Genomic DNA, 144,179 nt, shown 5'->3' with positions numbered 1-144,179 from the left:
GACTTTTTACCCTTCTTTGGTGCTTTGGACGTGAGCTAGGGACTTAAGATTTTGCATGAAAGGAGGACTAGCAGCCGCGTTGCACGGGAGAATGTGAAAAGTGTTCATATGTAGTAAAAACCTGAGAAATCCGTCCGTTTTCGTCATTTGTTATCGAATCGACTTAAAGCCAGATCGTCACATTAGCCGCTCTTCTCTCTGAAACGGTTGTACTTATCGTCTGCAAAGCTATGTCGCGTGCTGCGGTATGCGGAGGCACTAAAAGCACCATAGTACAACACAGATGAAGCTTCTAAGTTAATGTAATAGCCGGTAAGAAGTAGTAGAATTCATGTTTCAGTTATCGATTATTGACTTATTACCCTTCTTTGGTGGCTTGGACATGAGCTAGGACCTTAAGATTCTGTATGAAAGGAGTACTAATAGCTGAGTTATCACGGGAGAATGTTAAAAGTGTTCATATGTAGTAAAAACCTGAGAAATCCGACCGTTTTCGTCATTTGTTATCAAATCGACTTAATGCGAGATCGTCACATTGGCCGCTCTTCCCTCTGAAACGGTTACATTTATCGTGTGCAAAGCTATGTCGCGTGCTGCGATATGCGGAGACACTAAAAACACCATAGTAGAACACAGATGAAGCTTCTAAGATGATGTAATAGCCAGTAAGATGTAGTACAATTCAAGTATTATGTATCGATTATTGACTTTTTACCCTTCTTTGGTGCCTTGGACATGAGCTAGGAACTTAATATTCTGTATGAAAGGAGGACCAGCAGCCGCGTTGCATGGGAGAATGTGAAAAGTCTTCATATGTAGTATAAACCGGAGAAATCTGTTCGTTTTCGTCATTTGTTATCGAATCGACTTAAGCCAGATCGTCACATTGGCCGCTCTTCTCTCTGAAACGGTTGTACTTATCATCTGCAAAGCTATGTCGCGTGCTGCGGTATGCGGAGACACTAAAAGCACCATAGTAGAACATAGATGAAACTTCTAAGTATATGTAGTAGCCAGTAAGAAGTAGTACAATTCAAGTTTTCGGTATCGATTATTGACTTTTTACCCTTCTTCGGTGCCTTGGACGTGAGCTAGGGACTTAAGATTTTGCATGAAAGGAGGACTAGCAGCCGCGTTGCACGGGAGAATGTGAAAAGTGTTTATATGTAGTAAAAACCTGAGAAATCCGTCCCTTTTTGGTCATTTGTTATCGGAGCGACTTAAAGCCAGATCGTCACATTGGCCGCTCTATTCTCTGAAACGGTTGTACTTATCGTCTGCAAAGCTATGTCGCGTGCTGCGGTATGCGGAGACACTAAAAGCACCATAGTAGAACACAGATGAAGCTTCTAAGTTGATGTAATAGCCAGTAAGAAGTAGTACAATTCCAGTTTTAGATACCGATTATTGACTTTTAAACTGGCTTTGGTGCCTTGGACATGAGCTAGGACCTTAAGATTCTGCATGAAAGAAGGACTAGCAGCCGCGTTGCACGGGAGAATGTGAAAAGTGTTTATATGTAGTAAAAACCTGAGAAATCCGTCCGTTTTCGTCATTTGTTATCAAATCTACTTAAAGCGAGATCGTCACATTGGCCGCTCTTGCCTCTGAAACGGTTACATTTATCGTGTGCAAAGCTATGTCGCGTGCTGCGATATGCGGAGACACTAAAAGCACCATAGTAGAACACAGATGAAGCTTCTAAGTTGATTTAATAGTCAGTAAGAAGTAGTACAATTCAAGTTTTAGGTATCGATTATTGACTATTTACCCTTCTTTGGTGCCTTGGACATGAGCTAGGAACTTAAGATTTTCCATGAAAGGAGGACTAGCAGCCGCGTTGCACGGGAGAATGTGGAAAGTGTTTAATATGTAGTAAAAACCTGAGAAATCCGTCCGTTTTCGTCATTTGTTATCGAATTGACTTAAAGCCAGATCGTCACATTGGCCGCTCTTCTGTCTGAAACGGTTGTACTTATCGTCTGCAAAGCTATGTCGCGTGCTGCGGTATGCGGAGACACTAAAAGCACCATAGTAGGACACAGATGAAGCTTCTAAGTTGATGTAATAGCCAATAAGATGTAGTACAATTCAAGTTTTAGGTATCGATTATTGATTTTTTACCCTTCTTTGGTGAATTGGACATGAGCTAGGAACTTAAGATTTTGCATGAAAGGAAGACCAGCAGCCGCGTTGCATGGGAGAATGTGAAAAGTGTTCATATGTAGTATAAACCGGAGAAATCTGTTCGTTTTCGTCATTTGTTATCGAATCGACGTAAAGCCAGAAAGTCACATTGGCCGCACTTCTGTCTGAAACGGTTACATTTCTCGTCTGCAAAGCTATGTCGCGTGCTGTGGTATGCGGACACACTAAAAGCACCATAGTAGAACACAGATTAAGCTTCTAACTTGATGTAATAGGCAGTAAGATGTAGTACAATTCAAGTTTTAGGTATCGATTATTGACTTTTTACCATTCTTTGGCGCCTTGGACATGAGCTAGTAACTTAAGATTTTGCATGAAAGGAGGACTAGCAGCCGCGTTGCACGGGAGAATGTGAAATGTGTTCATATGTAGTAAAACCCTGAGAAATCTGTCCGTTTTCGTCATTTGTTATCGAATCGACTTAAAGCCAGATCGTCACATTGGCCGCTCTTCTGTCTGAAACGGTTGTTCTTATCGTCTGCAAAGCTATGTCGCGTGCTGCGGTATGAGGAGACACTAAAAGCAGCATAGTAGAACAGAGATGAAGCTTCTAATTTGATGTAATAGCCAGTAAGAAGTAGTACAATTCAAGTTTTAGTTATCGATTATTGACTTATTAACCATCTTTGGTGGCTAGGACTTGAGCTAGGACCCTAAGATTCTTCATGAAAGGAGGACTAGCAGCCGAGTTTCACGGGAGAATGTGAAAAGTGTCCATATGTAGTAAAAACCTGAGAAATCCGTCCGTTTTCGTCATTTGTTATCAAATCACTTAAAGCGAGATCGTCACATTGGCCGCTCTTGCCTCTGAAACGGTTACATTTATCGTGTGCAAAGCTATGTCGCGTGCTGCGATATGCGGAGACACTAAAAGCACCATAGTAGAACACAGATGAAGCTCTAAGTTGATTTAATAGCCAATAAGAAGTAGTACAATTCAAGTTTTAGGTATCGATTATAGAATATTTACCCTTCTTTGGTGCCTTGGACATGAGCTAGGAACTTAAGATATTGCATGAAAGGAGGACTAGCAGCCGCGTTGCACGGGAGAATGTGGAAAGTGTTTAATATGTAGTAAAAACCTGAGAAATCCGTCCGTTTTCGTCATTTGTTATCGAATTGACTTAAAGCCAGATCGTCACATTGGCCGCTCTTCTCTCTGAAACGGTTGTACTTACCGTCTGCAAAGCTATGACGGGTGCTGCGGTATGCGTAGACACTAAAAGTACCATAGTAGAATACAGATGAAGCTTCCAAGTTGATGTAATAGCCAGTAAGAAATAGTACAATTAAAGTTTTAGGTACCGATTACTGACTTTTTAGCTGGCTCTGGTGCCTTGGACATGAGCTAGGATCTTAAGATTTTGCATGAAAGGAGACCTAGCAGTCGGGTTGCACGGGAGAATGTGTAAAGTGTTCATATGTAGTAAAAACCTGAGAAATCCGTCCGTTTTCCTCATTTGTTATCGAATCGACCTAAAGCCAGAACGTCACACTGGCCGCACTTCTGTCTGAAACGATTACATTTATCGTCTGGAAAGCTATGTCGCGTGCTGCCGTATGCGGAGACACTAAAAGCACCATAGTAAAACACAGATAAGTCTTCTAACTTTATGTAGTAGCCAGTAATAAGTAGCACAATTCAAGTGTTAGGTATCGATTCTTTACATTTTACCCTTCTTTGGTGCCTTGGACATGAGCTAGGAACTTAAGATTTTTCGTGAAACGAGGACCAGCAGCCGCGTTGCACGGGAGAATGTGAAAAATGTTCGTATGTAGTAAAAACCTGAAAAATCCATCCGTTTTCGTCATTTGTTATCAAATCGACTTAATGCGAGATCGTCACATTGGCCGCTGTTCCCTCTGAAACGGTTACATTTATCGTGTGCAAAGCTATGTCGCGTGCTGCGATATGCGGAGACACTAAAAGCACCATAGTAGAACACAGATGAAGCTTCTAAGATGATGTAATAGCCAGTAAGATGTAGTACAATTCAAGTATTATGTATCGATTATTGACTTTTTACCCTTCTTTGGTGCCTTGGACATGAGCTAGGAACTTAAGATTCTGTATGAAAGGAGGACTAGCAAGCGCGTTGCAAGGGAGAATGTCAAATGTGTTCATATGTAGCAAAAACCTGAGGAATCCGTCCCTTTTTGTCATTTGTTATCGGAGCGACTTAAGCCAGATCGTCACATTGGCCGCTCTTCTCTCTGAAACGGTTGTACTTATCATCTGCAAAGCTATGTCGCGTGCTGCGGTATGCGGAGACACTAAAAGCACCATAGTAGAACACAGATGAAGCTTCTAAGTTTATGTAGTAGCCAGTAAGAAGTAGTACAATTTAAGTTTTCGGTATCGATTATTGACTTTTTACCCTTCTTTGCTGCCTTGGACATGAGCTAGGGACTTAAGATTTTGCATGAAAGGAGGACTAGCAGCCGCGTTGCACGGGAGAATGTGAAAAGTGTTCATATGTAGTAAAAACCGGAGAAATCCATTCGTTTTCGTCATTTGTTATCGAATCGACGTAAAGCCAGAAAGTCACATTGGCTGCACTTCTGTCTGAAACGGTTACATTTATCGTCTGAAAAGCTATGTCGCGTGCTGTGGTATGCGGAGACACTAAAAGCACCATAGTAGAACACAGATAAAGCTTCTAAGTTCATGTAGTAGCCAGTAAGAAGTAGTACAATTCAAGTTTTCGGTATCGATTATTGACTTTTTACCCTTCTTTGGTGCTTTGGACGTGAGCTAGGGACTTAAGATTTTGCATGAAAGGAGGACTAGCAGCCGCGTTGCACGGGAGAATGTGAAAAGTGTTCATATGTAGTAAAAACCTGAGAAATCCGTCCGTTTTCGTCATTTGTTATCGAATCGACTTAAAGCCAGATCGTCACATTAGCCGCTCTTCTCTCTGAAACGGTTGTACTTATCGTCTGCAAAGCTATGTCGCGTGCTGCGGTATGCGGAGGCACTAAAAGCACCATAGTAGAACACAGATGAAGCTTCTAAGTTAATGTAATAGCCGGTAATAAGTAGTAGAATTCATGTTTCAGTTATCGATTATTGACTTATTACCCTTCTTTGGTGGCTTGGACATGAGCTAGGACCTTAAGATTCTGTATGAAAGGAGTACTAACAGCTGAGTTATCACGGGAGAATGTGAAAAGTGTTCATATGTAGTAAAAACCTGAGAAATCCGTCCCTTTTTGTCATTTGTTATCGGAGCGACTTAAAGCCAGATCGTCACATTGGGCGCTCTATTCTCTGAAACGGTTGTACTTAACGTCTGCAAAGCTATGTCGCGTGCTGCGGTATGCGGAGAGACTAAAAGCACCATAGTAGAACACAGATGAAGCTTCTAAGTTGATGTAATAGCTAGTAAGAAGTAGTACAATTCCAGTTTTAGATACCGATTATTGACTTTTAAGCTGGCTTTGGTGCCTTGGACATGAGCTAGGACCTTAAGATTCTGCATGAAAGAAGGACTAGCAGCCGCGTTGCACGGGAGAATGTGAAAAGTGTTTATATGTAGTAAAAACCTGAGAAATCCGTCCGTTTTCGTCATTTGTTATCAAATCTACTTAAAGCGAGATCGTCACATTGGCCGCTCTTCCCTCTGAAACGGTTACATTTATCGTCTGCAAAGCTATGTCGCGTGCTGTGGTATGCGGACACACTAAAAGCACCATAGTAGAACACAGATTAAGCTTCTAACTTGATGTAATAGGCAGTAAGATGTAGTACAATTCAAGTTTTAGGTATCGATTATTGACTTTTTACCATTCTTTGGCGCCTTGGACATGAGCTAGTAACTTAAGATTTTGCATGAAAGGAGGACTAGCAGCCGCGTTGCACGGGAGAATGTGAAATGTGTTCATATGTAGTAAAACCCTGAGAAATCTGTCCGTTTTCGTCATTTGTTATCGAATCGACTTAAAGCCAGATCGTCACATTGGCCGCTCTTCTGTCTGAAACGGTTGTTCTTATCGTCTGCAAAGCTATGTCGCGTGCTGCGGTATGAGGAGACACTAAAAGCAGCATAGTAGAACAGAGATGAAGCTTCTAATTTGATGTAATAGCCAGTAAGAAGTAGTACAATTCAAGTTTTAGTTATCGATCATTGACTTATTAACCATCTTTGGTGGCTAGGACTTGAGCTAGGACCCTAAGATTCTGCATGAAAGGAGGACTAGCAGCCGAGTTTCACGGGAGAATGTGAAAAGTGTCCATATGTAGTAAAAACCTGAGAAATCCGTCCGTTTTCGTCATTTGTTATCAAATCACTTAAAGCGAGATCGTCACATTGGCCGCTCTTGCCTCTGAAACGGTTACATTTATCGTGTGCAAAGCTATGTCGCGTGCTGCGATATGCGGAGACACTAAAAGCACCATAGTAGAACACAGATGAAGCTCTAAGTTGATTTAATAGCCAATAAGAAGTAGTACAATTCAAGTTTTAGGTATCGATTATAGAATATTTACCCTTCTTTGGTGCCTTGGACATGAGCTAGGAACTTAAGATATTGCATGAAAGGAGGACTAGCAGCCGCGTTGCACGGGAGAATGTGGAAAGTGTTTAATATGTAGTAAAAACCTGAGAAATCCGTCCGTTTTCGTCATTTGTTATCGAATTGACTTAAAGCCAGATCGTCACATTGGCCGCTCTTCTCTCTGAAACGGTTGTACTTACCGTCTGCAAAGCTATGACGGGTGCTGCGGTATGCGTAGACACTAAAAGTACCATAGTAGAATACAGATGAAGCTTCCAAGTTGATGTAATAGCCAGTAAGAAATAGTACAATTAAAGTTTTAGGTACCGATTACTGACTTTTTAGCTGGCTCTGGTGCCTTGGACATGAGCTAGGAACTTAAGATTTTGCATGAAAGGAGACCTAGCAGTCGGGTTGCACGGGAGAATGTGTAAAGTGTTCATATGTAGTAAAAACCTGAGAAATCCGTCCGTTTTCCTCATTTGTTGTCGAATCGACCTAAAGCCAGAACGTCACACTGGCCGCACTTCTGTCTGAAACGGTTACATTTATCGTCTGGAAAGCTATGTCGCGTGCTGCGATATGCGGAGACACTAAAAGCACCATAGTAGAACACAGATGAAGCTTCTAAGTTAATGTAATAGCCGGTAAGAAGTAGTAGAATTCATGTTTCAGTTATCGATTATTGACTTATTACCCTTCTTTGGTGGCTTGGACATGAGCTAGGACCTTAAGATTCTGTATGAAAGGAGTACTAACAGCTGAGTTATCACGGGAGAATGTGAAAAGTGTTCATATGTAGTAAAAACCTGAGAAATCCGTCCCTTTTTGTCATTTGTTATCGGAGCGACTTAAAGCCAGATCGTCACATTGGCCGCTCTATTCTCTGAAACGGTTGTACTTAACGTCTGCAAAGCTATGTCGCGTGCTGCGGTATGCGGAGAGACTAAAAGCACCATAGTAGAACACAGATGAAGCTTCTAAGTTGATGTAATAGCTAGTAAGAAGTAGTACAATTCCAGTTTTAGAGACCGATTATTGACTTTTAAGCTGGCTTTGGTGCCTTGGACATGAGCTAGGACCTTAAGATTCTGCATGAAAGAAGGACTAGCAGCCGCGTTGCACGGGAGAATGTGAAAAGTGTTTATATGTAGTAAAAACCTGAGAAATCCGTCCCTTTTTGTCATTTGTTATCGGTTCGACTTAAAGCCAGATCGTCACATTGGCCGCTCTATTCTCTGAAACGGTTGTACTTATCGTCTGCAAAGCTATGTCGCGTGCTGCGGTATGCGGAGACACTAAAAGCACCATAGTAGAACACAGATGAAGCTTCTAAGTTGATGTAATTGCCAGTAAGAAGTAGTACAATTCCAGTTTTAGATACCGATTATTGACTTTTAAGCTGGCTTTGGTGCCTTGGACATGAGCTAGGACCTTAAGATTCTGCATGAAAGAAGGACTAGCAGCCGCGTTGCACGGGAGAATGTGAAAAGTGTTTATATGTAGTAAAAACCTAAGAAATCCGTCCGTTTTCGTCATTTGTTATCAAATCTACTTAAAGCGAGATCGTCACATTGGCCGCTCTTCCCTCTGAAACGGTTACATTTATCGTGTGCAAAGCTATGTCGCGTGCTGCGATATGCGGAGACACTAAAAGCACCATAGTAGAACACAGATGAAGCTTCTAAGTTGATTTAATAGCCAGTAAGAAGTAGTACAATTCAAGTTTTAGGTATCGATTATTGACTATTTACCCTTCTTTGGTGCCTTGGACATGAGCTAGGAACTTAAGATTTTGCATGAAAGGAGTACTAGCAGCCGCGTTGCACGGGAGAATGTGGAAAGTGTTTAATATGTAGTAAAAACCTGAGAAATCCGTCCGTTTTCGTCATTTGTTATCGAATTGACTTAAAGCCAGATCGTCACATTGGCCGCTCTTCTGTCTGAAACGGTTGTACTTATCGTCTGCAAAGCTATGTCGCGTGCTGCGATATGCGGAGACACTAAAAGCACCATAGTAGAACACAGATGAAGCTTCTAAGATGATGTAATAGCCAGTAAGATGTAGTACAATTCAAGTATTATGTATCGATTATTGACTTTTTACCCTTCTTTGGTGCCTTGGACATGAGCTAGGAACTTAAGATTCTGTATGAAAGGAGGACTAGCAAGCGCGTTGCAAGGGAGAATGTCAAATGTGTTCATATGTAGCAAAAACCTGAGGAATCCGTCCCTTTTTGTCATTTGTTATCGGAGCGACTTAAGCCAGATCGTCACATTGGCCGCTCTTCTCTCTGAAACGGTTGTACTTATCATCTGCAAAGCTATGTCGCGTGCTGCGGTATGCGGAGACACTAAAAGCACCATAGTAGAACACAGATGAAGCTTCTAAGTTTATGTAGTAGCCAGTAAGAAGTAGTACAATTCAAGTTTTCGGTATCGATTATTGACTTTTTACCCTTCTTTGCTGCCTTGGACATGAGCTAGGGACTTAAGATTTTGCATGAAAGGAGGACTAGCAGCCGCGTTGCACGGGAGAATGTGAAAAGTGTTCATATGTAGTAAAAACCGGAGAAATCCATTCGTTTTCGTCATTTGTTATCGAATCGACGTAAAGCCAGAAAGTCACATTGGCTGCACTTCTGTCTGAAACGGTTACATTTATCGTCTGAAAAGCTATGTCGCGTGCTGTGGTATGCGGAGACACTAAAAGCACCATAGTAGAACACAGATAAAGCTTCTAAGTTCATGTAGTAGCCAGTAAGAAGTAGTACAATTCAAGTTTTCGGTATCGATTATTGACTTTTTACCCTTCTTTGGTGCTTTGGACGTGAGCTAGGGACTTAAGTTTTTGCATGAAAGGAGGACTAGCAGCCGCGTTGCACGGGAGAATGTGAAAAGTGTTCATATGTAGTAAAAACCTGAGAAATCCGTCCGTTTTCGTCATTTGTTATCGAATCGACTTAAAGCCAGATCGTCACATTAGCCGCTCTTCTCTCTGAAACGGTTGTACTTATCGTCTGCAAAGCTATGTCGCGTGCTGCGGTATGCGGAGGCACTAAAAGCACCATAGTAGAACACAGATGAAGCTTCTAAGTTAATGTAATAGCCGGTAATAAGTAGTAGAATTCATGTTTCAGTTATCGATTATTGACTTATTACCCTTCTTTGGTGGCTTGGACATGAGCTAGGACCTTAAGATTCTGTATGAAAGGAGTACTAACAGCTGAGTTATCACGGGAGAATGTGAAAAGTGTTCATATGTAGTAAAAACCTGAGAAATCCGTCCCTTTTTGTCATTTGTTATCGGAGCGACTTAAAGCCAGATCGTCACATTGGCCGCTCTATTCTCTGAAACGGTTGTACTTAACGTCTGCAAAGCTATGTCGCGTGCTGCGGTATGCGGAGAGACTAAAAGCACCATAGTAGAACACAGATGAAGCTTCTAAGTTGATGTAATAGCTAGTAAGAAGTAGTACAATTCCAGTTTTAGAGACCGATTATTGACTTTTAAGCTGGCTTTGGTGCCTTGTACATGAGCTAGGACCTCAAGATTCTGCATGAAAGAAGGACTAGCAGCCGCGTTGCACGGGAGAACGTGAAAAGTGTTTATATGTAGTAAAAACCTGAGAAATCCGTCCCTTTTTGTCATTTGTTATCGGTTCGACTTAAAGCCAGATCGTCACATTGGCCGCTCTATTCTCTGAAACGGTTGTACTTATCGTCTGCAAAGCTATGTCGCGTGCTGCGGTATGCGGAGACACTAAAAGCACCATAGTAGAACACAGATGAAGCTTCTAAGTTGATGTAATAGCCAGTAAGAAGTAGTACAATTCCAGTTTTAGATACCGATTATTGACTTTTAAGCTGGCTTTGGTGCCTTGGACATGAGCTAGGACCTTAAGATTCTGCATGAAAGAAGGACTAGCAGCCGCGTTGCACGGGAGAATGTGAAAAGTGTTTATATGTAGTAAAAACCTGAGAAATCCGTCCGTTTTCGTCATTTGTTATCAAATCTACTTAAAGCGAGATCGTCACATTGGCCGCTCTTCCCTCTGAAACGGTTACATTTATCGTGTGCAAAGCTATGTCGCGTGCTGCGATATGCGGAGACACTAAAAGCACCATAGTAGAACACAGATGAAGCTTCTAAGTTGATTTAATAGCCAGTAAGAAGTAGTACAATTCAAGTTTTAGGTATCGATTATTGACTATTTACCCTTCTTTGGTGCCTTGGACATGAGCTAGGAACTTAAGATTTTGCATGAAAGGAGGACTAGCAGCCGCGTTGCACGGGAGAATGTGGAAAGTGTTTAATATGTAGTAAAAACCTGAGAAATCCGTCCGTTTTCGTCATTTGTTATCGAATTGACTTAAAGCCAGATCGTCACATTGGCCGCTCTTCTGTCTGAAACGGTTGTACTTATCGTCTGCAAAGCTATGTCGCGTGCTGCGGTATGCGGAGACACTAAAAGCACCATAGTAGAACACAGATGAAGCTTCTAAGTTGATGTAATAGCCAATAAGATGTAGTACAATTCAAGTTTTAGGTATCGATTATTGATTTTTTACCCTTCTTTGGTGAATTGGACATGAGCTAGGAACTTAAGATTTTGCATGAAAGGAAGACCAGCAGCCGCGTTGCATGGGAGAATGTGAAAAGTGTTCATATGTAGTATAAACCTGAGAAATCTGTTCGTTTTCGTCATTTGTTATCGAATCGACGTAAAGCCAGAAAGTCACATTGGCCGCACTTCTGTCTGAAACGGTTACATTTATCGTTTGCAAAGCTATGTCGCGTGCTGTGGTATGCGGACACACTAAAAGCACCATAGTAGAACACAGATTAAGCTTCTAACTTGATGTAATAGGCAGTAAGATGTAGTACAATTCAAGTTTTAGGTATCGATTATTGACTTTTTACCATTCTTTGGCGCCTTGGACATGAGCTAGTAACTTAAGATTTTGCATGAAAAGAGGACTAGAAGCCGCGTTGCACGGGAGAATGTGAAATGTGTTCATATGTAGTAAAACCCTGAGAAATCTGTCCGTTTTCGTCATTTGTTATCGAATCGACTTAAAGCCAGATCGTCACATTGGCCGCTCTTCTCTCTGAAACGCTTGTTCTTATCGTCTGCAAAGCTATGTCGCGTGCTGCGGTATGAGGAGACACTAAAAGCAGCATAGTAGAACACAGATGAAGCTTCTAATTTGATGTAATAGCCAGTAAGAAGTAGTACAATTCAAGTTTTAGTTATCGATTATTGACTTATTAACCATCTTTGGTGGCTAGGACTTGAGCTAGGACCCTAAGATTCTGCATGAAAGGAGGACTAGCAGCCAAGTTTCACGGGAGAATGTGAAAAGTGTCCATATGTAGTAAAAACCTGAGAAATCCGTCCGTTTTCGTCATTTGTTATCAAATCTACCTAAAGCGAGATCGTCACATTGGCCGCTCTTGCCTCTGAAACGGTTACATTTATCGTGTGCAATGCTATGTCGCGTGCTGCGATATGCGGAGACACTAAAAGCACCATAGTAGAACACAGATGAAGCTCTAAGTTGATTTAATAGCCAATAAGAAGTAGTACAATTCAAGTTTTAGGTATCGATTATAGAATATTTACCCTTCTTTGGTGCCTTGGACATGAGCTAGGAACTTAAGATATTGCATGAAAGGAGGACTAGCAGCCGCGTTGCACGGGAGAATGTGGAAAGTGTTCATATGCAGTAAAAAGCTGAGAAATCCGTCCCTTTTAGTCATTTGTTATCGAATCGACTTATACCCAGACCGTCACACTGGCCGCACTTCTGAATGAAACGGTTACATTTATCGTATGCAAAGCTACGACGCGTGCTGCTTTATGCGGAGACGCTAAAAGCACCATAGTAGAACACAGATAAAGCTTCTACGTTGATGTAATAGCTTGTAAGATGTAGTACAATTCAAGTTTTATGTATCGATTATTGACTTTTTACCCTTCTTTGGTGCCTTGGACATGAGCTAGGAACTTAAGATTCTGTATGAAAGGAGGACTAGCAAGCGCGTTGCAAGGGAGAATGTCAAATGTGTTCATATGTAGCAAAAACCTGAGGAATCCGTCCCTTTTTGTCATTTGTTATCGGAGCGACTTAAGCCAGATCGTCACATTGGCCGCTCTTCTCTCTGAAACGGTTGTACCTATCATCTGCAAAGCTATGTCGCGTGCTGCGGTATGCGGAGACACTAAAAGCACCATAGTAGAACACAGATGAAGCTTCTAAGTTTATGTAGTAGCCAGTAAGAAGTAGTACAATTCAAGTTTTCGGTATCGATTATTGACTTTTTACCCTTCTTTGCTGCCTTGGACATGAGCTAGGGACTTAAGATTTTGCATGAAAGGAGGACTAGCAGCCGCGTTGCACGGGAGAATGTGAAAAGTGTTCATATGTAGTAAAAACCGGAGAAATCCATTCGTTTTCGTCATTTGTTATCGAATCGACGTAAAGCCAGAAAGTCACATTGGCCGCACTTCTGTCTGAAACGGTTACATTTATCGTCTGCAAAGCTATGTCGCGTGCTGTGGTATGCAGAGACACTAAAAGCACCATAGTAGAACACAGATAAAGCTTCTAAGTTTATGTAGTAGCCAGTAAGAAGTAGTACAATTCAAGTTTTCGGTATCGATTATTGACTTTTTACCCTTCTTTGGTGCCTTGGACGTGAGCTAGGGACTTAAGATTTTGCATGAAAGGAGGACTAGCAGCCGCGTTGCACGGGAGAATGTGAAAAGTGTTCATATGTAGTAAAAACCTGAGAAATCCGTCCGTTTTCGTCATTTGTTATCGAATCGACTTAAAGCCAGATCGTCACATTAGCCGCTCTTCTCTCTGAAACGGTTGTACTTATCGTCTGCAAAGCTATGTCGCGTGCTGCGGTATGCGGAGGCACTAAAAGCACCATAGTAGAACACAGATGAAGCTTCTAAGTTAATGTAATAGCCGGTAAGAAGTAGTAGAATTCATGTTTCAGTTATCGATTATTGACTTATTACCCTTCTTTGGTGGCTTGGACATGAGCTACGACCTTAAGATTCTGTATGAAAGGAGTACTAGCAGCTGAGTTGCACGGGAGAATGTGAAAAGTGTTCATATGTAGTAAAAACCTGAGAAATCCGTCCCTTTTTGTCATTTGTTATCGGAGCGACTTAAAGCCAGATCGTCACATTGGCCGCTCAATTCTCTGAAACGGTTGTACTTATCGTCTGCAAAGCTATGTCGCGTGCTGCGGTATGCGGAGACACTAAAAGCACCATAGTAGAACACAGATGAAGCTTCTAAGTTGATGTAATAGCCAGTAAGAAGTAGTACAATTCCAGTTTTAGATACCGATTATTGACATTTAAGCTGGCTTTGGTGCCTTGGACATGAGCTAGGACCTTAAGATTCTGCATGAAAGAAGGACTAGCAGCCGCGTTGCACGGGAGAATGTGAAAAGTGTTTATATGTAGTAAAAACCTGAGAAATCCGTCCCTATTTGTCATTTGTTATCGGAGCGACTTAAAGCCAGATCGTCACATTGGCCGCTCTATTCTCTGAAACGGTTGTACTTATCGTCTGCAAAGCTATGTCGCGTGCTGCGGTATGCGGAGACACTAAAAGCACCATAGTAGAACACAGATGAAGCTTCTAAGTTGATGTAATAGCCAGTAAGAAGTAGTACAATTCCAGTTTTAGATACCGATTATTGACTTTTAAGCTGGCTTTGGTGCCTTGGACATGAGCTAGGACCTTAAGATTCTGCATGAAAGAAGGACTAGCAGCCGCGTTGCACGGGAGAATGTGAAAAGTGTTTATATGTAGTAAAAACCTGAGAAATCCGTCCGTTTTCGTCATTTGTTATCAAATCTACTTAAAGCGAGATCGTCACATTGGCCGCTCTTCCCTCTGAAACGGTTACATTTATCGTGTGCAAAGCTATGTCGCGTGCTGCGATATGCGGAGACACTAAAAGCACCATAGTAGAACACAGATGAAGCTTCTAAGTTAATTTAATAGCCAGTAAGAAGTAGTACAATTCAAGTTTTAGGTATCGATTATTGACTATTTACCCTTCTTTGGTGCCTTGGACATGAGCTAGGAACTTAAGATTTTGCATGAAAGGAGGACTAGCAGCCGCGTTGCACGGGAGAATGTGGAAAGTGTTTAATATGTAGTAAAAACCTGAGAAATCCGTCCGTTTTCGTCATTTGTTATCGAATCAACTTAAAGCCAGAAAGTCACATTGGCCGCACTTCTGTCTGAAACGGTTACATTTATCGTCTGCAAAGCTATGTCGCGTGCTGTGGTATGCGGACACACTAAAAGCACCATAGTAGAACACAGATTAAGCTTCTAACTTGATGTAATAGGCAGTAAGATGTAGTACAATTCAAGTTTTAGGTATCGATTATTGACTTTTTACCATTCTTTGGCGCCTTGGACATGAGCTAGTAACTTAAGATTTTGCATGAAAGGAGGACTAGCAGCCGCGTTGCACGGGAGAATGTGGAAAGTGTTCATATGTAGTAAAACCCTGAGAAATCTGTCCGTTTTCGTCATTTGTTATCGAATCGACTTAAAGCCAGATCGTCACATTGGCCGCTCTTCTCTCTGAAACGGTTGTTCTTATCGTCTGCAAAGCTATGTCGCGTGCTGCGGTATGAGGAGACACTAAAAGCAGCATAGGAGAACACAGATGAAGCTTCTAATTTGATGTAATAGCCAGTAAGAAGTAGTACAATTCAAGTTTTAGTTATCGATTATTGACTTATTAACCATCTTTGGTGGCTAGGACTTGAGCTAGGACCCTAAGATTCTGCATGAAAGGCGGACTAGCAGCCGAGTTTCACGGGAGAATGTGAAAAGTGTCCATATGTAGTAAAAACCTGAGAAATCCGTCCGTTTTCGTCATTTGTTATCAAATCTACTTAAAGCGAGATCGTCACATTGGCCGCTCTTGCCTCTGAAACGGTTACATTTATCGTGTGCAAAGCTATGTCGCGTGCTGCGATATGCGGAGACACTGAAAGCACCATAGTAGAACACAGATGAAGCTCTAAGTTGATTTAATAGCCAATAAGAAGTAGTACAATTCAAGTTTTAGGTATCGATTATAGAATATTTACCCTTCTTTGGTGCCTTGGACATGAGCTAGGAACTTAAGATATTGCATGAAAGGAGGACTAGCAGCCGCGTTGCAAGGGAGAATGTGGAAAGTGTTCATATGTAGTAAAAAGCTGAGAAATCCGTCCCTTTTTGTCATTTGTTATCGAATCGACTTATACCCAGACCGTCACACTGGCGGCACTTCTGAATGAAACGGTTACATTTATCGTATGCAAAGCTACGACGCGTGCTGCGGTATGCGGAGACGCTAAAAGCACCATAGTAGAACACAGATAAAGCTTCTAAGTTGATGTAACAGCTTGTAAGATGTAGTACAATTCAAGTTTTATGTATCGATTATTGACTTTTTACCCTTCTTTGGTGCCTTGGACATGAACTAGGAACATAAGATTCTGCATGAAAGGAGGACTAGCAGACGAGTAGCATGGTAGAATGTGAAAAGTGTTCATATGTAGAAAAAACCTTAGAAATCCGTCCCTTTTTGTCATTTGTTATCGAATCGACTTAAAGCCAGATCGTCACATGGCCGCTCTTCTCTCTGAAACGGTTGTACTTACCGTCTGCAAAGCTATGACGGGTGCTGCGGTATGCGTAGACACTAAAAGTACCATAGTAGAATACAGATGAAGCTTCCAAGTTGATGTAATAGCCAGTAAGAAATAGTACAATTAAAGTTTTAGGTACCGATTACTGACTTTTTAGCTGGCTCTGGTGCCTTGGACATGAGCTAGGAACTTAAGATTTTGCATGAAAGGAGACCTAGCTGTCGAGTTGCACGGGAGAATGTGTAAAGTGTTCATATGTAGTAAAAACCTGAGAAATCCGTCCGTTTTCCTCATTTGTTATCGAATCGACCTAAAGCCAGAATGTCACACTGGCCGCACTTCTGTCTGAAACGATTACATTTATCGTCTGGAAAGCTATGTCGCGTGCTGCCGTATGCGGAGACACTAAAAGCACCATAGTAGAACACAGATAAGTCTTCTAACTTTATGTAGTAGCCAGTAATAAGTAGCACAATTCAAGTGTTAGGTATCGATTCTTTACATTTTACCCTTCTTTGGTGCCTTGGACATGAGCTGGGAACTTAAGATTCTGTATGAAAGGAGGACTAGCAAGCGCGTTGCAAGGGAGAATGTCAAATGTGTTCATATGTAGCAAAAACCTGAGGAATACGTCCCTTTTTGTCATTTGTTATCGGAGCGACTTAAGCCAGATCGTCACATTGGCCGCTCTTCTCTCTGAAACGGTTGTACTTATCATCTGCAAAGCTATGTCGCGTGCTGCGGTATGCGGAGACACTAAAAGCACCATAGTAGAACACAGATGAAGCTTCTAAGTTTATGTAGTAGCCAGTAAGAAGTAGTACAATTCAAGTTTTCGGTATCGATTATTGACTTTTTACCCTTCTTTGCAACCTTGGACATGAGCTAGGGACTTACGATTTTGCATGAAAGGAGGACTAGCAGCCGCGTTGCACGGGAGAATGTGGAAAGTGTTCATATGTAGTAAAAACCGGAGAAATCCATTCGTTTTCGTCATTTGTTATCGAATCGACGTAAAGCCAGAAAGTCACATTGGCCGCACTTGTGTCTGAAACGGTTACATTTATCGTCTGCAAAGCTATGTCGCGTGCTGTGGTATGCGGAGACACTAAAAGCACCATAGTAGAACACAGATAAAGCTTCTAAGTTTATGTAGTAGCCAGTAAGAAGTAGTACAATTCAAGTTTTCGGTATCGATTATTGACTTTTTACCCTTCTTTGGTGCCTTGGACGTGAGCTAGGAACTTAAGATTTTGCATGAAAGGAGGACTAGCAGCCGCGTTGCACGGGAGAATGTGAAAAGTGTTCATATGTAGTAAAAACCTGAGAAATCCGTCCGTTTTCGTCATTTGTTTTCGAATCGACTTAAAGCCAGATCGTCACATTAGCCGCTCTTCTCTCTGAAACGGTTGTACTTATCGTCTGCAAAGCTATGTCGCGTGCTGCGGTATGCGGAGGCACTAAAAGCACCATAGTAGAACACAGATGAAGCTTCTAAGTTAATGTAATAGCCGGTAAGAAGTAGTAGAATTCATGTTTCAGTTATCGATTATTGACTTATTACCCTTCTTTGGTGGCTCGGACATGAGCTAGGACCTTAAGATTCTGTATGAAAGGAGTACTAGCAGCTGAGTTGCACGGGAGAATGTGAAAAGTGTTCATATGTAGTAAAAACCTGAGAAATCCGTCCCTTTTTGTCATTTGTTATCGGAGCGACTTAAAGCCAGATCGTCACATTGGCCGCTCTATTCTCTGAAACGGTTGTACTTATCGTCTGCAAAGCTATGTCGCGTGCTGCGGTATGCGGAGACACTAAAAGCACCATAGTAGAACACAGATGAAGCTTCTAAGTTGATGTAATAGCCAGTAAGAAGTAGTACAATTCCAGTTTTAGATACCGATTATTGACTTTTAAGCTGGCTTTGGTGCCTTGGACATGAGCTAGGACCTTAAGATTCTGCATGAAAGAAGGACTAGCAGCCGCGTTGCACGGGAGAATGTGAAAAAAGTTTATATGTAGTAAAAACCTGAGAAATCCGTCCGTTTTCGTCATTTGTTATCAAATCTACTTAAAGCGAGATCGTCACATTGGCCGCTCTTCCCTCTGAAACGGTTACATTTATCGTGTGCAAAGCTATGTCGCGTGCTGCGATATGCGGAGACACTAAAAGCACCATAGTAGAACACAGATGAAGCTTCTAAGTTGATTTAATAGCCAGTAAGAAGTAGTACAATTCAAGTTTTAGGTATCGATTATTGACTATTTACCCTTCTTTGGTGCCTTGGACATGAGCTAGGAACTTAAGATTTTGCATGAAAGGAGGACTAGCAGCCGCGTTGCACGGGAGAATGTGGAAAGTGTTTAATATGTAGTAAAAACCTGAGAAATCCGTCCGTTTTCGTCATTTGTTATCGAATTGACTTAAAGCCAGATCGTCACATTGGCCGCTCTTCTGTCTGAAACGGTTGTACTTATCGTCTGCAAAGCTATGTCGCGTGCTGCGGTATGCGGAGACACTAAAAGCACCATAGTAGAACACAGATGAAGCTTCTAAGTTGATGTAATAGCCAATAAGATGAAGTACAATTCAAGTTTTCGGTATCGATTATTGATTTTTTACCCTTCTTTGGTGAATTGGACATGAGCTAGGAACTTAAGATTTTGCATGAAAGGAAGACCAGCAGCCGCGTTGCATGGGAGAATGTGAAAAGTGTTCATATGTAGTATAAACCGGAGAATTCCGTTCGTTTTCGTCATTTGTTATCGAATCGATGTAAAGCCAGAAAGTCACATTGGCCACACTTCTGTCTGAAACGGTTACATTTATCGTCTGCAAAGCTATGTCGCGTGCTGTGGTATGCGGAGACACTAAAAGCACCATAGTAGAACACAGATTAAGCTTCTAAGTTGATGAAATAGGCAGTAAGATGTAGTACAATTCAAGTTTTAGGTATCGATTATTGACTTTTTACCATTCTTTGGCGCCTTGGACATGAGCTAGTAACTTAAGATTTTGCATGAAAAGAGGACTAGAAGCCGCGTTGCACGGGAGAATGTGAAATGTGTTCATATGTAGTAAAACCCTGAGAAATCTGTCCGTTTTCGACATTTGTTATCGAATCGACTTAAAGCCAGATCGTCACATTGGCCGCTCTTCTCTCTGAAACGGTTGTTCTTATCGTCTGCAAAGCTATGTCGCGTGCTGCGGTATGAGGAGACACTAAAAGCAGCATAGTAGAACACAGATGAAGCTTCTAATTTGATGTAATAGCCAGTAAGAAGTAGTACAATTCAAGTTTTAGGTATCGATTATTGACTATTTACCCTTCTTTGGTGCCTTGGACATGAGCTAGGAACTTAAGATATTGCATGAAAGGAGGACTAGCAGCCGCGTTGCACGGGAGAATGTGGAAAGTGTTCATATGTAGTAAAAACCTGAGAAATCCGTCCCTTTTTGTCATTTGTTATCGAATCGACTTATACCCAGACCGTCACACTGGCCGCACTTCCGAATGAAACGGTTACATTTATCGTATGCAAAGCTACGACGCGTGCTGCGGTATGCGGAGACGCTAAAAGCACCATAGTAGAACACAGATAAAGCTTCTAAGTTGATGTAATAGCTTGTAAGATGTAGTACAATTCAAGTTTTATGTATCGATTATTGACTTTTTACCCTTCTTTGGTGCCTTGGACATGAGCTAGGAACATAAGATTCTGCATGAAAGGAGGACTAGCAGACGAGTAGCATGGTAGAATGTGAAAAGTGTTCATATGTAGTAAAAACCTTAGAAATCCGTCCCTTTTTGTCATTTGTTATCGAATCGACTTAAAGCCAGATCGTCACATGTCCGCTCTTCTCTCTGAAACGGTTGTACTTATCGTCTGCAAAGCTATCACGGGTGCTGCGGTATGCGTAGACACTAAAAGTACCATAGTAGAATACAGATGAAGCTTCCAAGTTGATGTAATAGCCAGTAAGAAATAGTACAATTAAAGTTTTAGGTACCGATTACTGACATTTAACTGGCTCTGGTGCCTTGGACATGAGCTAAAAACTTAAGATTTAGCATGAAAGGAGACCTAGCAGTCGAGTTGCACGGGAGAATGTGTAAAGTGTTCATATGTAGTAAAAACCTGAGAAATCCGTCCGTTTTCCTCATTTGTTATCGAATCGACCTAAAGCCAGAACGTCACACTGGCCGCACTTCTGTCTGACACGATTACATTTATCGTCTGGAAAGCTATGTCGCGTGCTGCGGTATGCGGAGACACTAAAAGCACCATAGTAGAACACAGATAAGTCTTCTAACTTTATGTAGTAGCCAGTAATAAGTAGCACAATTCAAGTTTTAGGTATCGATTCTTTACATTTTACCCTACTTTGGTGCCTTGGACATGAGCTAGGAACTTAAGATTTTGCGTGAAACGAGGACTAGCAGCCGCGTTGCACGGGAGAATGTGAAAAATGTTCACATGTAGTAAAAACCTGAGAAATCTGATCGTTTTCGCCATTTGTTATCAAATCGACTTAATGCGAGATCGTCACATTGGCCGCCCTTCCCTCTGAAACGGTTACATTTATCGTGTGCAAAGCTATGTCGCGTGCTGCGATATGCGGAGACACTAAAAGCACCATAGTAGAACACAGATGAAGCTTCTAAGTTAATGTAATAGCCGGTAAGAAGTAGTAGAATTCATGTTTCAGTTATCGATTATTGACTTATTACCCTTCTTTGGTGGCTTGGACATGAGCTAGGACCTTAAGATTCTGCATGAAAGGAGTAATAGCAGCCGAGTTGCACGGGAGAATGTGAAATGTGTTCATATGTAGTAAAAACCTGAGAAATCCGTCCCTTTTTGTCATTTGTTATCGGAGCGACTTAAAGCCAGATCGTCACATTGGCCGGTCTATTCTCTGAAACGGTTGTACTTATCGTCTGCAAAGCTATGTCGCGTGCTGCGGTATGCGGAGACACTAAAGCACCATAGTAGAACACAGATGAAGCTTCTAAGTTGATGTAATAGCCAGTAAGAAGTAGTACAATTCCAGTTTTAGATACCGATTATTGACTTTTAAGCTGGCTTTGGTGCCTTGGACATGAGCTAGGACCTTACGATTCTGCATGAAAGAAGGACTAGCAGCCGCGTTGCAGGGGAGAATGTGAAAAGAGTTTATATGTAGTAAAAACCTGAGAAATCCGTCCGTTTTCGTCATTTGTTATAGAATCGACTTAAAGCCAGATCATCAAATTGGCCGCTCTTCTCTCTGAAACGGTTGTACTTATCGTCTGCAAAGCTATGTCGCGTGCTGCGGTATGCGGAGACACTAAAAGCACCATAGTAGAACACAGATGAAGCTTCTAAGTTGATGTAATAGCTAGTAAGAAATAGTACAATTCAAGTTTTAGGTACCGATTACTGACTTTTTAGCTGGCTCTGCTGCCTTGGACATGAGCTAGGAACTTAAGATTTTGCATGAAAGGAGACCTAGCAGTCGAGTTGTACGGGAGAATATGTAAAGTGTTCATATGTAGTAAAAACCTGAGAAATCCGTCCGTTTTCGTCATTTGTTATAGAATCGACTTAAAGCCAGATCATCAAATTGGCCGCTCTTCTCTTTGAAACGGTTGTACTTATCGTCTGCAAAGCTATGTCGCGTGCTGCGGTATGCGGAGACACTAAAAGCACCATAGTAGAACACAGATGAAGCTTCTAAGTTGATGTAATAGCCAATAAGATGTAGTACAATTCAAGTTTTAGGTATCGATTATTGATTTTTTACCCTTCTTTGGTGAATTGGACATGAGCTACGAACTTAAGATTTTACATGAAAGGAAGACCAGCAGCCGCGTTGCATGGGAGAATGTGAAAAGTTTTCATATGTAGTATAAACCGGAGAAATCCGTTCGTTTTCGTCATTTGTTATCGAATCGACGTAAAGCCAGAAAGTCACATTGGCCGCACTTCTGTCTGAAACGGTTACATTTATCGTATGCAAAGCTATGTCGCGTGCTGTGGTATCCGGAGACACTAAAAGCACCATAGTAGAACACAGATTAAGCTTCTAAGTTGATGTAATAGGCAGTAAGATGTAGTACAATTCAAGTTTTATGTATCGATTATTGACTATTTACCCTTCTTTGGTGCCTTGGACATGAGCTAGGAACTTAAGATATTGCATGAAAGGAGGACTAGCAGCCGCGTTGCACGGGAGAATGTGGAAAGTGTTCATATGTAGTAAAAACCTGAGAAATCCGTCCCTTTTTGTCATTTGTTATCGAATCGACTTATACCCAGACCGTCACACTGGCCGCACTTCCGAATGAAACGGTTACATTTATCGTATGCAAAGCTACGACGCGTGCTGCGGTATGCGGAGACGCTAAAAGCACCATAGTAGAACACAGATAAAGCTTCTAAGTTGATGTAATAGCTTGTAAGATGTAGTACAATTCAAGTTTTATGTATCGATTATTGACTTTTTACCCTTCTTTGGTGCCTTGGACATGAGCTAGGAACATAAGATTCTGCATGAAAGGAGGACTAGCAGACGAGTAGCATGGTAGAATGTGAAAAGTGTTCATATGTAGTAAAAACCTTAGAAATCCGTCCCTTTTTGTCATTTGTTATCGAATCGACTTAAAGCCAGATCGTCACATGTCCGCTCTTCTCTCTGAAACGGTTGTACTTATCGTCTGCAAAGCTATCACGGGTGCTGCGGTATGCGTAGACACTAAAAGTACCATAGTAGAATACAGATGAAGCTTCCAAGTTGATGTAATAGCCAGTAAGAAATAGTACAATTAAAGTTTTAGGTACCGATTACTGACATTTAACTGGCTCTGGTGCCTTGGACATGAGCTAAAAACTTAAGATTTAGCATGAAAGGAGACCTAGCAGTCGAGTTGCACGGGAGAATGTGTAAAGTGTTCATATGTAGTAAAAACCTGAGAAATCCGTCCGTTTTCCTCATTTGTTATCGAATCGACCTAAAGCCAGAACGTCACACTGGCCGCACTTCTGTCTGACACGATTACATTTATCGTCTGGAAAGCTATGTCGCGTGCTGCGGTATGCGGAGACACTAAAAGCACCATAGTAGAACACAGATAAGTCTTCTAACTTTATGTAGTAGCCAGTAATAAGTAGCACAATTCAAGTTTTAGGTATCGATTCTTTACATTTTACCCTACTTTGGTGCCTTGGACATGAGCTAGGAACTTAAGATTTTGCGTGAAACGAGGACTAGCAGCCGCGTTGCACGGGAGAATGTGAAAAATGTTCACATGTAGTAAAAACCTGAGAAATCTGATCGTTTTCGCCATTTGTTATCAAATCGACTTAATGCGAGATCGTCACATTGGCCGCCCTTCCCTCTGAAACGGTTACATTTATCGTGTGCAAAGCTATGTCGCGTGCTGCGATATGCGGAGACACTAAAAGCACCATAGTAGAACACAGATGAAGCTTCTAAGTTAATGTAATAGCCGGTAAGAAGTAGTAGAATTCATGTTTCAGTTATCGATTATTGACTTATTACCCTTCTTTGGTGGCTTGGACATGAGCTAGGACCTTAAGATTCTGCATGAAAGGAGTAATAGCAGCCGAGTTGCACGGGAGAATGTGAAATGTGTTCATATGTAGTAAAAACCTGAGAAATCCGTCCCTTTTTGTCATTTGTTATCGGAGCGACTTAAAGCCAGATCGTCACATTGGCCGGTCTATTCTCTGAAACGGTTGTACTTATCGTCTGCAAAGCTATGTCGCGTGCTGCGGTATGCGGAGACACTAAAGCACCATAGTAGAACACAGATGAAGCTTCTAAGTTGATGTAATAGCCAGTAAGAAGTAGTACAATTCCAGTTTTAGATACCGATTATTGACTTTTAAGCTGGCTTTGGTGCCTTGGACATGAGCTAGGACCTTACGATTCTGCATGAAAGAAGGACTAGCAGCCGCGTTGCAGGGGAGAATGTGAAAAGAGTTTATATGTAGTAAAAACCTGAGAAATCCGTCCGTTTTCGTCATTTGTTATAGAATCGACTTAAAGCCAGATCATCAAATTGGCCGCTCTTCTCTCTGAAACGGTTGTACTTATCGTCTGCAAAGCTATGTCGCGTGCTGCGGTATGCGGAGACACTAAAAGCACCATAGTAGAACACAGATGAAGCTTCTAAGTTGATGTAATAGCCAGTAAGGAGTAGTACAATTGAAGTTTAAGGTATCGATTATTGACTTTTAAGCTGGCTTTGGTGCCTTGGACATGAGTTAGGACCTTAAGATTCTGCATGAAAGGAGGACTAGCAGCCGAGTTTCACAGGAGAATGTGAAAAGTGTCCATATGTAGTAAAAACCTGAGAGATCCGTCCGTTTTCGTCATTTGTTATCAAATCTACTTAAAGCGAGATCGTCACATTGGCCGCTCTTGCCTCTGAAACGGTTACATTTATCGTGTGCAAAGCTATGTCGCGTGCTGCGACTTGCGGAGACACTAAAAGCACCATAGTAGAACACAGATGAAGCTTCTAAGTTGATGTAATAGCTAGTAAGAAATAGTACAATTCAAGATTTAGGTACCGATTACTGACTTTTTAGCTGGCTCTGCTGCCTTGGACATGAGCTAGGAACTTAAGATTTTGCATGAAAGGAGACCTAGCAGTCGAGTTGTACGGGAGAATATGTAAAGTGTTCATATGTAGTAAAAACCTGAGAAATCCGTCCGTTTTCGTCATTTGTTATAGAATCGACTTAAAGCCAGATCATCAAATTGGCCGCTCTTCTCTTTGAAACGGTTGTACTTATCGTCTGCAAAGCTATGTCGCGTGCTGCGGTATGCGGAGACACTAAAAGCACCATAGTAGAACACAGATGAAGCTTCTAAGTTGATGTAATAGCCAATAAGATGTAGTACAATTCAAGTTTTAGGTATCGATTATTGATTTTTTACCCTTCTTTGGTGAATTGGACATGAGCTACGAACTTAAGATTTTACATGAAAGGAAGACCAGCAGCCGCGTTGCATGGGAGAATGTGAAAAGTTTTCATATGTAGTATAAACCGGAGAAATCCGTTCGTTTTCGTCATTTGTTATCGAATCGACGTAAAGCCAGAAAGTCACATTGGCCGCACTTCTGTCTGAAACGGTTACATTTATCGTATGCAAAGCTATGTCGCGTGCTGTGGTATCCGGAGACACTAAAAGCACCATAGTAGAACACAGATTAAGCTTCTAAGTTGATGTAATAGGCAGTAAGATGTAGTACAATTCAAGTTTTATGTATCGATTATTGACTTTTTACCCTTCTTTGGCGCCTTGGACATGAGCTAGTAACTTAAGATTTTGCATGAAAGGAGGACTCGCAGCCGCGTTGCACGGGAGAATGTGAAAAGTGTTCATATGTAGTAAAACCCTGAGAAATCCGTCCGTTTTCGTCATTTGTTATCGAATCGACTTAAAGCCAGATCGTCACATTGGCCGCTCTTCTCTCTGAAACGGTTGTACTTATCGTCTGCAATACTATCTCGCGTTCTGCGGTATGCGGAGACACTAAACGCACCATAGTAGAACACAGATGAAGCTTCTAAGTTGATGTAATAGCCAGTAAGAAGTAGTACAATTCAAGTTTTAGGTATCGATTATTGACTTTTTACACTCCTTTGGTGCCTTGGACATGAGCTAGGGACTTAAGATTTTGCATGAAAGGAGGACTAGCAGCCGCGTTGCACGGGAGAATGTGAAAAGTGTTTATATGTTGTAAAAACCTGAGAAATCCGTCCGTTTTCGTCATTTGTTATCGAATCGACTTAAAGCCAGATCTTCACATTGGCCGCTCTTCTCTCTGAAACGGTTGTTCTTATCGTCTGCAAAGCTATGTCGCGTGCTGCGGTATGAGGAGACACTAAAAGCAGCATAGTAGAACACAGATGAAGCTTCCAATTTGATGTAATAGCCAGTAAGAAGTAGTAAAATTCAAGTTTTAGTTATCGATTATTGACTTATTAACCATCGTTGGTGGCTAGGACTTGAGCTAGGACCCTAAGATTCTGCATGAAAGGAGTACTAGCAGCCGAGTTGCACGAGAGAATGTGAAAAGTGTTCATATGTATTAAAAACCTGAGAAATCCGTCCCTTTTTGTCATTTGTTATCGAATCGACTTATAGCCAGACCGTCACACTGGCCGCACTTCCGAATGAAACGGTTACATTTATCGTATGCAAAGCTACGACGCGTGCTGCGGTATGCGGAGACGCTAAAAGCACCATAGTAGAACAGAGATAAGTCTTCTAAGTTTATGTAGTAGCCAGTAATAAGTAGTACAATTCAAGTTTTAGGTATCGATTCTTTACATTTTACCCTTCTTTGGTGCCTTGGACATGAGCTAGGAACTTAAGATTTTGCGCGAAACGAGGACTAGCAGCCGCGTTGCACGGGAGAATTTGAAAAATGTTCATATGTAGTAAAAACCTGAGAAATCTGACCGTTTTTGTCATTTGTTATCAAATCGACTTAATGCGAGATCGTCACATTGGCCGCTCTTCCCTCTGAAACGGTTACATTTATCGAGTGCAAAGCTATGTCGCGTGCTGCGATATGCGGAGACACTAAAAGCACCATAGTAGAACACAGATGAAGGTTCTAAAATGATGTAATAGCCAGTAAGAAGTAATGCAATTCAAGTTTTAGGTATCGATTATTGACTTTTTACCCTTCTTTGGTGGCTTGGACATGAGCTAGGAACATAAGATTCTGCATGAAAGGAGGACTAGCAGACGAGTAGCATGGTAGAATGTGAAAAGTGTTCATATGTAGTAAAAACCTGAGAAATCCGTCCGTTTTCCTCATTTGTTATCGAAGGACCTAAAGCCAGAACGTCACACTGGCCGCACTTCTGTCTGAAACGATTACATTTATCGTCTGCAAAGCTATGTCGGAGACACTAAAAGCACCATAGTAGAACACAGATTAAGCTTCTAAGTTGATGTAATAGGCAGTACGATGTAGTACAATTCAAGTTTTAGGTATCGATTATTGACTTTTTACCCTTTTTTGGCGACTTGGACATGAGCTAGTAACTTAAGATTTTGCATGAAAAGAGGACTAGCAGCCGCGTTGCACGGGAGAATGTGAAAAGTGTTCATATGTAGTAAAACCCTGAGAAATCCGTCCGTTTTCGTCATTTGTTATCGAATCGACTTAAAGCCAGATCGTCACATTGGCCGCTCTTCTCTCTGAAACGGTAGTACTTATCGTCTGCAATACTATGTCGCGTGCTCCGGTATGCGGAGACACTAAAAGCACCATAGTAGAACACAGATGAAACTTCTAAGTTGATGTAATAGCCAGTAAGAAGTAGTACAATTCAAGTTTTAGGTATCGATTATTGACTTTTTACACTCCTTTGGTGCCTTGGACATGAGCTAGGGACTTAAGATTTTGCATGAAAGGAGGACTAGCAGCCGCGTTGCACGGGAGAATGTGAAAAGTGTTCATATGTTGTAAAAACCTGAGAAATCCGTCCGTTTTCGTCATTTGTTATCGAATCGACTTAAAGCCAGATCTTCACATTGGCCGCTCTTCTCTCTGAAACGGTTGTTCTTATCGTCTGCAAAGCTATGTCGCGTGCTGCGGTATGAGGAGACACTAAAAGCAGCATAGTAGAACACAGATGAAGCTTCCAATTTGATGTAATAGCCAGTAAGAAGTATTACAATTCAAGTTTTAGTTATCGATTATTGACTTATTAACCATCGTTGGTGGCTACGACTTGAGCTAGGACCCTAAGATTCTGCATGAAAGGAGGACTAGCAGCCGCGTTGCACGAGAGAATGTGAAAAGTGTTCATATGTAGTAAAAACCTGAGAAATCCGTCCGTTTTCGTCATTTGTTATAGAATCGACTTAAAGCCAGATCGTCAAATTGGCCGCTCTTCTCTCTGAAACGGTTGTACTTATCGTATGCAAAGCTACGACGCGTGCTGCGGTATGCGGAGACGCTAAAAGCACCATAGTAGAACACAGATAAAGCTTCTAAGTTGATGTAATAGCTTGTAAGATGTACTACAATTCAAGTTTTATGTATCGATTATTGACTTTTTACCCTTCTTTGGTGCCTTGGACATGAGCTAGGAACATAAGATTCTGCATGAAAGGAGGACTAGCAGACGAGTAGCATGGTAGAATGTGAAAAGTGTTCATATGTAGTAAAAACCTGAGAAATCCGTCCGTTTTCCTCATTTGTTATCGAAGGACCTAAAGCCAGAACGTCACACTGGCCGCACTTCTGTCTGAAACGATTACATTTATCGTCTGGAAAGCTATGTCGCGTGCTGCCGTATGCGGAGACACTAAAAGCACCATAGTAGAACACAGATGAAGCTTCTAAGTTGATGTAATAGCCAGTAAGAAGTAGTACAATTCCAGTTTTAGATACCGATTATTGACTTTTAAGCTGGCTTTGGTGCCTTGGACATGAGCTAGGACCTTAAGATTCTGCATGAAAGAAGGACTAGCAGCCGCGTTGCACGGGAGAATGTGAAAAGTGTTTATATGTAGTAAAAACCTGAGAAATCCGTCCGTTTTCGTCATTTGTTATCAAATCTACTTAAAGCGAGATCGTCACATTGGCCGCTCTTCCCTCTGAAACGGTTACATTTATCGTGTGCAAAGCTATGTCGCGTGCTGCGATATGCGGAGACACTAAAAGCACCATAGTAGAACACAGATGAAGCTTCTAAGTTGATTTAATAGCCAGTAAGAAGTAGTACAATTCAAGTTTTAGGTATCGATTATTGACTATTTACCCTTCTTTGGTGCCTTGGACATGAGCTAGGAACTTAAGATTTTGCATGAAAGGAGGACTAGCAGCCGCGTTGCACGGGAGAATGTGGAAAGTGTTCATATGTAGTAAAACCCTGAGAAATCTGTCCGTTTTCGTCATTTGTTATCGAATCGACTTAAAGCCAGATCGTCACATTGGCCGCTCTTCTCTCTGAAACGGTTGTTCTTATCGTCTGCAAAGCTATGTCGCGTGCTGCGGTATGAGGAGACACTAAAAGCAGCATAGGAGAACACAGATGAAGCTTCTAATTTGATGTAATAGCCAGTAAGAAGTAGTACAATTCAAGTTTTAGTTATCGATTATTGACTTATTAACCATCTTTGGTGGCTAGGACTTGAGCTAGTAACTTAAGATTCTGCATGAAAGGAGGACTAGCAGCCGAGTTTCACGGGAGAATGTGAAAAGTGTCCATATGTAGTAAAAACCTGAGAAATCCGTCCGTTTTCGTCATTTGTTATCAAATCTACTTAAAGCGAGATCGTCACATTGGCCGCTCTTGCCTCTGAAACGGTTACATTTATCGTGTGCAAAGCTATGTCGCGTGCTGCGATATGCGGAGACACTGAAAGCACCATAGTAGAACACAGATGAAGCTCTAAGTTGATTTAATAGCCAATAAGAAGTAGTACAATTCAAGTTTTAGGTATCGATTATAGAATATTTACCCTTCTTTGGTGCCTTGGACATGAGCTAGGAACTTAAGATATTGCATGAAAGGAGGACTAGCAGCCGCGTTGCACGGGAGAATGTGGAAAGTGTTCATATGTAGTAAAAACCTGAGAAATCCGTCCCTTTTTGTCATTTGTTATCGAATCGACTTATACCCAGACCGTCACACTGGCGGCACTTCTGAATGAAACGGTTACATTTATCGTATGCAAAGCTACGACGCGTGCTGCGGTATGCGGAGACGCTAAAAGCACCATAGTAGAACACAGATAAAGCTTCTAAGTTGATGTAACAGCTTGTAAGATGTAGTACAATTCAAGTTTTATGTATCGATTATTGACTTTTTACCCTTCTTTGGTGCCTTGGACATGAACTAGGAACATAAGATTCTGCATGAAAGGAGGACTAGCAGACGAGTAGCATGGTAGAATGTGAAAAGTGTTCATATGTAGAAAAAACCTTAGAAATCCGTCCCTTTTTGTCATTTGTTATCGAATCGACTTAAAGCCAGATCGTCACATGGCCGCTCTTCTCTCTGAAACGGTTGTACTTACCGTCTGCAAAGCTATGACGGGTGCTGCGGTATGCGTAGACACTAAAAGTACCATAGTAGAATACAGATGAAGCTTCCAAGTTGATGTAATAGCCAGTAAGAAATAGTACAATTAAAGTTTTAGGTACCGATTACTGACTTTTTAGCTGGCTCTGGTGCCTTGGACATGAGCTAGGAACTTAAGATTTTGCATGAAAGGAGACCTAGCAGTCGAGTTGCACGGGAGAATGTGTAAAGTGTTCATATGTAGTAAAAACCTGAGAAATCCGTCCGTTTTCCTCATTTGTTATCGAATCGACCTAAAGCCAGAATGTCACACTGGCCGCACTTCTGTCTGAAACGATTACATTTATCGTCTGGAAAGCTATGTCGCGTGCTGCCGTATGCGGAGACACTAAAAGCACCATAGTAGAACACAGATAAGTCTTCTAACTTTATGTAGTAGCCAGTAATAAGTAGCACAATTCAAGTGTTAGGTATCGATTCTTTACATTTTACCCTTCTTTGGTGCCTTGGACATGAGCTGGGAACTTAAGATTTTTCGTGAAACGAGGACTAGCAGCCGCGTTGCACGGGAGAATGTGAAAAATGTTCGTATGTAGTAAAAACCTGAAAAATCGGTCCGTTTTCGTCATTTGTTATCAAATCGACTTAATGCGAGATCGTCACATTGGCCGCTCTTCCCTCTGAAACGGTTACATTTATCGTGTGCAAAGCTATGTCGCGTGCTGCGATATGCGGAGACACTAAAAGCACCATAGTAGAACACAGATGAAGCTTCTAAGATGATGTAATAGCCAGTAAGATGTAGTACAATTCAAGTATTATGTATCGATTATTGACTTTTTACCCTTCTTTGGTGCCTTGGACATGAGCTAGGAACTTAAGATTCTGTATGAAAGGAGGACTAGCAAGCGCGTTGCAAGGGAGAATGTCAAATGTGTTCATATGTAGCAAAAACCTGAGGAATACGTCCCTTTTTGTCATTTGTTATCGGAGCGACTTAAGCCAGATCGTCACATTGGCCGCTCTTCTCTCTGAAACGGTTGTACTTATCATCTGCAAAGCTATGTCGCGTGCTGCGGTATGCGGAGACACTAAAAGCACCATAGTAGAACACAGATGAAGCTTCTAAGTTTATGTAGTAGCCAGTAAGAAGTAGTACAATTCAAGTTTTCGGTATCGATTATTGACTTTTTACCCTTCTTTGCTGCCTTGGACATGAGCTAGGGACTTACGATTTTGCATGAAAGGAGGACTAGCAGCCGCGTTGCACGGGAGAATGTGAAAAGTGTTCATATGTAGTAAAAACCTGAGAAATCCGTCCGTTTTCGTCATTTGTTTTCGAATCGACTTAAAGCCAGATCGTCACATTAGCCGCTCTTCTCTCTGAAACGGTTGTACTTATCGTCTGCAAAGCTATGTCGCGTGCTGCGGTATGCGGAGGCACTAAAAGCACCATAGTAGAACACAGATGAAGCTTCTAAGTTAATGTAATAGCCGGTAAGAAGTAGTAGAATTCATGTTTCAGTTATCGATTATTGACTTATTACCCTTCTTTGGTGGCTTGGACATGAGCTAGGACCTTACGATTCTGTATGAAAGGAGTACTAGCAGCTGAGTTGCACGGGAGAATGTGAAAAGTGTTCATATGTAGTAAAAACCTGAGAAATCCGTCCCTTTTTGTCATTTGTTATCGGAGCGACTTAAAGCCAGATCGTCACATTGGCCGCTCTATTCTCTGAAACGGTTGTACTTATCGTCTGCAAAGCTATGTCGCGTGCTGCGGTATGCGGATACACTAAAAGCACCATAGTAGAACACAGATGAAGCTTCTAAGTTGATGTAATAGCCAGTAAGAAGTAGTACAATTCCAGTTTTAGATACCGATTATTGACTTTTAAGCTGGCTTTGGTGCCTTGGACATGAGCTAGGACCTTAAGATTCTGCATGAAAGAAGGACTAGCAGCCGCGTTGCACGGGAGAATGTGAAAAGTGTTTATATGTAGTAAAAACCTGAGAAATCCGTCCGTTTTCGTCATTTGTTATCAAATCTACTTAAAGCGAGATCGTCACATTGGCCGCTCTTCCCTCTGAAACGGTTACATTTATCGTGTGCAAAGCTATGTCGCGTGCTGCGATATGCGGAGACACTAAAAGCACCATAGTAGAACACAGATGAAGCTTCTAAGTTGATTTAATAGCCAGTAAGAAGTAGTACAATTCAAGTTTTAGGTATCGATTATAGAATATTTACCCTTCTTTGGTGCCTTGGACATGAGCTAGGAACTTAAGATTTTGCATGAAAGGAGGACTAGCAGCCGCGTTGCACGGGAGAATGTGGAAAGTGTTTAATATGTAGTAAAAACCTGAGAAATCCGTCCGTTTTCGTCATTTGTTATCGAATTGACTTAAAGCCAGATCGTCACATTGGCCGCTCTTCTGTCTGAAACGGTTGTACTTATCGTCTGCAAAGCTATGTCGCGTGCTGCGGTATGCGGAGACACTAAAAGCACCATAGTAGAACACAGATGAAGCTTCTAAGTTGATGTAATAGCCAATAAGATGAAGTACAATTCAAGTTTTCGGTATCGATTATTGATTTTTTACCCTTCTTTGGTGAATTGGACATGAGCTAGGAACTTAAGATTTTGCATGAAAGGAAGACCAGCAGCCGCGTTGCATGGGAGAATGTGAAAAGTGTTCATATGTAGTATAAACCGGAGAATTCCGTTCGTTTTCGTCATTTGTTATCGAATCGATGTAAAGCCAGAAAGTCACATTGGCCACACTTCTGTCTGAAACGGTTACATTTATCGTCTGCAAAGCTATGTCGCGTGCTGTGGTATGCGGAGACACTAAAAGCACCATAGTAGAACACAGATTAAGCTTCTAAGTTGATGTAATAGGCAGTAAGATGTAGTACAATTCAAGTTTTAGGTATCGATTATTGACTTTTTACCATTCTTTGGCGCCTTGGACATGAGCTAGTAACTTAAGATTTTGCATGAAAAGAGGACTAGAAGCCGCGTTGCACGGGAGAATGTGAAATGTGTTCATATGTAGTAAAACCCTGAGAAATCTGTCCGTTTTCGACATTTGTTATCGAATCGACTTAAAGCCAGATCGTCACATTGGCCGCTCTTCTCTCTGAAACGGTTGTTCTTATCGTCTGCAAAGCTATGTCGCGTGCTGCGGTATGAGGAGACACTAAAAGCAGCATAGTAGAACACAGATGAAGCTTCTAATTTGATGTAATAGCCAGTAAGAAGTAGTACAATTCAAGTTTTAGGTATCGATTATTGACTATTTACCCTTCTTTGGTGCCTTGGACATGAGCTAGGAACTTAAGATATTGCATGAAAGGAGGACTAGCAGCCGCGTTGCACGGGAGAATGTGGAAAGTGTTCATATGTAGTAAAAACCTGAGAAATCCGTCCCTTTTTGTCATTTGTTATCGAATCGACTTATACCCAGACCGTCACACTGGCCGCACTTCCGAATGAAACGGTTACATTTATCGTATGCAAAGCTACGACGCGTGCTGCGGTATGCGGAGACGCTAAAAGCACCATAGTAGAACACAGATAAAGCTTCTAAGTTGATGTAATAGCTTGTAAGATGTAGTACAATTCAAGTTTTATGTATCGATTATTGACTTTTTACCCTTCTTTGGTGCCTTGGACATGAGCTAGGAACATAAGATTCTGCATGAAAGGAGGACTAGCAGACGAGTAGCATGGTAGAATGTGAAAAGTGTTCATATGTAGTAAAAACCTTAGAAATCCGTCCCTTTTTGTCATTTGTTATCGAATCGACTTAAAGCCAGATCGTCACATGTCCGCTCTTCTCTCTGAAACGGTTGTACATATCGTCTGCAAAGCTATCACGGGTGCTGCGGTATGCGTAGACACTAAAAGTACCATAGTAGAATACAGATGAAGCTTCCAAGTTGATGTAATAGCCAGTAAGAAATAGTACAATTAAAGTTTTAGGTACCGATTACTGACTTTTAACTGGCTCTGGTGCCTTGGACATGAGCTAAAAACTTAAGATTTAGCATGAAAGGAGACCTAGCAGTCGAGTTGCACGGGAGAATGTGTAAAGTGTTCATATGTAGTAAAAACCTGAGAAATCCGTCCGTTTTCCTCATTTGTTATCGAATCGACCTAAAGCCAGAACGTCACACTGGCCGCACTTCTGTCTGACACGATTACATTTATCGTCTGGAAAGCTATGTCGCGTGCTGCGGTATGCGGAGACACTAAAAGCACCATAGTAGAACACAGATAAGTCTTCTAACTTTATGTAGTAGCCAGTAATAAGTAGCACAATTCAAGTTTTAGGTATCGATTCTTTACATTTTACCCTACTTTGGTGCCTTGGACATGAGCTAGGAACTTAAGATTTTGCGTGAAACGAGGACTAGCAGCCGCGTTGCACGGGAGAATGTGAAAAATGTTCACATGTAGTAAAAACCTGAGAAATCTGATCGTTTTCGCCATTTGTTATCAAATCGACTTAATGCGAGATCGTCACATTGGCCGCTCTTCCCTCTGAAACGGTTACATTTATCGTGTGCAAAGCTATGTCGCGTGCTGCGATATGCGGAGACACTAAAAGCACCATAGTAGAACACAGATGAAGCTTCTAAGTTAATGTAATAGCCGGTAAGAAGTAGTAGAATTCATGTTTCACTTATCGATTATTGACTTATTACCCTTCTTTGGTGGCTTGGACATGAGCTAGGACCTTAAGATTCTGCATGAAAGGAGTAATAGCAGCCGAGTTGCACGGGAGAATGTGAAATGTGTTCATATGTAATAAAAACCTGAGAAATCCGTCCCTTTTTGTCATTTGTTATCGGAGCGACTTAAAGCCAGATCGTCACATTGGCCGGTCTATTCTCTGAAACGGTTGTACTTATCGTCTGCAAAGCTATGTCGCGTGCTGCGGTATGCGGAGACACTAAAGCACCATAGTAGAACACAGATGAAGCTTCTAAGTTGATGTAATAGCCAGTAAGAAGTAGTACAATTCCAGTTTTAGATACCGATTATTGACTTTTAAGCTGGCTTTGGTGCCTTGGACATGAGCTAGGACCTTACGATTCTGCATGAAAGAAGGACTAGCAGCCGCGTTGCAGGGGAGAATGTGAAAAGAGTTTATATGTAGTAAAAACCTGAGAAATCCGTCCGTTTTCGTCATTTGTTATAGAATCGACTTAAAGCCAGATCATCAAATTGGCCGCTCTTCTCTCTGAAACGGTTGTACTTATCGTCTGCAAAGCTATGTCGCGTGCTGCGGTATGCGGAGACACTAAAAGCACCATAGTAGAACACAGATGAAGCTTCTAAGTTGATGTAATAGCCAGTAAGAAGTAGTACAATTGAAGTTTAAGGTATCGATTATTGACTTTTAAGCTGGCTTTGGTGCCTTGGACATGAGTTAGGACCTTAAGATTCTGCATGAAAGGAGGACTAGCAGCCGAGTTTCACAGGAGAATGTGAAAAGTGTCCATATGTAGTAAAAACCTGAGAGATCCGTCCGTTTTCGTCATTTGTTATCAAATCTACTTAAAGCGAGATCGTCACATTGGCCGCTCTTGCCTCTGAAACGGTTACATTTATCGTGTGCAAAGCTATGTCGCGTGCTGCGACTTGCGGAGACACTAAAAGCACCATAGTAGAACACAGATGAAGCTTCTAAGTTGATGTAATAGCTAGTAAGAAATAGTACAATTCAAGTTTTAGGTACCGATTACTGACTTTTTAGCTGGCTCTGCTGCCTTGGACATGAGCTAGGAACTTAAGATTTTGCATGAAAGGAGACCTAGCAGTCGAGTTGTACGGGAGAATATGTAAAGTGTTCATATGTAGTAAAAACCTGAGAAATCCGTCCGTTTTCGTCATTTGTTATAGAATCGACTTAAAGCCAGATCATCAAATTGGATGCTCTTCTCTTTGAAACGGTTGTACTTATCGTCTGCAAAGCTATGTCGCGTGCTGCGGTATGCGGAGACACTAAAAGCACCATAGTAGAACACAGATGAAGCTTCTAAGTTGATGTAATAGCCAATAAGATGTAGTACAATTCAAGTTTTAGGTATCGATTATTGATTTTTTACCCTTCTTTGGTGAATTGGACATGAGCTACGAACTTAAGATTTTACATGAAAGGAAGACCAGCAGCCGCGTTGCATGGGAGAATGTGAAAAGTTTTCATATGTAGTATAAACCGGAGAAATCCGTTCGTTTTCGTCATTTGTTATCGAATCGACGTAAAGCCAGAAAGTCACATTGGCCGCACTTCTGTCTGAAACGGTTACATTTATCGTCTGCAAAGCTATGTCGCGTGCTGTGGTATCCGGAGACACTAAAAGCACCATAGTAGAACACAGATTAAGCTTCTAAGTTGATGTAATAGGCAGTAAGATGTAGTACAATTCAAGTTTTAGGTATCGATTATTGACTTTTTACCCTTCTTTGGCGCCTTGGACATGAGCTAGTAACTTAAGATTTTGCATGAAAGGAGGACTCGCAGCCGCGTTGCACGGGAGAATGTGAAAAGTGTTCATATGTAGTAAAACCCTGAGAAATCCGTCCGTTTTCGTCATTTGTTATCGAATCGACTTAAAGCCAGATCGTCACATTGGCCGCTCTTCTCTCTGAAACGGTTGTACTTATCGTCTGCAATACTATCTCGCGTTCTGCGGTATGCGGAGACACTAAACGCACCATAGTAGAACACAGATGAAGCTTCTAAGTTGATGTAATAGCCAGTAAGAAGTAGTACAATTCAAGTTTTAGGTATCGATTATTGACTTTTTACACTCCTTTGGTGCCTTGGACATGAGCTAGGGACTTAAGATTTTGCATGAAAGGAGGACTAGCAGCCGCGTTGCACGAGAGAATGTGAAAAGTGTTCATATGTATTAAAAACCTGAGAAATCCGTCCCTTTTTGTCATTTGTTATCGAATCGACTTATAGCCAGACCGTCACACTGGCCGCACTTCCGAATGAAACGGTTACATTTATCGTATGCAAAGCTACGACGCGTGCTGCGGTATGCGGAGACGCTAAAAGCACCATAGTAGAACAGAGATAAGTCTTCTAAGTTTATGTAGTAGCCAGTAATAAGTAGTACAATTCAAGTTTTAGGTATCGATTCTTTACATTTTACCCTTCTTTGGTGCCTTGGACATGAGCTAGGAACTTAAGATTTTGCGCGAAACGAGGACTAGCAGCCGCGTTGCACGGGAGAATTTGAAAAATGTTCATATGTAGTAAAAACCTGAGAAATCTGACCGTTTTTGTCATTTGTTATCAAATCGACTTAATGCGAGATCGTCACATTGGCCGCTCTTCCCTCTGAAACGGTTACATTTATCGAGTGCAAAGCTATGTCGCGTGCTGCGATATGCGGAGACACTAAAAGCACCATAGTAGAACACAGATGAAGGTTCTAAAATGATGTAATAGCCAGTAAGAAGTAATGCAATTCAAGTTTTAGGTATCGATTATTGACTTTTTACCCTTCTTTGGTGGCTTGGACATGAGCTAGGAACATAAGATTCTGCATGAAAGGAGGACTAGCAGACGAGTAGCATGGTAGAATGTGAAAAGTGTTCATATGTAGTAAAAACCTGAGAAATCCGTCCGTTTTCCTCATTTGTTATCGAAGGACCTAAAGCCAGAACGTCACACTGGCCGCACTTCTGTCTGAAACGATTACATTTATCGTCTGCAAAGCTATGTCGGAGACACTAAAAGCACCATAGTAGAACACAGATTAAGCTTCTAAGTTGATGTAATAGGCAGTACGATGTAGTACAATTCAAGTTTTAGGTATCGATTATTGACTTTTTACCCTTTTTTGGCGACTTGGACATGAGCTAGTAACTTAAGATTTTGCATGAAAAGAGGACTAGCAGCCGCGTTGCACGGGAGAATGTGAAAAGTGTTCATATGTTGTAAAAACCTGAGAAATCCGTCCGTTTTCGTCATTTGTTATCGAATCGACTTAAAGCCAGATCTTCACATTGGCCGCTCTTCTCTCTGAAACGGTTGTTCTTATCGTCTGCAAAGCTATGTCGCGTGCTGCGGTATGAGGAGACACTAAAAGCAGCATAGTAGAACACAGATGAAGCTTCCAATTTGATGTAATAGCCAGTAAGAAGTATTACAATTCAAGTTTTAGTTATCGATTATTGACTTATTAACCATCGTTGGTGGCTACGACTTGAGCTAGGACCCTAAGATTCTGCATGACAGGAGGACTAGCAGCCGCGTTGCACGAGAGAATGTGAAAAGTGTTCATATGTAGTAAAAACCTGAGAAATCCGTCCGTTTTCGTCATTTGTTATAGAATCGACTTAAAGCCAGATCGTCAAATTGGCCGCTCTTCTCTCTGAAACGGTTGTACTTATCGTATGCAAAGCTACGACGCGTGCTGCGGTATGCGGAGACGCTAAAAGCACCATAGTAGAACACAGATAAAGCTTCTAAGTTGATGTAATAGCTTGTAAGATGTAGTACAATTCAAGTTTTATGTATCGATTATTGACTTTTTACCCTCCTTTGGTGCCTTGGACATGAGCTAGGAACATAAGATTCTGCATGAAAGGAGGACTAGCAGACGAGTAGCATGGTAGAATGTGAAAAGTGTTCATATGTAGTAAAAACCTGAGAAATCCGTCCGTTTTCCTCATTTGTTATCGAAGGACCTAAAGCCAGAACGTCACACTGGCCGCACTTCTGTCTGAAACGATTACATTTATCGTCTGGAAAGCTATGTCGCGTGCTGCCGTATGCGGAGACACTAAAAGCACCATAGTAGAACACAGATAAGTCTTGTAAGTTTATGTAGTAGCCAGTAATAAGTAGTACAATTCAAGTTTTAGGTATCGATTCTTTACATTTTACTGTTCTTTGGTGCCTTGGACATGAGCTAGGAACTTAAGATTTTGCGCGAAACGAGGACTAGCAGCCGCGTTGCACGGGAGAATGTGAAAAATGTTCATATGTAGTAAAAACCTGAGAAATCCGTTCATTTTCGTCATTTGTTATCGAATCGACTTAAAGCCAGATCGTCATATTGGCCGCTCTTCTCTTTGAAACGGTTACATTTATCGCCTGCAATGCTATGTGACGTGCTGCGGTATGCGGAGACACTAAAAGCACCATAGTAGACCACAGAAGGAGGTACTAAGTTGATGTAATAGCCAGTAAGAAGCAGTACAATTGAAGTTCTAGTTATCGATTATTGACTTTTTACCCATTTTTGGTGCCTTGGACATGAGCTAGGACCTTAAGATTGTGCATGAAAGGAGGACTAGCAGCCGCGTTACACGTGGGAATGTGAAACGTTTTCATATGTAGTAAATACCAGAGAAATAAGTCCGTTTTCGTCATTTGTTATCGAATCGACTTAAAGCCAGATCGTCACACTGCCCGCCCTTCTCTCTGAAACGGTTACATTTGTCGTCTGCAAAGCTATGTTGCGTGCTGCGGTATCCGGTGACACTAAAAGCACCATATTAGCACACAGAAGAAACTTCTAAGTTGATGTATTAGCCAGTCAGAAGCAGTACAATTCAAGTTTTAGTTATCGAATATTAACTTTTTACCCTTCTTTGGTGCCTTGGACATGAGATAGGACCTCAAGATTTTGCATGAAAGGAGGACTAGCTACCGCGTTGGATGGGGGAATGTGAAAAGTGTTCGTATATAGTAAAAACGTGAGAAATCCGTCCGTTTTCGTCATTTGTTATCGAATCGACTTAAAGATAGATCGTCAAATTGGCCGCTCTTCTCTCTGAAACTATTACATTCATCGTCAGCAAAGGTTTGTTGTGAGCTGCGGTATAAATGAGACACTAAACGCACCATAGTAGAACACATACAAAACTTCTAAGTTTATGTAATCGCCAGCAAGAAGCAGTACAAGTCAAGTTTTAGTTATCTATTATTGACTTTTTACCCTTCTTTGGTGCCTTGGACATGAGCTAGGACCTTAGGATTTTGCATGAAAGGAGGACCAGCAGCCGCGTTGCACGGGAGAATGTGAAAAGTGTTCATATGTAGTAAAAACCTCAGAAATCCAACCGTTTTTGTCGTTTGTTATTGAATCGACTTAAAGCCAGATCGGCACATGGGGTGCTCCTGTCTCTGAAACAGTTACATTTATCGTCTGCAAAGCTTTGTTGCGTGCTGCGGCATAAAGGAGACACGAAAAGCAGCATAGTACAACACAGAAGAAACTTCTAAGTTGATGTAATAGCCAGTAAGAAGCAGTACAATTCAAGTTTTAGTAATTGATTATTGACTTTTTACCCTTCTTTGGTGCGTTGGACACGAGCTAGGATCTTAAGATTTTGCATGAAAGGAGGACTAGCAGCCGCATTGCACGGAAAAATGTGAAAAGTGTTCAATTGTAGTAGAAACCTGAGAAATCTGTCTGTTTTCGTCATTTGTTATAGAATCGAATTAAAGCCAGATCGTCACATTGGCCGCTGTTCCCTCTCAAACGGTTACATGTATCGTCTTTAAAGCTATTTCGCGTGCTGCGGTATGCGGAGACACTAAAAGCACCATAGTAGAACCCAGAAGAAGCTTTTAATTTGATGTAATAACCAGTAAGAAGCAGTACAATTCAAGTTTTTGTTATCGATTATTGACTTTTTACCATTCTTGGTGCCTTGGACATGAGCTAGAACCATACGATTTTGCATGAAAGAAGGACTAGCTGCAGCGTTGCACGGGAGAATGTGAAAAGTGTTCATATGTAGTAAAAACCTGAGAAATACGTCCGTTTTCCTCGTTTGTTATCGAATCGACTTAAAGCCAAATCGTCACATTGGCCGCTCTTCTCTCTGAAACTATTACATTCATTGTCAGCAAAGGTTTGTCGCATGCTGCGGTATAAAGGAGACTTTAAACGCCCCATAGTAGAACACATACAAAACTTCTAATTTGATGTAATCGCAAGTAAGAAGCAGTACAATTCAAGTTTCAGTTATCAATTATATTACTTTTTACCCTTCTTTGGTGCCTTGGACATGAGGTAGCACCTTAAGATTTTGCATGAAAAAAGGACTAACAGCCGCGTTGCACGGGAGAATGTGAAAAGTGTTCATATGTAGTAAAAACCTGAGAAATCCGTCCGTTTTCGTCATTTGTTATCGAATCGACTTACAGCCAGATCGTCACATTGCCCGCCCTTCTCTCTGAAACGGTTACATTTTTCGTCTGCAAAGCTATGTTTCGTGCTACGGTATCCGGTGACACTAAAAGCACCATAGCAGAACACAGAAGAAGCTTCTAAGTTGATGTAATAGCCAGTCAGAAGCTGTACAGTTCAAGTTTTAGTTACCGATTATGACTTTTTACCCTTCTTTGGTGCCTTGGACATGAGCTAGAAACATACGATTTTGCATGAAAGAAGGACTAGCAGCCGCGTTGCACGGGAGAATGTGAAAAGTGTTCATATGTAGTAAAAACCTGAGAAATACGTCCGTTTTCGTCAATTGTTATCGAATCGACTTACAGCCAGATCGTCACCTTGGCCGCTCCTCTTTTGAAAAGATTACATTTATCGTCTGCAAAACTATGTCGCGTGCTGCTGTATAAAGGAGACACTAAAAGCACCATAGTACAACACAGAAGAAGGTTCTAAGTTGACGTAATAGGCAGTAAGATGCAGTACAATTCAAGTTTTAGTTATCAATTATTGACTTTTTACCCGTCTTTGGTGCATTGGACATGAGCTGGGACCTTAAGATTTTGAATGAAAGGAGGACTAGCAGCCGCGTCGCACGGGGGAATGTGAAATGTGTTGATATGTAGTAAAAACCTTAGAAATCCGTCCGTTTCCGTCATTTGTTATCGAATCGACTTAAAGCCAGATCGTCACATTGGCAGCTCTTCTCTCGTAAACAGTTACATTTATCGTCTGAAAAACTATGTCGCGTACTGCGGTATGCGGAGACACTAAAAGCACCATAGGTGAACAGAGAAAAAGCTTCTAAGTTAATGTAATCTCCAGTAAGAATCAGTAAAAAGCAAGTTTTATTTATTGATTATTGACTTTTTACCATACTTTGGTGCTTTGGACATGAGCTAGGACCTTAAGATTTTGCATGAAAGGAGGACTAGCAGCCGCGTTGCACGGGAGAATGTGAAAGTGTTGATATGTTGTAAAAACCTTAGAAATCCGTCCGTTTCCGTCATTTGTTATCGAATCGACTTAAAGCCTGAACTTTACATTGGCCACTGTTCTCTCTGAAACGGTTACATTTATCGTCTGCAAAGATATGTCACGAGCTGCGGTCCGCGGAGACACTAAAAGCACCATAGTAGAACACAGAAGAAGCTTCTAAGTTGATGTAATAGCCAGTAAGAAGCAATGCAATTCAAGTTTTAGTTATCGATTGTTGAGTGTTTACTCTTCTTTGGTGGCTTGGACATGAGCTAGGCACTTAAGATTTTGCATGAAAGGAGGACTAGCACCCGCGTTGTTCGGGAGAATGTGCAAAGTGTTCATATGTAGTAAAAACCCGAGAAATCCGTCCGTTTTCGTTATTTGTTATCGAATTGACTTAAAGCGAGATCGTCACATTGGCCGCTTTTCTCTCTGAATCGGTTACATTTATCGTCTGCAAAGCTATGTCGCGTGCTGCGGTATGCGGAGACACTAAAAGCACCATAGTAGAACACAGAAGAAGCTGATAAATTGATGTAATAGCCAGTAAGAAGCAGTACAATTCCAGTTTTAGTTATCGATTATTGACTTCTTACCTTTCTTTGGTGCCTTGGACATGAGCTAGGACCTTAAGATTTTGCATGAAAGGCAGACTAGCAGCCGCGTTGCACGGGAGATTGTGAAAAGTGTTCATATGTATTAAAAACCTAAGAAATCGGGCCGTTTTCGTCATTTGTTATCGAACCGACTTAAAGCCAGATCGTCACATTGGCCGCACTTCTCTATGAAACGGTTACATTTATGTTTGCAAAGCTATGGCGCGTGGTGCTGTATGCAGAGACATTAAAAGCATCATTGTAGAACACAGAAGATGCTCCTAAGTTGATGTAATAGCCAGTAAGAAGCAGTACAATTTAAGATTTTGTTATCGATATTTGACTTTTTACCCTTCTTTGGTGCCTTGGATATGAGCTAAGACCCTAAGATTTTGCATAAAAGGAGGACTAGCAGCCGATTTGCACGGGAGAATGTGAAAAGTGTTCATATTTATTAACTACCTGAGAAATCCGTCCGTTTTCGTCTTCTGTTATCGAATCGACTATAAGCCAGAGCGTCATTTTTGCCGCTCTTCTCTCTGAAACGGTTACACTATCGTCTGCAAAGCTATGTCGCGTGCTGCGGTATGCGGAGACACTAAAAGGACCATAGTAGAACATAGAAGAAGCTTCTAAGTAGATGTAATAGCCAGTAAGAAGCACTATAATTCAAGTTTTAGTTATCGATTATTGACTTTTTACCCTTCTTTGGTGCCTTGGACATGAGCTGGGACCATAAGATTTTGCATGAAAGGAGGACTAGCAGCAACGTTTCACGTGATAATGTGAAAAGTGTTCATATGTAGTAAAAACATTAGAAATCTGTCCGTTTTCGTCATTTGTTATCGAATCGACTTTATCCATATCGTCACATTGGCTTCTCTTCTATCTTTAACGGTTACATTTAACGTCTGCAAAGCTATGTCGCGTGCTGCGGTATGCGGAGACACTAAAAGCAACAAAGTAGAAAACAGAAGAAGCTTCTAAGTTGATGTAATAGCCAGTAAGAAGCAGTATAATTCTAGTTTTAGACATCGATTATTGACTTTTTACCCTTCTTAGGTGCCTTGGACATGAGCTAGGAACTTTTTGCATGAAAAGAGGACTAGCAGCCACGTTGTACGGGAGAACGTGAAAAGTGTTCATATGTGGTAAAAACCTGAGAAATCCGTCCGTTTTCGTCATTTGGTATCGAATCGACTTAAAGCCAGATCGTCACATTGGCCGCTTTTCTCTCTGAAACGGTTCCATTTATCGTCTGCAAAGCTATGACAAGTGCGGCGGTATGCGGAGACACTAAAAGCACCATAGGAGACCACAGAAGGAGGTACTAAGTTGATGTAATAGCCAGTAAGAAGCAGTACAATTGAAGTTCTAGTTATCGATTATTGACTTTTTACCCATTTTTGGTGCCTTGGACATGAGCTAGGACCTTAAGATTGTGCATGAAAGGAGGACTAGCAGCCGCGTTACACGTGGGAATGTGAAACGTTTTCATATGTAGTAAATACCAGAGAAATAAGTCCGTTTTCGTCATTTGTTATCGAATCGACTTAAAGCCAGATCGTCACACTGCCCGCCCTTCTCTCTGAAACGGTTACATTTGTCGTCTGCAAAGCTATGTTGCGTGCTGCGGTATCCGGTGACACTAAAAGCACCATATTAGCACACAGAAGAAACTTCTAAGTTGATGTATTAGCCAGTCAGAAGCAGTACAATTCAAGTTTTAGTTATCGAATATTAACTTTTTACCCTTCTTTGGTGCCTTGGACATGAGCTAGGACCTTAAGATTTTGCATGAAAGGAGGACTAGCTACCGCGTTGGATGGGGGAATGTGAAAAGTGTTCGTATATAGTAAAAACGTGAGAAATCCGTCCGTTTTCGTCATTTGTAATCGAATCGACTTAAAGATAGATCGTCAAATTGGCCGCTCTTCTCTCTGAAACTATTACATTCATCGTCAGCAAAGGTTTGTTGTGAGCTGCGGTATAAATGAGACACTAAACGCACCATAGTAGAACACATACAAAACTTCTAAGTTTATGTAATCGCCAGCAAGAAGCAGTACAAGTCAAGTTTTAGTTATCTATTATTGACTTTTTAACCTTCTTTGGAGCCTTGGACATGAGCTAGGACCTTTGGATTTTGTATGAAAGGAGGACCAGCAGCCGCGTTGCACGGGAGAATGTGAAAAGTGTTCATAAGTAGTAAAAACCTGAGAAATCCGTCCGTTTTCTTCATTTTTAATCGAATCGCCTTAATGCCAGATCGTCACATTGGCCGCTCTTCTTTCTGAAACGGTTACATTTATCATCTGCAAAGCTATGTCGCGTTCTGCGGAATGCGGATACGCTAAAAGCACCATAGTAGAACACAGAATAAGCTTCTAAGTTGATGTAATAGCCAGTAAGAAGCAGTACAATTCAAGTTTTAGTTATTGATTATTGACTTTTTACCCTTCTTTGGTGCCTTGGACATGAGCTGACACCTTACGATTTTGCTTGAAAGGAGGACTAGCAGCCGCGTTGCACGGGAGAATGTGAAAAGTGTTCATATGTAGTAAAAACCTTAGAAATCTGTCCGTTTTCGTCATTTGTTATCGAATCAACTTAAAGCCAGATCGTCACATTGGCCGCTCTTCTCTCTGAAACGGTTACATTTATCGTCTGCAAAGCTATGTCGCGTGCTGCTGTATGCGGAGGCACTAAAAGCACCATAGTAGAACACAGAAGAAGCTTCTCAGTTGACGTAATAGCCAGTAAGAAGCAGTACAATTCAAGTTTTATTTATCGATTATTGTCTTTTTACACTTCTTTGGTGCCTTGGACATGAGCTAGGACCTCAAGATTTTGCATGAAAGGAGGACTAGCAGCCGCGTTGCACGGGAGAGTGAGAAAAGTGTTCATATGTGATAAAAATCTGAGAAATCCGTCCGCTTTCGTCATTTGTTATCGAATAGACTTAAAGACAGATCGTCATATTTGCCGCTTTTCTCTCTTAACCGGTTACGTTTATCGTCGGCAAAGCTATGTCGCATGCTGTGGTATGCTGAGACAACTAAAAGCACCATAGTACAACACAGAAGGAGCTTATAAGTTGATGTAATAGCCAGTAAGAAGCAGTACAATTCAAGATTTTGTTATCGATTATTGACTTTTTACCCTTCTTTGGTGCCTGCGACATCATCTGGGACCTTTAGATTTTGCATGAAAGGAGGACTAAAAGCCGCTTTGCAAGGGAGAATGTGAAAAGTATTCGTATGTAGTAAAAACCTGAGAAATCCGTCCGTTTTCGTCATTTTTTATCGAATCGACTTAAAGCCTGATCGTCACATTGGCTTCTCTTCTCTCTGAAACGGTTACACTATCGTCTGCAAAGCTATGTCGCCTGCTGCGGTATGCGGAGACATTAAAAGCACCATAGTAGAACAGAGAAGAAGCTTCTAAGTTGATGTAATAACCAGTAAGAAGCAGTTCAATTCAAGTTTAATTATCGATTATTGACTTTTTACCCTTCTTTGGTGCCTTGGACATGAGCTGGGACCTTCACATTTTGCATGAAAGGAGGAGTAGCAGCTACGTTGCACGGGAGAATGTAAAAAGTGTCATATGTAGTAAAAACGTGAGAAATCTGTCCGTTTTCGTCATTTGTTATCGAATCGACTTAAAGCCAGATCGACACATTGGCTTCTCTTCTCTCTGAAACGGTTACATTTATCGTCTGCAAAGCTATAACCCGTGCTGCGGTATGCGGAGACACTAAAAGCACCATAGTAGAACACAGAAGAAGCTTCTAAGTTGATGTAATTGCCAGTAAGAATCAGTAAAATTTCAGTTTTAATTATCGATTATTGACTTCTTACCCTTCTTTGGTGCCTTGGACGTGAGCTAGGACCTTAGGATTTTGCATTAAAGGAGGACTAGCAGCCGCGTTGCACGGGAGAATGTGAAAAGTGTTCATATGTAGTAAAAACCTGAGAAATCCGTCCGTTTTCGAACATTGTTATCGAATCGACTTAAAGCCAGATCGTCATTTTGGCTTCGCTTCTCTCTGAAACGCTTACATTTATCGTCTGCAAAGCTATTTCGCATTCTGCGGTATGCGGAGACACTAAAAGCACCATAGTAGAACACAGAAGAAGCTCCCAAGTTGATGTAATTGCCAGTAAGTAGCAGTACAATTCAAGTTTTAGTTATGGATTATTGACTTTTTACCCTTCTTTGGTGCCTTAGACATGACCTAGGACGTTAAGATTTTGCATGAAAGGAAGACTAGTAGCCGCGTTGCACGGGAGATTGTGAAAAGTGTTCATATGTATTAAAAACCTGAGAAATCCGCCCGTTTTCGTCATTTGTTATCTAATCGACTTAAAGCCGGATCGTCACATTGGCTGCTCTTCTCTTTGAAACGGTTACAATTACCGACTGCAAAGCTATGTTGTGTGCTGCGGTATGCTCAGACACTAAAAGCACCAAAGTAGAACACAGAAGAAGCTTCGAAGTTATTGTAATTGCCATTAAGATGCAGTACTATACAAGTTTTAGTTATCGATTATTGACTTTTTACCCTTCTTTGGTGCCAAGCAGATGAGGTAGGACCTTCATATTTTGCATGAAAGGTGGACTAGCAGCCACGTTGCACGGGAGAATGTGAAAATTCTTCATATGTAGTAAAAAACTGAGAAATCCGTCCGTTTTCGTCATTTGTTATCATATCGACTTAAAGCCACATCGTCATATTGGCCGCTCTTCTCTCTGAAACGGTTACATTTATCGTCTGCAAAGCTATGTCGCGTGCTGCGTTATGCGGAGACACTAAAAGCACCATAGTAGAACACAGAAGAAGCTTCTAAGTTGATGTATTAGCCAGTCAGAAGCAGTACAATTCAAGTTTTAAATATCGAATATTGACTTTTTACCCTTCTTTGGTGCCTTGAAGATGAGCTAGGACCTTCAGATTTTGCATGAAAGGAGGAGTAGAAGCCACGTTGCACGGCAGAATGTGAAAAGTGTTCATATGTAGTAAAAACCTGAGAAATCCGTCCGTTTTCGTCATTTGTTATCGAATCGACTTAAAGCCAGATCGTCACATTGGCAACTCTTCTCGCTGAAACGGTTACATTTATCGTCTGCAAAGCTATGACAAGCGCTGCGGTATGCGGAGACACTAAGAGCACAATAGTAGAAAACAGAAGATGCTTTTAAGACGATGTAATAGCCAGTAAGAAGCAGTACAATTCTAGTTTTAGTTATCGATTATTGAGTTTTTACACTTCTTTGATGCCTTGGACATGAGCTAGGACCTTAAGATTTTGCATGAAAGGAGGACTAGCAGCCACGTTTCACGTGATAATGTGAAAAGTGTTCATATGTAATAAAAAACTGAGAAATCCGTCCGTATTCGTCATTTGTTATCGAAACGACTTAAAGCCAGAACGTCACATTGGCCGCTCTTCTCTCTGGAACGTTTACATTTATCGTCTGCAAAGCTATGTCGCATGCTGCGGTGTGCGGAGACACTAAAAACACCATAGTAGAACACAGAATAAGCTTCTAAGTTGATGTAATAGCCAGTAAGAAGCAGTACAATTCAAATTTTTGTTATCGATTATTGACATTTTACACTCCTTTGGTGCCTTGGACATTAGATGGACCTTAAGATTTTGCATGAAAGGCAGAATAGCAGCCGCGTTGCACGGGAGATTGTGAAAGGTGTTCATATGTATTAAAAACCTAAGAAATCTGGACGTTTTCGTCATTTGTTATCGAATTGACTTAAAGCCAGATCGTCACATTGGCCGCACTTCTCTATGAAACGGTTACATTCATGTTTGCAAAGCTATGGCGCGTGCTGCTGTATGCAGAGACACTAAAAGCACCATAGTAGAACACAGAAGATGCTCCTAAGTTGATGTAGTAGCCAGTAAGAAGCAGTACAATTTAAGATTTTGATATCGATTATTGACTTTTTACCCTTGTTTGGTGCCTTGGATATGAGCTAAGACCTTAAGATTTTGCATAAAAGGAGGACTAGCAGCCGCTTTGCACGGGAGATTGTGAAAAGTGTTCATATTTATTAATTACCTGAGAAATCCGTCCGTTTTCGTCTTCTGTTATCGAATCGACTTTAAGCCAGAGCGTCATTTTGGCCGCTCTTCTCTCTGAGACGGTTACACTATCGTCTGCAAAGCTATGTCGCGTGCTGCGGTATGCGGAGACACTAAAAGGACCATAGTAGAACATAGAAGAAGCTTCTAAGTAGATGTAATAGCCAGTAAGAAGCACTATAATTCAAGTTTTAGTTATCGATTATTGACTTTTTACCCTTCTTTGGTGCCTTGGACATGAGCTGGGACCATAAGATTTTGCATGAAAGGAGGACTAGCAGCAACGTTTCACGTGATAATGTGAAAAGTGTTCATATGTAGTAAAAACATTAGAAATCTGTCCGTTTTCGTCATTTGTTATCGAATCGACTTTATCCATATCGTCACATTGGCTTCTCTTCTATCTTTAACGGTTACATTTAACGTCTGCAAAGCTATGTCGCGTGCTGCGGTATGCGGAGACACTAAAAGCAACAAAGTAGAAAACAGAAGAAGCTTCTAAGTTGATGTAATAGCCAGTAAGAAGCAGTATAATTCTAGTTTTAGACATCGATTATTGACTTTTTACCCTTCTTAGGTGCCTTGGACATGAGCTAGGAACTTTTTGCATGAAAAGAGGACTAGCAGCCACGTTGTACGGGAGAACGTGAAAAGTGTTCATATGTGGTAAAAACCTGAGAAATCCGTCCGTTTTCGTCATTTGGTATCGAATCGACTTAAAGCCAGATCGTCACATTGGCCGCTTTTCTCTCTGAAACGGTTCCATTTATCGTCTGCAAAGCTATGACAAGTGCGGCGGTATGCGGAGACACTAAAAGCACCATAGTAGAACACAGAAGAAGTTTCTAAGTTGATGTAATAGCCAGTAAGAAGCAGTGCAATTCAAGTTTAGTTATAGATTAATTACTTTTACCCTTCTTTGGTGCCTTCGACATGAGCTAAGCACATAATATTTAGCATGAAAGGACGACTAGCACTTGCGTTGTACGGGAGAATATGCAAAGTGTTCATATGTAGAAAGAACCTGAGTAATCCGTCCGTTTTCGTCATTTGTTATCGAATCGACTTAAAGCCAGATCGTCACTTTGGCTTCTCTTCTCGCTGAAACAGTTACATTTATCGTCTGCAAAGCTATGTCGAGTGCTGCTTTATGCGGAGACACTAAAATCACCATAGTAAAACACAGAAGAAGCTTCTAAGTTGATGTAATTGCCAGTAAGAATCAGTACAATTCCAGTTTTAGTTATCGATTATTGACTTCTTACCCTTCTTTGGTGCCTTGGACATGACCTGGGACCTTAAGATTTTGCATGAAATAGGACTAGCAGTCGCTTTGCACGGGAGAAAGTGAAAAGTGTTGATATGTAGTAAAAACCTTAGAAATCCGTCCGTTTCCGTCATTTGTCATCGAATAGACTTAAAGCCAGATCGTCATGTTGGCCGCTCATTTCTCTGAAACGGTTACACTATAGTCTGAAAAGCTATGTCCCGCCTGCGGTATGCGGAGACATTAAGAGCACCAACGTAGAACACAGATGAAGAGTCTAAGATGATGTAATAGCCAGTAAGATGCATCACAATTCAAGTTTTTGTGATCGATTATTGACTTTTCACCCTTCTTTGGTGCCTTGGACATGAGCTAGGACCTGAAGATTCTGCGGGAAAGGAGGACTAGCTGCCACCTTGCACGGGAGAATGTGAAAAGTGTTCATATGTAGTTAAAACCTAAGAAATCCGTCCGTTTTCGTCATTTGTTATCAAATCGACTTAAAGCCACATCGTCACATTGGCCGCTCTTCTCTCTGAAACAGTTACATTTATCGCCTGCAAAGGTATGTCGCGTGCTACGGTATGCGGAGACACTAAAAGCACCATAGTAGAAATCAGAAGAAGCTTTTAATACGATGTTATAGCCAGTAATAACCAGTGCAATTCAAGTTTTAGTTGTCGATTATTGACATTTTTCCGTTTTTCGGTGCCTTGGACATGAGCTAGGACCTTAAGATTTTGCATGAAAGGAGGACTAGCAGCCGCGTTACACGTGAGAATGTGAAATGTGTTCATATGTAGTAAAAACCTTAGAAATCCGTCCGTTTTCGTCATTTGTTATCGAATCGACTTAAAGCCAGATTGTCACATTGGCCACTCTTCTCTCTGAAACGGCTACATTTATCGTCTCCTAAGCTACGTCGTGTGCTGCGGTATGCGGAGACACTACAAGCACCATATTAAAACACAGAAGAAGCTTCTAATTTGATGTAATAGCCAGTAAGAGGCAGTACAATTGAAGTTTTAGCTATCGATTATTGACTTTTTACCCTTCTTTGGTGCCTTGAACATGAGCTTGGATCTTAAGATTTTGCATGAAAGGATGACTAGCATCCTCGTTACACGGGAGAATGTGAAAAGTCTTCTTATGTATTAAAAATCTGATAAATCCGTCCGTTTAGGTCATTTGTTTTCGAATCGACTTAAAGCAATATCGTCACATAGGAAGCTCTTCGCTCTGAAACGGTTACATTTATCGTCTGCAAAGCTAAGTCTCGTGCTGCGGTATAAGGTGATACTAAAAGTAACATAGTAGAAAACAGAAGAAGTTTCTAAGTTGATGTAATAGCCAGTAAGAAGCAGTACAATTCAGTTTTAGTTATCGATTAATGACTTTTTACCCGTCTTTGGTGCATTGGACATGAGCTGGGACCATTAGATTTTGAATGAAAGGAGGACTAGCAGCCGCGTTGCACGGGAGAATGTGAAATGTGTTGATATGTAGTAAAAACCTTAGAAATCCGTCCGTTTCCTTCATTTGTTATCGAATCGACTTAAGGCCAGATCGTCACGTTGGCCGCTTTTCACTCGTAAACGGTTACATTTATTGTCTGCAAAACTATGTCGCGTGCTGCGGTATAAAGGAGAAACTAAACGCACCATAGTAGAACACATACAAAACTTTTAAGTTGATGTAATCGCCAGTAAGAAGCAATACAATTCAAGTCTTAGTTATCAATTATTGACTTTTTACCCTTCTCTGGTGCCTTGGACATGAGCTAGGACCTAAAGATTTTGCATGAAAGGAGGACTAGCAGCCGCGTTGCACGGGAGAATGTGCAAAGTGTTCATATGTTGTAAAAACCTGAGAAATCCGTCCGTTTTCGTCATTTGTTATGGAATCGACTTAAAGCCATATCGTCCCATTGGCCGCTCTTCTCTCTGAAACGGTTACATTTATCGTCTGCAAACCTATGTCGCGTGCTGCGGTATAAGGGGACACTAAAAGTAACATAGTAGAACACAGAAGAAATTTCTAAGTTGATGTAATAGCCAGTAAGAAGCAGTACAATTCAAGTTTTAGTTATCGATTAATGACTTTTTACCCGTCTTTGGTGCATTGGACATGAGCTGGGACCTTAAGATTTTGAATGAAAGGAGGACTAGCAGCCGCGTTGCACGGGAGAATGTGAAATGTGTTGATATGTAGTAAAAACCTTAGAAATCCGTCCGTTTCCGTCATTTGTTATCGAATCGACTTAAAGCCAGATCGTCACATTGGCCGCTCTTCTCTCGTAAACAGTTACATTTATCGTCTGAAAAACTATGTCGCGTACTGCGGTATGCGGAGACACTAAAAGCACCATAGGTGAACAGAGAAAAAGCTTCTAAGTTAATGTTATCTCCAGTAAGAATCAGTAAAAAGCAAGTTTTATTTATTGATTATTGACTTTTTACCATACTTTGGTGCTTTGGACATGAGCTATGACCTTAAGATTTTGCACGAAAGGAGGACTAGCAGCCGCGTTGCACGGGAGAATGTGAAAGTGTTGATATGTAGTAAAAACCTTAGAAATCCGTCCGTTTCCGTCATTTGTTATCGAATCGACTTAAAGCCAGATCGTCACATTGGCCGCTCTTCTCTCGTAAACAGTTACATTTATCGTCTGATAAACTATGTCGCTTGCTACGGTATGCGGAGACACTAAAAGCACCATAGTAGAACACAGAAGAAGCTTCTAAGTTGTTGTAGTAGCCAGTAAGAAACAGTACAATTCAAGTTTTAGTTATCGATTATTGACTTTTTTCCCTTCTTTCGTGCCTTGAACGTGAGCTAGGACCTTAAGATTTTGCATGAAAGGAGGACTAGCAGCCGCGTTGCACGGGAGAATGTGCAAAGTGTTCATATGTAGTAAAAATCTGAGAAATCCGTCCGTTTTCGTCATTTGTTATCGAATCGACTTAAAGCCAGATCGTCACATTGGCCGCTCTTCTCTCTGAAACGGTTACATTTATCGTCTGCAAAGCTATGTCGCGTGCTGCGGTATAAAGGAGACACTAAAAGCACCATAGTAGAACAGAGAAGAAGTTTCTAAGTTGATGTAATAGCCAGTAAGAAGCACTACAATTCATGCTTTGTTATCGATTATTGACTTTTTACCCTTCTTTGGTGCCTTGGACATGAGGTAGCACCTTAAGATTTTGCATGAAAGAAGGACTAACAGCCGCGTTGCACGGGAGAATGTGAAAAGTGTTCATATGTAGTAAAAACCTGAGAAATCCGTCCGTTTTCGTCATTTGTTATCGAATCGACTTATAGCCAGATCGTCACATTGCCAGCCCTTCTCTCTGAAACGGTTACATTTTTCGTCTGCGAAGCTATGTTTCGTGCTACGGTATCCGGTGACACTAAAAGCACCATAGTAGCACACAGAAGAAGCTTCTAAGCTGATGTAATAGCCAGTCAGAAGCTGTACAATTCAAGTTTTAGTTACCGATTATGACTTTTTACCCTTCTTTGGTGCCTTGGACATGAGCTAGAAACATACGATTTTGCATGAAAGAAGGACTAGCAGCCGCGTTGCACGGGAGAATGTGAAAAGTGTTCATATGTAGTAAAAACCTGAGAAATACGTCCGTTTTCGTCAATTGTTATCGAATAGACTTACAGCCAGATCGTCACCTTGGCCGCTCCTCTTTTGAAACGATTACATTTATCGTCTGCAAAACTATGTCGCGTGCTGCTGTATAAAGGAGACACTAAAAGCACCATAGTAGAACACAGAAGAAGGTTCTAAGTTGACGTAATAGGCAGTAAGATGCAGTACAAGTCAAGTTTTAGTTATCAATTATTGACTTTTTACCCTTCTTTGGTACCTTGGACATGAGCTAGGACCTTACGATTTTGCATGAAAGGAGGACTAGCAGCCGCGTCGCAAGGGAGAATGTGAAAAGTGTTCATATCTAGTAAAAACCTGAGAAATTCGTCCGTGTTCGTCATTTGTTATCGAATCGACTTAAAGCCAGATCGTCACACTGGCCTCTCTTCTCTCTGAAACGGTTACATTTATCGTCTGCAAAGCTATGTCGCGTGCTGCGGAATGCGGAGACACTAAAAGCACCATAGTAGAACACAGAAGAAGCTTCTAAGTTGACGTAATACCCAGTAAGATGCAGTACAATTCAAGTTTTAGTTATCGATTAATGACTTTTTACCCGTCTTTGGTGCATTGGACATGAGCTGGGACCTTAAGATTTTGAATGAAAGGTGGACTAGCAGCCGCGTTGCACGGGAGAATGTGAAATGTGTTGATATGTAGTAAAAACCTTAGAAATCCGTCCGTTTCCGTCATTTGTTATCGAATCGACTTAAAGCCAGATCGTCACATTGGCTGCTCTTCTCTCTGAAACGGTTACATTTATCGTCTGCCAAGCTTTAACTTGTGCAGCGGTATAAATGAGACACTAAATGCACCATAGTAGAACACAGAAAAAACTTGTAAGTTGATGTAATCGCTAATAAGAAATAGTACAATTCAAGTTTTTTTATCGATTATTGACTCTTTACCCTTCTTTATTGCCTTGGACATGAGCTAACACCTTAGGATTTTGCATGAATGGAGGACTAGCAGCCGCGTTGCACTGGAGAATGTGAAAAGTTTTGATATGTTGTAAAAACCTGAGAAATCCGTCCGTATTCGTCATTTGTTATCGAATCGACTTAAAACCACATCGTCACATTGGCCGCTCTTCTCTCTGAAACGGTTACATTTATCTTCTGCAAAACTATGTCGCTTGCTACGGTATGCGGAGACACTAAAAGCACCATAGTAGAACACAGAAGAAGCTTCTAAGTTGTTGTAGTAGCCAGTGAGAAACAGTACAATTCAAGTTTTAGTTATTGATTATTGACTTTTTTCCCTTCTTTCGTGCCTTGAACATGCGCTAGGACCTTAAGATTTTGCATGAAAGGAGGACTAGCAGCCGCGTTGCACGGGAGAATGTGCAAAGTGTTCATATGTAGTAAAAACCTGAGAAATCCGTCCGTTTTCGTCATTTGTTATCGAATCGACTTAAAGCCAGATCGTCACATTGGCCGCTCTTCTCTCTGAAACGGTTATATTTATCGTCTCCAATGCTATTTCGCGTGCTGCGGTATGCGGATACACTAAAAGGACAATAGTAGAACACCGAAGAAGCTTCTAAGTTGGTGTGATTTCCAGTAAGAAGCAGTACAATTCAAGTTTTGTTATCGATTATTGAGTTTTTACCCTTCTTTGGTGCCTAGGATACGAGCTAGGACCCAAAGATTTTGCATATAAGGATGACTAGCAGCCTCGGTGCACGGGAGAATGTGCAAAGTGTTCATATGTAGTAAAAACCTGTGAAATCGTTCCGTTTTCGTCATTTGTTCTTGAATCGGCTTAGAGCCAGATCGTCACATTGGCCGCTCTTCTCTCTGAAACTATTACATTCATTGTCAGCAAAGGTTTGTCGCGAGCTGCGGTATAAAGGAGACACTAAACGCACCACAGTAGAACACATACAAAACTTTTAAGTTGATGTAATGGCCAGTAAGAAGCAATACAATTCAAGTTTAGTTATCAATTATTGACTTTTTACCCTTCTTTGGTGCCTTGGACATGAGCTAGGACCTAACGATTTGGCATGATAGGAGGATTAGCAGCCGCGTTGCACGGGAGAATGTGCAAAGTGTTCATATGTAGTAAAAACCTGAGAAATCCGTCCGTTTTCGTCATTTGTTATCAAATCGACTTACAGCCAGATCGTCACATTGCCCGCCCTTATCTCTGCAACGGTTACATTTGTCGTCTGCAAAGCTATCTTTCGTGCTGCGGTATCCGGTGACACTAAAAGAACCATAGTAGCACACAGAAAAAGCTTCTAAGTTGATGTATTAGCCAGTCAGAAGCAGTACAATTCAAGTTTTAGTTATCGAATATTAACTTTATACCCTTCTTTGGTGCCTTGGACAAGAGATAGGACCTCAAGATTTTGCATGAAAGGAGGACTAGCTGCCGCGTTGCACGGGGGAATGTGAAAAGTGTTCGTATATAGTAAAAACTTGAGAAATCCGTCCGTTTTCCTCATTTGTTATCGAATCGACTTAAGGCCAGATCGTCACATTGGCCGCTCTTCTCTCTGAAACGGTTACATTTATCGTCTGCAAAGCTATGTCGCGTGCTGCGGTATAAAGGAGACACTAAAAGCACCATAGTAGAACAGAGAAGAAGTTTCTAAGTTGATGTAATAGCCAGTAAGAAGCACTACAATTCATGTTTTGTTATCGATTATTGACTTTTTACTCATCTTTGGTGCCTTGGACATGAGCTAGGACCTTAAGATTATGCATGAAAGGAGGACTAGCAGCCGCGTTGCACGGGAGAATGTGCAAAGTGTTCATATGTAGTAAAAACCTGTGAAATCAGTCGGTTTTCGTCATTTGTTATCGAATCGACTTAAAGCCAGATCGTCATGTTGGCCGGTCTTCTGTCTGAAACGGTTACACTATCGTCTACAAAGCTATGTCGCGTGCTGCGGTATGCGGAGACACTAACAGCACCATAGTAGAACACAGAAGAAGCTTGTAAGTTGGTGTAATAGGTAGTAAGAAGTAGTACAATTCAAGTTTTAGTTATCGATTATTGACTTGTTACCCTACTTTGGTGCGTTGGACATGAGCTAGGACCTTAAGATTTTGCATAAAAAAAGGACTAGCAGCCACGTTGCACGGGAGAATTTGAAAAGTGATCATACGTTGCAGAAACCTGAGAAATCCGTCCGTTATCGTCATTTGTAATCGAATCAACTTAAAGCAAGATCGTTACATTGGCCGCTCTTCTCTCTGAAACGGTTACATTTATCGCATTTGTCGCATGCTGCGGTATGCGGAGACACTAAAAGCACCATATTATAACCCAGAAGAAGCTTCTAAGTTGATGTAATAGCCAGTAAGATGTAGTACAATTGAAGTTTTAGTTATCGATTATTGAGTTTTTACCCTTCTTTGGTGCATTGTACATGAGCTAGGACCTTAAGATTTTGCATGAAAGGAGAACTAGCATCCGCGTTGCACGAGGGAATGACAAAAGCGTTCATATGTAGTAAAAACCTGAGAAATCCGTCCGTTACGTCATTTGTTATCGAATCGACTTAAAGCCAGGTCGTCACATTGGCTGCTCTTCTCTCTGAAACGGGTACATTTATCGCCTGCAAAGCTATGTTGCGTGCTGCGGTATGCGGAGACACTAAAAGCACCATAGTAGAACACAGAAGAAGCTTCTAAGTTGATGTAATCGCCAGTAAGAAACAGTACAATTCAAGATTTAGTTATCGATTATTGACTTTTTCCCTTCTTTGGTGCCTTGAACATGAACTAGGACCTTAAGATTTTGCATGATAGGAGGACTAGCAGCCACGTTGCACGGGAGAATGTGAAAAGTGTTCATATGTGGTAAAATCCTGAGAAATCCGTCCTTTTTCGTCATTTGTTATCGAATCGACTTAAAGCCAGATCGTCACATTGGCCGCTCTTCTCTCTGAAACGGTTACATTTATCGTTTGCAAAACTATGTCTCGTGCTGCGGTACGAAGAGACACTAAAAGCAGCATAGTAAAACACAGAAGAAGCATCTAAGTTGATGTAATAGCCTGTAAGAAGTAGTACAATTCAAGTTTTAGTTATCGTTTATTGACTTTTTACACTTCTTTGGTACCTTGGACATGAGCTAGGACCTTAAGATTTTGCGTGAAAGGAGGACTAGCAGCCGCATTGCACGGAAAAATATGAAAAGTGTTCATTTGTAGTAAAAATCTGAGAAATCCGTCCGTTTTCGTCTTTTGTTATAGAATCGACTTAAAGCCAGATCGTCCCATTGGCTCCTGTTCTCTCTGAAACGGTTACATTTATCGTGTGCAAAGGTATGTCGCGTGCTGCGGTATTCGGAGACACTAAAATCACCGTAGTAGAACATAGAAGAAGCTTCTAATTTGATGTAATAACAAGTAAGAAGCAGTACAATTCAAGTTTTAGTTATCGATTATTGACATTTTACTCTTCTTTGGTGCCTTTGACATGAGCTAGGACCTTAAGAATTTGCATGAAAGGAGGAATAGCAGCCGCGTTGCACGGGGGAGTGTGAAAAGTGTTCGTATATAGTAAAAACCTGAGAAATCAGTCCGTTTTGGTCATTTGTTATCGAGTCGACTATTTGCCAGATCGTCACATTAGCCGCTCTTCTCTCTTAAACGGTTACATTTACCGCCTGCAAAGCTATGTGGGGTGCTGGGACATAAACTAGACACTAAAAGCACCATGGTAGAACACAGAAGAAGCTTCTAAGTTGGTGTAATATCCAGTAAGAGGCGGTACAATTAAAGTTTTATTTATCTATTATTGACTCTTTACCCTTCTTTGGTGCCTTGGACATGAGCTAGAATCATACGATTTTGCAGGAAAGAAGGACTAGCAGCCACGTTGCACGGGAGAATGTGAAAAGTGTTCATATGTAGTAAAAACCTGAGAAATCCGTCCGTTTACGTCACTTGTTATCGAATCGACATTATCCAGATCGTCACATTGGCCGCTCTTCTCTCTGAAACGGTTACACTTATCGTCAGCAAAGCTATGTCGCCTGCTGCGGTATGCGGTGACACAATACGCACCATAGTAGAACACAGAAGAAGATTCTAAGTTGAAGCAATAACCAGTAAGAAGCAGTAGAATTCAAGTTTTAGTTATCCGTTATTGACTTCTTACCCTTCTTTGGTTCCTTGGATATGAGCTAGGACCTTAAGATTTTGCAGGAAAGGAGGACTAGCAGCAGCGTTGCACGGGGGAATGTGAAAAGTATTCGTATACAGTAAAAACCTGAGATATCCGTCCGTTTTCGTCATTTGTTATCGAATCGACTTAAAGCTAGATCGACACATTGGCCGTTCTTCTCTCTGAAACGGTTACATTTATCGCCTGCAAAGCTTTGTCGCGTGCTGCGGTATGCGGAGACACTAAAAGCACCGTAGTAGAACACAGAAGAAGTTTATAATTGATGTAATCGCCAGTAAGAAGCAGTAGAATTCAAGTTTTAGTTATCGATTATTGACTTTTTACACTTCTTTGGTGCCTTGGACATGAGCTAGGACCTTAAGATTTGGCATGAAAGGAGGACTAGCAGCCGCATTGCACGTGAAAATGTGAAAAGTGTTCATATGTAGTAAAAACAGGAGAGATCCGTCAGTTTTCGTCATTTGTTATCGAATCGACTTAAAGCCAGATCGTCACATTGGCCGCCCTTCTCTCTGAAACGGTTACATTTGTCGTGTGCAAAGCTATGTCGCGTGCTGCGGTACGCGGAGACGCTAAAAGTACCATAGTAGAACAAAGAAGAAGCTGCTAAGTTGATGTAATAGCCAGTGTGAAGCAGTACAATTCAAGCTTTAGTTATCGATTATTGTCTTTTTACCTTTTATTGGTGCCTTGGACTTGAGCTGGGACCTTAAAATTTTGCATGAAAGGATGACTAGCAACCACGTTTCACGGGAGAATGTGAAAAGTGTTCATATATAGTAATAACATGAGAAATCCGTCCGTTTTAGTCATTTGTTATCGAATCGGCCTAAAGCCAAATCGTCACTTTGGCCACTCTTCTCTCTGAAACGGTTACATTTATCGTCTGTAAAGCTATGTTGCGTGCTGCGGTATGCGGAGACACTAAAAGCACCACAGTAGCACACAGACGAAGCTTCTAAGATGATGTAAGAGCCAGTCAGAAGCAGTACAATTCAAGTTTTAGTTACCGATTATTGACTTTTTACTTTTCTTTGGTGCCTTGGACATGAGCTAGGACCTTAAGATTTTGCATGAAAGAAGGAGTAGCAGCCACGTTGCAAGGGAGAATGTGACAATCGTTCATATGTGGTAAAAACCTGAGAAATCTGTCCGTTTTCGTCATTTGTTATCGAATCGACTTAAATCCAGATCGTCACATTGGCCGCTCTTCTCTCTGAAACGGTTACATTTATCGTCTGCAAACATTTGTCGCGTGCTGCGGTATGCGGAGACACTAAAAGCACCATACTAGAACACAGAAGAAGCTTCTAAGTTGATGTAATAGCAAGTATGAAGCAGTACAATTCAAGTTTTAGTTATCGATTATTGACTTTTTACCCTCCTTTGGTGCCTTGGACATGAGCTAGAAACATACGATTTTGCAGTAAAGGAGGACTAGCAGCCGCGTTCCACGGGGGAATGTGCAATGTGTTCATATGTAGTAATAACCTGAGAAATCCGTCCGTTTTCGTCATTTGTTATCGAATCGGCTTAAAGCCAGATCAACACATTGGCCGCTCTTCTCTCTGAAACGGTTACATTTACCGTCTGCAAAGCTATGTCGCGTGCTGCGGTATGCCGAGACACTAAAAGCGCCACAGTAAAACACAGAAGAAGCTTCTAAGTTGATGTAATAGCCAGTAAGAGGCAGTGCAATTCAAGTTTTAGTTATCGATTTTTGACTTTTTACCCTTCTTTGGTGCCTTCGATATGAGATAGGCACTTAAGATTTTGCATGAGAGGAGGATTGCCACCTGCATTGTACGGGAGAATGTGAAAAGTGTTCATATGTAGTAAAAACCTGAGAAATCCATCCGTTTTCGTCATTTGTTATCGAATCGACTTTATCCAGATCGTCACATTGGCTTCTCTTCCCTCTGAAACGGTTACATTTATCGTCTGCAAAGCTATGTCGCGTGCTGCGGTATGCGGAGACACTGAAAGCACCATAGTAGAACACAGATGAAGCTTCTAAGTTCATGTAATAGCCAGTAAGAAGAAGTGCAATTTAAGTTTTAGTTATCGATTGTTGACTTTTTACCGGTCTTTGGTGCCTTGGACAAGAGCTAGGCACTTAAGATTTTGCATGAAAGGAGGATTAGCACCCGCGTTGTACGGGAGAATGTGCAAAGTGTTCATATGTAGTAAAAACCTGAGAAATCCGTCCGTTTTCGTCATTTGTTATCGAATTGACTTAAAGCCACATCGTCACATTGGCCGCACTTCTCTCTGAAACGGTTACATTTATCGTCTGCAAAGCTATGTCGCGTGCTGCGGTACGCGGAGACACTAAAAGCACCATAGTGGAACACAGAAGAAGCTTCTAAGTTGATGTCGTAGCCAGTAAGAAGCAGTGCAATTCAAGTTTTGGTTATCGATTGTTGAATTGTACGATTCGTTGGTGCCTTGGACAAAAGCTAGGTACTTAAGATTTTGCATGAGAGGAGGACTGGCAGCCACGTTGCACTGGAGAACGGGAAAATTATTCATATGTTTAAAAAAGCTGAGAAATCCGTCCGTTTTCGTCATTTGATATCATATCGACTTAAAGCCACATCGTCACATTGGCCATCTTCTGTCTATAACGTTGATATTTATCGTCTGCAAAGCTATGTCGCGTGCTGCGGTATGCCGAGACACTAAAAGCGCCACAGTAGAACACAGAAGAAGCTTCTAAGTTGATGTAATAGCCAGTAAGAAGCAGTGCAATTCAAGTTTTAGTTATCGATAATTGACTTTTTACTCTTCTTTGGTATCTTCGATGTGAGCTAGGCACTTAAGATTTTGCATGAAAGGAGGATTGCCACCCGCATTGTACGGGAGAATGTGAAAAGTGTTCATATGTAGTAAAAAGCTGAGAAATCCATCCGTTTTCGTCATTTGTTATCGAATCGACTTTATCCAGATCGTCACATTGGCTTCTCTTCTATCTTAAACGGTTACATTTATCGTTTGCAAAGCTATTTCGCGTGCTGCGGTATGCGGAGACACTAAAAGCAACATAGTAGAAAACAGAAGAAGCTTCTAAGTTGATGTAATAGCCAGTAAGAAGCAGTATAATTCTAATTTTAGTTATCGATTATTGACTTTTTACCCTTCTTAGGTGCCTTGGACATGAGCTAGGAAATTAAAATTTTGCATGAAAGGAACACTAGTAGCCGCGTTGCACGGGAGAATGTGAAAAGTGTTCATATGTATTAAAAACCTGAGAAATCCGTCCGTTTTCGTCATTTGCTATCGAATCGACTTAAAGCCGGTTCGTCACATTGGCCGCTCTCCTCTCTGAAACAGTTACATTTATAGTCTGCAAAGGTATGTCGCGTGCTACGGTATGCTGAGACACTAAAAGCACCATAGTAGAAATCAGAAGAAGCTTTTAATATGATGTTATAGCCAGTAAGAAGCAGTACAATTCAAGTTTTAATGATCGATTATTGACTTTTTACCCTTCTTTGGTGCCTTGGACATGAGCTATGACCTTAAGATTTTGCATGAAAGGAAGACTTGCTGCCACGTTGCACGGGAGAATGTGAAAAGTTTTCATATATAGTAAAAACCTGAGAAATCCGTCTGTTTTCGTCATTTGTGATCGAATCGACTTAAAGCCAGATCGTCATGTTGGCCGCTCTTTTCTCTGAAACGGTTACACTATCGTCTGCAAAGCTATGTCGCGTGCTGCGGTATGCGGAGACATTAAAAGCACCACAGTAGAACACAGATAAAGTTTCTAAGTTGATGTAAAATCTAGTTAGATGCAGTACATTTCAAGTTTTAGTTATCGATTATTGACTTTTTACCCTTCCTTGGTGCCTTTGACTTGAGATAGGACCTTAAGATTTTGCATGAAAATAGGACGAACAGCCGCGTTGCACGGGTGAATGTGCAAAGTGTTCATATGTTTGAAAAACCTGTGAAATCCGTGTGTTTTCGTAATTTGTTATCGAATCGACTTAAAGCCATATCGTCACATTGGCCGCTCTTTTCTCTGAAACGGTTACATTTATCGCCTGCAAAGCTATGTGGCGTGCTGCGGTATGCGGAGACACTAAAAGCAACATAGTAGAAATCAGAAGAAGCTTTTAATCTGATGTAATAGCCAGTAAGATGCAGTACAATTCAAGTTTTAGTGATCGATTATTGACTTTTCACCCTTCTTTGGTTCTTTGGACATGAGCTTGGACCTTAAGATTTTGCATGAAAGGAGGACTAGCAGCCGCGTTGCACGGAAGAATGTGAAAAGTGTTCATATACAATAGAAACCTGAGAAATCCGTCCGTTTTGGTCATTTGTTATCGACTATAAGCCAGATCGTCACATTGGAGGCTCTTCTCTCTGAAACGGTTACATTTATCGTCTGCAAAGCTATGTCGCGTGCTGCGGTATGGGGAGAAACTAAAAGCACCATAGTAGAACATAGAAGAAGCTTCTAAGTTCATGTAATAGCCAGTAAGAAGAAGTGCAATTTAAGTTTTAGTTATCGATTGTTGACTTTTTACCGTCCTTTGGTGCCTTGGACAAGAGCTGGGCACTTAAGATTTTGCATGAGAGGAGGACTAGCAGCCACGTTGCACTGGAGAATGGGAAAATTATTCATATGTTTAAAAAAGCTGAGAAATCCGTCCGTTTTCGTCATTTGATATCATATCGACTTAAAGCCACATCGTCACTTTGGCCATCTTCTGTCTATAACGTTGACATTTATCGTCTGCAAAGCTATGTCGCGTGCTGCGGTACGCGGAGACACTAAAAGCACCATAGTAGAACACAGAAGAAGCTTCTAAGTTGATGTAATAGCCAGTAAGAAGCATTACAATACAAGTTTTGGTTAACGATTATTGACTTTTTGCCCTTCTTTGGTGCCTTGGACATGAGCTAGGACCTTAAGATTTTGCATGAAAGGAGGACGAGCAGCCGCGATGCACGGGAGAATGTGAAAAGTGTTCATATGTAGTAATAACCTGAGAAATCCGTCCGTTTTCGTCATTTGTTATCGTATCGACTTACAGCCAGATCGTCACATTGGCCGCTCTTCTCTCTGAAACGGTTACATTTATCGTCTGCAAAGCTATGTCGCGTGCTGCGGTATGTGGAGACACTAAAAGCACCATAGTAGAACACAGAAGAAGCTCTTAAGTTGATGTAATAACCAGTAAGAAGCAGTACAATTCCAGTTCTAGTCATCGATTATTGACTTCTTACTCTTCTTTGGTGCCTTGCAGATGAGGTAGGACCTTAAGATTATGCATGAAAGGAGGACTAGCAGCCACGTTGCACGGGAGAATGTGAAAATTGTTGATATGTAGTAGAAACCTGAGAAATCCGTCCGTTTTCGTTATTTGTTATCGAATCGACTTAAAGCCACATCGTCACATTGGCCACTCCTCTCTCTGAAACGGTTACATTTATCGTCTGCAAAGCTATGTCGCGTGCTGCGGTATAAAGGAGACACTAAAAGCACCATAGTAGAACAGAGAAGAAGTTTCTAAGTTGATGTAATAGCCAGTAAGAAGCACTACAATTCATGTTTTGTTATCGATTATTGACTTTTTACTCATCTTTGGTGCCTTGGACATGAGCTAGGACCTTAAGATTATGCATGAAAGGAGGACTAGCAGCCGCGTTGCACGGGAGAATGTGCAAAGTGTTCATATGTAGTAAAAACCTGTGAAATCAGTCGGTTTTCGTCATTTGTTATCGAATCGACTTAAAGCCAGATCGTCATGTTGGCCGGTCTTCTGTCTGAAACGGTTACACTATCGTCTACAAAGCTATGTCGCGTGCTGCGGTATGCGGAGACACTAACAGCACCATAGTAGAACACAGAAGAAGCTTGTAAGTTGGTGTAATAGGTAGTAAGAAGTAGTACAATTCAAGTTTTAGTTATCGATTATTGACTTGTTACCCTACTTTGGTGCGTTGGACATGAGCTAGGACCTTAAGATTTTGCATAAAAAAAGGACTAGCAGCCACGTTGCACGGGAGAATTTGAAAAGTGATCATACGTTGCAGAAACCTGAGAAATCCGTCCGTTATCGTCATTTGTAATCGAATCAACTTAAAGCAAGATCGTTACATTGGCCGCTCTTCTCTCTGAAACGGTTACATTTATCGCATTTGTCGCATGCTGCGGTATGCGGAGACACTAAAAGCACCATATTATAACCCAGAAGAAGCTTCTAAGTTGATGTAATAGCCAGTAAGATGTAGTACAATTGAAGTTTTAGTTATCGATTATTGAGTTTTTACCCTTCTTTGGTGCATTGTACATGAGCTAGGACCTTAAGATTTTGCATGAAAGGAGAACTAGCATCCGCGTTGCACGAGGGAATGACAAAAGCGTTCATATGTAGTAAAAACCTGAGAAATCCGTCCGTTACGTCATTTGTTATCGAATCGACTTAAAGCCAGGTCGTCACATTGGCTGCTCTTCTCTCTGAAACGGGTACATTTATCGCCTGCAAAGCTATGTTGCGTGCTGCGGTATGCGGAGACACTAAAAGCACCATAGTAGAACACAGAAGAAGCTTCTAAGTTGATGTAATCGCCAGTAAGAAACAGTACAATTCAAGATTTAGTTATCGATTATTGACTTTTTCCCTTCTTTGGTGCCTTGAACATGAACTAGGACCTTAAGATTTTGCATGATAGGAGGACTAGCAGCCACGTTGCACGGGAGAATGTGAAAAGTGTTCATATGTGGTAAAATCCTGAGAAATCCGTCCTTTTTCGTCATTTGTTATCGAATCGACTTAAAGCCAGATCGTCACATTGGCCGCTCTTCTCTCTGAAACGGTTACATTTATCGTTTGCAAAACTATGTCTCGTGCTGCGGTACGAAGAGACACTAAAAGCAGCATAGTAAAACACAGAAGAAGCATCTAAGTTGATGTAATAGCCTGTAAGAAGTAGTACAATTCAAGTTTTAGTTATCGTTTATTGACTTTTTACACTTCTTTGGTACCTTGGACATGAGCTAGGACCTTAAGATTTTGCGTGGAAGGAGGACTAGCAGCCGCATTGCACGGAAAAATATGAAAAGTGTTCATTTGTAGTAAAAATCTGAGAAATCCGTCCGTTTTCGTCTTTTGTTATAGAATCGACTTAATGCCAGATCGTCCCATTGGCTCCTGTTCTCTCTGAAACGGTTACATTTATCGTGTGCAAAGGTATGTCGCGTGCTGCGGTATTCGGAGACACTAAAATCACCGTAGTAGAACATAGAAGAAGCTTCTAATTTGATGTAATAACAAGTAAGAAGCAGTACAATTCAAGTTTTAGTTATCGATTATTGACATTTTACTCTTCTTTGGTGCCTTTGACATGAGCTAGGACCTTAAGAATTTGCATGAAAGGAGGAATAGCAGCCGCGTTGCACGGGGGAGTGTGAAAAGTGTTCGTATATAGTAAAAACCTGAGAAATCAGTCCGTTTTGGTCATTTGTTATCGAGTCGACTATTTGCCAGATCGTCACATTAGCCGCTCTTCTCTCTTAAACGGTTACATTTACCGCCTGCAAAGCTATGTGGGGTGCTGGGACATAAACTAGACACTAAAAGCACCATGGTAGAACACAGAAGAAGCTTCTAAGTTGGTGTAATATCCAGTAAGAGGCGGTACAATTAAAGTTTTATTTATCTATTATTGACTCTTTACCCTTCTTTGGTGCCTTGGACATGAGCTAGAATCATACGATTTTGCAGGAAAGAAGGACTAGCAGCCACGTTGCACGGGAGAATGTGAAAAGTGTTCATATGTAGTAAAAACCTGAGAAATCCGTCCGTTTACGTCACTTGTTATCGAATCGACATTATCCAGATCGTCACATTGGCCGCTCTTCTCTCTGAAACGGTTACACTTATCGTCAGCAAAGCTATGTCGCCTGCTGCGGTATGCGGTGACACAATACGCACCATAGTAGAACACAGAAGAAGATTCTAAGTTGAAGCAATAACCAGTAAGAAGCAGTAGAATTCAAGTTTTAGTTATCCGTTATTGACTTCTTACCCTTCTTTGGTTCCTTGGATATGAGCTAGGACCTTAAGATTTTGCAGGAAAGGAGGACTAGCAGCAGCGTTGCACGGGGGAATGTGAAAAGTATTCGTATACAGTAAAAACCTGAGATATCCGTCCGTTTTCGTCATTTGTTATCGAATCGACTTAAAGCTAGATCGACACATTGGCCGTTCTTCTCTCTGAAACGATTACATTTATCGCCTGCAAAGCTTTGTCGCGTGCTGCGGTATGCGGAGACACTAAAAGCACCGTAGTAGAACACAGAAGAAGTTTATAATTGATGTAATCGCCAGTAAGAAGCAGTAGAATTCAAGTTTTAGTTATCGATTATTGACTTTTTACACTTCTTTGGTGCCTTGGACATGAGCTAGGACCTTAAGATTTGGCATGAAAGGAGGACTAGCAGCCGCATTGCACGTGAAAATGTGAAAAGTGTTCATATGTAGTAAAAACAGGAGAGATCCGTCAGTTTTCGTCATTTGTTATCGAATCGACTTAAAGCCAGATCGTCACATTGGCCGCCCTTCTCTCTGAAACGGTTACATTTGTCGTGTGCAAAGCTATGTCGCGTGCTGCGGTACGCGGAGACGCTAAAAGTACCATAGTAGAACAAAGAAGAAGCTGCTAAGTTGATGTAATAGCCAGTGTGAAGCAGTACAATTCAAGCTTTAGTTATCGATTATTGTCTTTTTACCTTTTATTGGTGCCTTGGACTTGAGCTGGGACCTTAAAATTTTGCATGAAAGGATGACTAGCAACCACGTTTCACGGGAGAATGTGAAAAGTGTTCATATATAGTAATAACATGAGAAATCCGTCCGTTTTAGTCATTTGTTATCGAATCGGCCTAAAGCCAAATCGTCACTTTGGCCACTCTTCTCTCTGAAACGGTTACATTTATCGTCTGTAAAGCTATGTTGCGTGCTGCGGTATGCGGAGACACTAAAAGCACCACAGTAGCACACAGAAGAAGCTTCTAAGATGATGTAAGAGCCAGTCAGAAGCAGTACAATTCAAGTTTTAGTTACCGATTATTGACTTTTTACTTTTCTTTGGTGCCTTGGACATGAGCTAGGACCTTAAGATTTTGCATGAAAGAAGGAGTAGCAGCCACGTTGCAAGGGAGAATGTGACAATCGTTCATATGTGGTAAAAACCTGAGAAATCTGTCCGTTTTCGTCATTTGTTATCTAATCGACTTAAATCCAGATCGTCACATTGGCCGCTCTTCTCTCTGAAACGGTTACATTTATCGTCTGCAAACCTTTGTCGCGTGCTGCGGTATGCGGAGACACTAAAAGCACCATACTAGAACACAGAAGAAGCTTCTAAGTTGATGTAATAGCAAGTATGAAGCAGTACAATTCAAGTTTTAGTTATCGATTATTGACTTTTTACCCTCCTTTGGTGCCTTGGACATGAGCTAGAAACATACGATTTTGCAGTAAAGGAGGACTAGCAGCCGCGTTCCACGGGGGAATGTGCAATGTGTTCATATGTAGTAATAACCTGAGAAATCCGTCCGTTTTCGTCATTTGTTATCGAATCGGCTTAAAGCCAGATCAACACATTGGCCGCTCTTCTCTCTGAAACGGTTACATTTACCGTCTGCAAAGCTATGTCGCGTGCTGCGGTATGCCGAGACACTAAAAGCGCCACAGTAAAACACAGAAGAAGCTTCTAAGTTGATGTAATAGCCAGTAAGAGGCAGTGCAATTCAAGTTTTAGTTATCGATTTTTGACTTTTTACCCTTCTTTGGTGCCTTCGATATGAGATAGGCACTTAAGATTTTGCATGAGAGGAGGATTGCCACCTGCATTGTACGGGAGAATGTGAAAAGTGTTCATATGTAGTAAAAACCTGAGAAATCCATCCGTTTTCGTCATTTGTTATCGAATCGACTTTATCCAGATCGTCACATTGGCTTCTCTTCCCTCTGAAACGGTTACATTTATCGTCTGCAAAGCTATGTCGCGTGCTGCGGTATGCGGAGACACTGAAAGCACCATAGTAGAACACAGATGAAGCTTCTAAGTTCATGTAATAGCCAGTAAGAAGAAGTGCAATTTAAGTTTTAGTTATCGATTGTTGACTTTTTACCGGTCTTTGGTGCCTTGGACAAGAGCTAGGCACTTAAGATTTTGCATGAAAGGAGGATTAGCACCCGCGTTGTACGGGAGAATGTGCAAAGTGTTCATATGTAGTAAAAACCTGAGAAATCCGTCCGTTTTCGTCATTTGTTATCGAATTGACTTAAAGCCACATCGTCACATTGGCCGCACTTCTCTCTGAAACGGTTACATTTATCGTCTGCAAAGCTATGTCGCGTGCTGCGGTACGCGGAGACACTAAAAGCACCATAGTGGAACACAGAAGAAGCTTCTAAGTTGATGTCGTAGCCAGTAAGAAGCAGTGCAATTCAAGTTTTGGTTATCGATTGTTGAATTGTACGATTCGTTGGTGCCTTGGACAAAAGCTAGGTACTTAAGATTTTGCATGAGAGGAGGACTGGCAGCCACGTTGCACTGGAGAACGGGAAAATTATTCATATGTTTAAAAAAGCTGAGAAATCCGTCCGTTTTCGTCATTTGATATCATATCGACTTAAAGCCACATCGTCACATTGGCCATCTTCTGTCTATAACGTTGATATTTATCGTCTGCAAAGCTATGTCGCGTGCTGCGGTATGCCGAGACACTAAAAGCGCCACAGTAGAACACAGAAGAAGCTTCTAAGTTGTTGTAGTAGCCAGTAAGAAACAGTACAATTCAAGTTTTAGTTATCGATTATTGACTTTTTTCCCTTCTTTCGTGCCTTGAACGTGAGCTAGGACCTTAAGATTTTGCATGAAAGGAGGACTAGCAGCCGCGTTGCACGGGAGAATGTGCAAAGTGTTCATATGTAGTAAAAATCTGAGAAATCCGTCCGTTTTCGTCATTTGTTATCGAATCGACTTAAAGCCAGATCGTCACATTGGCCGCTCTTCTCTCTGAAACGGTTACATTTATCGTCTGCAAAGCTATGTCGCGTGCTGCGGTATAAAGGAGACACTAAAAGCACCATAGTAGAACAGAGAAGAAGTTTCTAAGTTGATGTAATAGCCAGTAAGAAGCACTACAATTCATGCTTTGTTATCGATTATTGACTTTTTACCCTTCTTTGGTGCCTTGGACATGAGGTAGCACCTTAAGATTTTGCATGAAAGAAGGACTAACAGCCGCGTTGCACGGGAGAATGTGAAAAGTGTTCATATGTAGTAAAAACCTGAGAAATCCGTCCGTTTTCGTCATTTGTTATCGAATCGACTTATAGCCAGATCGTCACATTGCCAGCCCTTCTCTCTGAAACGGTTACATTTTTCGTCTGCGAAGCTATGTTTCGTGCTACGGTATCCGGTGACACTAAAAGCACCATAGTAGCACACAGAAGAAGCTTCTAAGCTGATGTAATAGCCAGTCAGAAGCTGTACAATTCAAGTTTTAGTTACCGATTATGACTTTTTACCCTTCTTTGGTGCCTTGGACATGAGCTAGAAACATACGATTTTGCATGAAAGAAGGACTAGCAGCCGCGTTGCACGGGAGAATGTGAAAAGTGTTCATATGTAGTAAAAACCTGAGAAATACGTCCGTTTTCGTCAATTGTTATCGAATAGACTTACAGCCAGATCGTCACCTTGGCCGCTCCTCTTTTGAAACGATTACATTTATCGTCTGCAAAACTATGTCGCGTGCTGCTGTATAAAGGAGACACTAAAAGCACCATAGTAGAACACAGAAGAAGGTTCTAAGTTGACGTAATAGGCAGTAAGATGCAGTACAAGTCAAGTTTTAGTTATCAATTATTGACTTTTTACCCTTCTTTGGTACCTTGGACATGAGCTAGGACCTTACGATTTTGCATGAAAGGAGGACTAGCAGCCGCGTCGCAAGGGAGAATGTGAAAAGTGTTCATATCTAGTAAAAACCTGAGAAATTCGTCCGTGTTCGTCATTTGTTATCGAATCGACTTAAAGCCAGATCGTCACACTGGCCTCTCTTCTCTCTGAAACGGTTACATTTATCGTCTGCAAAGCTATGTCGCGTGCTGCGGAATGCGGAGACACTAAAAGCACCATAGTAGAACACAGAAGAAGCTTCTAAGTTGACGTAATACCCAGTAAGATGCAGTACAATTCAAGTTTTAGTTATCGATTAATGACTTTTTACCCGTCTTTGGTGCATTGGACATGAGCTGGGACCTTAAGATTTTGAATGAAAGGTGGACTAGCAGCCGCGTTGCACGGGAGAATGTGAAATGTGTTGATATGTAGTAAAAACCTTAGAAATCCGTCCGTTTCCGTCATTTGTTATCGAATCGACTTAAAGCCAGATCGTCACATTGGCTGCTCTTCTCTCTGAAACGGTTACATTTATCGTCTGCCAAGCTTTAACTTGTGCAGCGGTATAAATGAGACACTAAATGCACCATAGTAGAACACAGAAAAAACTTGTAAGTTGATGTAATCGCTAATAAGAAATAGTACAATTCAAGTTTTTTTATCGATTATTGACTCTTTACCCTTCTTTATTGCCTTGGACATGAGCTAACACCTTAGGATTTTGCATGAATGGAGGACTAGCAGCCGCGTTGCACTGGAGAATGTGAAAAGTTTTGATATGTTGTAAAAACCTGAGAAATCCGTCCGTATTCGTCATTTGTTATCGAATCGACTTAAAACCACATCGTCACATTGGCCGCTCTTCTCTCTGAAACGGTTACATTTATCTTCTGCAAAACTATGTCGCTTGCTACGGTATGCGGAGACACTAAAAGCACCATAGTAGAACACAGAAGAAGCTTCTAAGTTGTTGTAGTAGCCAGTGAGAAACAGTACAATTCAAGTTTTAGTTATTGATTATTGACTTTTTTCCCTTCTTTCGTGCCTTGAACATGCGCTAGGACCTTAAGATTTTGCATGAAAGGAGGACTAGCAGCCGCGTTGCACGGGAGAATGTGCAAAGTGTTCATATGTAGTAAAAACCTGAGAAATCCGTCCGTTTTCGTCATTTGTTATCGAATCGACTTAAAGCCAGATCGTCACATTGGCCGCTCTTCTCTCTGAAACGGTTATATTTATCGTCTCCAATGCTATTTCGCGTGCTGCGGTATGCGGATACACTAAAAGGACAATAGTAGAACACCGAAGAAGCTTCTAAGTTGGTGTGATTTCCAGTAAGAAGCAGTACAATTCAAGTTTTGTTATCGATTATTGAGGTTTTACCCTTCTTTGGTGCCTAGGATATGAGCTAGGACCCAAAGATTTTGCATATAAGGATGACTAGCAGCCTCGGTGCACGGGAGAATGTGCAAAGTGTTCATATGTAGTAAAAACCTGTGAAATCGTTCCGTTTTCGTCATTTGTTCTTGAATCGGCTTAGAGCCAGATCGTCACATTGGCCGCTCTTCTCTCTGAAACTATTACATTCATTGTCAGCAAAGGTTTGTCGCGAGCTGCGGTATAAAGGAGACACTAAACGCACCACAGTAGAACACATACAAAACTTTTAAGTTGATGTAATGGCCAGTAAGAAGCAATACAATTCAAGTTTAGTTATCAATTATTGACTTTTTACCCTTCTTTGGTGCCTTGGACATGAGCTAGGACCTAACGATTTGGCATGATAGGAGGATTAGCAGCCGCGTTGCACGGGAGAATGTGCAAAGTGTTCATATGTAGTAAAAACCTGAGAAATCCGTCCGTTTTCGTCATTTGTTATCAAATCGACTTACAGCCAGATCGTCACATTGCCCGCCCTTATCTCTGCAACGGTTACATTTGTCGTCTGCAAAGCTATCTTTCGTGCTGCGGTATCCGGTGACACTAAAAGAACCATAGTAGCACACAGAAAAAGCTTCTAAGTTGATGTATTAGCCAGTCAGAAGCAGTACAATTCAAGTTTTAGTTATCGAATATTAACTTTATACCCTTCTTTGGTGCCTTGGACAAGAGATAGGACCTCAAGATTTTGCATGAAAGGAGGACTAGCTGCCGCGTTGCACGGGGGAATGTGAAAAGTGTTCGTATATAGTAAAAACTTGAGAAATCCGTCCGTTTTCCTCATTTGTTATCGAATCGACTTAAGGCCAGATCGTCACATTGGCCGCTCTTCTCTCTGAAACGGTTACATTTATCGTCTGCAAAGCTATGTCGCGTGCTGCGGTATAAAGGAGACACTAAAAGCACCATAGTAGAACAGAGAAGAAGTTTCTAAGTTGATGTAATAGCCAGTAAGAAGCACTACAATTCATGTTTTGTTATCGATTATTGACTTTTTACTCATCTTTGGTGCCTTGGACATGAGCTAGGACCTTAAGATTATGCATGAAAGGAGGACTAGCAGCCGCGTTGCACGGGAGAATGTGCAAAGTGTTCATATGTAGTAAAAACCTGTGAAATCAGTCGGTTTTCGTCATTTGTTATCGAATCGACTTAAAGCCAGATCGTCATGTTGGCCGGTCTTCTGTCTGAAACGGTTACACTATCGTCTACAAAGCTATGTCGCGTGCTGCGGTATGCGGAGACACTAACAGCACCATAGTAGAACACAGAAGAAGCTTGTAAGTTGGTGTAATAGGTAGTAAGAAGTAGTACAATTCAAGTTTTAGTTATCGATTATTGACTTGTTACCCTACTTTGGTGCGTTGGACATGAGCTAGGACCTTAAGATTTTGCATAAAAAAAGGACTAGCAGCCACGTTGCACGGGAGAATTTGAAAAGTGATCATACGTTGCAGAAACCTGAGAAATCCGTCCGTTATCGTCATTTGTAATCGAATCAACTTAAAGCAAGATCGTTACATTGGCCGCTCTTCTCTCTGAAACGGTTACATTTATCGCATTTGTCGCATGCTGCGGTATGCGGAGACACTAAAAGCACCATATTATAACCCAGAAGAAGCTTCTAAGTTGATGTAATAGCCAGTAAGATGTAGTACAATTGAAGTTTTAGTTATCGATTATTGAGTTTTTACCCTTCTTTGGTGCATTGTACATGAGCTAGGACCTTAAGATTTTGCATGAAAGGAGAACTAGCATCCGCGTTGCACGAGGGAATGACAAAAGCGTTCATATGTAGTAAAAACCTGAGAAATCCGTCCGTTACGTCATTTGTTATCGAATCGACTTAAAGCCAGGTCGTCACATTGGCTGCTCTTCTCTCTGAAACGGGTACATTTATCGCCTGCAAAGCTATGTTGCGTGCTGCGGTATGCGGAGACACTAAAAGCACCATAGTAGAACACAGAAGAAGCTTCTAAGTTGATGTAATCGCCAGTAAGAAACAGTACAATTCAAGATTTAGTTATCGATTATTGACTTTTTCCCTTCTTTGGTGCCTTGAACATGAACTAGGACCTTAAGATTTTGCATGATAGGAGGACTAGCAGCCACGTTGCACGGGAGAATGTGAAAAGTGTTCATATGTGGTAAAATCCTGAGAAATCCGTCCTTTTTCGTCATTTGTTATCGAATCGACTTAAAGCCAGATCGTCACATTGGCCGCTCTTCTCTCTGAAACGGTTACATTTATCGTTTGCAAAACTATGTCTCGTGCTGCGGTACGAAGAGACACTAAAAGCAGCATAGTAAAACACAGAAGAAGCATCTAAGTTGATGTAATAGCCTGTAAGAAGTAGTACAATTCAAGTTTTAGTTATCGTTTATTGACTTTTTACACTTCTTTGGTACCTTGGACATGAGCTAGGACCTTAAGATTTTGCGTGAAAGGAGGACTAGCAGCCGCATTGCACGGAAAAATATGAAAAGTGTTCATTTGTAGTAAAAATCTGAGAAATCCGTCCGTTTTCGTCTTTTGTTATAGAATCGACTTAAAGCCAGATCGTCCCATTGGCTCCTGTTCTCTCTGAAACGGTTACATTTATCGTGTGCAAAGGTATGTCGCGTGCTGCGGTATTCGGAGACACTAAAATCACCGTAGTAGAACATAGAAGAAGCTTCTAATTTGATGTAATAACAAGTAAGAAGCAGTACAATTCAAGTTTTAGTTATCGATTATTGACATTTTACTCTTCTTTGGTGCCTTTGACATGAGCTAGGACCTTAAGAATTTGCATGAAAGGAGGAATAGCAGCCGCGTTGCACGGGGGAGTGTGAAAAGTGTTCGTATATAGTAAAAACCTGAGAAATCAGTCCGTTTTGGTCATTTGTTATCGAGTCGACTATTTGCCAGATCGTCACATTAGCCGCTCTTCTCTCTTAAACGGTTACATTTACCGCCTGCAAAGCTATGTGGGGTGCTGGGACATAAACTAGACACTAAAAGCACCATGGTAGAACACAGAAGAAGCTTCTAAGTTGGTGTAATATCCAGTAAGAGGCGGTACAATTAAAGTTTTATTTATCTATTATTGACTCTTTACCCTTCTTTGGTGCCTTGGACATGAGCTAGAATCATACGATTTTGCAGGAAAGAAGGACTAGCAGCCACGTTGCACGGGAGAATGTGAAAAGTGTTCATATGTAGTAAAAACCTGAGAAATCCGTCCGTTTACGTCACTTGTTATCGAATCGACATTATCCAGATCGTCACATTGGCCGCTCTTCTCTCTGAAACGGTTACACTTATCGTCAGCAAAGCTATGTCGCCTGCTGCGGTATGCGGTGACACAATACGCACCATAGTAGAACACAGAAGAAGATTCTAAGTTGAAGCAATAACCAGTAAGAAGCAGTAGAATTCAAGTTTTAGTTATCCGTTATTGACTTCTTACCCTTCTTTGGTTCCTTGGATATGAGCTAGGACCTTAAGATTTTGCAGGAAAGGAGGACTAGCAGCAGCGTTGCACGGGGGAATGTGAAAAGTATTCGTATACAGTAAAAACCTGAGATATCCGTCCGTTTTCGTCATTTGTTATCGAATCGACTTAAAGCTAGATCGACACATTGGCCGTTCTTCTCTCTGAAACGGTTACATTTATCGCCTGCAAAGCTTTGTCGCGTGCTGCGGTATGCGGAGACACTAAAAGCACCGTAGTAGAACACAGAAGAAGTTTATAATTGATGTAATCGCCAGTAAGAAGCAGTAGAATTCAAGTTTTAGTTATCGATTATTGACTTTTTACACTTCTTTGGTGCCTTGGACATGAGCTAGGACCTTAAGATTTGGCATGAAAGGAGGACTAGCAGCCGCATTGCACGTGAAAATGTGAAAAGTGTTCATATGTAGTAAAAACAGGAGAGATCCGTCAGTTTTCGTCATTTGTTATCGAATCGACTTAAAGCCAGATCGTCACATTGGCCGCCCTTCTCTCTGAAACGGTTACATTTGTCGTGTGCAAAGCTATGTCGCGTGCTGCGGTACGCGGAGACGCTAAAAGTACCATAGTAGAACAAAGAAGAAGCTGCTAAGTTGATGTAATAGCCAGTGTGAAGCAGTACAATTCAAGCTTTAGTTATCGATTATTGTCTTTTTACCTTTTATTGGTGCCTTGGACTTGAGCTGGGACCTTAAAATTTTGCATGAAAGGATGACTAGCAACCACGTTTCACGGGAGAATGTGAAAAGTGTTCATATATAGTAATAACATGAGAAATCCGTCCGTTTTAGTCATTTGTTATCGAATCGGCCTAAAGCCAAATCGTCACTTTGGCCACTCTTCTCTCTGAAACGGTTACATTTATCGTCTGTAAAGCTATGTTGCGTGCTGCGGTATGCGGAGACACTAAAAGCACCACAGTAGCACACAGAAGAAGCTTCTAAGATGATGTAAGAGCCAGTCAGAAGCAGTACAATTCAAGTTTTAGTTACCGATTATTGACTTTTTACTTTTCTTTGGTGCCTTGGACATGAGCTAGGACCTTAAGATTTTGCATGAAAGAAGGAGTAGCAGCCACGTTGCAAGGGAGAATGTGACAATCGTTCATATGTGGTAAAAACCTGAGAAATCTGTCCGTTTTCGTCATTTGTTATCGAATCGACTTAAATCCAGATCGTCACATTGGCCGCTCTTCTCTCTGAAACGGTTACATTTATCGTCTGCAAACCTTTGTCGCGTGCTGCGGTATGCGGAGACACTAAAAGCACCATACTAGAACACAGAAGAAGCTTCTAAGTTGATGTAATAGCAAGTATGAAGCAGTACAATTCAAGTTTTAGTTATCGATTATTGACTTTTTACCCTCCTTTGGTGCCTTGGACATGAGCTAGAAACATACGATTTTGCAGTAAAGGAGGACTAGCAGCCGCGTTCCACGGGGGAATGTGCAATGTGTTCATATGTAGTAATAACCTGAGAAATCCGTCCGTTTTCGTCATTTGTTATCGAATCGGCTTAAAGCCAGATCAACACATTGGCCGCTCTTCTCTCTGAAACGGTTACATTTACCGTCTGCAAAGCTATGTCGCGTGCTGCGGTATGCCGAGACACTAAAAGCGCCACAGTAAAACACAGAAGAAGCTTCTAAGTTGATGTAATAGCCAGTAAGAGGCAGTGCAATTCAAGTTTTAGTTATCGATTTTTGACTTTTTACCCTTCTTTGGTGCCTTCGATATGAGATAGGCACTTAAGATTTTGCATGAGAGGAGGATTGCCACCTGCATTGTACGGGAGAATGTGAAAAGTGTTCATATGTAGTAAAAACCTGAGAAATCCATCCGTTTTCGTCATTTGTTATCGAATCGACTTTATCCAGATCGTCACATTGGCTTCTCTTCCCTCTGAAACGGTTACATTTATCGTCTGCAAAGCTATGTCGCGTGCTGCGGTATGCGGAGACACTGAAAGCACCATAGTAGAACACAGATGAAGCTTCTAAGTTCATGTAATAGCCAGTAAGAAGAAGTGCAATTTAAGTTTTAGTTATCGATTGTTGACTTTTTACCGGTCTTTGGTGCCTTGGACAAGAGCTAGGCACTTAAGATTTTGCATGAAAGGAGGATTAGCACCCGCGTTGTACGGGAGAATGTGCAAAGTGTTCATATGTAGTAAAAACCTGAGAAATCCGTCCGTTTTCGTCATTTGTTATCGAATTGACTTAAAGCCACATCGTCACATTGGCCGCACTTCTCTCTGAAACGGTTACATTTATCGTCTGCAAAGCTATGTCGCGTGCTGCGGTACGCGGAGACACTAAAAGCACCATAGTGGAACACAGAAGAAGCTTCTAAGTTGATGTCGTAGCCAGTAAGAAGCAGTGCAATTCAAGTTTTGGTTATCGATTGTTGAATTGTACGATTCGTTGGTGCCTTGGACAAAAGCTAGGTACTTAAGATTTTGCATGAGAGGAGGACTGGCAGCCACGTTGCACTGGAGAACGGGAAAATTATTCATATGTTTAAAAAAGCTGAGAAATCCGTCCGTTTTCGTCATTTGATATCATATCGACTTAAAGCCACATCGTCACATTGGCCATCTTCTGTCTATAACGTTGATATTTATCGTCTGCAAAGCTATGTCGCGTGCTGCGGTATGCCGAGACACTAAAAGCGCCACAGTAGAACACAGAAGAAGCTTCTAAGTTGATGTAATAGCCAGTAAGAAGCAGTGCAATTCAAGTTTTAGTTATCGATAATTGACTTTTTACTCTTCTTTGGTATCTTCGATGTGAGCTAGGCACTTAAGATTTTGCATGAAAGGAGGATTGCCACCCGCATTGTACGGGAGAATGTGAAAAGTGTTCATATGTAGTAAAAAGCTGAGAAATCCATCCGTTTTCGTCATTTGTTATCGAATCGACTTTATCCAGATCGTCACATTGGCTTCTCTTCTATCTTAAACGGTTACATTTATCGTTTGCAAAGCTATTTCGCGTGCTGCGGTATGCGGAGACACTAAAAGCAACATAGTAGAAAACAGAAGAAGCTTCTAAGTTGATGTAATAGCCAGTAAGAAGCAGTATAATTCTAATTTTAGTTATCGATTATTGACTTTTTACCCTTCTTAGGTGCCTTGGACATGAGCTAGGAAATTAAGATTTTGCATGAAAGGAACACTAGTAGCCGCGTTGCACGGGAGAATGTGAAAAGTGTTCATATGTATTAAAAACCTGAGAAATCCGTCCGTTTTCGTCATTTGCTATCGAATCGACTTAAAGCCGGTTCGTCACATTGGCCGCTCTCCTCTCTGAAACAGTTACATTTATAGTCTGCAAAGGTATGTCGCGTGCTACGGTATGCTGAGACACTAAAAGCACCATAGTAGAAATCAGAAGAAGCTTTTAATATGATGTTATAGCCAGTAAGAAGCAGTACAATTCAAGTTTTAATGATCGATTATTGACTTTTTACCCTTCTTTGGTGCCTTGGACATGAGCTATGACCTTAAGATTTTGCATGAAAGGAAGACTTGCTGCCACGTTGCACGGGAGAATGTGAAAAGTTTTCATATATAGTAAAAACCTGAGAAATCCGTCTGTTTTCGTCATTTGTGATCGAATCGACTTAAAGCCAGATCGTCATGTTGGCCGCTCTTTTCTCTGAAACGGTTACACTATCGTCTGCAAAGCTATGTCGCGTGCTGCGGTATGCGGAGACATTAAAAGCACCACAGTAGAACACAGATAAAGTTTCTAAGTTGATGTAAAATCTAGTTAGATGCAGTACATTTCAAGTTTTAGTTATCGATTATTGACTTTTTACCCTTCCTTGGTGCCTTTGACTTGAGATAGGACCTTAAGATTTTGCATGAAAATAGGACGAACAGCCGCGTTGCACGGGTGAATGTGCAAAGTGTTCATATGTTTGAAAAACCTGTGAAATCCGTGTGTTTTCGTAATTTGTTATCGAATCGACTTAAAGCCATATCGTCACATTGGCCGCTCTTTTCTCTGAAACGGTTACATTTATCGCCTGCAAAGCTATGTGGCGTGCTGCGGTATGCGGAGACACTAAAAGCAACATAGTAGAAATCAGAAGAAGCTTTTAATCTGATGTAATAGCCAGTAAGATGCAGTACAATTCAAGTTTTAGTGATCGATTATTGACTTTTCACCCTTCTTTGGTTCTTTGGACATGAGCTTGGACCTTAAGATTTTGCATGAAAGGAGGACTAGCAGCCGCGTTGCACGGAAGAATGTGAAAAGTGTTCATATACAATAGAAACCTGAGAAATCCGTCCGTTTTGGTCATTTGTTATCGACTATAAGCCAGATCGTCACATTGGAGGCTCTTCTCTCTGAAACGGTTACATTTATCGTCTGCAAAGCTATGTCGCGTGCTGCGGTATGGGGAGAAACTAAAAGCACCATAGTAGAACATAGAAGAAGCTTCTAAGTTCATGTAATAGCCAGTAAGAAGAAGTGCAATTTAAGTTTTAGTTATCGATTGTTGACTTTTTACCGTCCTTTGGTGCCTTGGACAAGAGCTGGGCACTTAAGATTTTGCATGAGAGGAGGACTAGCAGCCACGTTGCACTGGAGAATGGGAAAATTATTCATATGTTTAAAAAAGCTGAGAAATCCGTCCGTTTTCGTCATTTGATATCATATCGACTTAAAGCCACATCGTCACTTTGGCCATCTTCTGTCTATAACGTTGACATTTATCGTCTGCAAAGCTATGTCGCGTGCTGCGGTACGCGGAGACACTAAAAGCACCATAGTAGAACACAGAAGAAGCTTCTAAGTTGATGTAATAGCCAGTAAGAAGCATTACAATACAAGTTTTGGTTAACGATTATTGACTTTTTGCCCTTCTTTGGTGCCTTGGACATGAGCTAGGACCTTAAGATTTTGCATGAAAGGAGGACGAGCAGCCGCGATGCACGGGAGAATGTGAAAAGTGTTCATATGTAGTAATAACCTGAGAAATCCGTCCGTTTTCGTCATTTGTTATCGTATCGACTTACAGCCAGATCGTCACATTGGCCGCTCTTCTCTCTGAAACGGTTACATTTATCGTCTGCAAAGCTATGTCGCGTGCTGCGGTATGTGGAGACACTAAAAGCACCATAGTAGAACACAGAAGAAGCTCTTAAGTTGATGTAATAACCAGTAAGAAGCAGTACAATTCCAGTTCTAGTCATCGATTATTGACTTCTTACTCTTCTTTGGTGCCTTGCAGATGAGGTAGGACCTTAAGATTATGCATGAAAGGAGGACTAGCAGCCACGTTGCACGGGAGAATGTGAAAATTGTTGATATGTAGTAGAAACCTGAGAAATCCGTCCGTTTTCGTTATTTGTTATCGAATCGACTTAAAGCCACATCGTCACATTGGCCACTCCTCTCTCTGAAACGGTTACATTTATCGTCTGCAAAACTATGTCGCGTGCTGCGGTATGCCGAGACACTAAGAGCGCCACAGTAGAACACAGAAGAAGGTTCTAAGTTGATGTAATAGCCAGTAAGAAGAAGTGCAATTCAAGTTTTAGTTATCGGTTATTGACTTTTTACCCTTCTTTGGTGCCTTCGATATGAGCTAGGCACTTAAGATTTTGCATGAAAGGAGGATTGCCACCCGCATTGTACGGGAGAATGTGAAAAGTGTTCATATGTAGTAAAAAGCTGAGAAATCCATCCGTTTTCCTCATTTGTTATCGAATCGACTGAAAAACGGTTAGTCACATTGGCCGATCTTCTCTCTTAAACGGTTACATTTATCGTCTGCAAAGCTATGTCGCGTGCTGCGGTATGCGGAGACACAAAAAGCACCATAGTAGAACACAGAAGAAGCTTTTAATATGATGTTATAGCCAGTAAGAAGCATTACAATTCAAGTTTTAGTGATCGATTATTGACTTTTTACCCTTCTTTGATGCCTTGGACATGAGCTGTGACCTTAAGATTTTGCATGAAAGGAAGACTTCCTGCCACGTTGCACGGGAGAATGTGAAAAGTGTTCATATGTTTGAAAAACCTGTGAAATCCGTGTGTTTTCGCCATTTGTTATCGAATCGAATTAAAGCCATATCGTCTTATTGGTCGCTCTTCTCTCTGAAACGGTTACATTTATCGCCTGCAAAGCTATGTGGCGTGCTGCGGTATGCGGAGACACTAAAAGCAACATAGTAGAAATCAGAAGAAGCTTTTAGTCTGATGTAATAGCCTGTAAGATGCAGTACAATTCAAGTTTTAGTGGTCGATTATTGACTTTTCACACTACTTTGGTTCCTTGGACATGAGCTAGGACCTTAAGATTTTGCATGAAAGGAGGACTAGCAGCCGCGTTGCACGGAAGAATGTGAAATGTGTTCATATGCAGTAAAAACCTTAGAAATCCGTCCGTTTTGGTCATTTGTTATCGAGTCGACTATAAGCCAGATCGTCACATTAGAGGCTCTTCTCTCTGAAACGGTTACATTTATCGTCTGCAAAGCTATGTCGCGTGCTGCGGTATGCGGAGACACTAAAAGCACCATAGTAGAATACAGAAGAGGCTTCTACGTTGATGTAATAGCCAGTAAGAAGCAGTAAAATTCAAGTTTTAGTTATCGATTATTGACTTACTACCCTTCTTTGGTGCCTTGGACATAAGCTAGGACCTAATGATTTTGCATGAAAGGAGGACTAGCAGCCGCGTTACACGGAAGAATGTGAAAAGTGTTCATATGTAGTAAAAAACTGAGAGATCCGCCCGTTTTCGTCATTTGTTATCGAATCGACTTAAAGCCAGGTCGTCACATTGGCCGCTCTTCCCTCTGAAACGGTTACATTTATCGTCTGCAAAGCTATGTCGCGTGCTGTTATGTAAAGGAGACACTAAATGAACAATAGTAGAACACAGAAGAAGCTTCTAAGTTGATGTAATCGCCAGTAAGAAGCAGTAGAATTCAAGTTTTAGTTATCGATTATTGACTTTTTACTCTTCTTTGGTGCCTTGGAAATGAGCTAGGACCTTCAGATTTTGCATGAAAGGTGGACTAGCAGCCGCGTTGCACGGGAAAATGTGACAATTGTTGATATGTAGTAGAAACCTGAGAAATCCGTCCGTTTTCGTTATTTGTTATCGAATCGACTTAAAGCCACTTCGTCACATTGGCCACTAATCTCTCTGAAACGGTTACATTTATAGTCTGCAAAGCTATGTCGCGTTGCTGCGGTATTCCGAGACACTAAAAGCACCATAGTAGAACACAGAAGAAGCTTCTAAGTTGATGTAATAGCCAGTAAGAAACAGTGCAATTCAAGTTTCAGTTATCGATTATTGACTTTTCACCCTTCTTTGGTGCCTTGGACATGAGCTAGGAAATTAAGATTTTGCATGAAAGGAAGACTAGCAGCCGCGTTGCACGAGAAAGTGAAAAGTGTTCATATGTATTAAAAACCTGAGAAATCCGTCCGTTTTCGTCATTTGTTATCGAATCGACTTAAAGCCGGATCGTCACATTGGCCCCTCTTCTCTCTGAAACGGTTACATCTATCGACTGCAAAGCTATGTCGCGAGGTGCTGTATGCGGAGACACTAAAAGCACCAAAGTAGAACACAGAAGAAGCTTCTAAGTTGATGTAATAGCCAGTAAGAAGCAGTACAATTCAAGTTTTAGTTATCGATTATTGGCTTTTTACACTTCTTTGGTGCCATGGACATGAGCTAGGACCTTAAGATATTGCATGAAAGGAGGACTAGCAGCCGCGTTGCACGGGAGAGTGTGAAAAGTGTTCATATGTAGTAAAAACCTGAGAAATCCGTCCGTTTTCATCATTTGTTATCGAATCGACCTAAAGCCAGATCGTCATGTTGGCCGCTCTTTTCTCTGAAACGGTTACACTATCGTCTGCAAAGCTATGTCGCGTGCTGCGGTATGCGGAGACATTAAATGCACCACAGTAGAACACAGATGAAGCTTCTAAGTTGATGTAATATCTAGTTAGATGCAGTACATTTCAAGTTTTAGTTATCGATTATTGACTTTTTACCCTTCCTTGGTGCCTTTGACTTGAGCTAGGACCTTAAGATTTTCGATGAAAATAGGACCAGCAGCCGCGTTGCACGGGAGAATGTGCAAAGTGTTCATATGTTTGGAAAACCTGTGAAATCCGTGTGTTTTCGTCATTTGTTATCGAATCGCCTTACAGCCATATCGTCACATTGGGCGCTCTTCTCTCTGAAACGGTTACATTTATCGTCTGCAAAACTATGTCGCGTACTACGGTATGCGGAGACACTAAAAGCACCATAGTAGAACACAGAAGAAGCTTCAAAGCTTCTAAGTTGTTGTAGTAGCCAGTAAGAAGCAGTACAATTAAAGTTTTAGTTATCGATTATTGACTTTTTACCCTTCTTTGGTGCCTTGGTCATGAGCTAGGACCTTAAGATTTTGCATGGAAGGAGGACTAGCTGCCACGTTGCATGGGAGAATGTGAAAAGTGTTCATATGTGGTAAAAACCTGAGAAATCCGTCCTTTTTCGTCATTTGTTAACGAATCTAGTTAAAGCCAGATCGTCACATTGGCCGCTCTTATCTCACAATCGGTTACATTTATCGTCAGCAAAGCTATGTCGCGTGCTGAGGTATAAAGAAGACACTAAATGCACAATAGTAGAACACAGAAGAAGCTTCTAAGTTGATGTAATCGCCAGTAAGAATCAGTAAAAATCAAGTTTTAGTTATCGATTATTGAATTTTTACCCTTCATTGGTGCCTTGGACATGAGCTAGGACCTTAAGATTTTGCATGAAAGGAGGACTAGCAGCCGCGTTGCACTGGAGAATATGAAAAGTGTTCATATGTAGTAAAAACCTGAGAAATCCGTCCGTTTTCGTCATTTGTTATCGAATCGACTTAAAGCCAGATCGTCTAATTGGCCGCTCTTGTCTCTGAAACGGTTACATTTATCGTCTGCATAGCTATGTCGCGTGCTGTGGTGTAAAGGAGACACTAAATGCACAATAGTATAACACAGAAGAAGCTTCTAAGTTGATGTAATCGCACGTAAGAAGTAGTACAATTCAAGTTTTAGTTATCGATTATTGACTTTTTACCCTTCTTTGGTGCCTTGGACATGAGCTAGGACCTTAAGATTTTGCATGAAAGGAGGACTTGCTGCCACGTTTCACGAAGAATGTGAAAAGTGTTCATATTTAGTAAAAACCTGAGATATCCGTCCGTTTTCGTCATTTGTTATCGAATCGACTTAAAGCCAGATCGTCATGTTGGCCGCTCTTCTCTCTGAAACGGTTACATTTATCGCCTGCAAAGCTATGTGGCGGCTGCGGTATGCGAAGGCATTAAAAGCACCATAGTAGAACACAGATGAAGCTTCTAAGTTGATGTAATATCAAGTTAGTTGCAGTACATTTCAGGTTTTAGTTATTGATTATTGACATTTTACCCTTCCTTGGTGCCTTTGACTTGAGCTGGGACCTTAAGATTTTGCATGAAAATAGGACCAGCAGCCGCGATGCACGGGAGAATGTGCAAAGTGTTCATATGTTTGAAAAACCTGTGAAATCCGTCCGTTTTCGTCATTTGTTATCGAATCGACTTAAAGCCAAATCGTCACATTGGCCGCTCTTCTCTCTGAAACGGTTACATTTATCGCCTGCAAAGCTATGTGGCGTGCTGCGGTTATCTGAGACACTAAAAGCACCATAGTAGAACACAGAAGAAGCTTCTAAGTTGATGTAATAGATAGTAAGGAGCAGTACAATTCATGTTTTAGTTATCGATTATTGACTTTTTACCCTTCTTTGGTGCCTTTGACTTTAGCTAGGACCTTAAGATTTTGCATAAAAGGAGGACTATCACCCGCGTTGTACGGGAGAATGTGAAAAATATTCAAATGTAGTAAAAACCTGAGAATTCCGTCCGTTTTCGTCATTTGTTATCGAATCGACTTAAAGCCAGATCGTCATGTTGGCCGCTCTTTTCTCTGAAACGGTTACGCTATCGTCTGCAAAGCTATGTCGCGTGCTGCGGTATGCGGAGACATTAAAAGCACCATAGTAGAACAGAGAAGAAGCTTCTAATTTGATGTAATAGCCAGAAAGATGCAGTACAATTCAAGTGTTAGTGATCGATTATTGCCCTTTCATCCTTCTTTGGTTCTTTGGACATGAGTTAGGACCTTAAGATTTTGCAGGAAAGGTGGACTAGCAGCCGCATTGCACGGCAGAATGTGAAAAGTGTTCATATGTAGTAAAAACCTGAGAAATCCGTCCGTTTTCGTCATTTGTTATCGAGTCGACTTAAAGCCACATCGTCACATTGGACGCTCTTCTCTCTAGAACCATTGTACTTATCGTCTGCAAAGCTATGTCGCGTGCTGCGGTATGCGGAGACACTAAAAGCACCATAGTAGAACACAGATGAAGCTTCTAAGTTGATGTAAGAGCCAGTCAGAAGCAGTACAATTCAAGTTTTAGTTACCGATTATTGACTTTTTACTTTTCTTTGGTGCCTTGGACATGAGCTAGGACCTTAAGATTTTGCATGAAAGAAGGAGTAGCAGCCACGTTGCAAGGGAGAATGTGACAATCGTTCATATGTGGTAAAAACCTGAGAAATCTGTCCGTTTTCGTCATTTGTTATCGAATCGACTTAAATCCAGATCGTCACATTGGCCGCTCTTCTCTCTGAAACGGTTACATTTATCGTCTGCAAACCTTTGTCGCGTGCTGCGGTATGCGGAGACACTAAAAGCACCATACTAGAACACAGAAGAAGCTTCTAAGTTGATGTAATAGCAAGTATGAAGCAGTACAATTCAAGTTTTAGTTATCGATTATTGACTTTTTACCCTCCTTTGGTGCCTTGGACATGAGCTAGAAACATACGATTTTGCAGTAAAGGAGGACTAGCAGCCGCGTTCCACGGGGGAATGTGCAATGTGTTCATATGTAGTAATAACCTGAGAAATCCGTCCGTTTTCGTCATTTGTTATCGAATCGGCTTAAAGCCAGATCAACACATTGGCCGCTCTTCTCTCTGAAACGGTTACATTTACCGTCTGCAAAGCTATGTCGCGTGCTGCGGTATGCCGAGACACTAAAAGCGCCACAGTAAAACACAGAAGAAGCTTCTAAGTTGATGTAATAGCCAGTAAGAGGCAGTGCAATTCAAGTTTTAGTTATCGATTTTTGACTTTTTACCCTTCTTTGGTGCCTTCGATATGAGATAGGCACTTAAGATTTTGCATGAGAGGAGGATTGCCACCTGCATTGTACGGGAGAATGTGAAAAGTGTTCATATGTAGTAAAAACCTGAGAAATCCATCCGTTTTCGTCATTTGTTATCGAATCGACTTTATCCAGATCGTCACATTGGCTTCTCTTCCCTCTGAAACGGTTACATTTATCGTCTGCAAAGCTATGTCGCGTGCTGCGGTATGCGGAGACACTGAAAGCACCATAGTAGAACACAGATGAAGCTTCTAAGTTCATGTAATAGCCAGTAAGAAGAAGTGCAATTTAAGTTTTAGTTATCGATTGTTGACTTTTTACCGGTCTTTGGTGCCTTGGACAAGAGCTAGGCACTTAAGATTTTGCATGAAAGGAGGATTAGCACCCGCGTTGTACGGGAGAATGTGCAAAGTGTTCATATGTAGTAAAAACCTGAGAAATCCGTCCGTTTTCGTCATTTGTTATCGAATTGACTTAAAGCCACATCGTCACATTGGCCGCACTTCTCTCTGAAACGGTTACATTTATCGTCTGCAAAGCTATGTCGCGTGCTGCGGTACGCGGAGACACTAAAAGCACCATAGTGGAACACAGAAGAAGCTTCTAAGTTGATGTCGTAGCCAGTAAGAAGCAGTGCAATTCAAGTTTTGGTTATCGATTGTTGAATTGTACGATTCGTTGGTGCCTTGGACAAAAGCTAGGTACTTAAGATTTTGCATGAGAGGAGGACTGGCAGCCACGTTGCACTGGAGAACGGGAAAATTATTCATATGTTTAAAAAAGCTGAGAAATCCGTCCGTTTTCGTCATTTGATATCATATCGACTTAAAGCCACATCGTCACATTGGCCATCTTCTGTCTATAACGTTGATATTTATCGTCTGCAAAGCTATGTCGCGTGCTGCGGTATGCCGAGACACTAAAAGCGCCACAGTAGAACACAGAAGAAGCTTCTAAGTTGATGTAATAGCCAGTAAGAAGCAGTGCAATTCAAGTTTTAGTTATCGATAATTGACTTTTTACTCTTCTTTGGTATCTTCGATGTGAGCTAGGCACTTAAGATTTTGCATGAAAGGAGGATTGCCACCCGCATTGTACGGGAGAATGTGAAAAGTGTTCATATGTAGTAAAAAGCTGAGAAATCCATCCGTTTTCGTCATTTGTTATCGAATCGACTTTATCCAGATCGTCACATTGGCTTCTCTTCTATCTTAAACGGTTACATTTATCGTTTGCAAAGCTATTTCGCGTGCTGCGGTATGCGGAGACACTAAAAGCAACATAGTAGAAAACAGAAGAAGCTTCTAAGTTGATGTAATAGCCAGTAAGAAGCAGTATAATTCTAATTTTAGTTATCGATTATTGACTTTTTACCCTTCTTAGGTGCCTTGGACATGAGCTAGGAAATTAAGATTTTGCATGAAAGGAACACTAGTAGCCGCGTTGCACGGGAGAATGTGAAAAGTGTTCATATGTATTAAAAACCTGAGAAATCCGTCCGTTTTCGTCATTTGCTATCGAATCGACTTAAAGCCGGTTCGTCACATTGGCCGCTCTCCTCTCTGAAACAGTTACATTTATAGTCTGCAAAGGTATGTCGCGTGCTACGGTATGCTGAGACACTAAAAGCACCATAGTAGAAATCAGAAGAAGCTTTTAATATGATGTTATAGCCAGTAAGAAGCAGTACAATTCAAGTTTTAATGATCGATTATTGACTTTTTACCCTTCTTTGGTGCCTTGGACGTGAGCTATGACCTTAAGATTTTGCATGAAAGGAAGACTTGCTGCCACGTTGCACGGGAGAATGTGAAAAGTTTTCATATATAGTAAAAACCTGAGAAATCCGTCTGTTTTCGTCATTTGTGATCGAATCGACTTAAAGCCAGATCGTCATGTTGGCCGCTCTTTTCTCTGAAACGGTTACACTATCGTCTGCAAAGCTATGTCGCGTGCTGCGGTATGCGGAGACATTAAAAGCACCACAGTAGAACACAGATAAAGTTTCTAAGTTGATGTAAAATCTAGTTAGATGCAGTACATTTCAAGTTTTAGTTATCGATTATTGACTTTTTACCCTTCCTTGGTGCCTTTGACTTGAGATAGGACCTTAAGATTTTGCATGAAAATAGGACGAACAGCCGCGTTGCACGGGTGAATGTGCAAAGTGTTCATATGTTTGAAAAACCTGTGAAATCCGTGTGTTTTCGTAATTTGTTATCGAATCGACTTAAAGCCATATCGTCACATTGGCCGCTCTTTTCTCTGAAACGGTTACATTTATCGCCTGCAAAGCTATGTGGCGTGCTGCGGTATGCGGAGACACTAAAAGCAACATAGTAGAAATCAGAAGAAGCTTTTAATCTGATGTAATAGCCAGTAAGATGCAGTACAATTCAAGTTTTAGTGATCGATTATTGACTTTTCACCCTTCTTTGGTTCTTTGGACATGAGCTTGGACCTTAAGATTTTGCATGAAAGGAGGACTAGCAGCCGCGTTGCACGGAAGAATGTGAAAAGTGTTCATATACAATAGAAACCTGAGAAATCCGTCCGTTTTGGTCATTTGTTATCGACTATAAGCCAGATCGTCACATTGGAGGCTCTTCTCTCTGAAACGGTTACATTTATCGTCTGCAAAGCTATGTCGCGTGCTGCGGTATGGGGAGAAACTAAAAGCACCATAGTAGAACATAGAAGAAGCTTCTAAGTTCATGTAATAGCCAGTAAGAAGAAGTGCAATTTAAGTTTTAGTTATCGATTGTTGACTTTTTACCGTCCTTTGGTGCCTTGGACAAGAGCTGGGCACTTAAGATTTTGCATGAGAGGAGGACTAGCAGCCACGTTGCACTGGAGAATGGGAAAATTATTCATATGTTTAAAAAAGCTGAGAAATCCGTCCGTTTTCGTCATTTGATATCATATCGACTTAAAGCCACATCGTCACTTTGGCCATCTTCTGTCTATAACGTTGACATTTATCGTCTGCAAAGCTATGTCGCGTGCTGCGGTACGCGGAGACACTAAAAGCACCATAGTAGAACACAGAAGAAGCTTCTAAGTTGATGTAATAGCCAGTAAGAAGCATTACAATACAAGTTTTGGTTAACGATTATTGACTTTTTGCCCTTCTTTGGTGCCTTGGACATGAGCTAGGACCTTAAGATTTTGCATGAAAGGAGGACGAGCAGCCGCGATGCACGGGAGAATGTGAAAAGTGTTCATATGTAGTAATAACCTGAGAAATCCGTCCGTTTTCGTCATTTGTTATCGTATCGACTTACAGCCAGATCGTCACATTGGCCGCTCTTCTCTCTGAAACGGTTACATTTATCGTCTGCAAAGCTATGTCGCGTGCTGCGGTATGTGGAGACACTAAAAGCACCATAGTAGAACACAGAAGAAGCTCTTAAGTTGATGTAATAACCAGTAAGAAGCAGTACAATTCCAGTTCTAGTCATCGATTATTGACTTCTTACTCTTCTTTGGTGCCTTGCAGATGAGGTAGGACCTTAAGATTATGCATGAAAGGAGGACTAGCAGCCACGTTGCACGGGAGAATGTGAAAATTGTTGATATGTAGTAGAAACCTGAGAAATCCGTCCGTTTTCGTTATTTGTTATCGAATCGACTTAAAGCCACATCGTCACATTGGCCACTCCTCTCTCTGAAACGGTTACATTTATCGTCTGCAAAACTATGTCGCGTGCTGCGGTATGCCGAGACACTAAGAGCGCCACAGTAGAACACAGAAGAAGGTTCTAAGTTGATGTAATAGCCAGTAAGAAGAAGTGCAATTCAAGTTTTAGTTATCGGTTATTGACTTTTTACCCTTCTTTGGTGCCTTCGATATGAGCTAGGCACTTAAGATTTTGCATGAAAGGAGGATTGCCACCCGCATTGTACGGGAGAATGTGAAAAGTGTTCATATGTAGTAAAAAGCTGAGAAATCCATCCGTTTTCCTCATTTGTTATCGAATCGACTGAAAAACGGTTAGTCACATTGGCCGATCTTCTCTCTTAAACGGTTACATTTATCGTCTGCAAAGCTATGTCGCGTGCTGCGGTATGCGGAGACACAAAAAGCACCATAGTAGAACACAGAAGAAGCTTTTAATATGATGTTATAGCCAGTAAGAAGCATTACAATTCAAGTTTTAGTGATCGATTATTGACTTTTTACCCTTCTTTGATGCCTTGGACATGAGCTGTGACCTTAAGATTTTGCATGAAAGGAAGACTTCCTGCCACGTTGCACGAGAAAGTGAAAAGTGTTCATATGTATTAAAAACCTGAGAAATCCGTCCGTTTTCGTCATTTGTTATCGAATCGACTTAAAGCCGGATCGTCACATTGGCCCCTCTTCTCTCTGAAACGGTTACATCTATCGACTGCAAAGCTATGTCGCGAGGTGCTGTATGCGGAGACACTAAAAGCACCAAAGTAGAACACAGAAGAAGCTTCTAAGTTTATGTAATAGCCAGTAAGAAGCAGTACAATTCAAGTTTTAGTTATCGATTATTGGCTTTTTACACTTCTTTGGTGCCATGGACATGAGCTAGGACCTTAAGATATGGCATGAAAGGAGGACTAGCAGCCGCGTTGCACGGGAGAGTGTGAAAAGTGTTCATATGTAGTAAAAACCTGAGAAATCCGTCCGTTTTCATCATTTGTTATCGAATCGACCTAAAGCCAGATCGTCATGTTGGCCGCTCTTTTCTCTGAAACGGTTACACTATCGTCTGCAAAGCTATGTCGCGTGCTGCGGTATGCGGAGACATTAAATGCACCACAGTAGAACACAGATGAAGCTTCTAAGTTGATGTAATATCTAGTTAGATGCAGTACATTTCAAGTTTTAGTTATCGATTATTGACTTTTTACCCTTCCTTGGTGCCTTTGACTTGAGCTAGGACCTTAAGATTTTCGATGAAAATAGGACCAGCAGCCGCGTTGCACGGGAGAATGTGCAAAGTGTTCATATGTTTGGAAAACCTGTGAAATCCGTGTGTTTTCGTCATTTGTTATCGAATCGCCTTACAGCCATATCGTCACATTGGGCGCTCTTCTCTCTGAAACGGTTACATTTATCGTCTGCAAAACTATGTCGCGTACTACGGTATGCGGAGACACTAAAAGCACCATAGTAGAACACAGAAGAAGCTTCAAAGCTTCTAAGTTGTTGTAGTAGCCAGTAAGAAGCAGTACAATTAAAGTTTTAGTTATCGATTATTGACTTTTTACCCTTCTTTGGTGCCTTGGTCATGAGCTAGGACCTTAAGATTTTGCATGGAAGGAGGACTAGCTGCCACGTTGCATGGGAGAATGTGAAAAGTGTTCATATGTGGTAAAAACCTGAGAAATCCGTCCTTTTTCGTCATTTGTTAACGAATCTAGTTAAAGCCAGATCGTCACATTGGCCGCTCTTATCTCACAATCGGTTACATTTATCGTCAGCAAAGCTATGTCGCGTGCTGAGGTATAAAGAAGACACTAAATGCACAATAGTAGAACACAGAAGAAGCTTCTAAGTTGATGTAATCGCCAGTAAGAATCAGTAAAAATCAAGTTTTAGTTATCGATTATTGAATTTTTACCCTTCATTGGTGCCTTGGACATGAGCTAGGACCTTAAGATTTTGCATGAAAGGAGGACTAGCAGCCGCGTTGCACTGGAGAATATGAAAAGTGTTCATATGTAGTAAAAACCTGAGAAATCCGTCCGTTTTCGTCATTTGTTATCGAATCGACTTAAAGCCAGATCGTCTAATTGGCCGCTCTTGTCTCTGAAACGGTTACATTTATCGTCTGCATAGCTATGTCGCGTGCTGTGGTGTAAAGGAGACACTAAATGCACAATAGTATAACACAGAAGAAGCTTCTAAGTTGATGTAATCGCACGTAAGAAGTAGTACAATTCAAGTTTTAGTTATCGATTATTGACTTTTTACCCTTCTTTGGTGCCTTGGACATGAGCTAGGACCTTAAGATTTTGCATGAAAGGAGGACTTGCTGCCACGTTTCACGAAGAATGTGAAAAGTGTTCATATTTAGTAAAAACCTGAGATATCCGTCCGTTTTCGTCATTTGTTATCGAATCGACTTAAAGCCAGATCGTCATGTTGGCCGCTCTTCTCTCTGAAACGGTTACATTTATCGCCTGCAAAGCTATGTGGCGGCTGCGGTATGCGAAGGCATTAAAAGCACCATAGTAGAACACAGATGAAGCTTCTAAGTTGATGTAATATCAAGTTAGTTGCAGTACATTTCAGGTTTTAGTTATTGATTATTGACATTTTACCCTTCCTTGGTGCCTTTGACTTGAGCTGGGACCTTAAGATTTTGCATGAAAATAGGACCAGCAGCCGCGATGCACGGGAGAATGTGCAAAGTGTTCATATGTTTGAAAAACCTGTGAAATCCGTCCGTTTTCGTCATTTGTTATCGAATCGACTTAAAGCCAAATCGTCACATTGGCCGCTCTTCTCTCTGAAACGGTTACATTTATCGCCTGCAAAGCTATGTGGCGTGCTGCGGTTATCTGAGACACTAAAAGCACCATAGTAGAACACAGAAGAAGCTTCTAAGTTGATGTAATAGATAGTAAGGAGCAGTACAATTCATGTTTTAGTTATCGATTATTGACTTTTTACCCTTCTTTGGTGCCTTTGACTTTAGCTAGGACCTTAAGATTTTGCATAAAAGGAGGACTATCACCCGCGTTGTACGGGAGAATGTGAAAAATATTCAAATGTAGTAAAAACCTGAGAATTCCGTCCGTTTTCGTCATTTGTTATCGAATCGACTTAAAGCCAGATCGTCATGTTGGCCGCTCTTTTCTCTGAAACGGTTACGCTATCGTCTGCAAAGCTATGTCGCGTGCTGCGGTATGCGGAGACATTAAAAGCACCATAGTAGAACAGAGAAGAAGCTTCTAATTTGATGTAATAGCCAGTTAGAAGCAGTACAATTCAAGATTTAGTTATCGATTATTGACTTTTTACCCTCCGTTGATGCCTTGGACATGAGGTAGGACCTTAAGGTTTCGCATGAAAGGAGGACTAGCTGCCACGTTTCACGGGAGAATGTGAAAGGTGTTCATATGTAGTAAAAACCTGAGAAATCCGTCCGTTTTCGTCGTTTGTTATCAAATCGACTTAATGCCACATCGTCACATTGGACGCTCTTCTCTCTGAAACAGTTACATTTATCGTCTGCAAAGGTATATCGCGTGCTACGGTATGCGGAGACAGTAAAAGCACCATTGTAGAACACAGATGAAGCTTCTAAGTTGACGTAATAGCCAGAAAGATGCAGTACAATTCAAGTGTTAGTGATCGATTATTGCCCTTTCATCCTTCTTTGGTTCTTTGGACATGAGTTAGGACCTTAAGATTTTGCAGGAAAGGTGGACTAGCAGCCGCATTGCACGGCAGAATGTGAAAAGTGTTCATATGTAGTAAAAACCTGAGAAATCCGTCCGTTTTCGTCATTTGTTATCGAGTCGACTTAAAGCCACATCGTCACATTGGACGCTCTTCTCTCTGAAACGGTTATATATATCGTCTGCAAAGCTATGTCGCGTGTTGAGGAATAAAGAAGACACTAAATGCACAATAGTAGAACACAGAAGAAGCTTCCAAGTTGATGTAATCGCCAGTAAGAATCAGTGAAAATCAAGTTTCAGTTATCGATTATTGAATTTTTACCCTCCCTTGGTGCCTTTGACTTGAGCTAGGACCTTAAGATTTTGCATGAAAATAGGAACAGCAGCCGCGTTGCACGGGAGAATGTGCAAAGTTTTCATATGTTTGAAAAACCTGTGAAATCCGTGTGTTTTCGTCATTTGTTATCGAATCGACTTAAAGCCATATCGTCACATTGGCCGCTCTTCTCTCTGAAACGGTTACATTTATCGCCTGCAAAACTATGTCGAATGCTACGGTATGCGGAGACACTAAAAGCACCATAGTAGAACACAGAAGAAGCTTCTAAATTGATCTAGTAGCCAGTAAGAAGCAGTACAATTAAAGTTTTAGTTATCGATTATTGACTTTTTACCCTTCTTTGGTGCCTTGGACTTGAGCTAGGACCTTAAAATTTTGCATGAAAGCAGGACTAGCAGCCACGTTGCACGGGAGAACGTGAAAAGTGTTCATATGTGGTAAAAATCTGAGAAATCCGTCCTTTTTCGTCATTTGTTATCGAATCGACTTAAAGGCAGATCGTCACATTGGCAGCTCTTATCTCTCAATCGGTTACATTTTTAGCCTGCAAAGCAATGTCGCGTGCTGCTGTATAAATGAGACACTAAGTGCACATTAGTAGAACACAGAAGAAGCTTCTAAGTTGATGTAATCGCCAGTACGAATCAGTAAAAATCAAGTTTTAGTTATCGATAATTGACTTTTTACCATACTTTGGTGCCTTGGACATGAGCTTGGACCTTAAGAGTTTGCATGAAAGGAGGACTAGCAGCCGCGTTGCACGGGAGAATGTGAAAGTGTTCATATGTAGTAGAAACCTGAGAAATCCGTTTTCGTCATTTGTTATCGAATCGACTTAAAGCCAGATCGTCACATTGGCCGATAATCTCTCTGATACGGTTATATTTGTCGTCTGCAAAGCTATGTCGCGTGCTGCGGTATGCGGAGACACTAAAAGCACCATAGTAGAATACAGAAGAAACTTCTAAGTTGATGTAATAGCCAGTAAGAAGCAGTACAATTCAACTTTTGGTTATCGATTATTGACTTTTTACCCTTCTTTGGTGCCTTGGACATGAGCTAGGAACTAAAGATTTTGCATGAAAGGATGACTAGCAGCCTCGTTTGCACGGGAGAATGTGAAAAGTGTTCATATGTAGTAAAAAACTGAGAAATCCGCCCGTTTTCGTCATTTGTTATTGAATCGAGTTAAAGCCACATCGTCACATTGGCCGCTCTTGTCTCTGAAACGGTTACATTTATCGACTGCAAAGCTATGTCGCGTGCTGAGGTGTAAAGGAGACACTAAATGCACAATAGTAGAACACAGAAGAAGCTTCTAAGTCGATGTAATCGCCAGTAAGAAGCAGTACAATTCAAGTATTAGTTATCGATTATTGACTTTTTACCATTCTTTGGTGCTTTGGATATGAGCTAGGACCTAAAGATTTTACATGAAAGGATGACTAGCAGCCTCGGTGCACGGTAGAATGTTAAAAGTGTTCATATGTAGTGAAAAACCTGTGAAATCCGTCCGTTTTCGTCATTTGTTATCGAATCGACTTAAAGCCATATCGTCACATTGGCCGCTCTTCTCTCTGAAACGGTTACATTTATCGCCTGCAAAGCTATGTGGCGTGCTGCGGTATGCGGAGACACTAAAAGCAACATAGTAGAAAACAGAAGAAGCTTCTAAGCTGATGTATTAGCCAGTAAGTTGCAGTACAATTGAAGTTTTAGTTATCGATTATTGACTTTTTACCCTTCTTTTTTGCCTTTGACTTGAGCTAGGACCTTAAGATTTTGCATGAAAGGAGGACTTGCTGCCACGTTTCACGAAGAATGTGAAAAGTGTTCATATGTGGTAAAAACCTGAGAAATCCGTCCTTTTTCGTCATTTGTAAACGAATCTACTTAAAGCCAGATTGTCACATTGGCCGCTCTTATCTCACAATCGGTTACATTTATCGTCTGCTAAGCTATGTCGCGTGTTGCTGTATAAATGAGACACTAAATGCGCATTAGTAGAACACAGACGAATTTTCTAAGTTGAAGTAATCGCCAGTACGAATCAGTAAAAATCCAGTTTTAGTTATCGATAATTGACTTTTTACCATACTTTGGTGCCTTGGACATGAGCTAGGACCTTAAGATTTTGCATGAAAGGAGGACTTGCTGCCACGTTTCACGGGAGAACGTGAAAAGTGTTCATATGTGGTAAAAACCTGAGAAATCCGTCCTTTTTCCTCATTTGTTATCGAATCGAGTTAAAGGCAGATCGTCACATTGGCAGCTCTTATCTCTCAATCGGTTACATTTATCGTCTGCAAAGCAATGTCGCATGCTGCTCTATAAATGAGACACTAAATGCACATTAGTGTAACACAGAAGAAGCTTCTAAGTTGATGTAATCGCCAGTACCAATCAGTAAAAATCAAGTTTTAGTTATCGATAATTGACTTTTTACCATACTTTTGTGCCTCGGACATGACCTAGGACCTTGAGAGTTTTCATCAAAGGAGGAATAGCAGCCGCGTTGCGCGGGAGAATGTGAAAGTGTTCATATGTAGTAGAAACCTGAGAAATCCGTCCGTTTTCGTCATTTGTTATCGAATCGACTTAAAGCCAGATCGTCATGTTGGCCGCTCTTTTATCTGAAACGGTTACACTATCGTCTGCAAAGCTATGTAGCGTGCTGCGGTATGCGGGGACATTAAAAGCACCATAGTAGAACACAGATAAAGCTTCTAAGTTGATGTAATATCTAGTTAGATGCAGTACATTTCAAGTTTTAGTTATCGATTATTGACTTTTTACCCTTCTTTGGTGCCTCTGACTTTAGCTAGGACCTTAGGATTTTGTATGAAAGGAGGACTATCACCCGCGTTGTACGGGAGAATGTGGAAAGTATTCCAATGTAGTAAAAACATGAGAATTCTGTCAGTTTTCGTCATTTGTTATGGAATTGACTTAAATCCAGATCGTCACATTGGGCGCTCTTCTCTCTGAAACGGTTACATTTATCGTCTGCAAAACTATGTCGCGTGCTACGGTATGCGGAGACACTAAAAGCACCATAGTAGAACACAGAAGAAGCTTCTAAGCTTCTAAGTTGTTGTAGTAGCCAGTAAGAAGCAGTACAATTAAAGTTTTAGTTATCGATTATTGACTTTTTACCCTTATTTGGTGCCTTGGACATGAGCTAGGACCTTAAGATTTTGCATGGAAGGAGGACTAGCTGCCACGTTGCACGAGAGAATGTGAAAAGTGTTCATATGTGGTAAAAACCTGAGAAATCCGTCCTTTTTCGTCATTTGTTAGCGAATCTACTTAAAGCCAGATCGTCACATTGGCCGCTCTTATCTCACAATCGGTTACATTTATCTTCTGCAAAGCTATGCTGCGTGTTGCTGTATAAATGAGACACTAAATGCGCATTAGTAGAACACAGACGAATTTTCTAAGTTGATGTAATCGTCAGTACGAATCAGTAAAAATCCAGTTTTAGTTATCGATAATTGACTTTTTACCATACTTTGGTGCCTTGGACATAAGCTAGGACCTTAAGAGTTTGCATGAAGGGAGGACTAGCAGCCGCGTTTCAGGGGAGAATGTGAAAGTGTTCATATGTAGTAAAAACCTGAGAAATCCGTCCGTTTTCGTCATTTGTTATCGAGTCGACTTAAAGCCACATCGTCACATTGGCCGCTCTTCTCTCTGAAACGGTTATATATATCGTCTGCAAAGCTATGTCGCGTGCTGAGGTATAAAGAAGACACTAAATGCACAATAGTAGAACACAGAATAAGCTTCTAAATTGATGTAATCGCCAGTAAGAATCAGTGAAAATCAAGTTTCAGTTATCGATAATTGAATTTTTACCCTTCCTTGGTGACTTGGACATGAGCTAGGTCCTAAAGATTTTGCATGAAAGGAGGACTTGCTGCCACGTTTCACGAAGAATGTGAAAAGTGTTCATATGTTGTAAAAACCTGAGAAATCCGTCCGTTTTCGTCATTTGTTATCGAATCGACTTAAAGCCAGATAGTCATGTTGGCCGCTCTTTTCTCTGAAACGATTACACTATCGTCTGCAAAGCTATGTCGCGTGCTGCGGTATGCGGAGTCATTAAAAGCACCATAGTAGAACACAGATGAAGCTTCTAACTTGATGTAATATCTAGTTAGATGCAGTACATTTCAAGTTTTATTTATCGATTATTGACTTTTTACCCTTCCTTGGTGCCTTTGACTTGAGCTAGGACCTTAAGATTTTGCATGAAAATAGGACCAGCTGCCGCGTTGCACGGGAGAATGTGCAAAGTGTTTATATGTTTGAAAAACCTGTGAAATCCGTGTGTTTTCGTCATTTGTTATCGAATCGACTTAAAGCCATATCGTCACATTGACCGCTCTTCTCTCTGAAACGGTTACATTTATCGCCTGCAAAGCTATGTGGCGTGCTGCGGTATGCGGAGACATTAAAAGCACCATAGTAGAACACAGATAAAGCTTCTAAGTTGTTGTAATATCTAGTTAGATGCAGTACATTTCAAGTTTTAGTTATTGATTATTGACTTTTTACCCTCCCTTGGTGCCTTTGACTTGAGCTAGGACCTTAAGATTTTGCATGAAAATAGGAACAGCAGCCGCGTTGAACGGGAGAATGTGCAAAGTGTTCATATGTTTGAAAAACCTGTGAAATCCGTGTGTTTTCGTCATTTGTTATCGAATCGACTTAAAGCCATATCGTCAAATTGGCCGCTCTTCTCTCTGAAACGGTTACATTTATCGCCTGCAAAGCTATGTTGAGCGCTGCGGTATGCGGAGACACTAAAAGCAACATAGTAGAAATCAGAAGAAGCTTTTAATATGATGTAATAGCCAGTAAGATGCAGTACAATTCAAGTTTTAGTGATCGATTATTGACTTTTCACCCTTCTTTGGTTCCTTGGACATGAGCTAGGACCTTAAGATTTTGCATGAAAGGAGGACTAGCAGCTGCGTTGCAAGGGAGAATGTGAAAAGTGTTCATATGTAGTAAAAACCTGAGAAATCCGTCCGTTTTCGTCATTTTTTATCGAATCGACTTAAAGCCAGATAGTCATGTTGGCCGCTCTTTTCTCTGAAACGGTTACACTATCGTCTGCAAAGCTATGTCGCGTGCTGCGGTATGCGGAGACATTAAAAGCACCATAGTAGAACACAGATGAAGCTTCTAAGTTGATGTAATATCTAGTTAGATGCAGTACATTTCAAGTTTTAGTTATCGATTATTGACTTTTTACCCTTCCTTGGTGCCTTTGACTTGAGCTAGGACCTTAAGATTTTGCATGAAAATAGGACCAGCTGCCGCGTTGCACGGGAGAATGTGCAAAGTGTTTATATGTTTGAAAAACCTGTGAAATCCGTGTGTTTTCGTCATTTGTTATCCAATCGACTTAAAGCCACATCGTCACATTGTCCGGTCTTCTCTCTGAAACGGTTACATTTATCGCCTGCAAAGCTATGTGGCGTGCTGCGGTATGCGGAGACATTAAAAGCACAATAGTAGAACACAGATGAAGCTTCTAAGTTGATGTAATATCAAGTTAGATGCAGTACATTTCAGGTTTTAGTTATTGATTATTGACATTTTACCCTTCCTTGGTGCCTTTGACTTGAGCTAAGACCCTAAGATTTCGCATGAAAATAGGACCAGCAGCCGCGATGCACGGGAGAATGTGCAAAGTGTACGTATGTTTGAAAAACCTGTGAAATCCGTCCGTTTTCGTCATTTGTTATCGAATCGACTGAAAGCCATATCGTCACATTGGCCGCTCTTCTCTCTGAAACGGTTACATTTATCGCCTGCAAAGCTATGTGGCGTGCTGCGGTTATCTGAGACACTAAAAGCACCATAGTAGAACACAGAAGAAGCTTCTAAGTTGATGTAATAGCCTGTAAGGAACAGTACAATTCATGTTTTAGGTATCGTTTATTGACTTTTTACCCTTCTTTGGTGCTTTTGACTTTAGCTAGGACATTAAGATTTTGCATAAAAGGAGGACTATCACCCGCGTTGTATGGGAGAATGTGCAAAATATTCAAATGTAGTAAAAACCTGAGAATTCCGCCCGTTTTCGTCATGTGTTATGGAATCGACTTAAAGCCAGATCGTCACATTGGCCGCTCCTCTCTCTGAAACGGTTACATTTATCGTCTGCAAAACTATGTCGAATGCTACGGTATGCGGAGACACTAAAAGCACCATAGTAGAACACAGAAGAAGCTTCTAAATTGATCTAGTAGCCAGTAAGAAGCAGTACAATTAAAGTTTTAGTTATCGATTATTGACTTTTTACCCTTCTTTGGTGCCTTGGACTTGAGCTAGGACCTTAAAATTTTGCATGAAAGCAGGACTAGCAGCCACGTTGCACGGGAGAACGTGAAAAGTGTTCATATGTGGTAAAAACCTAAGAAATCCGTCCTTTTTCGTCATTTGTTATCGAATCGACTTAAATGCAGATCGTCACATTGGCAGCTCTTATCTCTCAATCGGTTACATTTTTAGCCTGCAAAGCAATGTCGCGTGCTGCTGTATAAATGAGACACTAAGTGCACATTAGTAGAACACAGAAGAAGCTTCTAAGTTGATGTAATCGCCAGTACGAATCAGTAAAAATCAAGTTTTAGTTATCGATAATTGACTTTTTACCATACTTTGGTGCCTTGGACATGAGCTTGGACCTTAAGGGTTTGCATGAAAGGAGGACTAGCAGCCGCGTTGCACGGGAGAATGTGAAAGTGTTCATATGTAGTAGAAACCTGAGAAATCCGTCCGTTTTCGTCATTTGTTATCGAATCGACTTAAAGCCAGATCGTCACATTGGCCGATAATCTCTCTGATACGGTTATATTTGTCGTCTGCAAAGCTATGTCGCGTGCTGCGGTATGCGGAGACACTAAAAGCACCATAGTAGAATACAGAAGAAACTTCTAAGTTGGTGTAATAGCCAGTAAGAAGCAGTACAATTCAACTTTTAGTTATCGATTATTGACTTTTTACCCTTCTTTGGTGCCTTGGACATGAGCTAGGAACTAAAGATTTTGTATGAAAGGATGACTAGCAGCCTCGTTTGCACGGGAGAATGTGAAAAGTGTTCATATGTAGGAAAAAACTGAGAAATCCGCCCGTTTTCGTCCTTTGTTATTGAATCGAGTTAAAGCCACATCGTCACATTGGCCGCTCTTGTCTCTGAAACGGTTACATTTATCGACTGCAAAGCTATGTCGCGTGCTGAGGTGTAAAGGAGACACTAAATGCACAATAGTAGAACACAGAAGAAGCTTCTAAGTCGATGTAATCGCCAGTAAGAAGCAGTACAATTCAAGTATTAGTTATCGATTATTGACTTTTTACCATTCTTTGGTGCTTTGGATATGAGCTAGGACCTAAAGATTTTACATGAAAGGATGACTAGCAGCCTCGGTGCACGGTAGAATGTTAAAAGTGTTCATATGTAGTGAAGAACCTGTGAAATCCGTCCGTTTTCGTCATTTGTTATCGAATCGACTTAAAGCCATATCGTCACATTGGCCGCTCTTCTCTCTGAAACGGTTACATTTATCGCCTGCAAAGCTATGTGGCGTGCTGCGGTATGCGGAGACACTAAAAGCAACATAGTAGAAAACAGAAGAAGCTTCTAAGCTGATGTATTAGCCAGTAAGTTGCAGTACAATTGAAGTTTTAGTTATCGATTATTGACTTTTTACCCTTCTTTTTTGGCTTTGACTTGAGCTAGGACCTTAAGATTTTGCATGAAAGGAGGACTTGCTGCCACGTTTCACGAAGAATGTGACAAGTGTTCATATGTAGTAAAAACCTGTGAAATCCGTCCGTTTTCGTCATTTGTTATCGAATCGACTTAAAGCCAGATCGTCATGTTGGCCGCTCTTTTCTCTGAAACGGTTACACTATCGTCTGCAAAGCTATGTCGCGTGCTGCGGTATGCGGAGACATTAAAAGCACCATAGTAGAACACAGATGAAGCTTCTAAGTTGATGTAATATCTAGTTAGATGCAGTACAATTGAAGTTTTAGTTATCGATTATTGACTTTTTACCCTTCTTTTTTGCCTTTGACTTGAGCTAGGACCTTAAGATTTTGCATGAAAGGAGGACTAGCAGCTGCGTTGCATGGGAGAATGTGAAAAGTGTTCATATGTAGTAAAAACCTGAGAAATCCGTCCGTTTTCGTCATTTGTTATGGAATCGACTTAAAGCCAGATCGTCACATTGGCCGCTCTTCTCTCTGAAACGGTTTCATTTATCGTCTGCAAAACTATGTCGCCTGCTACGGTATGCGGTGACACCAAAAGCACCATAGTAGAACACAGAAGAAGCTTCTAAGTTGTTGTAGTATTCAGTAAGAAGCAGTACAATTAAAGTTTTAGTTATCGATTATTGACTTTTTACCCTTCTTTGGTGCCTTGGACTTGAGTTAGGACCTTAAGATTTTGCATGAAAGCAGGACTAGCAGCCACGTTGCACGGGAGAACGTGAAAAGTGTTCATATGTGGTAAAAACCTGAGAAATCCGTCCTTTTTCCTCATTTGTTATCGAATCGACTTAAAGGCAGATCGTCACATTGGCAGCTCTTATCTCTCAATCGGTTACATTTATCGTCTGCAAAGCAATGTCGCCTACTGCTCTATAAATGAGACACTAAATGCACATTAGTGTAACACAGAAGAAGGTTCTAAGTTGATGTAATCGCCAGTACCAATCAGTAAAAATCAAGTTTTAGTTATCGATAATTGACTTTTTACCATACTTTTGTGCCTTGGACATGACCTAGGACCTTGAGAGTTTTCATCAAAGGAGGACTAGCAGCCGCGTTGCACGGGAGAATGTGAAAGTGTTCATATGTAGTAGAAACCTGAGAAATCCGTCCGTTTTCGTCATTTGTTATCGAATCGACTTAAAGCCAGATCGTCATGTTGGCCGCTCTTTTATCTGAAACGGTTACACTATCGTCTGCAAAGCTATGTAGCGTGCTGCGGTATGCGGGGACATTAAAAGCACCATAGTAGAACACAGATAAAGCTTCTAAGTTGATGTAATATCTAGTTAGATGCAGTACATTTCAAGTTTTAGTTATCGATTATTGACTTTTTACCCTTCTTTGGTGCCTCTGACTTTAGCTAGGACCTTAGGATTTTGCATGAAAGGAGGACTATCACCCGCGTTGTACGGGAGAATGTGGAAAGTATTCAAATGTAGTAAAAACATGAGAATTCTGACAGTTTTCGTCATTTGTTATGGAATTGACTTAAATCCAGATTGTCACATTGGGCGCTCTTCTCTCTGAAACGGTTACATTTATCGTCTGCAAAACTATGTCGCGTGCTACGGTTTGCGGAGACACTAAAAGCACCATAGTAGAACACAGAAGAAGCTTCTAAGCTTCTAAGTTGTTGTAGTAGCTAGTAAGAAGCAGTACAATTAAAGTTTTAGTTATCGATTATTGACTTTTTACCCTTATTTGGTGCCTTGGACATGAGCTAGGACCTTAAGATTTTGCATGGAAGAAGGCCTAGCTGCCACGTTGCACGGGAGAATGTGAAAAGTGTTCATATGTGGTAAAAACCTGAGAAATCCGTCCTTTTTCGTCATTTGTTAGCGAATCTACTTAAAGCCAGATCGTCACATTGGCCGCTCTTATCTCACAATCGGTTACATTTATCGTCTGCAAAGCTATGTCGCGTGTTGCTGTATAAATGAGACACTAAATGCGCATTAGTAGAACACAGACGAATTTTCTAAGTTGATGTAATCGTCAGTACGAATCAGTAAAAATCCAGTTTTAGTTATCGATAATTGACTTTTTACCATACTTTGGTGCCTTGGACATGAGCTAGGACCTTAAGAGTTTGCATGAAAGGAGGACTAGCAGCCGCGTTTCAGGGGAGAATGTGAAAGTGTTCATATGTAGTAAAAACCTGAGAAATCCGTCCGTTTTCGTCATTTGTTATCGAGTCGACTTAAAGCCACATCGTCACATTGGCCGCTCTTCTCTCTGAAACGGTTATATATATCGTCTGCAAAGCTATGTCGCGTGCTGAGGTATAAAGAAGACACTAAATGCACAATAGTAGAACACAGAATAAGCTTCTAAATTGATGTAATCGCCAGTAAGAATCAGTGAAAATCAAGTTTCATTTATCGATAATTGAATTTTTACCCTTCCTTGGTGACTTGGACATGAGCTAGGACCTAAAGATTTTGCATGAAAGGAGGACTTGCTGCCACGTTTCACGAAGAATGTGAAAAGTGTTCATATGTGTAAAAACCTGAGAAATCCGTCCGTTTTCGTCATTTGTTATCGAATCGACTTAAAGCCAGATAGTCATGTTGGCCGCTCTTTTCTCTGAAACGATTACACTATCGTCTGCAAAGCTATGTCGCGTGCTGCGGTATGCGGAGACATTAAAAGCACCATAGTAGAACACAGATGAAGCTTCTAAGTTGATGTAATATCTAGTTAGATGCAGTACATTTCAAGTTTTAGTTATCGATTATTGACTTTTTACCCTTCCTTGGTGCCTTTGACTTGAGCTAGGACCTTAAGATTTTGCATGAAAATAGGACCAGCTGCCGCGTTGCACGGGAGAATGTGCAAAGTGTTTATATGTTTGAAAAACCTGTGAAATCCGTGTGTTTTCGTCATTTGTTATCCAATCGACTTAAAGCCACATCGTCACATTGTCCGGTCTTCTCTCTGAAACGGTTACATATATCGCCTGCAAAGCTATGTGGCGTGCTGCGGTATGCGGAGACATTAAAAGCACAATAGTAGAACACAGATGAAGCTTCTAAGTTGATGTAATATCAAGTTGGATGCAGTACATTTCAGCTTTTAGTTATTGATTATTGACATTTTACCCTTCCTTGGTGCCTTTGACTTGAGCTAAGACCCTAAGATTTCGCATGAAAATAGGACCAGCAGCCGCGATGCACGGGAGAATGTGCAAAGTGTACGTATGTTTGAAAAATCTGTGAAATCCGTCCGTTTTCGTCATTTGTTATCGAATCGACTGAAAGCCATATCGTCACATTGGCCGCTCTTCTCTCTGAAACGGTTACATTTATCGCCTGCAAAGCTATGTGGCGTGCTGCGGTTATCTGAGACACTAAAAGCACCATAGTAGAACACAGAAGAAGCTTCTAAGTTGATGTAATAGCCTGTAAGGAACAGTACAATTCATGTTTTAGGTATCGATTATTGACTTTTTACCCTTCTTTGGTGCTTTTGACTTTAGCTAGGACATTAAGATTTTGCATAAAAGGAGGACTATCACCCGCGTTGTACGGGAGAATGTGCAAAATATTCAAATGTAGTAAAAACCTGAGAATTCCGCCCGTTTTCGTCATGTGTTATGGAATCGACTTAAAGCCAGATCGTCACATTGGCCGCTCTTCTCTCTGAAACGCTTACATTTATCGTCTGCAAAACTATGTCGAATGCTACGGTATGCGGAGACACTAAAAGCACCATAGTAGAACACAGAAGAAGCTTCTAAATTGATCTAGTAGCCAGTAAGAAGCAGTACAATTAAAGTTTTAGTTATCGATTATTGACTTTTTACCCTTCTTTGGTGCCTTGGACTTAAACTAGGACCTTAAGATTTTGCATGAAAGCAGGACTAGCAGCCACGTTGCACGGGGAGAACGTGAAAAGTGTTCATATGTGGTAAAAACCTGAGAAATCCGTCCTTTTTCGTCATTTGTTATCGAATCGACTTAAAGGCAGATCGTCACATTGGCAGCTCTTATCTCTCAATCGGTTACATTTTTAGCCTGCAAAGCAATGTCGCGTGCTGCTGTATAAATGAGACACTAAGTGCACATTAGTAGAACACAGAAGAAGCTTCTAAGTTGATGTAATCGCCAGTACGAATCAGTAAAAATCAAGTTTTAGTTATCGATAATTGACTTTTTACCATACTTTGGTGCCTTGGACATGAGCTTGGACCTTAAGAGTTTGCATGAAAGGAGGACTAGCAGCCGCGTTGCACGGGAGAATGTGAAAGTGTTCATATGTAGTAGAAACCTGAGAAATCCGTCCGTTTTCGTCATTTGTTATCGAATCGACTTAAAGCCAGATCGTCACATTGGCCGATAATCTCTCTGATACGGTTATATTTGTCGTCTGCAAAGCTATGTCGCGTGCTGCGGTATGCGGAGACACTAAAAGCACCATAGTAGAATACAGAAGAAACTTCTAAGTTGTTGTAATAGCCAGTAAGAAGCAGTACAATTCAACTTTTAGTTATCGATTACTGACTTTTTACCCTTCTTTGGTGCCTTGGACATGAGCTAGGAACTAAAGATTTTGCATGAAAGGATGACTAGCAGCCTCGTTTGCACGGGAGAATGTGAAAAGTGTTCATATGTAGTAAAAAACTGAGAAATCCGCCCGTTTTCGTCATTTGTTATTGAATCGAGTTAAAGCCACATCGTCACATTGGCCGCTCTTGTCTCTGAAACGGTTACATTTATCGACTGCAAAGCTATGTCGCGTGCTGAGGTGTAAAGGAGACACTAAATGCACAATAGTAGAACACAGAAGAAGCTTCTAAGTCGATGTAATCGCCAGTAAGAAGCAGTACAATTCAAGTATTAGTTATCGATTATTGACTTTTTTCCACTCTTTGGTGCTTTGGATATGAGCTAGGACCTAAAGATTTTACATGAAAGGATGACTAGCAGCCTCGGTGCACGGTAGAATGTTAAAAGTGTTCATATGTAGTGAAAAACCTGTGAAATCCGTCCGTTTTCGTCATTTGTTATCGAATCGACTTAAAGCCATATCGTCACATTGGCCGCTCTTCTCTCTGAAACGGTTACATTTATCGCCTGCAAAGCTATGTGGCGTGCTGCGGTATGCGGAGACACTAAAAGCAACATAGTAGAAAACAGAAGAAGCTTCTAAGCTGATGTATTAGCCAGTAAGTTGCAGTACAATTGAAGTTTTAGTTATCGATTATTGACTTTTTACCCTTCTATTTTGCCTTTGACTTGAGCTAGGACCTTAAGATTTTGCATGAAAGGAGGACTAGCAGCTGCGTTGCATGGGAGAATGTGAAAAGTGTTCATATGTAGTAAAAACCTGAGAATTCCGTCCGTTTTCGTCATTTGTTATGGAATCGACTTAAAGCCAGATCGTCACATTGGCCGCTCTTCTCTCTGAAACGGTTTCATTTATCGTCTGCAAAACTATGTCGCCTGCTACGGTATGCGGAGACACCAAAAGCACCATTGTAGAACACAGAAGAAGCTTCTAAGTTGTTGTAGTAGCCAGTAAGAAGCAGTACAATTAAAGTTTTAGTTATCGATTATTGACTTTTTACCCTTCTTTGGTGCCTTGGACTTGAGCTAGGACCTTAAGATTTTGCATGAAAGCAGGACTAGCAGCCACGTTGCACGGGAGAACGTGAAAAGTGTTCATATGTGGTAAAAACCTGAGAAATCCGTCCTTTTTCGTCATTTGTTATCGAATCGACTTAAAGGCAGATCGTCACATTGGCAGCTCTTATCTCTCAATCGGTTACATTTATCGTCTGCACAGCAATGTCGCATGCTGCTCTATAAATGAGACACTAAATGCACATTAGTGTAACACAGAAGAAGCTTCTAAGTTGATGTAATCGCCAGTACCAATCAGTAAAAATCAAGTTTTAGTTATCGATAATTGACTTTTTACCATACTTTTGTTCCTTGGACTTGAGCTAGGACCTAAAGATTTTACATGAAAGGATGACTAGCAGCCGCGTTGCACGGGAGAATGTGAAAGTGTTCATATGTAGTAGAAACCTGAGAAATCCGTCCGTTTTCGTCATTTGTTATCGAATCGACTTAAAGCCAGATCATCACATTGGTCGATCATCTCTCTGATACAGTTATATTTGTCGTCTGCAAAGCTATGTCGCGTGCTGCGGTATGCGGAGACACTAAAAGCACCATAGTAGAATACAGAAGAAACTTCTAAGTTGATGTAATAGCCAGTAAGAAGCAGTACAATTCAACTTTCAGTTATCGATTATTGACTTTTTACCCTTCTTTGGTGCCTTGGACATGAGCTAGGACCTTAAGATTTTGCATGAAAGGAGGACTAGCAGCCGCGTTGCACTGGAGATTATGAAAAGTGTTCATATGTAGTAAAAACCTGAGAAATCCGTCCGTTTTCGTCATTTGGTATCGAATCGACTTAAAGCCACATCGTCACATTGGCCGCTCTTGTCTCTGAAATGGTTACATTTATCGTCTGCAAAGCTATGTCGCGTGCTGTGGTGTAAAGGAGACACTAAATGCACAATAGTATAACACAGACGAAGCTTCTAAGTTGATGTAATCGCAGGTAAGAAGCAGTACAATTCAAGTTTTAGTTATCGATTATTGACTTTTTACCCTTCTTTGGTGCCTTGGACATGAGCTAGGAACTAAAGATGTTGCATGAAAGGATGACTAGCAGCCTCGTTTGCACGGGAGATTGTGAAAAGTGTTCATATGTAGTAAAAAACTGAGAAATCCGCCCGTTTTCGTCATTTGTTATTGAATCGAGTTAAAACCACATCGTCACATTGGCCGCTCTTGTCTCTGAAACGGTTACATTTATCGTCTGCAAAGCTATGTCGCGTGCTGTGGTGTAAAGGAGACACTAAATGCACAATAGTAGAACACAGAAGAAGCTTCTAAGTCGATGTAATTGCCAGTAAGAAGCAGTACAATTCAAGTTTTAGTTATCGATTATTGACTTTTTACCATTCTTTGGTGCTTTGGATATGATCTAGTTCCTAAAGATTTTACATGAAAGGATGACTAGCTGCCTCGGTGCACGGGAGAATGTTAAAAGTGTTCATATGTAGTGAAAAACCTGTGAAATCCGTCCGTTTTCGTTATTTGTTATCGAATCGACTTAAAGCCATATCGTCACAATGGCCGCTCTTCTCTCTGAAACGGTTACATTTATCGTCTGCAAAGCTATGTCGCATGCTGCGGTTATCGGAGACACTAAAAGCACCATAGTAGAACACAGAAGAAGTTTCTATGTTGTTGTAGTAGCCAGTAAGAAGCAGTATAACTAAAGTTTTAGTTGTCGATTATTGACTTTTTACCCTTCTTTAGTGCCTTGGACATGAGCTAGGACCTTAAAATTTTGCATGAAAGGAGGACTTGCTGCCACGTTTCACGAAGAATGTGAAAAGTGTTCATATGTAGTAAAAACCTGAGAAATCCTTCCGTTTTCGTCATTTGTTATCGAATCGACTTCAAGCCATATCGTCACATTGGCCGCTCTTCTCTCTGAAACGGTTACATTTATCGTCTGCAAAGCTATGTCGCATGCTGCGGTTATCGGAGACACTAAAAGCACCATAGTAGAACACAGAAGAAGCTTCTAAGTTGTTGTAGTAGCCAGTAAGAAGCAGTACAACTAAAGTTTTAGTTATCGATTATTGACTTTTTACCCTTCTTTGGTGCCTTGGACATGAGCTAGGACCTTAAGATTTTGCATGAAAGGAGGACTTGTTGCCACGTTTCACGAAGAATGTGAAAAGTGTTCATATGTAGTAAAAACCTGAGAAATCCGTCCGTTTTCGTCATTTGTTATCGAACCGACTTAAAGCCAGATCGTCATGTTGGCCGCTCTTTTCTCTGAAACGGTTACACTATCGTCTGCAAAGCTATGTCGCGTGCTGCGGTATGCGGAGTCATTAAAAGCACCATCGTAGAACACAGATGAAGCTTCTAAGTTGATGTAATATCTAGTTAGATGCAGTACATTTCAAGTTTTAGTTATCGATTATTAACTTTTTACCCTTCCTTGGTGCCTTTGACTTGAGCTAGGACCTTAAGATTTTGCATGAAAATAGGACCAGCAGCCGCGTTGCACGGGAGAATGTGCAAAGTGTTTAAATGTTTGAAAAACCTGTGAAATCCGTGTGTTTTCGTTATTTGTTATCGAATCGACTTAAACCATATCGTCACATTGGACGCTCTTCTCTCTGAACCGTATACATTTATCGCCTGCAAAGCTATGTGGCGTGCTGCGGTATGCGGAGACATTAAAAGCACCATAGTAGAACACAGATGAAGCTTCTAAGTTGATGTAATATCAAGTTAGATGCAGTACATTTCAGGTTTTAGTTATTGATTATTGACATTTTACCCTTCCTTGGTGCATTTGACTTGAGCTAGGACCTTAAGATTTTGCATGAAAATAGGACCAGCAGCCGCGATGCACGGGAGAATGTGAAAAGTGTTCATATGTTTGAAAAACCTGTGAAATCCGTCCGTTTACGTCATTTGTTATCGAATCGACTGAAAGCCATATCGTCACATTGGCCGCTCTTCTCTCTGAAACGGTTTCATTTATCGTCTGCAAAACTATGTCGCCTGCTACGGTATGCGGAGACACTAAAAGCACCATAGTAGAACACAGAAGAAGCGTCTAAGTTGTTGTAGTAGCCAGTAAGAAGCAGTACAATTAAAGTTTTAGTTATCGATAATTGACGTTTTACCTTACTTTGGTGCCTTGGACATGAGCTAGGACCTTGAGAGGTTTCATGAAACGAGGACTAGCAGCCGCGTTGCACGAGAGAATGTGAAAGTGTTCATATGTAGTAGAAACCTGAGAAATCCGTCCGTTTTCGTCATTTGTTATCGAAAAGACTTAAAGCCAGATCGTCACATTGGCCGATCATCTCTCTGATACGGTTATATTTGTCGTCTGCAAAGCTATGTCGCGTGCTGCGGTATGCGGAGATACTAAAAGCACCATAGTAGAATACAGAAGAAACTTCTAAGTTGATGTAATAGCCAGTAAGAAGCAGTACAATTCAACTTTTAGTTATCGATTATTGACTTTTTACCCTTCTTTGGTGCCTTGGACATGAGCTAGGACCTTAAAATTTTGCATGAAAGGAGGACTTGCTGCCACGTTTCACGAAGAATGTGAAAAGTGTTCATAAGTAGTAAAAACCTGAGAAATCCTTCCGTTTTCGTCATTTGTTATGGAATCGACTTCAAGCCATATCGTCACATTGGCCGCTCTTCTCTCTGAAACGGTTACATTTATCGTCTGCAAAGCTATGTCGCATGCTGCGGTTATCGGAGACACTAAAAGCACCATAGTAGAACACAGAAGAAGCTTCTAAGTTGTTGTAGTAGCCAGTAAGAAGCAGTACAACTGAAGTTTTAGTTATCGATTATTGACTTTTTACCCTTCTTTGGTGCCTTGGACATGAGCTAGGACCTTAAGATTTTGCATGAAAGGAGGACTTGTTGCCACGTTTCACGAAGAATGTGAAAAGTGTTCATATGTAGTAAAAACCTGAGAAATCCGTCCGTTTTCGTCATTTGTTATCGAACCGACTTAAAGCCAGATCGTCATGTTGGCCGCTCTTTTCTCTGAAACGGTTACACTATCGTCTGCAAAGCTATGTCGCGTGCTGCGGTATGCGGAGTCATTAAAAGCACCATAGTAGAACACAGATGAAGCTTCTAAGTTGATGTAATATCTAGTTAGATGCAGTACATTTCAAGTTTTAGTTATCGATTATTGACTTTTTACCCTTCCTTGGTGCCTTTGAATTGAGCTAGGACCTTAAGATTTTGCATGAAAATAGGACCAGCAGCCGCGTTGCACGGGAGAATGTGCAAAGTGTTTAAATGTTTGAAAAACCTGTGAAATCCGTGTGTTTTCGTTATTTGTTATCGAATCGACTTAAACCATATCGTCACATTGGACGCTCTTCTCTCTGAAACGGTTACATTTATCGCCTGCAAAGCTATGTGGCGTGCTGCGGTATGCGGAGACATTAAAAGCACCATAGTAGAACACAGATGAAGCTTCTAAGTTGATGTAATATCAAGTTAGATGCAGTACATTTCAGGTTTTAGTTATTGATTATTGACATTTTACCCTTCCTTGGTGCCTTTGACTTGAGCTAGGACCTTAAGATTTTGCATGAAAATAGTACCAGCAGCCGCGATGCACGGGAGAATGTGCAAAGTGTTCATATGTTTGAAAAACCTGTGAAATCCGTCCGTTTACGTCATTTGTTATCGAATCGACTGAAAGCCATATCGTCACATTGGCCGCTCTTCTCTCTGAAACGGTTTCATTTATCGTCTGCAAAACTATGTCGCCTGCTACGGTATGCGGCGACACTAAAAGCACCATAGTAGAACACAGAAGAAGCGTCTAAGTTGTTGGTGTAGCCAGTAAGAAGCAGTACAATTAAAGCTTCAGTTATCGATAATTGACTTTTTACCTTACTTTGGTGCCTTGGACATGAGCTAGGACCTTGAGAGGTTTCATGAAAGGAGGACTAGCAGCCGCGTTGCACGAGAGAATGTGAAAGTGTTCATATGTAGTAGAAACCTGAGAAATCCGTCCGTTTTCGTCATTTGTTATCGAAAAGACTTAAAGCCAGATCGTCACATTGGCCGATCATCTCTCTGATACGGTTATATTTGTCGTCTGCAAAGCTATGTCGCGTGCTGCGGTATGCGGAGATACTAAAAGCACCATAGTAGAATACAGAAGAAACTTCTAAGTTGATGTAATAGCCAGTAAGAAGCAGTACAATTCAACTTTTAGTTATCGATTATTGACTTTTTACCCTTCTTTGGTGCCTTGGATATGCGCTAGGACCTAAGGATTTTGCATGAAAGGATGACTAGCAGCCTCGGTGCACGGGATAATGTTAAAAGTGTTCACATGTAGTGAAAAACTGAGAAATTCGCCCTATTTCGCCATTTGTTATCGAATCGACTTAAAGAAAGGTCGTCACATTTGCTGCTCTTCTCTCTGAAACGGTTACATTTATCGTCTGCCTAGCTATGTTGCGTGCTGCGGTATGCGGAGACACTTAAAGCAACATAGTAGATTACAGAAGAAGCTTCTAAATTGATGTAATAGGCAGTAAGAAGCAGTACAATTGAAGTTTTAGTTATCGATTATTGACTTTTTACCCTTCTTTGGTGCCTTTGACTTGAGCTAGGACCTTATGATTTTGCATGAAAGGAGGACTAGCAGCCGCGTTCCACGGGAGAATGTGAAAAGTGTTCATATGTAGTAAAAACCTGAGAAATTTGTCCGTTTTTTTCATTTGTTATCAAATCGACTTAAAGCCAGTTCGTCAAATTAGACCCCCTTCGTTATGAAACGATTACATTTGTCGTCTGCAATGCTATGTTGCGTGCTGCGGTACGCGGAGACACTAAAAGCACTATAGTAGCACACAGAAGAAACTTCTAAGATGATGTAATAACCAGTCAGAAGCAGTACAATTCAAGTTTTAGTTACCGATTATTGACTTTTTAGCCTTCTTTGGTGATTTGGACATGAGCTAGGACCTTAAGATTTTGCATGAAAGGAGGACTAGCAGCGGCGTTGCACGGGGGAATCTGAAAAGTGTTCGTATATAGTAAAAACCTGAGAAATCCGTCCGTTTTTGTCATTTGTTATCGAGTCGACTATAAGCCAGATCGTCACATTGGCTGCTCTTCTCTCTGAAACGGTTACATTTATCGTTTGCAAAGCTATGTCGCGTGCTGCGGTATAAAGGAGACACTAAAAGCACCATAGTAGAACAGAGAAGAAGTTTCTAAGTTGATGTGATAGCCAGTAAGAAGCAGTACAATTCTAGTTATCGATTATTGTCTTTGTACCCTTCTTTGGTACCTTGGACATGAGCTAGCACCTTAAGATTATGCATGCGTTGAACGGGAGAATGTGAAAAGTGCTCATGTGTAGTAAAAACCTGAGAAATATGTCCGTTTTCGTCATTTTTTATCGAATCTACTTAAAGCCAGATAGTCACATTGGCCGCTCATCTCTCTGAAACGATTATATTTATCGTCTGCAAAGCTATGTCGCGTGCTGCGGTATGCGGAGACATTAAAAGCACCATAGTAGAATACAGAATAATCTTCTAAGTTGATGTAATAGCCAGTAAAGAGCAGTACAATTCTAATTTTAGCTATCGATTATTGACTTTTACCCTTCTTTGGTGCCTTGGACATGAGCTAGGACCTAAAGATTTTGCATGAAAGGTTGACTAGCAGCCTCGTTGCACGGGAGATTGTGAAAAGTGTTCATATGTAGTAAAAAACTGAGAAATCCACCCGTTTTCGTCATTTGTTATCGAATCGACTTAAAGCCAGATCGTCAAATTGGCGGCCCTACTTACTGAAACGGTTACATTTGTCGTCTGCAAAGCTATGTTGCGTGCTGCGGTATGCGGAGACACTAAAAGCACCATAGTAGCACACAGAAGAAGCTTCTAAGTTGATGTAATAGCCAGTATGAAGCAGTGCAATTCAAGTTTCAGTTATCGATTATAGACTTCTTACCCTTTATTGGCGCCTTGGACTTGAGCTGGGACCTTAAAATTTTGCATGAAAGGAGGACTAGCAGCCGCGTTGAACGGGAGTATGTGAGAAGTGTTCATATGTAGTAAAAACCTGTGAAATCCATCCGTTTTCGTTATTTGTTATCGAATCGACTTAAAGCCAGATCGTCACATCGGCCGCTCTTCTCTCTGAAACGTTTATATTTATCGTCTGCAAAGCTTTGTTGCGTGCTGCGGTATGCGGAGACACTAAAAGCACCATAGCAGAACACAGAAGAGGCTTCTAAGTTGATGTAATAGCCAGTAAGAAGCAGTACAATTCAAGTATTAGTTATCGGTTATTGATTTTATCCCTTCTTTGGTGCCTTGGACATGAGCTAGGACATTAAGTTTTTGCGTGAAAGGAGGACTACCAGCCGCATTGCACGGAAGAATGTGAAAAGTGTTCATATGCAGTAAAAACCTGAGAAATCCACCCGTTTTCGTCATTTGTTATAGAGTCGACTATAAGCCAGATCGTCACATTGGCTGCTCTTCTCTCTGAAACGGTTACATTTATCGTCTGCAAAGCTAGGTCGCGTGCTGCGGTATGCGGAGACACTAAAAGCACCATAGTAGAATACAGAAGAAGCTTCTAAGTTGATGTAATAGCCAGTAAGAAGCAGTACAATTCAAGTTTTAGTTATCGATTATTGAAGTTTTACGCTTCTTTGGTGCCTTGGACATGAGCTAGGACCTTAAGATTTTGCGTGAAAAGAGGACTAGCTGCCGCGTTTCTCGGGAGAATGTGAAAGTGTTGATATGTAGTAAAAACCTGATAAATCTGTTTGTTTTTGTCATTTGTTATCGAGTCGACTTTAAGCCAGATCGTCACATTGAGCGCTCTTCTCTCTGAAACGGTTACATTTATCGTCTGCAAAGCTTTTTCTTGTGCTGCGGTATAAATGAGACACTAAACGCACCATAGAACAACACAGAAAATGCTTCGAAGTTGATGTAATAGCCAGTAAGAAGCAGTACAATTCAAGTTTTAGTTATCGATTATTGAAGTTTTACGCTTCTTTGGTGCCTTGGACATGAGCTAGGATCTTAAGATTTTTCATGAAAGGAGGACTAGCAGCCGCGGTGCACGGGAGAATGTGCAAAGTGTTCATATGTAGTAGAATCCTTAGAAATCCGTCCGTTTCCGTCATTTGTTATCGAATCGACTTAAAGCCAGATCGTCACATTGGCCGATCATCTCTCTGAGACGGTTACATATATAGTCTGCACAGCTATGTCGAGTGCTGCGGTATGCGGAGACACTAAAAGCACCATAGTAGAATACAGAAGATGCTTCTAAGTTGATGTAATAGCCAGTAAGAAGCAGTACAATTCAACTTTTAGTTATCGACTATTGACTTTTTATCCTTCTTTGGTGCCTTGGATATGAGCTAGGACCTAAAGATTTTGCATGAAAGGGTGACTAGCAGCCTCGCTGCACGGGAGAATGTTAAAAGTGTTCATATGTAGTGAAAAACAGTGAAATCCGCCCGTTTTCGTCATTTGCTATCGAATCGACTTAAAGCCAGATCGTAACATTGTCCGCTCTTGTCTCTGAAACGGTTACATTTATCGTCTGCAAAGCTATGTCGCGTGCTGCGGTGTAATGGAGACACTAAATGCACCATAGTAGAACACAGAAAAAGCTTCTAAGTTGATGTAATCGCCAGTAAGGAGCAGTACAATTCAAGTTTTATTTATCGATTATTGACTTATTACCCTTATTTGGTACCTTGGACATGAGCTAGGACCTTAAGATTTTGCATGAAAGGAGTACTAGCAGCCGCGTTGCACTGGAGAATATGAAAAGTGTTCATATGTAGTAAAAACCTGAGAAATCCGTCCGTTTTCGTCATTTGTTATCGAATCAACTTAAAGCCAGATCGTCACATGGGCCTCTCTTCTCTCTGAAACGGTTACATTTATCGCCTACGAAGCTATGTCGCGTGCTGCGGTATGCGGAAATACTAAAAGCACCATAGTAGAACACAGAAGAAGCTTCTAAGTTGATGTAATAGCCAGTAAGAAGCAGTAAAATTTAAGTTTTACTTATCGATTATTGACTTTTTACCCTTCTTTGGTGCCTTGGACATGAGCTAGAACCAGACGATTTTGCATGAAAGAAGGACTAGCAGCCGCGTTGCACGGGAGAATGTGAAAAGTGTTCATATGTAGTAAAAACCTGAGAAATACGTCAGTTTTCGTCATTTGTTATCGAATCGACTGGAAAGCTATGTCGCGTGCTGCGGAATGCGGAGACGCTAAAAGCACCATGGAAGAACACAGAATAAGCTTTTAAGTTGATGTAATAGCCAGTAAGATGCAGTACAATTCAAGTTTTAGTTATTGATTATTGACTTTTTAACCCTCTTTGGTGCATTGGACATGAGCTAGCGTCTTATGATTTTACATGAAAGGAGGACTAGCAGCCGCGTTGCACGGGAGTATAAGAAAAGTATTCATATGTAGTAAAAACCTGAGAAATCCGTCCGTTTTCGGCATTTGTTATCGAACCGACTTAAAGCCAGATCGTCACATTGGCCGCTCTTGTCTCTGAAACGGTTACATTTACAGCCTGCAAAGCTATGTCGCGTGCTGCGGAATGCGGAGACACTAAAAGCACCATTGTAGAACACAGAAGAAGCTTCTAAGTTAATGTAATAGCCAGTAAGAGGCGGTACACTTAAAGTTTTATTTATCTATTATTGACTTTTTAACCTTCTTTGGTGCCTTGGACATGAGCTGGGACCTTACGATTTTGCGTGAAAGGAGGACTAGCAGCCGAATTGCACGGAAAAATGTGAAAAGTGTTCATTTGTAGTAGAAACTTGAGAAATCCGCCCGTTTTCGTCATTTGTTATAGTATAGAATTAATGCCAGATCGTCACATTGGCCGCTGTTCACTCTGAAACGGTTACATTTATCGTCTTCAAAGTTACGTCGCGTGCTGCGACATAAAGGAGACACTAAAAGCGCCGTAGTAGAACACAGAAGAAGCTTCGAAGTTGATGTAATAGCCAGTAAGAGGCGGTACAATTAAAGTTTTCTTTATCTATTATTGACTTTTTACCCTTCTTTGGTGCCTTGGACATGAGCTAGAAACATACGATTTTGCATGTAAGAAGGACTAGCAGCCGCGTTGCACGCGAGAATGTGAAAAGTGTTCATATGTAGTAAAAGTCTGAGAAATCCGTCCGTTTTCTTCATTTGATATCGAATCGACTTACAGCCAGGTCGTCACATTGGCCGCTCTTCTCTCTGAAACGGTTACATTTATCGTCTGCAAAACTATGTCGCGTGCTGCGGTATAAAGGAGACACTAAAAGCACCATAGTAGAACACAGGAGAAGCTTCTAAGTTGACGTAATAGCCAGTGAGATGCAGTACAATTCAAGTTTTAGTTATCAATTATTGACTTTTTACCCTTCTTTGGTACCTTGGACATGAGCTAGGACCTTACGATTTAGCATGAAAGGAGGACTAGCAGCCGCTTTGTACGGGAGAATGTGAAAAGGTTTCATGTGTAGTAAAAACCTGAGAAATTCGTCCGTTTTCGTCATTTGTTATCGAATCGACTTAAAGCCAGTTCGTCACATTTTCTTGTCTTCTCTCTGAAACGGTTACATTTATCGACTGCAATGCTATGTCGCGTCCTTCGGTATGCGGAGACACTAAAAGCACCATACCAGCACACAGAAGAAGCTTCTAAGTTGATGTAATAGCCAGTAAGATGCAGTACAATTCAAGTTTTAGTTATGGATTATTGACTTTTTTGCCTTCTTTGGTTCCTTGGACATGAGCTAGGACCTTACGATTTTGCATGAAAGGAGGACTAGCAGCCGCGTTGCACGGGAGAATGGGAAAAGTATTCATACGTAGTAAAAACCTGAAAAATTCGACCGCTTTCGTCATTTGTTATCGAATCGACTTAGAGCCTGATTGTGACATTGGCCGCTGTTCTCTCCGAAACCGTTACATTTATCGTCTGCAAAGCTATGTCGCGTGCTGCGGTATGCGGAGACACTATAAGCACCATAGTAGAACAGAGAAGAAGCTTCTAATTTTATGTAATAACCAGTAAGAAGTAGAAGAATTCAAGTTTTAGTTATGGATTATGACTTTTTACCCTTCTTTGGTGCCTTGGACATGAGCTAGGACCTTAGGATTTTGCATGAAAGGAGGACTAGCAGGCGCGTTGCACGGGAGAATGTGAAAAGTGTTCATATGTAGTAAAAACCTGAGAAATCGGTCCGTTTTCGTCATTTGTTATTGAACCGACTTAAAGCCAGATCGTCACATTGGCCGCTCTTCTCTCTGAAACGGTTGTACTTATCGTCTGCAAAGCTCTGTCGCGTGCTGCGGTATGCTGAGACACTAAAAGCACCATAGTAGAACACAGATGAAGCTTCTAAGTTGATGTAATAGCCAGGAAGAAGTAGTACAATTCAAGTTTCAGGTATCGATTATTGACTTTTTAGCTGCCTTTGGTGCCTTGGACATGAGCTAGGACCTTATGATTCTACATGACAGGAGGACTAGCATCCGATTTGCACGGGAGAATGTGAAAAGTGTTCATATGTAGTAAAAACCTGAGAAATCCGTCCGTTTTCGTCATTTGTTATCGAATCGACTTAAATCCAGATCGTCACATTGGCCGCTCTTCTCTCTGAATCAGTTACATTTATCGTCTGCAAAACTATGACGCGTGCTGCGGTATAAAGGAGACACCATAGTAGAACACAGGAGAAGCTTCTAAGTTGACCTAATAGCCAGTAAGATGCAGTAAAATTCAAGTTTTAGTTATCAATTATTGACTTTTTACCCTTTTTTGGTACCTTGGACATGAGCTAGGACCTTACGATTTAGCATGAAAGGAGGACTAGCAGCCGCGTTGCACGGGAGAATGTGAAAAGGGTTCATATGTAGTAAAAACCTGAGAAATTCGTGCGTTTTCGTCATTTGTTATCGAATCGACTTAAAGCCAGTTCGTCACATTTTCTTGTCTTCTCTCTGAAACGGTTACATTTATCGTCTGCAAAGCTATGTCGCGTGCTGCGGTATGCGGAGACACTAAAAGCACCATAGCAGCACACAGAAGAAGCTTCTTAGTTGATGTAATAGCCAGTAAGATGCAGTACAATTCAAGTTTTAGTTATAAATTATTGACTTTTTACCTTTCTTTGCTACCTTGGACATTAGCTAGGACCTTACGATTTTGCATGAAAGGAGGACTAGCAGCCGCGTTGCACGGGAGAATGTAAAAAGTCATCATACGTAGTAAAAACCTGAGCACTTCGACCGTTTTCGTCATTTGTTATAAAATCGACTCAAGCCAGATCGTCACATTGGCCGCTCTTCTCTCTGAAATGGTTACATTTATGGTCTGCAAAGCTATGTCGCCTGCTGCGGTATGCGGAGACACTATAAGCACCATAGTAGAACACAGAAGAAACTACTAATTTTATGCAATAACCAGTAAGAAGCAGTAGAATTCAAGTTTTAACTATCGATTATTGCCTTTTTACCCTTCTTTGCTGCCTTGGACATGAGCTAGGTCCCTAACATTTTGCATGAGAAGAGGACTAGCAGCCGCATTGCACTTGACAATGTGAAAAGTGTTCATACGTAGTAAAAACGTGAGAAATCCGTCGGTGTTCGTCATTTGTTATCGAATCGACTTAAAGCCAGATCTTCACATTGGCCATTCTTCTCTCTGAAACAGTTACTTTTATCGTCTGCAGAGCTATGTCGCGTGCTGCGGTATGCGGAGACACTAAAAGCACCATAGTAGAACAGAGAAGAAGCTTCTAAGTTGATGTAATAGCGAATAAGATGCAGTACAATCCAAGTTTATGTTATCTATTATTGCCTTTTAACCCTTCTTTGATACCTTGGACATGAGCTAGGACCTTACGATTTAGCATGAAAGGAGGACTAGCAGCCGCGTTGCACGGGAGAATGTGAAAAGTGTTCATATGTTGTAAAAACCTGAGAAATTCGACCGTTTTCGTCATTTGTTTTCTAATCGACTTCAAGCCAGATCGTCACATTGGCCGCTATTCTCTCTGATACGGTTACATTTATCGTCTGCAAAGCTATGTCGCGTGCTGCGGTATGCGGAGACACTAAAAGCACCATAGCAGCACACAGAAGAAGCTTCTTAGTTGATGTAATAGCCAGTAAGATGCAGTACAATTCAAGTTTTAGTTATAAATTATTGACTTTTTACCTTTCTTTGCTACCTTGGACATTAGCTAGGACCTTACGATTTTGCATGAAAGGAGGACTAGCAGCCGCGTTGCACGGGAGAATGTAAAAAGTCATCATACGTAGTAAAAACCTGAGCACTTCGACCGTTTTCGTCATTTGTTATAAAATCGACTCAAGCCAGATCGTCACATTGGCCGCTCTTCTCTCTGAAATGGTTACATTTATGGTCTGCAAAGCTATGTCGCCTGCTGCGGTATGCGGAGACACTATAAGCACCATAGTAGAACACAGAAGAAACTACTAATTTTATGCAATAACCAGTAAGAAGCAGTAGAATTCAAGTTTTAACTATCGATTATTGCCTTTTTACCCTTCTTTGCTGCCTTGGACATGAGCTAGGTCCCTAACATTTTGCATGAGAAGAGGACTAGCAGCCGCATTGCACTTGACAATGTGAAAAGTGTTCATACGTAGTAAAAACGTGAGAAATCCGTCGGTGTTCGTCATTTGTTATCGAATCGACTTAAAGCCAGATCTTCACATTGGCCATTCTTCTCTCTGAAACAGTTACTTTTATCGTCTGCAGAGCTATGTCGCGTGCTGCGGTATGCGGAGACACTAAAAGCACCATAGTAGAACAGAGAAGAAGCTTCTAAGTTGATGTAATAGCGAATAAGATGCAGTACAATCCAAGTTTATGTTATCTATTATTGCCTTTTAACCCTTCTTTGATACCTTGGACATGAGCTAGGACCTTACGATTTAGCATGAAAGGAGGACTAGCAGCCGCGTTGCACGGGAGAATGTGAAAAGTGTTCATATGTTGTAAAAACCTGAGAAATTCGACCGTTTTCGTCATTTGTTTTCTAATCGACTTCAAGCCAGATCGTCACATTGGCCGCTATTCTCTCTGATACGGTTACATTTATCGTCTGCAAAGCTATGCCGCGTGCTGCGGTATGCGGAGACACTATAAGCACCATAGTAGAACAGAGAAGAAGCTTCTAATTTTATGTAATAACCAGTAATAAGCAGTACAATTCAAGTTTTAGTTATGGATTATTGACTTTTTACACTTCTTTGGTGCTTGGACATGAGCTAGGACCTTAAGATTTTGCATCAAAGAAGGACTAGCAGCCGCGTTGCACGGGAGAATGTGAAAAGTGTTCATATGTAGTAAAAACCTGAGAAATCCGTCCGTTTTCGTCATTTGTTATCGAATCGACTTAAAGCCAGATCGTCACATTGGCCGCCCTTCTCTCTTAAACGGTTACATTTGTCGTCTGCAAAGCTATGTTGCGTGCTGCGGTAGGCGGAGACACTAAAAGCACCATAGTAGCACACAGAAGAAGCTTCTAAGTTAATGTAAGAGCCAGTCAGAAGCAGTACATTTCAAGTTTTATTCGCCGATTATTGCCTTTTTACCCTTCTTTGGTACCTTGGACATGAGCTAGGACCTTACGATTTTGCATGAATAGAGTACTAGCAGCAGCGTTGCACGGGGAATGTGAAAAGTATTCGTATATAGTAAAAAACTGAGAAAACACACGTTTTCGTCCTTTGTCATCGAATCGACTTAAAGCCAGATCGTCACATTGGCCGTTATACTCCCTGAAACGGTTACATTTATTGTCTGCAGAGCTATGTCGCGTGCTGCGGTATGCGGAGACACTAAAAGCACCATACTAGAACACAGAAGAAGCTTCTAAGTTGATGTAATAGCCAGTATGAGGCAGTACAATTCAAGTTTTAGTTATCGACTATTGCCTTTTTACCCTTCTTTGGTGCTTTGGACATGAGCTAGTACCTTAAGATTTTGCATGAAAGGAGGACTAGCAGCCGCGATGCACGGGAGAATGTGAAGAGTGTTCATATGTAGTAAAAACCTGAGAAATCCGTCCTTTTCCGTCATTTGTTATCGAATCGACTTAAAGCCAGATCGTCACATTGGCCGCCCTTCTCTCTGAAACGGTTACATTTATCGTCTGCAAAGCTATGTCGCGTGCTGCGGTATCCGGAGACACTCAGAGCACCATAGTAGAATACAGAAGAAATTTCTAAGTTGATGTAATTGCCAGTAAGAAGCAGTACAATTCCAGTTTTAGTTATCGATTATTTACTTCTTACCCTTCTTTGGTGCCTTCGACATGAGCTAGGACCTTACGATTTTGCATGAAAAGAGGACTAGCAGCCGCGTTGCACTGGAGAATGTTAAGAGTGTTCATATGTAGTAACAACCTGAGAAATCCACCCGTTTTCGTTATTTGTTATCGAATCGACGTAAATCCAGATCGTCACATTGGCCGGTCTTCTCTCTGAAACTGTTACATTTATCGTCTGCATAGCTATGTCGCATGCTGCGGTATGCGGAGGCACTAAAAGCACCATAGTACAACACAGAAGAAACTTATAACTTGATGTAATAGCCAGTAAGAAGCAGTACGATTCAAGTGTTAGTTATCGATTATAGACTTTTTACCCTTCTTTGGTGCCTTGGACATGAGCTAGGACCTTAAGATTTTCCATAAAAGGAGAACTAGCACCCGCGATGCACGGGAGAATGTGAAAAGTGTTCATGTGTAGTAAAAATCAGAGAAATCCGTCCTTTTTCGTCATTTGTTGTCGAATCGAATTAAAGCCAGATCGTCACATTGCCCACTCTTCTCTCTGAAACGGTTACATTTATCGTCTGCAAAGCTATGTCGCGTGCTGCGGTACGCGGAGACACTAAAAGCACCGTAGTAGAACACAATAGAAGCTTCTAAGTTGATGTAATAGCCAGTAAGAAGCAGTACGATTCAAGTGTTAGTTATCGATTATTGACTTTTGACCCTTCTTTGGTGCCTTGGACATGAGCTGGGACCTTAAGGTTTGCATGAAAGGAGGACTAGCAGCCGCGATGGGCGGGAAAATGTGAAAAGTGTTCATAAGTAGTAAAAAGCTTAGACATCCGTCCGATTTCGTCATTTGTTAAAGAATCGACTTAAAGTCAGGTTGACACATTACCCGCTATTCTCTCTGAAACGGTTACACTTTACGTCTGCAAAGGTATGTAGCCTGCTGTGGTATGCGAAGACACTAAAAGCACCATAGTAGAACACATAAGAAAATTCTAAGTTGATGTAATAGCCAGTTAGAAGCACTACAATTCAAGATTTAGTTATCAATTATTGACTTTATACGCTTTTTTGGTGCCTTGGACATGAGCTAGGAACTTTTTGCTTGAAAGGAGGACTAGCTGCCGCGTTGCATTGGAGAATGTGAAAAGTGTTCATATGTAGTAAAAACCTGAGAAGTCCGTCCGTTTTCGTCATTCGTTATGGAATCGAGTTAAAGCCACATCGTCACATTGACGCTCTTCTCTCTGAGACGGTTACATTTATCGTCTGCAAAGCTATGTCGCGTGCTGCGGTACGCGGAGACACTAAAAGCACCATAGTAGAAATCAGAAGAAGCTTTTAATTTGATGTTATAGACAGTAAGAAGCAGTAAAATTCAAGTTTTAGTTATCGATTATAGACTTTTTACCCTTCTTTGGTGCCTTGGACATGAGCTAGGACCTTAAGATTTTGCATGAAACGAGGACTTGCTGCCACGTTGCACGGGAGAATGTGAAAAGTGTTCATATGTAGTAAAAACCTGAGAAATCCGTCCGTTTCCGTCTTTTGTTATCGAATCGACTTAAAGCCAGATCGTCATGTTGGCCGCTCTTCTCTCTGAAACGGTTACAATATCGTCTGCAAAGCTATGTCGCGTGCTGCGGTATGCGGAGACACTAAAAGCACCATAGTAGAACACAGAAGAAGCTTATAAGTTGATGTAATGGCCAGTAAAAAGCAGTATGATTCAAGTTTTAGTTATCGATTATTGACTTTTTACCCATCTTTGGTGCCTTTGACATGAGCTGGGACCTTAAGATTTTGCGTGAAAGGAGGACTAGCAGCCGCGTTGCATGGGAAAATGCGAAAAGTGTTCATATGTAGTAAAAACCAGAGAAATCCGTCCATTTTCGTCATTTGTTATCGAATCGACTTAAAGCCAGTTCGTCACATTGGCTTCTCTTCTCTCTGAAACTGTTACATTTATCGTCTGCAAAGCTATGTCGAGTGCTGCGGTATGCGGAGTCACTAAAAGCACCATAGTAGAAATCAGAAGAAGCTTTTAATATTAAGTTATAGCCAGTAAGAAGCAGTACAATTCAAAATTTAGTTATCGATTATAGACTTTTTACCCTTCTTTGGTGCCTTGGACATGAGCTAGGACCTTAAGATTTTTCATAAAAGTAGAACTAGCAGCCGCGTTGCACGGGAGAATGTGAAAAGTGTTCATATGTAGTAAAAACCTGAGAAATCCGCCCGTTTTCGTCATTTGTTATCGAATCGACTTCAAGCCACATCGTCACATTGGCCGCTCTTCTCTCTGAAACGTTTACATTTACCGTCTGCAAAGCTATGTCGCATGCTGTGGCATGCGGAGACACTAAAACCACCATAGTACAACACAGAAGAAGCTTATAAGTTGATGTAATAGCCAGTAAGATGCAGTACGATTCAAGTTTTAGCTATCGATTATTGACTTTTTACCCTTCTCTAGTGCCTTTGATATGAGGTGGGACCTTAATATCTTGCATGAAAGGAGGACTAGCAGCCGCGTTGCACGGGAGAATGTGAAAAGTGTTCATATGTAGTAAAAACCTGAGATATCCGTCCATTTTCGTCATTTGTTATCAAATCGACTTAAAGCCAGTTCGTGACACTGGCTTCTGTTCTCACTAAACGGTTACATTTATCGTCTGTAAAGCTATGTCGCGTGCTGCGGTATGCGGAGACACTAAAAGCACCGTAGTAGAACACAGAAGAAGCTTCTAAGTTGATGTAATAGCCAGTACGAAGCAGTACAATTCAAGTTATAGTTATCGATTATTGACTTTTTACCCTTCTTTGGTGACTTGGACATGAGCTAGGACCTTAAGATTTTGCATGAAAGGAGGACTAGCAGCCGCGTTGCACGGGACAATGTGAAAAGTGTTCATAAGTAGTAAAAACCCGAGAAATCCGTCCGTTTTCGTCTTATGTTATCGAATCGAGTTAAAGCCAGGTCGTCAGATTGGCCGCTCTTCTTCTCTGAAACGATTAAATTTTACGTCTGCAAAGCTATGTCGCGTGCTGCTTCATGCGGAGACACTAAAAGCACCAAAGTAGAACACAGAAGAAGCTTCTAAGTTGATGTAATAGCCAGTAAGACGCAGTAGCATTCAAGTTTTAGCTATCGTTTTTTGACTTTTTACCTTTCTTTGGTGCCTTTGACATGGGCTGGGACCTTAAGATTTTGCATGAAAGGAGGATTAGCAGCCGCGATGCATGGGAAAATGTGAAAAGTATTAATATGTAGTAAAAACCTGAGAAATCCGTCCATTTTCGTCATTTGGTATCGAATCGACTTAAAGCCAGTACGTCACATTGCCTTCTCTTCTCTCTGAAACGGATACATTTTTCGTCTGCAAAGCTATGTCGAGTGCTGCGGTATGCGGAGACACTAAAAGCACCATAGTTGAACAGAGAAGAAGCTTTTAATTTCATGTAATAGCCAGATAGAAGCAGTACAATTCAAGATTTAGTTATCGATTATTGACTTTGGACCCTTCTTTGGTGCCTTGGACATGAGCTAGGACCTTAAGATTTTGCATGAAAGGAGGACTAGCTGCCACGTTTCACGGGAGAATGTGAAAAGTGTTCATATGTAGTAAAAACCTGAAAAATCCGTCCGTTTTCGTCATTTGTTATCGAATCGACTTAAAGCCAGATCGTCACATTGGCCGCTCTTGTCTCTGAAACGGTTACATTTATCGTCCGCAAAGCTATGTCGCGTGCTGCGGTATGCGGAGACACTAAAATCACCGTAGTAGAACACAGAAGAAGCTTCTAGGTTGATGTAATAGCCAGTAAGAAGCAGTACAATTCAAGATTTAGTTATTGATTATTGACTTTTTACCCTTCTTTTGTGACTTGGACATGAGGTAGGACCTTAAGATTTTGCATGAAAGGAGGACTAGCAGCCGCGTTGCACGGGAGAATGTGAAGTGTTCATATGTAGTGAAAACCTGAGAAATCCGTCCGTTTTCGTCTTTTGTTATCGAATCGACTTAAAGCCAGATTGTGACATTGGCCGCTCTTCTCTCTGAAACGGTTACATTTATCGTCTGCAAAGCTATGTCGCGTGCTGCGGTAAGCGGAGACACTAAAAGCACCATAGTAGAACACAGAAGAAGCTTCTAAGTTGATGTCATAGCCAGTAAGAAGCAGTGCAATTCAAGTTTTAGTTATCGATTGCTGACTTTTTACCCTTCTTTGGTGCCTTGCACAAGAGCTAGGCACTTAAGATTTTGCATGAAAGGAGAACTAGCACCGGCGTTGTACGGGAGAATGTGCAAAGTGTTCATATGTAGTAAAAACCTGAGAAATCCGTCCGTTTTCGTCATTTGTTATCGAATCGACTTAAATCCAGATCGTCACATTGGCCGCTCTTCTCTCTGAAACAGTTACATTTATCGTCTGCAAAATTATGTCGCGTGCTGCGGTATAAAGGAGACACCATAGTAGAACACAAGAGAAGCTTCTAAGTTGACGAAATAGCCAGTAAGATGCAGTACAATTCAAGTTTTAGTTATCAATTATTGACTTTTTACCCTTTCTTGGTACCTTGGACATGAGCTAGGACCTTACGATTTAGCATGAAAGGAGGACTAGCAGCCGCGTTGCACGGGAGAATGTGAAAAAGGTTCATATGTAGTAAAAACCTGAGAAATTCGTGCATTTTCGTCATTTGTTATCGAATCGACTTAAAGCCAGTTCGTCACATTTTCTTGTCTTCTCTCTGAAACGGTTACAATTATCGTCTGCAAAGCTATGTCGCATGCTGCGGTATGCGAAGACACTAAAAGCACCATAGCAGCACACAGAAGAAGCTTCTAAGTTGATGTAATAGCCAGTAAGATGCAGTACAATTCAAGTTTTAGTTATAAATTATTGACTTTTTACCCTTCTTTGGTACCTTGGACATCAGCTAGGACCTTACGATTTTGCATGAAAGGAGGACTAGCAGCGGCGTTGCACGGGAGAATGTGAAAAGTCATCGTACGTAGTAAAAACCTGAGAAATTCGACCGTTCTCGTCATTTGTTATCGAATCCACTCAAGCCAGATCGTCACATTGGCCGCTCTTCTCTCTGAAATGGTTACATTTATGGTCTGCAAAGCTATGTGGCCTGCTGCGGTATGCGGAGACACTATAAGCACCATAGTAGAACACAGAAGAAGCTTCTAATTTTATGTAATAACCAGTAAGAAGCAGTAGAATTCAAGTTTATTTATCGATTATTGCCTTTTTACCCTTCTTTGGTGCATTGGACGTGAGCTAGGACGTTAAGATGTTGCATGAGAAGAGGACTAGCAGCCGCATTTCACGGGAGAATGTGAAAATTGTTCATATGTAGAAAAACGTGAGAAATCCGTCGGTTTCCGTCATTTGTTATCGATTCGACTTAAAGCCAGATCTTCACATTGGCCACTCTTCTCTCTGAAACAGTTACTTTTATCGTCTGCAGAGGTATGTCGCGTGCTGGGGTATGCGGAGACACTAAAAGCACCATAGTAGAATACCGAAGAAGCTTCTAAGTTGATGTAATAGCGAATAAGATGCAGTACAATCCAAGTATTAGTTATCTATTATTGACTTTTTATCCTTCTTTGGTACCTTGGACATGAGCTAGGACCTTAAGATTTTCCAGGAAGGGAGGTCTAGCAGCCTCGTTGCACGGGATAATGTGAAAACTGTTCATATTTAGTAAAAATCTGAGAAATCTGTCCGTTTTCGTCATTTGTTATCGAATCGACTTAAAGCCAGATGGTCACATCGGCCACCCTTCTTTCTTAAACGGTTACATTTGTCGTCTGCAAAGCTATGTTGCGTGCTGCGGTAGGCGGAGACACTAAAAGCACCATAGTACAACACAGAGGAAGCTTATAAGTTGATGTAATAGCCAGTAAGAAGCAGTACGATTCAAGTTTTAGTTATCGACTATTGACTTTTTACCCTTCTTTGGTGCCTTTGACAAGAGCTGGGACCTTAAGATTTTGCATGAAAGGAGTACTAGCCGCCGCGTTGCATGGGAAAATGTGAAAAGTGTTCATATGTAGTAAAAACCTGAGAAATCCGTCCATTTTCGTCATTTGTTATCGAATCGACTTAAAGCTAGTTCGTCACATTGGCTTCTCTTCTCTCTGAAACGGTTACATTTATCGTCTGCAAAGCTATGTCGAATGCTGCGGTATGCGGAGACATTAAAAGCACCATAGTTGAACAGAGAAGCAGCTTTTAATTTCATGTAATAGCCAGATAGAAGCAGTACAATTCAAGATTTAGTTATCGATTTTTGATTTTTGACCCTTCTTTGGTGCCTTGGACATGAGCGAGGACCTTAAGATTTTGCATGAATAGAGGACTAGCAGCAGCGTTGCACGGGGGAATGTGAAAAGTATTCGTATATAGTAAAAACCTGAGAAATCCGTCCGTTTTCGTCATTTGTTATCGAATCGACTTAAAGCCAGATCGTCACATTGGCCGTTATTCTCTCTGAAACGGTTACATTTATTGTCTGCAAGGCTATGTCGCGTGCTGCGGTATGCGGAGACACTAAAAGCACCATACTAGAACACAGAAGAAGCTTCTAAGTTGATGTAATAGCCAGTATGAAGCAGTACAATTCAAGTTTTAGTTATCGATTATAGACTTTTTACCCTTCTTTGGTGCCTTGGACGTGAGCTAGTACCTTAAGATTTTGCATGAAAGGAGGACTAGCAGCCGCGATGCACGGGAGAATGTGAAGAGTGTTAATATGTAGTAAAAACCTGAGAAATCCGTCCGTTTTCGTCATTTGTTATCGAATCGACTTAAAGCCAGATCGTCACATTGGCCGTTATTCTCTTTGAAACGGTTACATTTATTGTCTGCAAAGCTATGTCGCGTGCTGCGGTATGCGGAGACACTAAAAGCACCATACTAGAAAACAGAAGAAGCTTCTAAGTTGATGTAATAGCCAGTATGAAGCAGTACAATTCAAGTTTTAGTTATCGATTATAGACTTTTTACCCTTCTTTGGTGCCTTGGACGTGAGCTAGTACCTTAAGATTTTGCATGAAAGGAGGACTAGCAGCCGCGATGCACGGGAGAATGTGAAGAGTGTTAATATGTAGTAAAAACCTGATAAATCCGTCCATTTTCGTCATTTGTTATCGAATCGACTTAAAGCTAGTTCGTAACATTGGCTTCTCTTCTCTCTGAAACGGTTACATTTATCGTCTGCAAAGCTATGTCGAATGCTGCGGTATGCGGAGACATTAAAAGCACCATAGTTGAACAGAGAAGAAGCTTTTAATTTCATGTAATAGCCAGATAGAAGCAGTACAATTCAAGATTTAGTTATCGATTTTTGACTTTTGACCCTTCTTTGGTGCCTTGGACATGAGCGAGGACCTTAAGATTTTGCATGAATAGAGGACTAGCTGCAGCGTTGCACGGGGGAATGTGAAAAGTATTCGTATATAGTAAAAACCTGAGAAATCCGTCCGTTTTCGTCATTTGTTATCGAATCGACTTAAAGCCAGATCGTCACATTCGCCGTTATTCTCTCTGAAACGGTTACATTTATCGTCTGCAAAGCTATGTCGAATGCTGCGGTATGCGGAGACACTAAAAGCACCATAGTTGAACAGAAAAGAAGCTTTTAAGTTGATGTAATAGGCAGTAAGAAGCAGTACAATCCCAGTTTTAGTTATCGATTATTGACTTTTTACCCATCTTTGGTGCCTTGCACATGAGCTAGGAACTTAAGATTTTGCATGAAAGGAGGACTAGCAGCCACGTTTCACGGGTGAATGTCAAGAGTGTTCATATGTAGGAAAAAGCTGAGAAATCCGTCCGTTTTCTTCATTTGTTATCGAATCGACTTAAAGCCAGATCGTCACATTGGCCGCTCTTCTCTCTGAAACCGTTACATTTATCGTCTGCAAAGGTATGTCGCGTGCTGCGGTATGCGGAGACACTAAAAGCACCATAGTAGAACACAGAAGAAGCTTTTAAGTTGATGTAATAGCCAGTAAGATGCAGTACGATTCAAGTGTTAGTTATCGATTATTGACTTTTTACCCTTCTTTGGTGCATTTGACATGAGCTGGGACCTTAAGATTTTGCATGAAAGGAGGACTAGCAGCCGCGTTGCACGGGAGAACGTGAAAAGTGTTCATATGTAGTAACAACCTGAGAAATCCACCCGTTTTCGTCATTTGTTATCGAATCGACGTAAATCCAGATCGTCACATTGGCCGGTCTTCTCTCTGAAACTGTTACATTTATCGTCTGCATAGCTATGTCGCATGCTGCGGTATGCGGAGACACTAAAAGCACCATAGTAGAACACAGAAGAAGCTTCTAAGTTGATGTCATAGCCAGTAAGAAGCAGTGCAATTCAAGTTTTAGTTATCGATTGTTGACTTTTTTACCCTTCTTTGGTGCCTTGGACAAGAGATAGGCACTTAAGATTTTGCATGAAAGGAGGACTAGCACCCGCGTTGTACGGGAGAATGTGAAAAGTGTTCATGTGTAGTAAAAACCTGAGAAATCCGTCCTTTTTCGTCATTTGTTGTCGAATCGACTTAAAGCCAGATCGTCACATTGGTCACTCTTCTCTCTGAAACAGTTACATTTATCGTCTGCAAAGCTATGTCGCATGCTGCGGTATGCGGAGACACTAAAAGCACCATAGTACAAACAGAAGAACCTTATAAGTTGATGTAATAGCCAGTAAGAAGCAGTACGATTCAAGTGTTAGTTATCGATTATTGACTTTTGACCCTTCTTTGGTGCCTTTGACATGAGCTGGGGCCTTAAGGTTTGCATGAAAGGAGGACTAGCACCCGCGTTGTACGGGAAAATGTGAAAAGTGTTCATATGTAGTAAAAACCTGAGAAATCCGTCCATTTTCGTCATTTGTTATCGAATCGACTTAAAGCCAGTTCGTCACATTGGCTTCTCTTCTCTCTGAAACTGTTACATTTATCGTCTGCAAAGCTATGTCGAGTGCTGCGGTATGCGGAGTCACTAAAAGCACCATAGTAGAAATCAGAAGAAGCTTTTAATATTAAGTTATAGCCAGTAAGAAGGAGTACAATTCAAAATTTAGTTATCGATTATAGACTTTTTACCCTTTTTTGGTGCCTTGGACATGAGCTAGGAACTTAAGATTTTTCATAAAAGGAGAACTAGCAGCCTTGTTGCACGGGAGAATGTGAAAAGTGTTCATATGTAGTAAAAACCTGAAAAATCCGACCGTTTTCGTCATTTGTTATCGAATCGACTTAAAGCCAGATCGGCATGATGGACGCCCTTTTCTCTAAAATGGGTACACTATCGTCTGCATAGCTATGTCGCGTGCTGCGGTATGCGGAGACATTAGAAGCACCATACTAGAACACAGATGAAGTTTCTAAGTTGAAGTAATAGCCAGGAAGATGCAGTACAATTGAAGTTTTAGTTATCGATTGTTGACTTTTTACCCTTCTTTGGGGCCTTTGTCTTGAGCTAGGACCTTAAGATTTTGCATGAAATGATAACTAGCTGCTGCGTTTCACGGGAGAATGTGAAAAATGTTCATATGTAGTAAAAACCTGAGAAATCCGTCCGTTTCCGTCTTTTGTTATCGAATCTACTTAAAGCCAGATCGTCATGTTGGCCGCTCTTCTCTCTGAAACGGTTACAATATCGTCTGCAAAGTTATGTCGCGTGCTGCGGTATGCGGAGACACTAAAAGCACCATAGTACAACACTCAAGAATCTTATAAGTTGATCTAATAGCCAGTAAGAAGCAGTATGACTCAAGTTTTAGGTATCGATTATTGACTTTTTACCCTTCTTTAGTGCTTTTGACATGAGCTCGGACCTTAAGATTTTGCATGAAAGGAGCACTAGCAGCCGCGTTGCACGGGAAAATATGAAAAGTGTTCATATGTAGTAAAAACTTGAGAAATCCGACCGTTTTCGTCATTTGTTATCGAATCGATTTCAAGCCTTGGCCGCTCTTCTCTATGAAACGGTTACATTTATCGTCTGCAAAGCAATGTCACGTGCTGCGGTACGCGGAGACACTAAAAGCACCATAGTAGAAATCAGAAGAAGCTTTTAATATGATGTTATAGCCAGTAAGAAGCAGTACAAGTCAAGTTTTAGTTATCGATTATAGACTTTTTACCCTTCTTTGGTGCCATGGACATGAGCTAGGACTTTAAGATTTTGCTTGAAAATAGGAGTAGCAGCCGCGTTGCATGGGAGAATGTTCAAAGTGTTCATATGTTTTAAAAACCTGAGAAATCCGTCCGTTTTCGTCATTTGTTATCGAATCGACTTGGAGCCAGATCGTCACATTGGCCGCTCTTCTCTCTGAAACGGTTACATTTATCGTCTGCAAAGCTATGTCGCGTGCTGCGGTTATCGGAGACACTAAAAGCACCATATTAGACGACAGAAGAAGCTTCTAAGTTGATGTAATAGCCAGTAAGCAGCAGTACGAATCAAGTTTTAGCTATCGATTATTGACTTTTTCCCTTCTCTAGTGCCGTTGACATAAGCTGGGACCTTAATATTTTGCATGAAGTGAGGACTAGCAGCCGCGTTGCACGGGAGATTGTGAAAAGTGTTCATATGTAGTAAAAACCTGCGAAATCCGCCCGTTTTCCTCATTTGTTATCGAATCGACTTCAAGCCACATCGTCACATTGGCCGATCTTCTCTCTGAAACGTTTACATTTACCGTCTGCAAAGCTATGTCGCATGCTGTGGTATGCGGAGACACTAAAACCACCATAGTACAACACAGAAGAAGCTTATAAGTTGATGTAATAGCCAGTAAGATGCAGTACGATTCAAGTTTTAGCTATCGATTATTGACTTTTTACCCTTTTCTAGTGCCTTTGACATGGGGTAGGACCTTAATATCTTGCATGAAAGGAGGACTAGCAGCCGCGTTGCACGGGAAAGTGTGAAAAGTGTTCATATGTAGTAAAAACCTGAGAAATCCGTCCGTTTTCGTCATTTGTTACAGAATCGATTTAAAGCCAGGTCGACACATTGCCCGCTCTTCTCTCAGAAACGGTTACATTTTACTTCCGCAAAGCTATGTCGCGTGCTCCTTTATGCGGAGACACTAAAAGCACCAAAGTAGAACACAGAAGAAGCTTCTAAGTTGATGTAATAGCCAGTAAGAAGCAGTACAATTCAAGTTTTAGCTATCGTTTTTTTTACTTTTTACCTTTCTTTGGTGCCTTTGACATGAGCTGGGACCTTAAGATTTTGCATGAAAGGAGGACTAGCAGCCGCGATGCATGGGACAATGTGAAAAGTGTTAATATGTAGTTAACACCTGAGAAATCCGTCCATTTTCGTCATTTGTTATCGAATCGACTTAAAGCCAGTACGTCACATTGCCTTCTCTTCTCTCTGAAACGGTTACATTTATCGTCTGCAAAGCTATGTCGAGTGCTGCGGTATGCGGAGACACTAAAAGCACCATAGTTGAACAGAGAAGAAGCTTTTAATTTCATGTAATAGCCAGATAGAAGCAGCACAATTCAAGTTTTAGTTATCGATTATTGACTTGTTACCCCTCTTTCGTGACTGGGACATGAGCTAGGACCTTAAGATTTTGCATGAAAGGAGGACTAGCTGCCACGTTTCACGGGAGAATGTGAAAAGTGTTCATATGTAGTAAAAACCTGAAAAATCCGTCCGTTTTCGTCATTTGTTAACGAATCGACTTAAAGCCAGATTGTGACATTGGCCGCTCTTCTCTCTGAAACGGTTACATTTATCGTCTGCAAAGCTATGTCGCGTGCTGCGGTATGCGGAGACACTAAAAGCACCATAGTAGAACACAGAAGAAGCTTCTAAGTTGATGTCATACCCAGTAAGAATCAGTGCAATTCAAGTTTTAGTTATCGATTGCTGACTTTTTACCCTTCTTTGGTGCCTTGGACAAGAGCTAGGCACTTAAGATTTTGTATGAAATGAGAACTAGCACCGGCGTTGTACGGGAGAATGTGCAAAGTGTTCATATGTAGTAAAAACCTGAGAAAGCCCTCCGTTTTCGTCATTTGTTATCGAATCGACTTAAATCCAGATCGTCACATTGGCCGCTCTTCTCTCTGAAACAGTTACATTTATCGTCTGCAAAACTATGTCGCGTGCTGCGGTATAAAGGAGACACCATAGTAGAACACAGGAGAAGCTTCTAAGTTGATTTAATAGTCAGTAAGATGCAGTACAATTCAAGTTTTAGTTATCCATTATTGACTTTTTACCCTTTCTTGGTACATTGGACATGAGCTAGGACCTTACGATTTAGCATGAAAGGAGGACTAGCAGCCGCGTGGCACGGGAGAATGTGAAAAGGGTTCATATGTAGTAAAAACCTGAGAAATTCGTGCGTTTTCGTCATTTGTTATCGAATCGACTTAAAGCCAGATCGGCACATCGGCCACCCTTCTCTCTTAAACGGTTACATTTGTCGTCTGCATAGCTATGTTGCGTGCTGCGGTAGGCGGAGACACTAAAAGCACCATAGTAGAACACAGAAGAAGTTTCTAAGTTGATGTAATTGCCAGTAAGAAGCAGTACAATTCCAGTTTTAGTTATCGATTATTGACTTCTTACCCATCTTTGGTGCCTTCGACATGAGCTAGGACCTTAAGATTTTGCATTAAAGGAAGACTATCAGCCGCTTTTCACGGGAGAATGTGAAAAGTGTTCATATGTAGTAAGAACCTGTGAAATCCGTCCGTTTTCGTCATTTGTTATCGAATCGACTTAAAGCCAGATCGTCATGTTGGCCGGTCTTCTGTCTGAAACGGTTACACTATCGTCTACAAAGCTACGTCGCGTGCTGCGGTATGCGGAGACACTAAAAGCACCATAGTAGAACACAGAAGAAGCTTCTAAGTTGATTTAATAGGCAGTAAGAAGCAGTACAATCCCAGTTTTAGTTATCGATTACTGACTTTTTACCCATCTTTGGTGCCTTGCACATGAGCTAGGAACTTAAGATTTTGCATGAAAGCAGGAATAGCAGCCACGTTTCACGGGTGAATATCAAGAGTGTTCATATGTAGCAAAAAGCTTAGAAATCCGTCCGTTTTCTTCATTTGTTATCGAATCGACTTAAAGCCAGATCGTCACATTGGCCGCTCTTCTCTCTGAAACGGTTACATTTATCGTCTGCAAAGCTATGTCGCGTGCTGCGGTATGCGGAGACACTGGAAGCACCATAGTAGAACACAGAAGAAGCTTTGAAGTTGATGTAATAGCCAGTAAGAAGCAGACAATTCCAATTTTAGTTATCGATTATTGTCTTTTACCCATCTTTGGGGCCTTGGACATGAGCTAGGACCTTATGATTTTGCATGAAAGGAGGACTAGCAGCCGCGTTGCACTGGAGAATGTGAAAAGTGTTCATATGTAGTAAAAACCTGAGAAATCCTTCCGTTTTCGTCATTTGTTTTCATATCGACTTAAAGCGACATCGTCACAGTGGCCGTTCTTCTCTTTGAAACAGTTACATTTATCGTCTGCAAAACTATGTCGCGTGCTGCGGTATAAAGGAGACACCATAGTAGAACACAGGAGAAGCTTCTAAGTTGATTTAATAGTCAGTAAGATGCAGTACAATTCAAGTTTTAGTTATCCATTATTGACTTTTTACCCTTTCTTGGTACATTGGACATGAGCTAGGACCTTACGATTTAGCATGAAAGGAGGACTAGCAGCCGCGTTACACGTGAGAATGTGAAAAGTGTTCATATGTAGTAACAACCTGTGAAATCCGTCCGTTTTCGTCATTTGTTATCGAATCGACTTAAAGCCAGATCGTCATGTTGGCCGGTCTTCTGTCTGAAACGGATACACTATCGTCTACAAAGCTACGTCGCGTGCTGCGGTATGCGGAGACACTAAAAGCACCATAGTAGAACACAGAAGAAGCTTTTAAGTTGATGTAATAGGCAGTAAGAAGCAGTACAATCCCAGTTTTAGTTATCGATTATTGAATTTTTACCCATCTTTGGTGCCTTGCACATGAGCTAGGAACTTAAGATTTTGCATGATGGTAGGACTAGCAGCCGCGTTGCATGGTAAAATGTGAAAAGTGTTCATATGTAGTAAAAACCTGAAAAATCCGACCGTTTTCGTCATTTGTTATCGAATCGACTTAAAGCCAGATCGGCATGATGGACGCCCTTTTCTCTGAAACGGGTACACTATCGTCTGCAAAGCTATGTCGTGTGCTGGGATATGCGGAGACATTAAAAGCACCATAGTAGAATACAGATGAAGTTTCGAAGTTGATGTAATAGCGAGGAAGATGCAGTACAATTTAAGTTTTAGTTATCGATTGTTGACTTTTTACCCTTCTTTGGGGCCTTTGACTTGAGCTAGGACCTTAATATTTTGCATGAAATGAGGACTAGCAGCCGCCTAGTACGGGAGAATGTGAAAAGTGTTCATATGTAGTAAAAACCGGAGAAATCCGCCCGTTTTCGTCATTTGTTATAAAATCGACTTAAAGCCAGATCGTCACATTGGCCGCTCTTCTCTCTGAAACGGTTACATTTATCGTCTCCAAATTAATGTCGCGTGCTGCGGTACGCGGAGACACTAAAAGCACCATAGTAGAAATCAGAATAAGCTTTTTATATGATGTTATAGCCAGTAAGAAGCAGTACAATTCAAGTTATGGTTATTGATTATAGACTTTTTACCCATCTTTGGTGCCTTGGACATGAGCTAGGACCTTAAGATTTTGCTTGAAAATAGGAGTAGCAGCCGCGTTGCATGGGAGAATGTGCAAAGTGTTCATATGTTTTAAAAACCTGAGAAATCCGTCCGTTTTCGTCATTTGTTATCGAATCGACTTAAAGCCAGATCGTCACATTGGCCGCTCTTCTCTCTGAAACGGTTACATTTATCGTCTGCAAGCTATGTCGCGTGCTGCGGTTATCGGAGACACTAAAAGCACCATAGTAGAGGACAGAAGAAGCTTCTAAGTTGATGTAATAGCCAGTAAGAAGCAGTACGAATTAAGTGTTAGTTTTCGATTATTGACTTTTTACCATTCTTTGGTGACTTTGTCATGAGCTGGGACCTTAAGATTTTGCATGAAAGGAGGACTAGCAGCCGCGTTGCATGGTAAAATGTGAAAAGTGTTCATATGTAGTAAAAACCTGCGAAATCCGTCCATTTTCGTCATTTGCAAAGCTATGTCGCATGCTGCGGTATGCGGAGACACTAAAAGCTCCATAGTACAAACAGAAGAACCTTATAAGTTGATGTAATAGCCATTAAGAAGCATTACGATTCAAGTGTTAATTATCGATTATTGACTTTTTACCCTTCTTTTGTGACTTTGACATGAGCTGGGACCTTAAGGTTTTGCATGAAAGGAGGACTATCAGCCGTGATGGGCGGGAAAATGTGAAAAGTGTTCATAAGTAGTAAAAAGCTGAGACATCCGTCCGATTTCGTCATTTGTTAAAGAATCGAGTTAAAGCCAGGTCGACACGTTGCCCGCTATTCTCTCTGAAACGGTTACATTCTACGTCTGCAAAGAGATGTAGCCTGCTGTGGTATGCGGAGACACTAAAAGCACCATAGTAGAACACATAAGGAACTTCTAAGTTGATGTAATAGCCAGTTAGAAGCAGTACAATTCAAGATTTAGTTATCGATTATTGACTTTATACCCTTTTTTGGTGCCTTGGACATGAGCTAGGAAATTTTTGCTTGAAAGGAGGACTAGCAGCCGGGAGAATGTGAAAAGTGTTCATATGTAGTAAAAACCTGAGAAATCCGTCCGTTTTCGTCTTTTGTTATCGAATCGACTTAAAGCCAGATCGTCACATTGGCCGCTCTTCTCTCTGAATCGGTTACAATATCGTCTGCAAAGCTATGTCGCGTGCTGCGGTATGCGGAGACACTAAAAGCAATATAGTAGAACACAGAAGAAGCTTATAAGTTGATGTAATGGCCAGTAAGAAGCAGTACGATTCAAGTTTTAGTTATCGATTATTGACTTTTTACCCATCTTTGGTGCCTTGGACATGAGCTAGGTCCTTAAGATTTTGCATGAAAGGAGGACTATCATCCGCGTTGTACGGGAGAATGTGCAAAGTGTTCAAATGTACTAAAAACCTGAGAAATCCGTCCGTTTTCGTCATTTGTTATCAAATCGACTTAAAGCCACATCGTCACATTGGCCGCTCTTCTCTCTGAAACAGTTACATTTATCGTCTGCAAAGGTATGTCGCGGGCTACGGTATGCGGAGACACTAAAAGCACCATAGTAGAAATCAGGAGAAGCTTTTAATATGATGTTATAGCCAGTAAGAAGCAGTACAATTTAAAATTTTGTTATCGATTATAGACTTTTTACCCTTCTTTGGTGCCTTGGACATGAGCTAGGTCCTTAAGATTTTACATAAAAGGAGAACTAGCAGCCGCGTTGCACGGGAGAATGTGAAAAGTGTTCATATGTAGTAAGAACCTGAAAAATCCGACCGTTTTCGGCATTTGTTATCGAATCGACTTAAAGCCAGGTCGGTATGATGGACGCCCTTTTCTCTAAAACGGGTACACTATCGTCTGCAAAGCTATGTCGCGTGCTGCAGTATGCGGAGACACTAAAAGCACCATAGTAGAAATCAGAAGAAGCTTCTAATATGATGTAATAGCCAGTTAGATGCAGTACAATTCAAGTTTTAGTGATCGATTATTGACTTGTAACCCTTCTTTGGTGCCTTGGAGATGAGCTAGGACCTTAAGATTTTGCAGGAAAGGAGGACTAGGAGGCGCGTTGCACGGCAGAATGCGAAAAGTGTTCATATGTCGTAAAAACCTCAGAAATCCGCACGTTTTCGTCATTTGTTATCGAATCGACTTCAAGCCACATCGTCACATTGGCCATCTTCTCTCTGGAACGTTTACATTTATCGTCTGCAAAGCTATGTCGCATGCTGTGGTATGCGGAGACACTAAAAGCACCATAGTACAAACAGAAGAACCTTATAAATTGATGTAATAGCCAGTAAGAAGCAGTACGATTCAAGTGTTAGTTATCGATTAATGACTTTTTACCCTTCTTTAGTGGCTTTGACATGAGGTGGGACATTAAGATTTTGCATGAAAGGAGGACTAGCAGGGGCGTTGCACGGGAGAAAGTGAAAAGTGTTCTTATGTAGTAAAAACCTGAGAAATCCGCCCGTTTTCGTCGTTTGTTATCGAATCGACTTAAAGCCACATCGTCACATTGGCCTAACTTCACTCTGAAACGGATACATTTATCGTCTGCAAAGCTATGTCGCGTTCTGCGGTATGCGGAGACACTAAAAGCACCATAGTAGAACACAGAAGAAGCTTCTAAGTTGATTTAATAGAAAGTAAGAAGCAGTCCAATTCAAGTCTTAGTTATCGATTATTGACTTTTTACCGTTCTTTGGTGCATTCGACATGAGCTAGGCACTTAAGATTTTGCATGAAAGGAGGATTGGCAACCGCGTTGTTAGGGAGAATGTGAAAAGTGTTCATATGTAGTAAAAAGCTGAGAAATCCATCCGTTTTCATCATTTGTTATCGAATCGACTTCAAGCCACAATGTCACATTTGCCGCTCTTATCTCTGAATCGGTTACATTTATCGTCTGCAAAGCTATGTCGCGTGCTGCGGTATGCGGAGACACTAAAAGCACCATAGTAGAACAGAGAAGAAGCTTCTAATTTGATGTAATATCCAGATAGAAGCAGTACAATTCAAGATTTAATTATCAATTATTGACTTTTTACACTTCTTTGTTGCCTTGGACATGAGCTAGGACCTTAAGATTTCGCATGAAAGGAGGACTAGCTGCCGCGTTGCACGGGAGGATGTGAAAAGTGTTCATATGTAGTAAAAACCTGAGAAATCCGTCCGTTTTCGTCATTTGTTATGGAAACTAGTTAAAGCCAGATCGTCACATTGGCTGCTCTTGTCTCTGAAAAGGTTACATTTATCGTCTCCAAAGCTATGTCCCCTGCTGCGTAATGCGGAGACACTAAAAACACCGTAGTAGAACACAGAAGAAGCTTCTAATTTGATGTAATAGCCAGTAAGATGCAGAACAATTCAAGATTTAGTTATCGACTATTGACTTTTTACACTTCGTTGGTGCCTTGGAGATGAGGTAGAACCTTAAGATTTGGCATGAAAGGAGGAATAGCAGCCGCGTTGCACGGGAGAATGTGAAAAGTGTTCATATGTAGGAAAAACCTGAGAAATCCGTCCGTTTTCGTCATTTGTTATCGAATCGACTTCAAGCCAGATCAGCACATTGGCCGTTCTTCTCTTTGAAACAGTTACATTTATCGTCTGCAAAGGTATTTCGCGCGATACGGTATGCGGAGACACTAAAAGCAACATAATAGAAATCTGAAGAAGCTTTTCATATGATGTTATAGCCAGTAAGAAGCAGTACAATTCAAGTTTTAGTTATCGATTATTGACTTTTTACCCTTTTTTGGTGACTTGGACATGAATTAGGACCTTACGATATTGCATGAAAGGAGGACTAGCAGCCGCGTTATACGTGAGAATGTGAAAAGTGTTCATATGTAGTAAAAACCTGAAAAATCCGTCCCTTTTCGGCATTTGTTATCGATTTGACTTAATGCCAGATCGTCACATTGGCCGCTCCTCTGTCTGAAACGGTTACATTTATCGTCTCCAAAGCTACGTCGCGTGCTGCGGTATGCGGAGACACTACAAGCACCATAGTGGAACACAGAAGAAGCTTCTAAGTTGATGTAATAGCCAGTAAGAGGCAGTACAATTGAAGTTTTAGTTATCGATTATTGACTTTTTACCGTTCTTTGGTGCCTCTGACTTGAGCTAGGACCTTAAGAATTTGCATGAAAGGAGGACTAGCAGCCGCGATGCACAGGAGAATGTGCAATGTGTTCATATGTAGTAAAGATCTGCGAAATCCGCCCGTTTTCGTCATTTGTAATCGAATCGACTTCAAGCCAAATCGTCAAATTGGCCGTCCGTCTCTCTGAAACGTTTACATTTATCTTCTGCAAAGCTATGTCGCATGCTGCGGTATGCGGGGACACTAAAAGCACCATAGTACAACAAACAAGAATCTTATAAGTTGATGTAATAGCCAGTAAGAAGCAGTACGATTCAAGTTTTAGCTATCGATTATTGACTTTTTACCCTTCTTTAGTGCTTTTGACATGAGCTGGGACCTTAAGATTTTGCATGAAAGGAGGACTAGCAGCCGCGTTGCACGGGAAAATATGAAAAGTGTTCATATGTAGTAAAAACCTGAGAAATCCGCCCGTTTTCGTCATTTGTTATCGAATCGACTTCAAGCCTTGGCCGCTCTTCTCTCTGAAACGGTTACATTTATCGTCTGCTAAGCGATGTCGCGTGCTGCGGTACGCGGAGACACTAAAACCACCGTAGTAGAACACAGAAGAAGGTTCTAAGTTGATGTAATAGCCAGTAAGAAGCAGTACGAATTAACTGTTAGTTATCGATTATTGACTTTTTACCCTTCTTTGGTGCCTTTGACATGAGCTGGGACCTTAAGGTTTTGCATGGAAGGAGGCCTAGCAGCCGCGTTGCACGGGAGAATGTGAAAAGTGTTCATATGTAGTAAAAACCTGAGAAGTCCGTCCGTTTTCGTCATTTGTTATGGAATCGACTTAAAGCCAGATCGTCACATTGGCCGCTCTTCTCTCTGAAACGGTTACATTTATCGTCTGCAAAGCAATGTCGCGTGCTGCGGTACGCGGAGACACTAGAAGCACCATAGTAGAAATCAGAAGAAGCTCTTAATATGATGTTATAACCAGTAAGAAGCAGTACAATTCAAGTTTTAGTTATCGATTGTTGACTTTTTACCCTTCTTTGGTGCCTTAGACAAGAGCTGAGACCTTAAGATTTCGTATGAAAGGAGGACTAGCAGCCGCTTTGCATGGGAAAATGTGAAAAGTGTTCATATGTAGTAAAAACCTGAGAAATCCGTCCATTTTCGTCATTTGTTATCGAATCGACACAAAGCCAGTTCGTGACACTGGCTTCTGTTCTCACTGAACGGTTACATTTATCGTCTGCAAAACTCTGTCGCGTGCT

Source organism: Schistocerca gregaria, unplaced genomic scaffold, assembly GCF_023897955.1.
Source record: "Schistocerca gregaria isolate iqSchGreg1 unplaced genomic scaffold, iqSchGreg1.2 ptg000244l, whole genome shotgun sequence".
Lineage (NCBI taxonomy): Eukaryota > Metazoa > Arthropoda > Insecta > Orthoptera > Acrididae > Schistocerca > Schistocerca gregaria.
Note: the sequence above shows the minus strand (reverse complement) of the source record.